The 144,179-nt window shown below is 36.1% G+C and overlaps 5 protein-coding genes and 3 long non-coding RNA genes across 18 annotated transcripts; 5 read left to right on the top strand and 3 right to left on the bottom strand.

Annotated features, from left to right (window-relative positions):
* The first annotated feature begins 38,282 nt into the window (after positions 1-38,282).
* Positions 38,283-40,659, top strand: LOC110911147 (NAC domain-containing protein 2). Its single transcript, XM_022155734.2, has 3 exons — positions 38,283-38,682; positions 39,301-39,578; positions 39,689-40,659. The coding sequence occupies exons 1-3, from the start codon at positions 38,517-38,519 to the stop codon at positions 40,085-40,087; spliced, it is 843 nt and encodes a 280-aa protein (XP_022011426.1). The 5' UTR covers positions 38,283-38,516; the 3' UTR covers positions 40,088-40,659.
* Positions 40,660-47,236: 6,577 nt separating this feature from the next.
* On the bottom strand, positions 47,237-50,699 carry LOC110911149. The gene is made up of 4 exons (XR_004880657.1): positions 50,296-50,699; positions 48,907-49,374; positions 47,551-47,807; positions 47,237-47,454 (listed from the first exon to the last, which is right to left on the bottom strand). It is a non-coding gene; the product is annotated as an uncharacterized LOC110911149 (long non-coding RNA).
* Positions 50,700-53,317: 2,618 nt separating this feature from the next.
* Positions 53,318-56,704, bottom strand: LOC110911146. The gene is made up of 3 exons (XR_004880655.1): positions 56,389-56,704; positions 55,000-55,467; positions 53,318-53,900 (listed from the first exon to the last, which is right to left on the bottom strand). It is a non-coding gene; the product is annotated as an uncharacterized LOC110911146 (long non-coding RNA).
* Positions 56,705-65,874: 9,170 nt separating this feature from the next.
* Positions 65,875-67,262, top strand: LOC110911145 (pectate lyase). Its single transcript, XM_022155733.2, has 2 exons — positions 65,875-66,560; positions 66,671-67,262. The coding sequence occupies exons 1-2, from the start codon at positions 65,895-65,897 to the stop codon at positions 67,133-67,135; spliced, it is 1,131 nt and encodes a 376-aa protein (XP_022011425.2). The 5' UTR covers positions 65,875-65,894; the 3' UTR covers positions 67,136-67,262.
* A 545-nt stretch (positions 67,263-67,807) lies between these two features.
* LOC110911144 (V-type proton ATPase subunit d2) lies at positions 67,808-72,892 on the bottom strand. Its single transcript, XM_022155732.2, has 10 exons — positions 72,522-72,892; positions 71,044-71,164; positions 70,670-70,777; positions 70,476-70,578; positions 69,757-69,837; positions 69,595-69,680; positions 69,087-69,146; positions 68,939-68,987; positions 68,679-68,813; positions 67,808-68,175 (listed from the first exon to the last, which is right to left on the bottom strand). The coding sequence occupies exons 1-10, from the start codon at positions 72,700-72,702 to the stop codon at positions 68,044-68,046; spliced, it is 1,056 nt and encodes a 351-aa protein (XP_022011424.1). The 5' UTR covers positions 72,703-72,892; the 3' UTR covers positions 67,808-68,043.
* Positions 72,893-92,969: 20,077 nt separating this feature from the next.
* Positions 92,970-96,709, top strand: LOC110911143 (ubiquitin-conjugating enzyme E2 2). 3 transcript variants are annotated; one of them, XM_022155730.2, is made up of 6 exons: positions 92,970-93,140; positions 93,468-93,601; positions 93,693-93,718; positions 94,442-94,531; positions 95,171-95,259; positions 96,330-96,709. In XM_022155730.2, the coding sequence occupies exons 2-6, from the start codon at positions 93,477-93,479 to the stop codon at positions 96,456-96,458; spliced, it is 459 nt and encodes a 152-aa protein (XP_022011422.1). In that variant the 5' UTR covers positions 92,970-93,140; positions 93,468-93,476; the 3' UTR covers positions 96,459-96,709. The 3 variants fall into 3 exon arrangements, with proteins under 3 accessions (XP_022011422.1, XP_022011421.1, XP_022011423.1); XM_022155729.2 differs by having other exon boundaries at positions 92,971-93,140; positions 93,465-93,601; XM_022155731.2 differs by having other exon boundaries at positions 93,017-93,146; positions 93,465-93,601.
* Positions 96,710-102,260: 5,551 nt separating this feature from the next.
* On the top strand, positions 102,261-104,020 carry LOC110909528. Its single transcript, XR_002575425.2, has 2 exons — positions 102,261-102,557; positions 103,767-104,020. It is a non-coding gene; the product is annotated as an uncharacterized LOC110909528 (long non-coding RNA).
* A 16,868-nt stretch (positions 104,021-120,888) lies between these two features.
* Positions 120,889-126,666, top strand: LOC110911140 (protein IQ-DOMAIN 31). 9 transcript variants are annotated; one of them, XM_022155726.2, is made up of 10 exons: positions 120,897-120,990; positions 121,123-121,161; positions 121,419-121,457; positions 121,768-121,807; positions 122,442-122,537; positions 123,168-123,440; positions 123,527-123,730; positions 123,839-123,913; positions 124,529-125,450; positions 126,302-126,666. In XM_022155726.2, exons 5-10 carry the CDS (start codon positions 122,463-122,465, stop codon positions 126,331-126,333), a joined length of 1,581 nt encoding a protein of 526 aa, XP_022011418.1. In that variant the 5' UTR covers positions 120,897-120,990; positions 121,123-121,161; positions 121,419-121,457; positions 121,768-121,807; positions 122,442-122,462; the 3' UTR covers positions 126,334-126,666. The 9 variants fall into 9 exon arrangements, with proteins under 9 accessions (XP_022011419.1, XP_022011412.1, XP_022011415.1 ...); XM_022155722.2 differs by having other exon boundaries at positions 122,413-122,537; XM_022155724.2 differs by having other exon boundaries at positions 122,392-122,537.
* Positions 126,667-144,179: the final 17,513 nt, after the last annotated feature.

The raw sequence follows: 144,179 nt of genomic DNA, 5'->3' as shown, positions 1-144,179 counted from the left end.
AGAGAGCAAGTGTTGAGAGTGTAGAGATTGTGATTGTGATGTCCTAGTTGATCTGATATACCCACTATTTATAGTAATGAATTACAAACAATAATCCCTACAAATATGGGCTGAACCGAATATTCCTTCATGAACGTTGTAAAGCGAGTATGACGGCTCCAACGTCTTCCCTTGAACGACTTGGACCGAGTCTTCCGTGGAATAAGTCTTGTTAACGTTGCTAGCTTTTAACCCACGTGCCTGCACATAATCCATTAGTAATCCCGAGGATACCATTCAGGATGTTACCAATATCCTGAACTAGCATCCCGGATGTAAACAGATACAATATAAACAAGATATATATCAAGATACTTTCCAGGATATGGGCTCAGAATTTCACCCATAACAATTGTCCCCAAAAATATTACCGTTTGATATCCTAACGGTTATATTTTTCACCATGGCCGAGGCAATTAAGAGATTAGACCATTGACGTGACAGCTTTCAACCACTCGACCTATAATTACTCATCACACCCTATATCTTTTTCATCCTTATCTTCATTTAACTATCTCCGAAGAGAAAAAGGTAAACACTTTCTCTCAACTTCATCTTCCTTTCTCACCCTCTTCGATATTCCGGCAACATGACTAGGCAGACAAGATCCAGCTCCGGCGATTCCGCCCCCACATTCATTCACCAGAATATTCTCCAAGATCCGGAGAAGGAAATATGCTCCTTCGACAGTGCCCACTTGTCGGCCCTCAAAACCTCCGGCATCTTCCCAAAAGGGACGGTGTTCCGGCCATTTGATCGGGAAATCCGATCGGATATGGTTTCCGACGAGTGGCTCTGTTTCAATGCTTTCCCCTTTACTCTAGGGCTACAATTTCCTTTTTCTGAATTTATCACCGAGTTTTTTGATGTCACAAAAATTTGCTTTAGTCAAACAATGCCAATGCTTTGGCGAGTCTTGTCCGTTCTTGATCAAATCAAGAACAACCATATCCCTGATCTTTCTGTTCATGATCTCCCATTAGCATACCGACTTAGGTGCCACGGTTCTTGTCGATTCTTGTTTTATTCTACTTCCAGTGACCCACTAATCCTCCGAGCCACCAGAATGAAGAGGAATGGAAATCCAAATTCTTTTTCGTAAAAAGAGATTCAATCCCTGGTGGAGCGGATTATCCGGTGCATTAGTTGAAGAAGGGTAGGATTTAGGGTTTAAAGATGATCCTGCTTGTTATCCTGCTTTATATCCTGAACTGACTTTGTCGTTTTCTTGTACAACTGATTTTAGGAAGCTAGCACCTCCTCTTGCAGATTCTCAGAAAAGAATAGACGCCATCGGGCTCCTTCCAGAAGCAGAGAGAAGTTTCAACCTATCTCCACCAACTCCAAGCCCTCTTTCAAGCGCAAACATGTCCGGTAAGGATCCTGCAAGATATCCTGTAGATACATGTTTTTATTTGATATCTTTAGGAAAGGTTTAGAATTTTACTCCCTGTGTGCAGATTCCAGCAAAGTCCCAGTCTACCTAGACCTTGACGAACTTGACAGCTATCCAACTCCAACCATAGTCAAGAAGGAGGCTCCTGCTGCCACCAGCTCCAAGCCACTCCCAGCTCCCAAGGCCAACCCAAGGACTCGTGCTTCCGCAGCGAAAAAGAGGAAGGGCCTTGAGGTCAGTGCTCCAAGCTCAGGAGGGTTCTCCTATGACGATCTCAGCTTTACCGATTCCTTAGAGCCAATGACATCCTTCCTTAACAAGGTAATATCCTGGCGCATACTCTGCACATATATCCTGCACATATATCCTGCACGGTTATCCTAACAGGATATCCTGATAGGATATCTTGGTCATTATATATATATATATTCTAACTCGTACCTGTTATTGGTGCACAGGGCCTCCAGCATTTGCTCCACTTGTACAATGATGCATGTGGTACCGTCGCACTTCATGAAGCCAGGATCAAGCAGCTTGAAACTACTGTTGCCGACCAAGGTGCCATTGCTGAAGCGAAGAGTCGGCACTATGAGGATAAGCTGAAAAAGGTCACTCAGGATGCCGAGCTCAAATTGGCCACCATGCAAATGGATCATGATCAGGCCATGATCAATTTCCGGGAAGGAATCAAGACTTCTGCTATTGTCTCCCTATTACAAGCACGCATCAAGATGGCTTATGAGGCCAAGGAGACAGGTCTTGTTTGTCCATCCTGGCCAATTGAATCTTGGGTGGCCAAGTTAAAGGAGCTTGGAGGCAAAGCTGTGCCACTCCCATCTGAAGCCGGTGAATCTTCCAAGTCAGCGGAGGTGGCAGATCAGGCTGGAGACAAAAAGGATGCCGGAGCGGATGCTGGTGAGGATGCTGGACAGGATGCTGGTGAGGATGCTGGTGCTGAGAAGCCGGGGAAAGCAGGAGAGGATGCCGCTGTGTGAGGGCAGCTGAGTGGGCGATGATGGATATTGATGCCTAGGCCGGAGCCCACTTTTTTAGGTTTAATGGTTGATGTCTTGAACAATTTACTTTTCTTGTCTGTTGAGCAATTTTAATTTCCTGCACGTAGACAATATGATGGCCAAAGGTGGAGGGATCCTGAGTTTCAGGACGAAGCCCTTGGTCATTAGTTAGTATGGTTTATTTTGAACAATACAACAGTTGGAGGTGGATGGGTCTCGGTTTGAGATGAAGCCTTCAACTGTTGGGTAAATATGGTAATGAACTAATAGTGCTCTTAGTGGATGGGCCTTGTTATTAGGTGAAACTAAGAGCACATCTTTTGGTATGTTAATAATATAATTCCTCTTTAGACTTTGTTATTGTTGTTATAAATTTCTCTTGTGAAAATTGTTTTGTTCAAACATTTTTGGGAACGTATCCCGACAGATATCCTGAAAGATATGCTGATTAAGATATTAAAATACAATCTATTAGTTGTCTTAAATAAAAAGGAAAGATCATACTAAAGATTCTTAGTGAATCAATTTCAATTCTTCATTATAAACTTGTCCCCAGTGCAAACTCGAATCCATCCTCAGAATAATATAACGTATGTCCCTTGTACTTAACATAGAAACACAAATGTATTCATATTTTTGGCTCGAATGAATTCCAAATACCCCAGGGCAAAACCCTTGATATCTTAAAATGAATCCTTAGTATACTGGGGATAAACCCTGAATTTCATGCGCTACAGGCGGGAGTGTATAAACTCCAAGACTTAGAAAGGTGAAAACCTTTAAACCTTAGAGAGTATGAAAATACCCTTTCGTGAGAGAGGGTGATCAATCCTCATATACCTTTAGAATTCAGGATATAGCCAACAGTAACGAAATTATCAGCCACTTTTACATGGACTGGTCCCGCCACCTTGAACTATCCCTGAATAACTTGCGCTCCAGGCGGGGTGTTTAAACCCAATTCGGGAGAAAGGTGAATACCTTTAAACCTGTGAAGGGATTAGTATCCCTTAAACGTGAGAGAGGGGGCCAATCCTCTAATCTTCTGAGTTATCCTGAGTACACATCCTGGAGCCATATCCTGGAGCATATGCTGCAAAACAATCGTAAACTAAGGTGGGTGTTAGCTTGGCTAACACCCCTCCGATGCCTAAGTCAGTATTGGGTTCAAGATAATAAACATATATATTTAAAAGAGATAGGATACATACCATTCTGAGATAGAAAATAAATTCTATTCTTACTTGAAATAGAGCTTTAAGTGTACAGCATTCCAAGATCTTGGTAGCATATCCCCTTCCATATTCTTGAGTCTGTATGCTCCTTTCCCTGCTTCCGATTCAACTTCGTATGGTCCTTCCCATTTTGGAGCTAACTTGCCATCGGCAGGATTAGTAGTATTCTGAAAAGCCTTCCTTAGCACCCAATCACCCACTTGAAGGTATTAAGATAAGTATTAATCTAGATAGTCGAAGATAGTTTGTGGGACTAAACGGGTTGAATAATTATGTATAAGTAAGGTAGCGGTAATGAAATTCGTAAAGAATGTGGACCCGAGGCAAGGATTCTTAGTCTAAAATGTAGGGAAAGGTTTTACGGACAATTGGAAACAAGTTATGTTGATATATGCATGAACGGGTCAAAATTTGGTAAAAGGGTAATAAGCCGAAGGCTTAAAAGTCATAAAGTTAGGTAGTCCATATATTGGATTTTTACTCTATGTGATAGAGAATTAAATTACGGTCGCGTAGGAAAAAGAATCGGGTAAAACGGATCAAAAACAAGCAAGTTATGCGAGTTTTAGTGTGAAAGTTGGGTGCTGATCTGGGCACCACCGTAGCTTACGGTGCCACCGTAAGCTACGGTGGGAGCTGGGCATTTATTTCTGCCGTAAGGCAGTCTAGAACTACCGTAAGCATTTGGGGCCACCGTAAGCTACGGTAGCCACCGTAGCTTACGGTGGAGACCTGATGCAATTGTATTGTTTATGTAATTTCTTCGTTTTTCCTCGAACTCGGACCCCGTGAACCCATTCCAAGCCTCGTTAAGTCTTTATAATGTTCCTTAACCCTACCAAATGGTTTGGTAAGTTACGGATGAGTATGAAACTCATTTTTAAGATCCGAAACATATCTGAAAGATATTTTAAAAGCGTTTATGACATGTGATTAAGTTCGGGATGTGTGAGCGAGTACGCGGGGTAATGAATTAAGTATGTGAGTAGGTATGTTTGTATGTATTAGTGTATGTATGTATGTATGTAAGCACCTAAGTAGGTATGTTTGTACGCTGTAATGTATGCATGTATGTAAGCATGTAAATAGGTATGTTTGTACGCTGTAATGTATGCATGTATGTAAGCATGTAAGTAGGTATGTTTGTACGCTGTAATGTATGCATGTATGTAAGCATGTAAGTAGGTATGTTTGTACGCCGTAATGTATGCATGTATGTAAGTATGTGAGTAGGTATGTTTGTATGTAGTAATGTATGTATGAATGTAAGTATGTGAGCAGGTATATTTGTATGAAGTAATGTATGTATGAATGTGTGTAGGTATGTATGTACGTAGTTATGTATGTAATGCATACGTGGTTTCAATACACTTAAGTATTGACGTTATTAACAGTGTGCCTCGAGAATGAAATGTGGTGCAGGTACTCCATCGAGGTTCGCTAAGGGTTAGACACCCGGATGGAATGACTATATCTAGAAAGATAACGGGATGGAAAGAAAATGTGGATAGAATAAATCGAGACTACACGATTAAGAATCTTGTTTGTATGTAATGTATGCTAATGTTTCGATTGTATGTGGTGGGTGCAGGTAGTACGAACCACAGATTTTCATCACAAGGAGTAGCGATCAAAGACCGAGTTACTAGATGGATTGTGCGGGAATGCTTGTGTATGTAAATTGATAGACATAAGCTATGCATACATTGTATAAGTGTTATTTTATAATGAACTATCAAGTAAGTCAAAACGTTTATAATGAAAGAAATTTTGTGGTACGTATTTCCGCTGCGTCTTTTCAGTTATAACGTGTTAGGGTGTTACACTTCGATAAATCGTTTCAAAAATGACAAAATCGAAGTCATCTGCAAAACCCACATCAAAATCCTCGAAAACAGCCTCTCAAAAGGCAACCATCACTGACATTCCATTCAAAAAATCTCACAATCTCCTGGGTCTTCTCACAAAACCAGGAACCACAGATGTTTTCGATTCCATCATCACCATCTTGGCAAAATCAAAGTACAAAACTTTGCTCACCGCCGACGCACCCATCTACTTGGCAACCCAAAGGGAGTTTTGGAAGAATGCAACCCTTGAAAAACAAGGAGACATTGCAACTGAAATCAAATCTTCCATAAAGGGTAAAGCTGTTCACATTACACCACAATCCATCTCCGAAGTTTTTCAACTCGATGACCAGGCAGGTAAAACTTCCTTCACCAAAAACGAGTTGCACATTGACTTCATTGAAAGAGGGTATGAAGCCACAATGATGACGAAACTGACCTTAGAAAAGGGTTATTTTCCTCCTGCAACAAGATTTTTATTTCATACCCTCCTAGTATGTGTTTCAAACAAAACCACTTCTTTCAATGAGATCCCTATAAAGATTCAAAATCTGGGATATGCGATTCTTCAAGAAGAAAATTATAACTATTTTCGGGAAATCTTTAAAGATTTGGTTAATAATGTTGAAAGTAAATCATTTTTACTGTTTCCAAGGTTTTTAAGCTATTATTTTCAAAAGAAATTCAGTAAGGATGATTTGCTTCTAATAAACCAAGGTGAAATAACTGCAATAAACTGTCTAACATCTGAAACATTTTCACGTATGTTAGCACCTTGCAAAACACAAGCAGGGGTACCTGAGCAGACTTTAGCAGTTACCACTGCTCCTCAGGTATCTGCTGCTGAGCCTACTGCTCTAGGTGATCAAAGCAGCAGAACAACTGTTTTGAAACCCACACCTACCACACCAAAAAGGCCATCCAAAAAGAAAAATCAAAAACCCTCCAAACCAATCAAAAAGGCACTCTGGCAGATGAGATACCAGAGTTAATGCCTGTGACAACACAAATGTCACTAGAAACCACTGCTGCTTCTTCCTCATAGCAGTTGGTACAAATATCTCAACCCATAACCATAACTCCTCCTGCTTCTTCACAAAAAGGACAGGTTGTACACAAAGGGCCACCACATCATGATGCTCTGGATACACTTGTCTCCATCATCCACAGCTCAATTCCCGGAGCAATTCCGCCTTCTAGACCCACCATCACATCCTCAATTCCACCAAAAACACAACTACTGTTGGATGCAATTGGCTTGAACCAGGCACTATCCAGTCCTTCTCAATCACCTGACAATGAGAATATACCTCAACAAATGACTGGGCCTGCTGTATCATTCATTGCTAACCCACCAACAAAACCTGAGGAGGTTACACCCATTGAGTTACAAGTAACACTTTGTGGTAATCCAAGTGAAGCAGCCACTACAACTGTTGAACCTACAGGTTTACAGTTGGGCAGTGGTTTCATTAATAAGACTTCCTTGGAGGCAATTCCTTACATAGCACCTCTGCCAACCACCAGTGGATTTATATATCCAACTGGCATCATCAAAAGGTTGTCAAGTGTTGAAGGAAGAAGACCCCAGTACCGAGAAAAAGGGGCATCTGTGGTTAATGTTTGGAATAAACTCCCTACATCTGCCACTGATAAAACCACTGTTAGTGGGAAATCAGATGATCCCATTAAATTGGGTGATGATTTAAAGTACCAGAAATTGACGGATCGTGTTGAAAAACTTGATAACTCTGTTGCAGAGCTCAAAAATATGCTCCAGCAGTTGTTACAGGTACAAAAGGTACAATCCACTGTTGTTCCACCTCAAGCACCTGCTCTACAACAAGCACCTGCTACAAATGAGCTCTGGAATCACTTTCAACCTTATCTCCATCATCAGACACAACTGGCAGATCAGCAACATGAAAAACATGTTCAACAGCTGAGAAATGCTATGGAGTCTAGGTTCAAAGACACTCAGGCTGATCTAAAGGCTCTCAAAACTCAGATCCTGCACACCACTGGCACTGCTCCTCCAGCAGTATTTTTCATTGATCACCTCCCTGAAGATAATGCCAAAAAGGGGGAGAAAATTCAAGAATGGAGAAGAAAGGGAATAACTGATGGTCTTTACCTTGCACCAGAAAATTCAAATATGACCAAGCAGATCCCTTTGCCAGATGGTAGTAAGAAGATTGATGAGACTACAAATGCACTTGCAGAAGCACTTGCTTGTGTAAAAAGGGATAGAGAGGCCAAAAGAAAGCCAAGGTGGATTATCCGGATCAGGGTACTTCAGGGTCAAGAGATGATGAAAATCTTTTTGATGAAAAGAAGAAGCATACTAGAAAAGTAAGGCTACCCAAATCCATTCCGGTCAGGCGTTCAAAGTCTGTTCAAAAACCACCTCCCAAAACAGGTGTTGTAACCTCTGTTGTATCAACTACTGTTGATACCTCAGTAGTTTCAACATCTGCTCCCACTTCAACACACACCACTTCAACACACACCACCTCAACACACACTTCATCTACTGCTTTACCACCATCACCACCAAAATTACAATCACCTCCTGTCAAAAGGCAGAAGACAGCAGATGTTAAAACATCTGTTGTAAAGACAACAGTGGTTGGAACACCAGTTGTTTCAACAGCTGTTAGTCTATCACAAACCACTGCTACTACAACCACATTTCCATCCAAAACATCATCAGTCCCTCCTCAAATAAAGAGGAGGCTAACTCCTAAAGATGATGTCACTTCACCATCCCAAACATCTTCAAAACCTTTAGCCCTTGTCAATATACCAAAACCAGTTCCACTTTCTTCTGTTCCTATGCACAAACCTTTACCTCACGCAGGTGTTCAATTTCCTCTTGAACTAGAAGCTGTCAGAGAAGAGATAAAATCCTTCTATACTGAGGATGACCCTGCCAAAAGGAGTTTGCCCTCAATCAAAGGATATCCATGGCCCAAAAACATTGATGAATATTTGAAAATAAAGGCCAAACAAGCAGAGGATATCTCACAAAGAAACTCACAAGGGAAATCTGACAAAGAAGTTTCAAGATACTACCAATATCTGCTTACCCAAGTCAATTCCCTGGAACGTTTTGCAAAGAATGTTAGTCAACAAATTTCTGAAAGAGCAGCTGAAACTCTGAAGAAAGACTACATTGAAAGCATCATGTTTTACAAGAAATACAAAGGAGAGAGACACATGTACAAAGAGTGGACTATCCCAGAGCTTGAAGCTGAATCAGCCAGAATTCAAGTTATGATAAAAAGGAAAGTCACTCACACTCCTCCTGATTGGGCAAAGTTCAAAAAGAATGTACCTGAAAAGCAGTTGGAACTGAAAAGAATGAAAGAAGAGTTGGTTGTTGCTGAATTTGGCACCAAAAGACGAGTAGCTAGATGGAAGGAAGATTTGGTCAGGTCAACCTATAGAAGGTTGGAGGAATTAAGGAAGAAAGATCCTAAAATCCCTCAAAAACCTGACTACCCTGAAGCAGCGGTTTCAAAAGGACCATCAAAGCTGCAAATCAGGTGATCCACTGCTCCAGCTGGTACTGCCTTTTACAAAAGAAGGAGTCAAAGCCAGCTAGGTGCTGAAACAGTTCAAGATATTCTTACTGGCAATGCTGTTGTAAAAGAAGGCCTGTTAAGAACGTTGAAAGAAGAACTTGAACAAGAAAATTCTGCTTCCACTGCTCAACCAGTGATGAACCGGCCAGCCTCTCCAAATACTTCTGCAAATAAGCATCTCCCAAGAAACCCACCAGGCTCAAAAATACAAAAGTGGGTAACTGACAAACAGACCCGCGTATTGACTTTGCTCAGGTCTGGTGGAGAAGTGAAGATAATATCAAGGGAACAAGCTCTTGGCCTGAGTCTTGAAGATTTGCAGGATCTCCTTGATCTTCCACTTAGCAGGGATGATGAAGATACAGATGCCCTTAGCTTTGAATTGCAATTTAAAGGCCAGATAAGGGAGCTGTTGATGAGGCAATAAAATATCCACAATAATGAAGAGTTTTGGCATTATCTGTTCCAGGGGGAGATTGTTGGGATTGAACCCTATCAGAGGAACAGATAATGTAAAGCCAAAACTAGATCAGCTCAGTGGATTCAAAATAAGCAGATGCTGATATACATATCTCTCCCCTTGAAAGTGATTACAACAACTGATGACCTCCTATCTGCTGATCTTACTAACTGCTGACCAATAACTGCTGCACAATTAAAGATCTGATGAAGACTCAAGTCCTGCTGATTCAATCTACTGCCTTGAGTCAAGCACTGCTGATCCGGACAAGTGATGCTGGGTTCACAGCAGTAGAAGGTTGCAGCAGTTGTTCTATAGTCTGTTATGTAATAGAATGTAATAGCAGTAGTTAACACAAGCAGTGTCTGTATAGATCAGAGGTTAGAGTTTGTTAGGAGGTTAGATGTCACTTTCATGGTGACGTCAGCTAAAGATGCTCAGTAGTTTGCAAGTGCTTATAAATAGTACAGTACTTTGTACTGTTCTATTAGCTCTTCACACCATTCGTCTTCTTTGCACGAACAAACTACTGAGCTCGGGCTGAGGGGGAGTTTGCATTCATACATCATCATTGTAATCGTGTTTGAAATAAATTCAATCATTCGGTTCTTTGTGTAAAGATGTTTGATTAAAAGTATTACTCTCATTTGATTGTATACAAAGTTTGTGTTCATCTTAATTTCCGTTGCACACTCATTCATTTCCATCTTATTTTACAAACAAAAGTACAATCAAAAGGAAACTCAGATCCAACACCTATTAAAAAACAATTAGGAAAATTTTATTTGTTATTCTGTGAATATATGTGCATTAACTTATTAATTGTTGAAATTACAGTATGGGTAAACAAAAGATTTCTGCTATCTACCGCAAATTAGATAATACACCTAAAGAACAGGGAACCTCTTCCTCCAAATCTCCCACCAAGTTAGAGGAAGGAATCTTTGTCCGTAAGGCAAATTATGAAAACCCACTTACCCCGGAGAAAAGGAATTTGATTATTAGGAAGGGTCAAGAGAAAAAGAAACCCCAAACCAAGAGAGTGAGGTTTAACCCGGAGATTCAGGAAATTAGCAATAATCCACCAGAGGAAAATAACCTAGATGAAAAATGGGCAAATTTGTATCTGCTCGCTACCGTAGCAGAAAATGCAAATCTTTAAACTTTAAATCTAGAAATAAGTACTTCCCAGTAAATAAATAAATAAATCTGAGTGTGTTCTGTTTGCTGTTATGTTGTACAAATTAGTGTGCAATAAAAATGTTTATTTGTTAAACTTTGTTCCAAAATTTTAACTTAACATTTTGTGCATTTTTGCATATATGCTACACAGCATGAGTGAGCTATCCGAGGCGTTTCAGAACCTCAACTTCTATCCTGTGCCAATTGAAATCTCCCACAACTTCACTGGTTACATTGCCGACATAGAGGAACCTCTGGAATTCCAAGCTCCACCGCTGGAAAAAGCAAAACCTAAAAAGAGGAGAAGATATGTAGGGTGGAGAAAAGTGCGCAGAAGGAAACCTGCAACTAGGAGACTCCCTAAAATAGAAAATCCTGTAAGTGTGAGCAAGGGAAAGGAAATAGAAACCGGAGAAAGTTCCAAACCAGTAGGGACAGAAATAGGGATAGACCTAAAGCAAAAGGGAATAGAAATCGGAGAAAGCTCTAAACAGCCTGAGGAGATCACATTCCAGGACGAAATAGACCGTCTACTGGCCAATTGTGATGTCATAGAACCGGTCAACAATAATCTCTTCTCTTACCCTGCCACATCCCAATTCCCAATAAACCTAGAACCCGTGATTCCAGACCCACTAGTCCACACATGACCATTAGGCCAAATGGAAGAATGGTGGACCAATGACTGGCAATTCCAGAATATAGTCAATAGTCCCTATAGTTTTCTCCCACAGTTTGATCCAGAACCTATCCCTAATCCGCCAATGAGCTATGAAAATTTAGTTGAACTGCATCAGTTTGGTGAAGAACTGATAGGCACTGGGAATAGGATCAGGGAAATTGGGGAGCAGATTTCCTGGAAGTATGACGAAAGGGAACGTCACTACTGAACTACTAGTTGATCCAAGAATAGTGAGGAGGGTTTGGAAAAGTTTATTTGTATTATAACTAATACAGTAAAACTAACTCTGTAAAATGGGCAATAAAACAATGTAAGATAAAAGGTGTGTATTGAAGCAGATATAATATATAAAACAAAACAGAAGTCGAGGCATCGACAATTTTGGTTATATTTGTATGTTGTAATAATCTATGTGTTTATCTGTGCTGATTTTATTACCAATAATTAGATACTAATAATTCCTATCAATATAAATTAGCAGATGGAAAACGCTAGTAATGAACCAGTTAATGAAGAGAATCAATCTGAGCAAAATCAGGAAAACCAATACATGACTATACAAGATATTGAAAATATCATCACTCAAGGGATAGCCAATGTTATTCCAGAAATCATGGTTGCTGCTAGGAAACCTGTTGAATCACAACAAATCATTCTTAGTAAACGTACTCAGGAAGATAATTTTAGCCATAGTGTAAATGGAGGCGGCAATCATGATAATCATGATAACAATCCGCAACAGGCCCCACTCCCTAAGAAAATGAAAGCTGCAACGCCTGGTTGCACTTACAAAGAATTTCTTGCCTGTAAACCAGCAGAATTTGCAGGTAATGAAGGGGCAACTGCAACACTGCGATGGTTAGAGAAAACCGAAGCGGTAATTGCAATAAGTAAATGTGCTGAAGAAGATCAAGTGATGTATGCGTCAAATCTGTCCAAAGAAGGGGCGCTAGAATGCTGGAACACAGTGCTACAAGCAAAAGGAAGAAGGGTGGCCTATGCAATGAATTGGGAAGAATTTAAGAGTCTTGTTGAAAGAAAATTTTGTCCCGAATACGAAAAGGAACAAATGGCAAACAAGTTCCTGAGTCATCGTATGATAGGCGTAGATTGTCGAGGATATACTTCGACATTCTTCGAATATGCGAGAGTGGTACCTAACCTGGCTTCGCCAGAACCGGTACTCATTTCCCGTTATATTTGGGGATTAATCGGAGAAATCCGTAACATCGATAAAGCTGCAAGACCACGCACTATTGACGATGCTGTAGAGTTAACCAACACCTTAACCGATGAACTGGTGCGCACAAGAGAAGAAGATCGAAAGAAGGAATTGGCTCAGAAGATTACCCAGGGATTTCGTACGGGTAATAACAACCGTTTTAAAAGAAGAGGAACAGGGCAATCCTCAACCCCGCCATTCTGTAGAAATTGCAAGAGAAAGCATTTTGGAAGATGCTATATAACCTGCAATTTTTGCAAATCAGTAGGACATAGTGAAGATAACTGCAAAAAGAAAGCCATAGTCTGCTATAACTGTGGAGAAACCGGACATTACAAAACAAAATGCCCTAAATTGGTTAAAGCCGCAGATAATAAAGGCAAGCAAGCTGAAGGGACAACTAAGAAGAATGTTCGCGCATTCCAACTGACCACACAAGAAGCCGAACTCATTCCAGATGTGATAGCGGGTACGTTCTTAGTACATAACGTCTATGCAAAAGTATTATTTGACTCTGGTGCAAACCAAAGTTTCATTAATACTTCATTCTGCCAAGCTCTTAACCTACCTTTAACTACCCTTAGGCAGATTTTTACAGTCGAAACGGCAGATGGAAATTCTGTCAACATAGACAAAGTATTGCAAGAAGGAAAGATAGAACTGTTAGGCCATAAGTTTTCTGCAAACCTGTTACCTATGAATTTAGCCGGATTCGATGTAGTATTAGGAATGGATTGGTTAGTCACCAACCATGCTCGAATCCTGTGTGATAAGAATTCCGTAGAAATCCGTACCCCCACAGGAGAAGTAATCTTAGTTACAGGAGATAGACCTCGGAAGCCATTAAAATTCATTTCAGTAATAAAATTGGCTAGCTATTCAAGGAAACAAGAAATGGCGTATATGATTTCTATAATCATTGACACTAAAAGTAAGGAACTCCAGGACATTCCTATAGTTTCAGAATACCCATATGTCTTTCCAGAAGAATTACCTGGGTTACCACCGGATAGGGAAGTAGAGTTTAGAATTCATTTAATTCCAGGTACTACACCAATAGCTAAGGCACCTTATCGATTAGCACCTACTGAAATGCTAGAATTGAAAAAGTAGTTAGATGAATTACTAAGCAAAGGATTTATACAACCTAGTTCATCCCCTTGGGGTGCACCAGTGTTGTTTGTGAAAAAGAAAGACGGGTCGATGAGAATGTGTATCGATTATAGGGAATTGAATAAGGTTACAATCAAGAATCGATACCCACTACCTAGGATTGATGATCTTTTTGATCAATTACAAGGAGCTAGGTATTTCTCTAAGATAGACTTAAGATCCGGATACCACCAGTTGAAAGTACAAGAGGAGGACATACCTAAAACTGCTTTCAGAACTACGTATGGTCATTATGAGTTTACAGTTATGCCCTTTGGATTAACAAATGCTCCAGCCGCATTTATGGACATGATGAATAGAATCTGTAAACCATACTTGGATAAATTTGTAATCATGTTCATTGACGATATACCCATTTATTCCAAAAGTCAGGAAGAACATCGTAAGCACCTGCATGCACTCTTAACCTTGTTAAGAAAGGAAAAGCTTTATGCCAAATTCTCGAAGTGTGAATTCTGGCTGCAGGAAGTACAATTTTTAGGTCATATGGTGAATCACGAAGGAATTCACGTAGATCCTGCTAAAATAGAAGCCATTACTAACTGGAAGGTTCCACGAACGGCTATCGAAGTTAGAAGTTTTCTAGGATTAGCTGGATACTATAGACGATTTATTAAAGACTTCTCTAAGATAGCCGTACCTTTAACTAAGCTAACCTGTAAGGCAGTTAAGTTTGAATGGGGACCTAGACAAGAGGAAGCTTTTAGGATTCTAAAGCACAAATTGACGAACGCTCCAATCTTAGCTTTACCCGAAGGAACCGAAGATTTTGAAGTATACTGTGATGCTTCAAAATTAGGATATGGATGTGTGTTGATGCAACGCAAAAAGGTAATTGCGTATGCCTCTAGACAGTTGAAAAAGCACGAGGAAAATTATACAACTCATGACCTAGAGTTAGGAGCCATAATTTTTGCCCTTAAAATTTGGAGACATTATCTGTACGGAAGTAAGTTTACTATCTATACAGATCATAAAAGTTTAAGGTATATATTTGGGCAAAAAAGAGCTAAACATGAGGCAAAGAAGGTGGATGGAAATCCTAAGTGATTACGACTGTGATATTCAATATCACGAAGGGAAAGCGAACGTAGTAGCAGATGCCTTAAGTCGTAAGTATCATGAAAAGCAAAAACGAGTCCGTGCTCTTAGGTTAAATCTACAATTAGATTTAATGGAACAATTGAAGAAAGTTCAGGGAACGGCAATCAAGGACGATGCCGAAGGAATGAAAGGTTACCTAAAGGAACTAGAACAAGGAAAGGATGGAATTTGGAGATTCCACAAGAAACGAATTTGGGTACCTAAGCAGGGAGAATTAAGAAATAAAATTCTAGAAGAAGCTCATAAATCTAGGTATACTGTACATCCAGGAAACAATAAGATGTACCAAGATTTAAGAAATAATTTCTGGTGGATAGGAATGAAAAAGGACATAGCTGAATATGTAACCAAGTGTCTTACTTGTTCGCTAGTTAAGGCCGAACACCAGAAACCTTCAGGACTACTACAACAGTTAGAAATGCCTGTATGGAAATGGGAACTCATAACAATGGACTTTGTTACTAAGTTACCCAAAACCAGAAAAGGTAATGATGCTATTTGGGTAATTGTGGATCGATTAACCAAATCAGCTCATTTTCTACCAATGAAGGAAACCTTTAGCATGGAAAGGTTAGCCAAGTTGTATGTAGATGAAGTAGTATCCTTACATGGAGTCCCACTCTCCATTGTATCGGATAGAGATAGTCGTTTCACTTCCCGTTTCTGGACAAGTTTCCAGGAGGCAATGGGAACTCGACTCAATTTAAGTACCGCATATCATCCTCAAACGGACGGACAAAGTGAAAGGACGATACAAACAATGGAAGACATGCTCCGAGCATGTGTAATTGACTTTGGTGGTAATTGGGATAACCATTTACCATTAATTGAATTCTCCTATAACAATAGTTATCATTCAAGCATCGAAGCTGCTCCATTCGAAGCACTGTATGGACGCAAGTGCAGAACTCCCGTTTGTTGGGCAGAAATAGGAGAAAGTCAATTATCAGGCCCAGAGATTGTGCAAGAAACCACTGACAAAATAATACAAATCAAGGAAAGACTGAAAACTGCTAGAGATCGTCAGAAGAGCTATGCAGACAATCGCCGCAAGCCACTAGAATTTCAGGTAGAAGACAAAGTACTCTTGAAAGTTTCTCCTTGGAAAGGAGTGGTACGATTTGGTAAGAAAGGAAAACTGAGTCCAAGATATGTTGGACCATTCCCAGTGATCCAACGAATAGGACCAGTAGCTTATCGTTTACAACTACCAGAAGAATTAGCTGGAGTACATGATGTGTTTCATGTATCCAATCTCAAGAAATGTCTATCAGACGAATCCCTGGTAGTACCTCTTCAAGATATAGAGGTAAAGGAAAAGCTGAAATTCGTAGAGAAACCCCTACAAATAGAAGACCGGAAGATTAAGTTTCTCAAACACAAACGACTAGTGCTAGTGAAAGTCAAATGGGAATCCAGGAGAGGACCAGAGTACACTTGGGAACTGGAATCAGAAATGAAGCGAAAGTACCCTCATCTATTTTAGTAAATCTCGAGGACGAGATTTTTCTCAAGGTGGGGAGGATGTAACAACTGTCACTAAAATCAATAATTAGGACGATAATTAGTCAATAAGAAAACCCTAATTGAGACACCCAAGTAATTCTGCATTGGCCCTAAAATTTTCAGAACCGTCGAAAACAGGATCAGGGCCCCTAAAACTCAAGGGGGGCAAACCCTAGTTTAATAATTATCTAAATTAAACGTTGCTAGCATTTGATTGGCCAAATTGTTGAATCACCCAAGCTATACCCGAGCCTAGGCAGCCTATGAATTAGACTGCTTAGCTTACGGACCGCAAAGGAAAGGGCTTACGGTCCGTAAGCACGTCCCAAAAATCACTATAAATAGCCGACCTTGGGACTTGAACTGAGAAATGAAAACGACGTAAAGTTGCTGTCTGTACATCGAGTTAAGGCTGTAATACTACAATAAACACACACACGATCACGAGGTGCTGCCGCAATCAGGGTAATAACTCGATCGCTATTACGATTCAACGTCCGATCGATTATAACTATCCAACGATTGTCTGAGTGCTGCTCAAATTGAGCTGATACTTTGTTATTCATTGTGATTTCGACTTGAATGTTTGAGTGTTGTTCGAATTCGGACTATGCTCTGTCATTCGTTGTGAATCCATTGAATTATTAAGTATTGCACTTATTAATTGTTGTGAGGGTTTAATCTCGTGAATTGACGTAACTGCTGAATTAGTTACTAACCCGTTTGTGTGTACATTGTTAATTAAATTAGGTTAATCACAGGCAAATCAGTAAGGCTTAAACTCTGCTCGTAAAATCTGCAATGTGAGTCATTCTCTTTTTATCAACTGTTTTACAAAACTCCAAATTATTTTCAAAGTTATAATTACAGGGATTAAGTCTTTGTAATCACCAAGTTACAGTCGGTATGTGGGGTTTTGTATACATTACTTGATAATCTTCAACATTGGGGTAGCCAATGGGTGATATGACCATAATCACAGACACCATTGGACAGGTGGGCCAATGGGTCGAGTGGTAAAATACCGTGGGTAGTTGGTTTGATATCAGAAACATTGTAATCGCTCTTAATACTGTGAATTATAACTAATGGGTCGTTTTAGTAAAATGAATGATTCACTCAGTATTTCCCCGCTGACAAAACCTTTTTCAAACATGTTTCAGGTGATATGTTGTGAGCAAAGAAAGAGAAGTGCCGTGAAGCACTCCCAGCTTAGAAAAGTGGCTTAGTATAAATAAATAAAAAGAAACACGTTTTGAAAAATAAAGATTTCCCTGGGAAATCACATTGTTGTAAATTTCGGGAATTTATCCCTAAAGTTATAAAGCGAGCAGTTTAAATTATTGAAAGATCCTATTTTAAAAAGACTTCCGCTGTCGCCTAAAATTTAAATACCGCAGGATTTCTGTCCCGCGGCTCCTGAAACGGGTAAAACCGGGTCGGGGGCCGTGACAGGCACCACCGGGTGTTTATCAATAAGAGCTTTCATGGTCGATTCTCCAAAGGGGGCAACCCCACTGGAACATAAAACTGGAACATCTTACCCCCTAAGCTTCCCACCCACCACTCCCCCACACCTTCCACTACCGGCAATCAACTCCCCACACCATAGGCATTGAATTTGAAATACCCGATCGCTTGAATCCAGATAAGAACAGAGTAGTAAAGAAGCACGATAATGGCGGATGACGTAAGCAGATGGTCCGTAACCTACAGGAAGCACAAAACGCAGAAACGCAAAGTTTATCAGGACGGATTTCTAGAGCTTTAATCATCCAGTCACAAGGTCGTTTCCAGTTTTCACATCTCACTTTGTTGATTGCTAGTTTGTTCATGTAGTGTTAGGTTTAAATGTTTAATGATCACTGTATGACTGTAGATCTGTAATTATCGCCGTACTGTCTGTTAGCTTTGAAATATGTTGGATATGAGTTTATAATTTTGCTATTTACAATGTTTTGAAGTGAAATTGGCTTTCTAGGTTTGATTTTGTCTTAGTCAAACTAGTTATCTGTAAGAGGTAGAGTGATGACATACTATATACGTATATTAAACGAGATCTAAAATCGCTAAATTGGATGTTTATTAGTATTCAAAGAAAAGCGATGGTGGTTTGGATGCTAAAAAGGTGTTTTGGACCACAAACAGATTAGGAATGTAGGTAGTTTATATATAGATTGACTTATTTTGTTGCTGAAGTGGCCCCTGGATGTAGAAATGATAAACATGTGCCAATGTTATACATAATTTATGCTTGTTGATCTCAGGATAAGGTTTATTCTTGATATTTTATTTTCTGATGATAGAAAAGTGTAGTTTGTTCACATTAGCTTAATCATCTTAGAAAGGTAGAAACTGCAGCAGGTTTCCATGTTTGCATGTTTGCTGGTGGAGACTGATGGTTGCAGCAGGTTTGCATTGCATCAGTTTGCATCATGTTTGCATTGCATCATGTTTTGGAGTTAATCTATTCAAGCCTTTAAACGAACCGAACGTTCATGAACTGTTCATGAACTTGTTTGGCGGGAAGTTCGTTTATGTTCGTTTATTTAATAAATGAACGAACACGAACAAAAAAATTTGTTCGTTTAATTAAATGAACGAACATGAACACACCTTGTGTTCGTTCATTTATGTTCATGAACATTCGTTTATGTTCGTGAACGTTCGCTTAATTTATGTTTGTTTATATTCATTTATTTTTTAGTAAATACATAAATAGTTATATTTATATAAATATTAGGTTTTCTAACTAGTTATATAAATATAACTAATTAGTATATCTATGAATCCTAATTTAGATATGTTTTCGGATGAACTGTAATATATTAGACTAATAGACTTGTTTGTTCAATCATGTTAATTTATGTCTTATGTTTATTCAAATATGTTCACTTAATTTTTTTTGTTTATATTCGATTGTGTTCGTTAACATTCGTGAACTGTTCGTTTAGGCGATAAACGAACGAACATAAACGAACACGAACATGCCCGATTTCTTAATGAACGAACACGAACAAAAAAAATGTTTTCGATTATATGTTCGTGTTCGTGTTCATGTTCGGTTAAAATTAAATGAACGAACACGAACATGCCTATGTTCGTGTTCGTTCGGTTCATTTACAGGCCTAAATCTATTGTTATTGATGATGAGTGTGTACATAATCTACCTCAACAAACAGGCAACAATTTGCAGCAGGTATGTGTTTTCATGTATGTGTTTTGCAGGAGGTTTTTAGGCGGGAAAAGCTTTTGTTTCCTGCAGGGGGTAATGTTTGGAACAATCTATAACACTGGGGGGGTAATATTGCAGAATACAGAGAACCATAGGGGGTTAAAAGAAAGGGTAATATAGTCATTTTACATAGGGGTAATATTGCAAAGTAGAGCAAATCATAGGGGGTAAGAAGAAAGGGTAATATAGTCATTTTACTTACCATTTAACAGAACTGTTAAGTTCTTTAACGACAGGGGTTAATCTTACGACATAACAACAATGTTGGGGGGTCAAATAGCAATATTTTCCAGAGAGGAGGTCAGAGTGCCAATTGGCTTAAACTCCAGGGGGTAAAATTGCAGTTTACTCTAAAAATAAAAAGAGTGGATAGGACATGAATACTCTTATAACTTTATCCTTATTCATCATGGGCCTTTAGTACGGCCTAACACATGGTCCAATATAGGAAGGTTCGGAGTTTGGCTTATACCAACTTAACCATCAAGGCCCATGGACCATGTTAACAAACTTTTATTATTATTAAAAATGTTTTATTACTATTTTTTTTTTTTTTTTTTTTTTGTAAAATTAGTAACTCGGGTCCCGTTTTATATAAGATAGTATGAATCTGTATCTAAACCGGTCAAAACTAGTTACTCAGTTTCTCACGTCAGTAAAAGACTTCACATGACAATCACATCGACAAAACACGATTATAGGACAACTACGTAGACAAATAACAATATGAAATGATTATGTTTGAAACCAGGGGCGAATGTGGGGGGGGGGACTTTTCCTTCAGTAGTGTTATGTATGTAGCTTTCGTATACAAATTTTTAGGTATATACGTTTTCGACCTCCCATCGGAAATCTCAAACTTCGTCACTTGAAACTCAAGGCATCGTTGATTTTATAAATACATATATCTTAAACATGTCAGAAAGACTTTAGTATAATAAAATTTGATAATAACTTTTTACAAGAGGCATTCACAATTCGTCCATTAAATTCTGTGAGTGAACTTTTTATATTATGAAAATTGATTGTAGGTGGTTGGAAGTGGTAGTGAGTGTAGGAGAGAGAAAATGTTACTGTTCATCTGTAAATTTAAGGGAGACACTGTTCACCCTCTATAATTTTTTAATATATTTTAAAAGTTGTTGTGAGTGGAGAAGAGATAAAATATACTGATAAAAGTATAAAATATTATTTAATTAAAAAGAAAGAGAAAATGTAGTTGTTTTTAGTGAAATTATATGGTAAAAAAGATGGAAGAGATGTGAATGCTCATTCACAATGGATTCTCTATATTATTGTGAATGTAACTTTTATATTTTTTAGAGTGGTTCAAAATGGTTGCGGGTGGAGAATAGAGAAAAAAAAAAGTTACTGTTCATTAGTAAATTTGGAGGAGACATTGTTCACCTCTATAACTTTTTAATATTTTTTGAAAATGATTGTGAGTGGAGGAAAGAGAAAAGGTAATGATAAAAGTATAAAAAATATTATTTATTTGAAAAACAGAGAAAAAATGTAATATTTTTTAGTGTAATTATAAAATTGTGAATGCCCTAACTTGATCTTTTACCGTAGGATAGATCAACGGTAGGATGAGAGTAGATTACAGCGACAATAGATCGGATATGAGACAGTCATACTGGCAGTCACTAATACGCTTTCTTATATTCTCTGTTCCCCATTCATATACAAGTTGTCAATATAAAAATATAACATACGATATCTAAATCCATACCCATATCTAGGAGGGGTTGTAGAAAAATCATAGCTCTATCTCAGTTCATGTGGAATATAAACTGCAGTAAAGAAAAAGGAACTAATTAAACAGAATTAAATATTAAAAATATAGTATTAGTAAGCTCTAAAAACAGAAAATAAGAAAAGATAAAGTAGTACTATGATAAAACATCATAGAGATATTGAGACTATATAAAGGTAACATGCAAAAACCACATAAAAGAATAAGGAAAGGTGAACCCTAAGACAAGACTAAAGTAAATATGTACCCCTCGCATATCTTTAACCTAATCTTACGTTTTCATGAAATCCTATTATCAATTATGTTTTCAGACACGTGCAAGTCTATAAAATACCATCTAATCCGTTTATCCCAAATCCGATTAGGTCTACCTCTACCCACCTTCTCTCAACAGTACGTGAGGATATCCACTCATATAAAAACATCACAATAGTCACTAGACCTAAGAACATAAACACATCGACTATAAAAGAGTAATTAAATCTTACTCTCATTCATTCTGAACATAAAAACATTATACGATACAACACATATCTATGTAATTCTATAGAAATATATACATTCAGATTATATATTATATAAAAGTACGTCCATTTTTATGAGATAATTCTGTTTAAGTGAGAAAAATTTTACAAATTTTGGATGAATTATTACAAGTCGACTACACATGTACGAAATTTTATCACACTTATAAATTGATTTTATTTCTAAAGTCTATACATGTGTAATGATAATTTGTAGTAGATGTTATATTCATATGTAGGGCTGTAAACGAGCCGAGACGAGCCGAGCTAGACCTAGCTCGAGCTCGGCTCGAACTCAATTCGAGCTGGCTCGGCTCGAGCTCGAATTTCAAATCGAGCTGAGATTTAAGGCTCGAGCTCGACTCGATTAGAACTCGAGCTAGCTCGGCTCGGCTCGATCTAGCTCGAACTAACAAAAAACCGCAAAATTTACTACTTAAAAATGAATTTCTTCATAGACTAAGGGCTATAAATCCTATAATTGCCATTTAATTTAACCATATGGCTAAATATGCAAGTATAAGTAGTTAATTCACTTTGTACATTGCCTTTACCTTTTTTATAGGGGAAATACTCCTTTTGTTTTCTAAGCGAAGTGGGACAAAAGAAATGAAGGATGTAAACCTTATCGAGCCAGCTCACGAGCCGAGCTAGACCAAGCTCGAGCTCGGCTCGTTTACAAACCGAGCCGAGCCGAGCTGGCTCGTTAACAACCGAGCCAATTTCGAGCCGAGCTTTCTTCGAGCTTTTTTCGAGCGAGCTGCGAGCCACGAGTTTTTTGAACACCCCTGTTCATATGTAGGATCTTTTGATGTATGGATGAAGATTGCCATATTTAAGTGGGCATTCTTGACTTTGAAATTAAATGCAATGAATCCATTTGGATGCTACTTGCACCTACTACGCCATCTCTTGCTTTTTTTCTTTCTTTTTAACTGCACTTTTTTATAGTGACGATTGTTAGATCGTCCGTAGTGGGCGTTTTTTTAAAAAAATTGCGAAATAATGTCTTATAACGCCCACACCCCCATTACAGGGGGCGTTTTGGGGCGTGATTTTTGAAAAAAAATCCCTCCGGCGTTTTGATTATAACGCTTAAAAAAGAGAGGGGGCCCACTTGACCGTTTGACAACGGTAACATTCTTTTTTTTTTTTAATTTAAAATATTCCCACTATAAATATATACCCCACATTCACACTTTTTTTTATAAAAAACCTACTTTCTCTCCCACTTTCTCTCCCACTTTCTTCTAATTTTTATACAATCATGCATCCATACCGCCCTCCTTTTGGTGTCCCCGCAAGACCCACGAACCCGAACACAACCCAACCGCAAACCCCGTACAACCTTCAAGACATGGACCCGAGCTTTTTAACTTACGCGGCTTACTTGAGTGGTGCCCCTCCGTTTGTTCCTCCCACTTTCGGCTATGGTCAAGCCGGCGGGTCTCAACCGTCACAACCCGAAGCCGAACCCGATGTGGAAGTCGTACCGGAGACGCAACCCGAACCGGTGCAAGAAACATCGAAACGCGGCAAAAGGTCGCATAAGAAGAAGGAAAAGGACGCACCGCGGCGTACAAAAAATATCATTAAATAGACGAAGGAAGAGGAATTCGCGTTGACTCGGGCGTTTGTCGACATTTCGGAGGACGAAGAGACCGGTAACTATTTTTTTTTATATAAATATTATTTTACTTATTTTGTTACTTTAATTTTTAACATACAACTTATTTTTTTTTTTTTTGTAGCAAACTTTCAAACGGGCCCGGTTTTTTGGGATAGGGTTCGTGCACTCTTCTTTAGCACGTGGGGTCAAGGCGAACATCGGGACAAAGATTCCATTTCTAGCAAATGGACCGACATCAACAACAAGTGTCATGCGTTCCAAGAAGTCTTCCAACGTAACTACGATAATCGGCCGAGCGGTGAAGGTGACGTGGGGGTTTTAACGAAGAGTTTGGAGGAGTTCGAGAGGACAAAATGCCCTTTCACGTACTATAAGTGTTGGGAGCTACTACGAAAAAGTCCAAAGTGGGCGGTAGTTAATCCAATGACGTCTAGTAGTAGACGTCGGGCTAAAAGGTCAAAAACATCATCCTCCGTTGACCCGTCAACTCCGACATCGGATGCCCGCAGTGTTGATTTAAATGAGGCGGTGGACGTTGATGAGGGAATTGAAGAAGAGTTGGTCCGACCCACCGGTAGAAGAAAGGGAACCGGGAAAAAAACGGTCGAGTCGTCTTCCGATCTCGAGTTAAAGGAAGATTTCGAGGAGATGAACCGTCGTCTCCAAGACATTCGCGACCTCGGCCACCAACGTTATGAGATCATGAAGGAACGAGTGGCCGAAACAAAAAAATTTAACGAGATGCAAGAGGCGAGGCAAATGGAAAAGGACATTGAGTTTTTGTCCAAACCTATCGACCACCTACAAGACGATGCGTTGATTCTTGCGCAAATGCGTCGCCAAAAAATTAGAGAAAAATATGGACTCTAGATCATGTTATTTTTTTTAGTTTATTTTTTTCTGTTTTTTTTTTATTTTTCTGTTTTTTTTTTATTTTTCTGTTTTTCAGTTTTTTTTTTCAGTTTTTTTTTTTTAATTTTTATTTCAAGTAATGTAATTTTATTTTTAAATTAATGAAGTTTTTTTATGTTTTAAATTAAAAAAAAAATGATTGTGAAATGATTGAATGGGGGTTATTGGCATAATGCCCCACTACGCCACTTTTGCTATAATGCCCCCTTGCTGACTAGGACGCCACATGTCGGATAATGTCCCATGGTGGGGGCATTATAAGGTGTTACCACTACACATGGTCTTAGTAAGTCAGTCTGCCTATTTGACCATTAATTTGTTAATTACATTATAAAATGAGAAATACAACATAGACTCAGGGGTGGAGTTAGTGTGTTAGCACGGGTAGTACGGGCTACCTTCAACCCGTCTCCGTAGTGTATAAATACTCATCAACTTCGTCTTTGTACTGTAAAAATAACTCTCAATTTCATCTCCGTTATACAAAGATACCCCTGATCTAAAAAAAAAAGAATTTGGATGCCCCTGAATTTTAGCTAGATCCGCCAATGCATTGACTGTTTGAGCATTCTTTTTTTTTTTTTTTTTGGAATAGCTAATTTCTTTATTCCTCTGTCGTCTGTGAGACTTGAACCCAAGACCTCCATCTTCTCAACCTTGGTGTTTTAAAGGCTTTTCCTTTACCAATAGACCACTACCCCATTAGTGTTTGAGCATTCTTGAAGTTATTATTTCTTATGCATTATTATAATTTGGAACCAATACTTTGTTGTGTTGTTCTATGTAAAGGGTACAGTCAAGGTTATTGTAAAATATACACACAACGTGATGCATCCAAAATTGAAAAATAAATGTTTTCTATATTATAATAGAGTAAATTACGTTTTTGGCCCCTGTGGTTATATCAGTTTTACTATATTAGCTCAAAATAAGAATTTTTAACATATGTGCCCCCATGGTCTCTATAACTAACTATTTTGGCCCCTGAGTCTAACTAAACCCCAAACCCTAGTTAATTATTAATCAAATGAGATGCACATGATGAGCATATTTGTAATTTCCCTTCCCCTCTTTACTAACACGTGTTAAATACAATTTAATACCCAATTACACCACAAATACAAAACCCCCAATCTAAGATTCCATTTCCCATCATCTTCTTCAACCTGTGGGAATTTCCCACCAGACCCTAATAACATTAGTCAGTTTCCCACCAGAACCAAACATTGGGACATGATTACCTCCGAAAACTCAAGCCCTTTGCAAAACGCCGTCACCAAATAAAGAGTCGTTAACGTCACTATAAACCTTACAAACCCTAAAAAATTTGCTCTCAAAATTACAACTAACAAGAACCCAAATGACAACATTTTCAATTGAGAAGATAGAAAAAGCCCCAAAAGAGGTAAATTTATGTCTTTAACTCGTCAATTTCTCTTCATATTCAGTTCGTTCATAACCATTTATTTTTCTGAAATTATTGTATAATTGCAGATAAATTTGTATTTTTTTTTTGTGAAATAATTCGAATACATAGTATTGGAAGCTTAATTCTTCATCATTAATCCACTGATGTCAATCTTAATCCTTAAATTTGACATTAATATGGTGTTCATGTGAGTTTGTTGACTTTGACTTTAAACTGTTAGGTTCTGGTAGACATTATGGAAGGTAGTAATGGAGGATGGAAGGAGTTTTTGAGTGTTTATGGTAAGAAGTTGGGGAAAAGTTTGAGTGATCCTGCAAGAAGGGCACCTGATGCATGATTGGTTTTTGTTTTTTTTTTTTTTTTAACTTTTAGTAATGTTGATGATTTGAAGGTAAGTGGAACTTTGTTTTGTGTTTCGGTATGTTTGCTGTGTGAGTTTTGAAAACTGTTAGTAATGTTGATGTAACTCCCACTGTTGAGTTGAAGAAGATGATGGGAAATCGAATCTCAGATTGGGGGTTGTGTATTTGTGGTGTAATTGGGTATTAAATTAAATTGTATTTAACAGGTGTTAGTAAAGAGGGGGAGGGGAAATTACAAATATGCCCATCATGTGCATCTCATGTGACTAATAATTAACCAAGGTTTGGGGTTAAGTTAGACTCAGGGGCCAAAATAGTTAGTTATAAAGACCATAAGGGCACATATGTTAAAAATTCTTATTTTGGGCTAATATAGTAAAACTGATATAACCACAGGGGCCAAAAACGTAATTTACTCTTATAAATACATCGGAAGAAGAGGTTAAGAGAATAAATCTATAGTACAAATGGCGATAAATTGATATGATCATTAAAAATTAGTGAAGAGTTTAAATGAGAAGAAAAATTTTTGTAAGGATAAAAAAAAAAAAATTCAACCAATAAAAATGTTTTATTTTACTCTATTTAATATAAGTATGTAATGTTACTATAAGAGCACATTGGTAAATCTACATAGGTCATTAATTTGTAGTCTTACTTTTTAATAGCTAACTACATTAAATTTTTTGTAACTTATCTTCTAAATATATATTTAAAAAATAATAATAATAATTTAAATTGTAGGATAAATTACGAGTTGTGTAAGATAAATTACGAGTTGTGTAAAATAAATTTCAACGTGTAGAATGAATTTCGAAATATGTAGGATAACTTTTGATGTGTGTGGCAAAAAAAGTTAGTGTGTAGGATAGTAATCTTTATGACTAATTAATTAGTCAAAAATGATAATAAATGTGATAAGCAGAAAAAACTATTTAATGTTTTACAAAATTACCTTTTGTTCTTTCTTCTCAATTAAATTTTATTCTCAAATGAACCTTCCCCTAAACATGTAACAATTGAACATTATCGAAGATAACTCGTTCGCTAACAAAATCTAAACCAGTTTGAACATTTTGGTGTTGTATTAGGTTGAAGCAAGATCAACGACACCAAGTGTTAGCGTTTTGTCAAAACAAATAGAAAATCATTTTAGATAAAAAAAAACATAAGCGGGATGTGGCACTTGTGTGGTGATGTGGCATCCGACGCCCAACTTTCAACAATTGGTCGATAACATTCCCAATTTTCACCAATTGGCCTATAACACTCCTAACTTTCACCAATTGGCCGATAACACTCTCAACTTTCAATTTGTACCACGCCACTCCCAACTTTCAACTTATTTTCATCTGACACTCCCAAACTAACTGAACACTAACCCCAATTAGTGTTTTGCTGTTGTGACGCTTGTGTGGTGATGTAGCATCTGACGTGTCGTTTTTTGATGACGTGGCAGATAATGTCAGCAAACTGGGTTAGTGGTAGGTTAGTTTGGTAGTGATGTAGGAAAATAAGTTGGAAGTTGATAGTGCTGTGATACAAATCGAAAGTTTGGATTGTTATCAGCCATTTGGTGAAAGATGAGGTTATTTAAATCTTATATCCCATAAACAACCCTAAGAGGTTAGGAATTTCGACTGATCTTAGGGGTTGTTTGTTTTGCTCTTAATGGTTCAGATATCTTACTGGTTCAACACTTAATGGTTCAGACTGTTTGTTTCGTGAGCAGATGTCTGAATGATTCAGACATTTGCCTCTGAATGGTTAAACATTATACTAAGTTTAAATAGTTAAGACCTCCTATCTAAATTGATCAAATACTTGCATTTGAATGGTTAAAAATTATATTGGCTAGTAATCGTCAATAAAAGATTCAGTTACTTGAAGTAAGTCAACTAAATTTAAGACACCCAACCTACGAAATTTGGTATAGATAGACTAATCTAGATATAGACTAAGGAAGAATGGTGGGTCAGGCGTATTTTCACTTAACCTCTTCGAACAATCACTATTTAAAGATGTACTTTTTACATCAAGCTGATAAAAAAAAAGTCAAGAGTAGGATATAACAATGATAAGAACAATGAATTTGTGAAATATTTGATGACCGGATAAAGATATCGTCATAATCTAAGTCAGATAATTGAAAAACTATTGAATAACTAGTCAAGTTTTGTAGTATTCGGTATGACTTTAGTAGTGAATACGATAAAAGAAACAGATATATATGATCAATATTTAAATTAAACTATATTAAAGATTTTTTTAAAATCAGTGAAAAAAATTATAACATATGATAATTGATAAAAACAATAAATTAACAAAATATTTCGGAAAAAGATTAACAAAATAACTATATATAAATCCCGCCTCCTAGCCCAGTTGGGTATCCCACTTGGATTAAGTTGGGCCGGCTTCCTCCTTGGAGGTCGTCGGTTCGACTCCCGGCTGTGGCATACGGGGTGGGAGTCCCAATGATGGATCGTTTCTACCGAGGCATGGTGCGGTCCTGAGGGCAACCCGGTTTTACCCAACTGTTACCCCGCGAGTCTCTCGTGTGAGGACGGTATGGTTTCCGGGCGGAAGTCAGCTTGCGCAACGGCCGAAGCCCGATCAAACATCGCGTCCGTAAGAGCGGGGCTGACGGGGGAATGTCTTTGACATGACCCCGAAGACCAATTCGGTTTTGTACAGAGAAAGTATCCTTCCAAAAAAAGAAAAACAAAACAAAATAACTATAAATGACAACCGTTGAAATAAGGAGCCTAAACAGTCAAACAATCTCGCTGAAAACGAACTACTAACTTTCTTAAATATTTTTAATTATAATTTCAATATATTAATATATTATTCACTAGGTTAGTTCCCCGTGTGTTACACGGGTTGAACAATCTAAACTATATAATAAATATTTCTTGTAAATGCAAACCAAAGATGGAGACGTTTATATACCAAATTGATATAAATGAGTTAATACATTTGAGTGTGTTCCCTTTTCGTCAAACGAAAATTAAAATTTATGGTTAGATAATTTATTAAAGAGTAAATTGCCATTTTAGCCCCTAAGTTTTTGTCCAAATTGTCATTTTAGTCCAAATAGTTTTTTTCTCCTCTGGATCCCTGACTTTTCCTTTTACTTGTCATTTTGATCACATTGTCTAACTTAGGCTAAAAACCAGGTTATAATTAGGGGTATTTTTTGCATTAAATTATTATGAGATTTATAAATTATGTTGTAAACTACCCCTGGTTATCACTACACAATAGTTATGCCAAAAATACCCCTGGTTATAACCAGATTTTTAGACTGAGTTAGTCAATGTGATCAAAATGGCAAGAAAATGAAAAAGTTAGGGATCCAGAGGAGAAAAAAAACTATTTGAACTAAAATGGCAATTTGGACCAAACCTCAGGGACTAAAATAGCAATTTACTCTTTATTAAAAAAATATGTTTCGTTAATAAAAAATTATGAATTTTTTCCTATAAGAGATTAAATTAAAATTAAACTAAATAATAATTATCTATAAGTGATTAAACTAAATAATATTTAATATGAGAGTTATCAATAATTAATTAAAAGAGATTAATTAAACTAAATAATAATTATCCATAAGATATGGCCTAATATGATGACAAGTGTCCAAAATTAGTTTCTTTTATTATATAGTATAGATTCATTCAAATAACAAATTTAATATAATAATAACAAATAGTGACAAATTAAACACAATTCGTCGTCGTTCATGTGCGTATGGAATTATGGATCGTTAAAAGTACAATATTTGGTATGCAATTACGTCATCTCCACATGTTCGCAAATCCCATTTGATTTGATTGTTATTATAAAATTTAGGGTGTAAGGAGTGGTTAATATTTGAGAGAGTGACAAACTAAAAAATTAATTAGTGAGAGTGTGTCATGTTAAAGTGGTAAACTATGTTCAAAAGTGTTGGCAATGGTTTAAACAATTGGTGAAATGGTAAACTATTTAAAAAAAAAAGAAAAAGGTGTGATTAGTTGAGATTGAAATGGACCCCACCCAACACTACCCTCTCTCTCACATGCACTCTTCCCGCATCGGCGAGCCCTCCCCGCTCCATTCATCTCACCGAGTCGTCAAAAGGTTGGCGGCGGTGTTTGCTGCGCGGCAACACCCTTTGCCGCACCCTTTGCCAACACCACACCGAACACCCTTAACATACTTATACACACATATATGAGTGAATCCGTAAAAGTCGTTAATAGTCTAAAAAGTTTGTTGGAATCAATGAGTTGACAAGTTTTATGGTTCAACGGGTTAACCACTACACACTCAAGTTATATATAACCCCTATTTTTTACACATTTGTCTCGTGTCGTATAACCCTCACATCACAACAGCCCCACTACGGAAAAACTAACTATAATGTAGCTGGCATAATCAGAAAAATATATTCGTTAGACACAAATCCACACTGTTAAAATTAGACAACTACACAATGTATCGCACAGTGCAAAATAAGTATTTTTTTTAGAATTTCGTTTACTTTAAAAAAATATAAGATATTACGACAACCTTATAAATACATGTACGGAATGTTGAAAAATGATAAAATGAAGAAAGGATAGTAATACCGCGTTTAGTAGGTGGTGATGGCGGCGACGACGACAAGTGGTGGTGGGTGGCGCCTTGTGGTGGCAGCGGCAGGTGGCGGTGCTACTGCGGAGTGGTAGGTGATGTCTTTCCATTAATAACACCATTTTTTTATTCTCTTACAATAATCTATTTCATTCCACTCTCAATTCGTGGATACCAAACACTACATTATACATGGGTAGAGTTAGTCTACAAATAATGTTTTTCTTAAGAAGTCTTATGGGTTAGATTGTAATTTGGGATGGACGAGATTGATTAGTAGCATTTGTTTAAATGATGTTTTACTTTTAATGATTGATTTAACCACATAAGGGTATAAATGTAATTTTGGTTTGTCTTAAATTCAGAAACTCATAACTCTCTATATTTTTTAAAACGTTAATAACTTTTTATATGTCATTGGTTTTTTTTTAAATTACACCACAATAACAAACGGTGTTTTTTTTATCTTAGTTATGAGTACCATATTATCATATAAAAAATACATTTCTACAAAGTGTGTTTAGTCCATGGTGTTCTTTGTTTTGTTTATCAAATAACCAGGTTATCACCCGGGATTGCTTCCCGGGCTCGAGAAATTTACTTTATACTTAAAACTATTTATGATTAATACATAATTAAAATCATACAAAAAGTATCATCCATAAATATCATCTCGATACAATAGGTTCGATTTTTATTGTTGTTCACCAGCATCCTCCATATGCTAATTATCTTCCCCTTAATTGCATACTCGGTTGTCAAGATGTCCGGTTCATTCAACACAACTATTACCAACTCGTGGGCAGCGTGTTCCACAAGTTCTATTAGATCATCCACGTTTGCTTCCTCATTCTGAAAAAGGGTAATGCACGGTACCCCTGACCGCGGAGGGGATAACCCCTCCCAGGCCGCCACCCGACAAGCCTGAGCCTGGCAGTAAATACCCTTGCCGAGCCGACCCTTTTGAGGGTACTTTGTTCGCCCCAAGGTTCGAACCCGGTACCTCCTGGTAAGAGGTGGGTGTCGGTGGCCAACTGGGATTGACACAAATTTGGAAAACATAAACATTTTGAGTATGTATACTCTTTCTGCACACATGAAGTAAAAGAAGTTAAGGTACTAACAAATCATACATCTTAAGTTGCTTAATTGATAGGTATACTCTTTGTGCAACTATAGTCATGAAGATACCACAACTAAAGTTATAACATGAGGGGTTAAGTATACGATAAATACAAAATAAAGCAAGAATGACATAGAACTTAACTAATAATAAATAAATAAATCCACATCAGAAAATAAATAGTTAAAAAATACTTGAACTCCATTGTCATAACCTCTTGTGACCCTTAAGGAATATGTAAAAAACAATCGTCAACGTCCCATACATATACTTTGCCATCTGCTTCAGCCGTTACCAACAATCCATCATAAGCGTGACATGTCATCACCATTATGGAACCCTGATGACCCTACATAACTCAAAAACATCTCAATATTAAATCAACCAAATGAGCTCATTTAAAGAACAAAAAAATCTAAACCGAGTAACCTACCTTCAAAGAACTTAAGCATTAAAGAGAGTAAAGATCCTAACATCTCATAAAACACACCATAACTTGGCTTCTTGTCATCATTAAACATGAAATAAATATATGACTTTACTAACATTTTGGGTTGACTCGGCGGGCCCGACCCACTCAAAAGTTACCGAATCAAGTTATTGTTGAAAGTGTCTGCTTTTTTCACTGTGGCATCACTTTCATTAGCCTCACCAGACCATGGCCAATTTGTTTCAGCCATAATAACCAAGATTGCTAAAGAACTATAAGCAAATATGTAATAATAGGTAGCATCTACCATAGCATCAGGCATGCTTTTATAATGCAAAAATGTTTTCAGGTCAACGATTTATCTGACCACCAGAAGTGGCTCAAAAGAGCACACTGAATTGGAAAAACCCCCGTTGCTTTGTGCATAAATATCATAAGGAAATGCGTTTAACATGTAAAAAAGAACTATTATTCCTCAAAAAATAAAAAATCCCATCAATAGTTTGAACAACATTGCTTGGTACCAGGGACCGGTACCGAATGTCCCGTACCGAATTTTTTGATACCGGTACCCACTTTTTGGCATTTTCGATACCGGTGAAATACCGATTTCTACAAATCTGAATAAAAGTAGAAAACTAATTATTAAACTGAAGTGACGTAGATAAATGTAATGCACAATGTCAAAGTGTGAGAGAGAGAGAGAGAGTACGCTACATAGAGAGGCAAATGAGGATCACCGCACCATCCTGGTTTTTCTTCATGAACCCTGTGGACCAATAAAAGCATATAGGACTTAAAAAGAAGCTATTTCAAGAAACATCATATGAATATAAATTACTAAACAATGATAACATACTTGTAAAGTTCTTTATCACCTCTCCACTTTGTCATTTGCCAAGTTAGTCCATTATTCGGTTCAAGACCGGGCTGAGAAATCTCCAACCCATGTTTCTTAACCAGCTGGATATACCTGGAATATAACGCACAAGAAATTAATTGTCCGCATTGAAGTGTTCAACCCCAACAATTTAGAATTAAATGAATAATTCATGAGCAGGGAGAAATACTTGTCCACTATTTTGGGTTAAACCACAGTGATATGAAATACTTGTCCAGTGTTTTGGGTTAAAACTGTGGTTTAACGCACTGTTGGAAACAGTGGTTTTAACCCAACAGTGGTTTAACGCACTGTTTTAATCCAACAGTGGTGTCAACCACTGCAAGTGGGAACTGAGCGAATCCACTGTTTTGGGTTAAAACAGTGCGTTAAACCACTATTTCCAAGTTCCAACAGTGGTTTAACGCACTGTTTTAACCCAACAGTGGTTTCGACCACTGTTTTTAACCCAACAGTGGTTTCAACCACTGTTTTTTTTATCTTAGTTATGAGTACCATATTATCATATAAAAAATACATTTCTACAAAGTGTGTTTAGTCCATGGTGTTCTTTGTTTTGTTTATCAAATAATGTTTTATATGTTTTATTTTATAGGCAATAAATGGTTCATTATGTAGTATTTTATTAGTAGCATGTATATATTGTTTTATTTTTAGCTAACAAATTGTACATGTGTTATATTTTGCATATAACAAATGGTATATGTGTTTTATTTTATACAAACGTTGTGTTTTTTTTTTATCATAATCATATGATAATCTAATTTACTCTTATACTTTCTGCTCTTAATTTGAATAATTGTCACAAGCTAAACTACCTTTATTACACTACTTAGGATTTTGGTTTTTTTTTTTTTTTTGATGATCTTAGACCTTTCTAAGGCCATCTACTATCGTGCAACACCCCTCTCATGTGGCAAGGGGCATGGCGTGAGAGGGCAAGGCACACTGGAGTAGGTGCTGGAGTGGGAGCAGGTGTGGAGGGGTGTGTGATGGTAGTCCCATCTTTCTCAACCAATTAGAATTTTCTATTTATTTTAATATTTTTAAGTTTATTAATATAAATATTATTTTAATGTTTTAAGTTTATTTAATATAAACATTTGTTTTTTATATTTAAAAAATAAAACAAATCTATTAAATTAAAAAATAAAACATTAGTATGGTTTGAAGTACTTTTGGAACCACGGAAATTATTAGTTCCTGTCCCTCGTCATCTGGTGAGAATAAAAGAAGGTTTTCAAGCGAAGACGATGACGATGAAGATGACGACATTAAGTCTTCCAATTTTTTAAGGGTGTTAAAATTGGAAGTGGAAAAATATATGGGTAGAGAGAAATGTGTTTAATATGTTGTGTTTTTTTTTTTTTTTGAAAAATTTAGATTAAAATGTTATTATATAGGTTTTTTTTTTTAATTTCTAGCCATTCAACGGCTATAAGAATGCATCAATCCATCGCCGTCACGTTATCAACACCATAACCTCCATGTCGGGCAAGTTCTTGCCACCCCCTCCCCCACGCCATCCTAAACGCCATCGAAGGGGTGGTGTAGAGGCGTGGTTAAGACCTCTACGTCGTCATACCTTATCGTTTATAGTATTTAAAAGTTTATAATTAAAGAAAACAAGTAGGACAAGTCTGTGGATTTAACACTGATCGAGTTGATTTGTTCACAAAAGTGGATGTCGAATCAAAGGGATTTCTCTTTCTAATTATCCACAATGGCTTCTGCAAGTCTCTAATTTAAGAAAAAAAAATTAACTAAAAGTTATTTGATGTTCTTTTTCAATTTCCTATCGACTATTCATAAATTTATTTTTCTTGGCTTTAATCTATATAACATAGTGACGAAGTTTAAACGAAAATTTGATGTAGGCCAGACTCTCAAATCTAAATCGGTGGGTATAGGACTCTTAAAAAATCCAATATTTTACACTACGAAAAAGGTTTTAAAAAATTTTCGATAAAATTAACACTACAAACGAAAAATCGGTGGAAGCAAGGACGACCCCGACCCCAATAAAGCTTCGTCTACGCATATTCACGATGCCTATCACACAAGTTGTTAACATCCCTTTTATTTTAATACGCTTTGGGATTGTTTGACAAAACTTAACTCAACAAGCTTCCTGTGATGTTTCGCAAATGTCTTTACCTTAATTCAAATACAGGGAAATTAAATATGAGGTTGTTACGCATCTAACTTAGATACGAAATCATACAAAACTGCGCCGTTTGTTTAAAAACTCATTAACATGTAATTTAAAATCTCAATCTCCATTAATTTCTCAAATGTTGTTCGTACCCCATAGTTGATTCCAATTTCCAATATTGCTTTCTCATAAGTTTATCGTGATACCCACTTTTGCTATTCATCTTGGTTCATCAACTTTTACATAGCTCTCACTTGGTTGCTATGGCCTATGGGTACATCCATTAAAAAATAATTTTAAAACTTCAAGCTCCATTAATTGTTTAAAGAGGTTGAGTTACTTGAGAGTGAATCGCTAAAATTTTGAACCGGGTCGAACTTATAGCGGAGCTTTTTTTATAAATGAGTTGGAGCTTTACATAACAAGTTTTAGTCTTACAAGCTTAAACGAGCATATTATTTTTTAATACTTATTTAATCCATTAAATATATATCTACATAATAACTAACATCAGATCTAAATTTTGCTTAAAATATATAATACATATCTATGTTTTATACGAGTTAAATAACAAAAGTAACAAATTGTTAATAGCTCTGAGGTTTTGGAAAGAAAAGGCTTGAAATTATCAAAGTGCATTGTTGGGTCGGTGGGGTCAGGGGAGGATATCGCATTTTGGATCGATATTTGGATCGGTCCGGATCCATTGTCCGAGAGGTTTCCGCACTTATTCATCATTGAAAAGGATAAGCTTTGTTCTGTGGCGTCTAGGGTCTGTGGAAATGGGGTTGTCAACTGGGTATGGAAACGTCCTCCAGCAGGTCCAAGTGAGCTTCTTGAATTACATCAGTTGACTGTACTGCTACAATCGGTGTCTTTTTCATTGGAGGCGGATAAATGGCAATGGTCGCATGATACATCAGGTGACTTTTCTGTTTGCAGTGTAAAAAAAATCATTAGAAATCATAACCGGGTCATGCCGAACTATGTGGTGCAATGGAACAATTGGGTGCCGCTTAAAATCGGTATAGTGGCCTGGAGGGCGGAAGGCGAGAGGCTGCCCACCCGGGCTGCATTAGCTAGAAGAGGGATCCCGGTTAGTTCCATGGCATGCGCGATGTGTGGCGAACATGATGAAACGTGTGAACATCTATTCGTGTCGTGTCAATTTGCTCAAACCATATGGCAAATAATCGGGCAATGGTGCAGGTACACCTCGTTGTTCACCTTTTGTTTCAGAGATGTCTTGGATTCTCATAAGTGGGCTCCGGGAGGTAGTCGGAAGAAAAAAGCGTTCCATGCTATAACTCTAATTACATTATGGTGCATATGGAAACATCGAAATGATGTAGTCTTTGGCGAGAAGGCGTTGTCCGCGTCTAATGTGATTGAAGAGATTAAGTCCAGGAGCTTTTTTTGGATTAGGAATCGGGCAAAAGAGAACACAATTACCTGGGAACTATGGCGAAAATTTGATGTGTTTTAGTCTGTTTTATTTCTGTTTGTTTGGTGTATGGTAGCATGTGTTGCTAGCCTTGTATTGGTGCATGCTGTAGACTCTCTGTTTGTATTTTTGGTGCTAGCCTCTTGCTAGATTAATAAATTTTATGTTGGCCGTTCAAAAAAAAAAAAACAAATATAGCTAAAAGGATAATTGTAAAACTAAAAAATTAACAAATGAGTCAGATCGTAGGCAAACTAAGCTCGAGGGAGCTTAAACAATCATTCACGAGTCAGTGTCGAGCTTCGTAAAAAAAACTCCTCTAAACAACAAGCCGAATTCAACTATTTTAAATTTAAACGAACCAGACTTCTAAACAAACCAAATTAAACTTTTTAAATTTAAACTAACCAGACTTCTAAACAAACCGAATTCAACTTTTTAAAATTTAAACGAACCAGACTTCTAAACAAGCCGAATTCAACTTAAGTGTTGAACCACTAAGAGACTCATTAAGAGGTAAACAAACAGCCCTTTAAGCTTAAACGAACAAACACCCTCTTTGAGGTCCTAGAAATTAGAGATGAGCGTGATAGCTGTTCGGTACTGAAAATCTCAAAAAGTGGATACCGGTACCGAATATATCTGGTACGATACGGCTCGTTACCAAAAATGTCAAAAATCAGTACCGAAAATATAACTGGTTCGATAAATTCAATACCAATATCCGGTATGATCAGCTCATCCTTAGGGCACTCGGGGCGTATTCGGTGAAGCTCATCGGGGAGGTGAGATCCCAATCGGCAAAGCTCCGCCAGCCCTTCGGGAGAGGAAATCGGGGAGGAGAGATGGTGGGGAACCGGTGGCGGCTCACCGAGAGAGAGGGAGGAGAGAGAAGGCAGCTGTCCAATCAGGTATTTTCTTTTTTTTTTTTTTTTTTTTTTTAAAAAAAAACCAATTCACCTAATAGGGGAGTGGCGCCATCAAATGGGGGTGTTAGGGGAGTTTAAGAGGGGAGTTGACGTGGCACACGGAGATTGGTTTGGCGTAAGAGAGGGCACTCACCTATTAGGTGTGCACCCCCTTCACCCTTACTAGAAATTAGTAATCAGCCTATAGATACATCAGTATCAATTACCACTTGCTTTCGAATGCACCCTCCTCAGTTGATGAGACACCGGTCAAAGTAGCACCTATTCCTCCTCACCACAACCGTCCAAACCACATGACGAACGCAGTGACACCATCATCCCCACGTGTCACCCCCTCATTCGCCCCTTCACCTTTTATCACAAGTCAATAACCGCCATAATCAGCCAGCCAGCCTTCTTCTCCAAGCAACTGCACCATTCTCTCTCCTGCTCGTTCCTCGAACCAATCCTACACGTGCGACCTTCACTCTTTCTGTTGTTGTTGTTATATATACTTCTCGATCTTCTTCTTTGTAACACTGCCGGAAACCCTAGCTTTGTTTGTGAGGAAGAACGAGATCTGGATTTGGAGATTAACCGTACGGATTTGGAGTTTGATTTGAGGTTTTATGATGACGTGTGGCGGTTTGGAGTTGCCGCCGGGGTTCCGGTTTCATCCGACGGATGATGAGCTGGTTATGCATTACTTGTGCCGGAAATGTGCGTCTCAGAGTATTGCTGTTCCGATTATTGCTGAAATTGATCTTTATAAGTTCGATCCATGGCAGCTTCCTGGTAATTTTGAATTCTTTTAACCTAATTTCATTATCTTAACTCGTATTTGCACTGTTTTCACACTCTCGATTCGTTTTGTACTGATTTCACCATCTCGATTCGTTTTTTGCACTAGTTTCACGATCTCGATTTGTTTTTGCACTAATATCACGATGTCAATTCGTTTTTGAACTAATTTTACTGTCTCAATTCATTTTTTGCGCTAATTTCAGCATCTCCGTTCGTTTTTCCCCCAATTTCACCACTTCAATTCGTTTTTGGCACTAATTTGACTATCTTAATTCGCTTTTGCACTGATTTTAGCATCTCAATTCTTTTTTGCCCTAATTTTACGATTCTCAGTTCGTTTTTGCACTCATTTCACGTATCTCAGTTCGTTTTTTGCACTGATTGCACTATCTTAATTCGTTTTTGTACTGATTTCACGTTTCTCAATTCCGTTTAACCTAATTTCAGCTGCTCGATTCATTTTTCCCTAATTTCACTATCTCAATCCTTTTTTGTTAACCTAATTTCACTATCTGAACTTGTTATTGCACCGATTATTAGAGCATCGCCATTGTTTTACCGATTAGGATCTAATGAGAATTGATTTTACGTGTGAATTGATTTTGACAGATATGGCGTTATATGGAGAAAAGGAGTGGTACTTCTTCTCACCTAGAGACAGGAAATATCCAAACGGATCACGACCGAACAGAGCTGCCGGAACTGGTTATTGGAAGGCTACCGGTGCCGATAAACCTATCGGAAAACCAAAAGCGGTTGGAATCAAGAAGGCATTGGTGTTTTACGCGGGGAAAGCTCCGCGAGGGGTGAAAACGAATTGGATAATGCACGAATACCGCCTTGCTAACGTCGATCGATCAGCTGGCAAACGGAACAACAATCTTAGGGTATGAATTTTTGATCATTACACAATTTAATTTCAAGATGTTGATGATATTGAGACAATGAATAAGTTAAGTGGTAAGTATTAACTTTGTTTTTTATTTGAATTTTGCAGTTAGATGATTGGGTGTTATGTCGAATTTATAACAAGAAAGGTACACTTGAGAAGCACCATGTGACCGATGATCATGGTTTCGACATGGAAACCGAAACGAAACCAAATATTACACAAAATACAGCTACGCAGGTGGTACATCCGCCACCATCATCGGATGTAGCCCATCATGTCATGAAAGATGTATTTCATTTTGAAACGTCGGAATCAATTCCGACGTTACATACGGATTCAAGTCCCGAACAAGAGGTCCAAAGTGACCCCAACGGGAATGAGTTCCCATTTAGTTATGTAGATCCGTTTCAGAATGACGATTTTACCCCGCAATCGCAGTATTATAACGATTATCAACTCTCACCGTTTCAAGACATGTTTATGTACAACGCGAAGCCCTTTTAGATGTAAAAAAAATTGTTAAAATTTCGTAAACTTGTTTTAAAATGACAATTTTACCCTTCAACGCCTCCACCACAATGCTACAACTATCAACTCTCGTCTCACAAGACATGTTTGTCTACACGTAGAAACCTTTTCGGATGTAAAAGCTGTTGAAACATCACGTGTACGAACGTAGTTTTGTACTACTATTTAAGCACAAAGTACGTATCATCAACACATGTTGAAGACGGTGAGCATGTTTGGGCCGATTCAAAGCATCTATTTGCATATCATCAAGTTGCATTTGGCCACAAGTTGTTGATACATGAGTATGGGACACAAGTTGAATGGCAAAATGGATACTAATTTTGTATGGGCAAAGGAGCAAGTTGTTGAAAGCACAAATGGTTGATTTGGGATAGTGGATAGAGTAGATGGTAATGATGGGCAAGATTTTCCCATTTTAGAACATAGTTGCTTGCTTTTTTAGATTTTTAATTTCTTGAATAGGAAATAAATTATCAATGTGTTGGTTTTTACCAAAAGTTGTAAATGTGTGTTTGCTTACATAATGATTGTAATATTTCCTAAAAGAATGTTGCACATTGTAATACCAAAACTAGAACAAAGTTCAAAACAAGGAATTGGTACTAACAATAAAACTTAAAAATTATCTTACCTTCGTCACAACGATGAAGGTCATTACAGATTCTCACATATTATTGACGAATATTTAAAGAGTGATAAACACTCAAAGAAATCAATAAATCATACTTGCCTTTTCCACGTAGGAAATGAGGTTTTACACCAATCCAAAGTTGGCAAGGCACCCTATAAGTGTTTTTTCTCATACCTACCATGCCCATTTTCTAGTCATTACATCTCTTATGTGCTATGAATGGTGTACAAGTACTTCAAACTCATTAAATTTAAAAGATATCTCACGTTTAAAAAGTTTCGAAGCCTTTGTTTATAAAACATCTATTTATCACAGCTTTCTTAGTGACCGAATAAAAAGATTTCTATTAATTATTTGTTTTGTATCAATTATTTTTGTTTTTCATCAATATGGTATGACAACCTAGACAAAGAGGATAATTGTTATCCTAAACAGTTTTGCTTATAAAAGTATCTGGAATTCAAATCTCCATCAGGATGTCTCCTGAGACCTATATTTTTTTTTTTTTTGAACGGCAAATTTCTTTATTTTCTACTGTCTGTGTGATTTAAACCTAAGACCTCCTTCTCCCAAGGTGTTTAAAGGCTTTATCTTTGTCAATGAACCACCACCCTCGAGTTATACCCCCATCAATAATGTCTCATGCCCAAGGGCGGACCTAAAGTCAACCCAAGGTGGGCAGGCGCACCCCCGGGGAAAAAAAATTAGTGCTAAATTCCGTCGAAAATCCCGTCCGCACCCCTTGGAATTTTTCGTCCGCACCCCTTGGAATTTTTCGACCGCAACCTTGAAATTTTTCGTCCGCACCCCTTAGGTAAAAAGTGTTATCAATTTATATTTTAAACCCAAATACCCATACCTTTACCCACTTATAATTCCTAACTAGCTAGCCTACTAAGTCTTAGCCCATTAACCAAACCCAACAATGTTTCAAACTATAATAAAACAATTAAAGCCCAAAACCTTTAGAAATTCTCTCCCGCTCTCTCTCTCTCTTGCGTCCCTGCACTGCCAACGAACAACATCACCCAGCGACAACAGTCCAGCAGCCAGCAACCACCGTAATCAGCCACTATACCACCGTCGTTTGACACCAAATCTAACCGGAATCCGAACACGGGTAAGTTTCTTTGTTATTTTGATGATTTTGGTTGATATTATAGGAGAAAAAAGGGTAATAAAGTTGTTAAATAGGTTTGAAATTTTATGTGTTTTGACGTTGTTTATGGTTGTTTAGATGATTTTTAGGGTGATTATCTTGTTTATATATTTTTATGGTGATTATTTTGTTTATATATTTTTAGGGTGATTACAACTTACGTTATGATTTCTAAGGCTTGAATAATTGAAAGCTAAAATTGAAACATTATGTTTGAAAAATAATAAAATGTCTTGTACCACTCATAATGCCTAAAATACAATCACCAAAGCCTAAGATTGACCCAAATTATAGACTTATAGTATATAATAACTTAAACAATTTAATAATATAAAACAAATACAAAATCAAATTCACATATACGTTTATGAAACCTCCAAATTAATAGAATACTTAAAACCAAAAAGAAATATATGATAAAATTATAGGCAACATTAACTATTTAAAGAAGTTGCTTTTCTCGATAAAATATAAGGTATTAAAGAAGTTACTTTTCTCAAAGATATTAATTTTAAATATTATAGTACATCTTCTTCTTCTTCCCGATACAGTCATACAGAGATCGCTACATCTCACTATCCTCTTTTATTTCAGCTCCACAATTGTTTCTTTCTTCATCCGGTTCAACATCGACATTCAGGAGTATCTTAATATTTATTTAGGGGTATCCCATACACAAAAACATGAAACCGAAAAAAAAATTACACTTCGAAGGTAAAGTTGAGGGGTAGCACGGGCAACCCCTGCCACCATGCTAAATCCGCCCCTGTTCCTAAGTGATATAGACCGAATAGAATGTTTCCGTCTTCGTGCAGCATCATATGAGGTTTTTTTTTTTGCATAACTCTCTAAAAGTTTTTCAGGACGTTATTTGCATCATTATACAAAGGTTTTTTAATTATAACTCTCTAAACGCTTTTTCAGACGCTATTTTGTTTTTGTCTTTATTACATTCTAACCCGAACACAATAACCACAAGTTTGAATCAAAGCAACAATTATAAGAATATGATCAAACTAGTTAAAATCTTTAAATCAAAGAATCCTATAACTTGATGCATAATTTATTTATTAAAAACTAGGTTATAACCCCGTGTATTACACGGGGTTGAATAAATAATTTTTTTATACTAAATAATAAAACAATATATCTTTAAAAACCTCAATTATTGTACGGGTTGAATAAATATAATTTTATATATTAAATAATAAAAGTTATATATATAAGAACCATATTGTACGGGTTGAATAAGTGTAATTTTATATACCAAATAAAAAAAGTTATATCTTTAAAACCACGGGTTGAATAAATGTAATATTGTTTACCAAATAATAAAATAATACATCTTTAAAAACCTTATTTATTACACGGGTTGAATAAATGTAATTTTATATACCAAATAATAAAAAATTACATCTTTAAAAGTATGCGCATTACACGATTTGAATAAATGTAATTTTCTATACTAAATAATAAAAAAATATATATCCTTAAAAAACCCCCGTGTATTGTACGAATTAAACAAATCTAATTTTATATATCAAATAATAAAAAAGTTATATCTTAAAAAACCTCATGTATTACACATTGATTGATATATAAAATTACATGTACTCAACCCATACAATACATGAGGTTCTTAAAAATGTAACTTTTTTCATTATTTAATATATAAAATTAAATTTACTCAACCCGTACAATACACAGGGTTCTTAAAAATATAACTTTTTTATTATTTAATATATAAAATTACATTTATTCAATCCATGTAATAAACGGGATTTTTAAAGATATATTATTTTATTATTTAGTATATAAATTTACATTTATTCAACCCGTGTATTACACGGGATTCTAACCTAATAATAATAATAATAATAATAATAATAATAATAATAATAATAATAATAATAATAATAATAATAATAATGCTGAAATTACGTATGTTATTACTCAATATATATATTTTGTAATTCAGTTGTATATTTCATATATTCATCAATTTTGGTCTATCAACTAATCAATCCGATAATGTTGTTTTACCGTTCAAAAAAAAAAAAAAACTAATCAATCCGATAAATTCATGTTAATATTAAATAAACAAACAAAAGAAAATAACAAACATATTATTTAATATAAGATATAAAACTAAATAATATTTAGTTAGAGTATTATCTATAATTAATTAGAAAAGATTAAACTAAAATAATGATTATCTATAAGAGATGACCTAATATAATGACAAGTGTCCGTAAAGTGGTTTCTTTTATTATATATTATTATATAGATAGGAGAATCAAAGAGACAAAAAAGTCAATCGAATTAAGGAACAAGAAACAAAACACGTTCGATTTTCCACTTATTACACGTCATCGTAAGATAAGATAATGTTTTCGGCATTATCTTCTTACATTAAACAATTTTTTTTTATATTATTGATAAATCTCTGAATTAAATATTTACAATGATAATAGACAAAAGCATCCTTATCAAAGAACAAAGTGACAAGAAAAAAGAGGAATTGAAACTACTACAAAGATAAGTTGCTTACATCAGCAAGTAATAGTTGCCCTTTACAATTGGGCAAAAAGGGCGGCAGGCTCAACAAAATTACGATTTTGTCCTGATTTAAATTTACGCTTTTGTCATCAGTTTAAATTTATGTTTTCGCCCTCACTTAAAAATAAATTTGCGTTTTTACTCCCAGCTAAATATTTCGATTTTGCCCCCGGTTAAAAATTACGATTTTGACCCGTTTCAATTTACAGTTTTGCCATTAGTTTTTTTCCCTTAAAATTACGATTTTGCCATCAGGTCAAAGTTATGTTTTTCCCCACGCTTAAAAATAAATTTACGATTTTGCTCCCGGTTAAAAATTCTAATTTTGCCCTCGGCTCAAATTTACGATTTTGCCCCGTATAAATTTATACTTTCGCCATTAGTTTTTTTTTTTTTTTCTCACAGCCAGGTTACGATTTTGCCCTTAACTAAAATTAACATTTTGCCCATCGTTTTTGTTTGATCTCCTGGTGACATTACAAGTTTGCCCCCAGTGCAAAATCACAGTCGTGCCGGCAACTTCCTGGCACTCGCCCGTTGGTCCATTTAGTTTACGATTTATCCCTGAATTAAAATTATGATTTGGCCCTCAGTTAAAAATTACGTTTTCCTATCGTTTTAGTTTTTTTTTTTTTACCAAAACTATAAATGTTTTTTGTTTTAATTGGTTTACTCGATTTAATTTTTTTCCGTGTCAAGGAGTTGCCTAACACTGGCTCATTTGTCCTGAAAAATTACAGTTTTGCCATGTGCCCAAAATTACGGTCTTATCATCGTTTTTGTTTTGTTTTTTTTCCCTAGCAAAATTATAGTGGTCTTTTTTAATTGGTTGAAAATTATTCGGCCATTGCCCCGCAATACGCACGGGCATCTACTAGTTGACAACAAAAAAGAACATATGTAAGAAAACCGTAAGCTCAACAATAATAGAAGAATAAAACAATGAACGAATAATTATGTTATTGAATATTAGTAGAGAGAGTCAGGTTTACTCAAGTTGACTCTATAAAAAACACAGGAACACAAATTATAATTTACTATCTTTAAAATTATGCTCTAGTAGTCTCGTTATCAAGTAAATAATTCTAGTTTCTAAAACAATGTAAACTTTTCACTAGTGGTATGCCATAAACTTGTAATTTTAAGGGTATAAATGAGCTAATTAAGTTAATCATAATCGTCTATTAAAAGTATAAACGAGTTAAGCTAAATGCAAGTTTGTTTAAACTTGAACTCGACCCGTTTAATCTAACAGAGCTCTAGTTTGGTTCGTTTCAAGTTATATTCTCATAGCTCAAGTTTGGTTCATGTGTAATTTTTCCAACTCGATGATGTTAACCAGCAAAGTTCGAGTCAAGTCAAACTCAATTTGAACTAAAAAAGATAGAAGTCAGCTTGGATCAAAATCTCTCTGTCTAGCTTAAATAGGTAACTCAGAACCAATCTTGGTCCTTCATTTATTTTTGAGTGAATTTCAAGGATTGTCCTTTATTTTTATACCCATTTTCAGGCGTTGTCCTTTATGTTCAAAATTGACGACTTTTGTCCTTTATGTTTTCATATCATACACGTTTTGTCCTTTAGGCCTAACTGTTAAAATACATGTATCATTCCAGTATAAATGTGCCCCTTATTTATAAAAGCTTTATATAAATAATTTTGTTCGTTAACCATTTCCTTTTATTTTGTTTGTGAGGTTGGGCTCCCTGTGTCTCGGTCTCGTTCCTGCTGGGCTTCCGTTCCTTGGGCCTGTAGCCAGTTCCTGCTGGGCTTCCTTCATTTGGGCTTATAGCCGTTGAGGACAGCTGGTGTCACGCTGGTGTGTTTAGGGTTTTAGCCCATATAATGGGCAGATGGTTCCAGTTTTCTATCATTGGAGCATTTCATCCTTTCCTGCTCATCATTCACTACTCTCTCAAGATACCCTATCCTCACAAGTTAATTCGTGAGTCTAGGGTTGTTTACCTTCTCTTGTATTAGATCATCCTGGTGGAGATCTTTTGTTCATTGTTTGGTTGTGAATTTGTGCCGACTGATTCATTCTGTTTCTTGTATTTGATTCATCATAATAAAAGTGTTTTATTATCAAGTTGTGACATGGTATCAGAGCCCCAAGGTTGATTTAGGGCTCTGGTTCTTCTTCCGATGCGGTACAAAGCTCCGGCTGACCTTCTCCTGTCCGTCTAGGGTTTCTTACGGCGTTCTGTACTCGGATCCCTGCTTCCGGAGTGGTTCTGCTCAGAGGAGGCGGTGTAGATCTGGGAGTGTGAAACCCTAATTTTAGGGTTTGATACTTGTGGTTTGTTGCTGTGACGGTTCTTCTTCAGAAACCCTAATTTGTGGCTCTCATCTGTTTGGTAAAGAAGAACCTCGTTGGTCTCTTTTAAGAGCAAACGAACAGGCTTTGTGCTTTTCTTTTTCGGGGCTCTCTGGTCAGTGTGTGCAACCCTAAGTGAAGGCTGCAGACCTGATCTCGTTGCCGTGCACCCACTGTGAGATCGTTCCTTCTCTTTCTCTTTACTTTCTGTTACATCATTGTGTTTTGTGTCTAGGCATTCTTGATACCGGGCTAGGCTATAACTGGTTTGATTATTGGGACACAGAGAGGGTTCACTCTGTTGCATTTGTGTCTGGTTTGGTCTGTTGTGGTGTGGCTCCCTGGCCATTGTCTGCGGAGGCACCTTTTGAGTGATGAACCTCTGATCGGACCTCTGTCCAGGTTTCTGTAACACTCTGGTTACTATTTAACGGTTTTTATATATATATATATATATATATATATATAAATACCAACAATTAGATGTGTAATTAAGTTTACACATACTATGAAAATACGAGTTTATTAAAACTTTTACAAATCATAAGTTATTCAACATAAGTGATCGAATTTGTCGTTTAAAAATTTACGACGAGGAAATGTGCGGAAGCATGTATCTTTATCGTGTTCGGTCCTTCGATGAGCTTGATCGTCTTCCGGCATCCAAAAAGAACCTACATTTCATCAACATGAAATGCTTTAGTCATACGGGAATTGTAATAAGTCTAAACAAATCCGGTAATAATAATGGAAGGAAAAAGAATCCCAACGTTAAACTTTTGATCTCAAAACATGGATTTCCAACTGGCCTCCACCGTAACTTACGGTGGCACCGTAAGTTACGGTGGCCCCTTGTGAGACATGCCCCTACCGTAAATCAGTAGGGGGCTGCCGTAAAGCCTTCAGCTCCACCGTAACTTACGGTGGCACCGTAATTTACGGTGGCCCCTGCATTCCAGCCTTCCTATTTTGCCGTTTATTTGCACGAAAACTTTCGTATCTTTCAAACCGCTTATCCCATCTTCACCTACGGTTAAAACCATGTAAATAGTTAGTTTTGACACTTTAATAATCGAGTATAAACAAGTTCCGTGCTTAACGTAACAAAACAAGAAATTATTTTTGTTTTGTTTTCAGCCCCTTCACCCGGTCGTGTCAAAAAGTCACCCGGCCGTGTCAGTTAACATATATTTTTCACAGCCCAGCCACCCGGCCGTGTCAAAAAGTCACCCGCCCGTGTCAACTCTGCACGTCTATTTTTCATTAGTTCTTACCGAAACGGACATAACTCTCTCGTTTTTAATCCGTTTTACACGATTCTTTTTCCTACGCGTTCGTAATTTAATTCTCCATCATATGGAGTTAAAATCCGACATCCGGATTAACAAAAATTTAAGACTTTTAAGTCTTCGGCTTATTACCATTTTTACCAAATTTTGACCCGTTCGCGATTTTATCACACAAACATGTTTACTTGATCCATAAACTCATGGAATCATAATTTCAATATTTCCTATCAAATAATTCATAGATCATGGGTTTCTTACTTAGTTAGAACCCGTTTACGTTCAAGTGCTTATTTTGACCCGTTAAGGGTATTTAAGCACTTTAAAGCTTAAAGTCGCTTTCATTCATTTCTAGCGTTATATACAACATTTTTATCAAGTAATCTTCCACCACAACTATAATTGTGGTGGACTTAATGAGATGATCTATATAATCCGAGTTTTTCTCGTCCGATTGCTAATCTACGGCAAAGACTCATATAGAGTTATTTGACCGAAAGTTTACATCTTTCGCTTCTTGCACTTATTTCAATTATTTATTTGATCATAAAACTCGTTTCAAAACTACCTTTAAAGGTTGTTTATTCGAATTAGCCAACTAGGGTGTTTTAGTCAATTTTAGTCATTCTTTTACGACGAAGGACTATTAGTGCTTGTTTGAACCCCAAATCCGACATTTTAACCATATTCTTGTTTAGAAACCAATATGTTTCTAAAACACCTTAATCATAACTCAACTTATTCGGTTTACCTAAAAGATAACCGGATATCTTATTTTAACCTCGTCTAACTATTATAAAACTCCAAGCTCTACATGATGAGTTGTATTATTATACATACCTGGCTCGGATCAATATATTGACCCGTTTCAATACATTTCCTTAGTGGCTGCTAAGCGATAGCGATGTAAGCATCCATGTGCTATTTATTTCCTAAAATCATGCATCTTGACAACCCATTAGTCGATATTGTCAAAGGGTGATAATTTCACCTTTTGACCCGTTTGGCCGAATTGACCGATTATATTAGCGAGATGATATTTATTACCACCTCGTAAATATATATATGACTCGCTCCGATTTACACTGTGCGGTCACTTACTTATAATTCCATTTCTTAACACTTTTTAGCCTACTATGGCTTACGTCATAAATTATCTTTTTCGTAATACGACAAAAGGATATTATGAAATATATGACTAGTGTAAGATATACTTACCTCGTGTCCGAACTATGTTTTTTCCTTTCCTTCTTGATTCGTTTGACCCGCTCCCTCATCAAGCTTCCACCTAGCTTGTTACGCGTCAAACTATCATCATTGTTTTCAAGGTGGTTAGTTTAATCACAATTTAATACGATTATTCCACCTTACGCATTTCATACCAAAGATTACCATTTATCGCATTATGGGTCAGTTTGACTTTTCGAAAGTCAAACATCCCTTAATATGCACATTCATGTTCCTTAGCTAGTTTAGGCATTTTCAATTTACCCGGTGGGCGTTCCTTTAAGCTATCGTTCTAACGAATCTTTTAACTCGAGTTCATGCTATTGTTAACACTAAGTTAGCCTAGTTCTTGATTATCGAAGACACTATATTTCTTTATCTCATAAAATCCACGGGTTTTCCCTCTATAAGTGAAACCCGTTTTGTCATGTTATCAGGCATTTATCCAAACCAAGTTCTATCTATAAACTAGTAGATACCCAATTTCACTTAGGCATTACATCGAACACCTTATGGGCATATTCTATAAATAATTCATTGACAAGCTCATGACTTGTCATATAACCCGAATTTTTTTCATCATTCAAACTATTTAACACACATATTTGCCTTTAAAGTTCTGAAATAACTTTGCATATGTCAAATTACACTAGAACAACCCAAAATTTCCTAGTGTTTATCAATTCTACTTAACCCACTAGTCACCTACAATGGTGACCATGGTTTTTACTAGAATTTAGCACATGAATTCAGTTTTCACTAGAATAGTATTCACAATTCTAGTGTTTATCTAGTCTCTACAAACTCAATAATCATCTACTATGGTGATCAAAATTGCTAGAATCATCACACTAAATTTCAACAAGAATTCATCTAGGGTTTTATCCCTAAACATCATATTACTTCTAATTTCATCCATGCATCAAGAAATCAAGCTGAATTTTCATTTTTCACATTTAACCTAGAATTCAAGATGCAACAAAATACCACAATTTTGCATACCTTTTGATCCCCACAACGAGATGATCACTAATTCATGCTTGAAACTTGGTTTGGAGCAGATTAGAGGCTTCAATTTGTGAATTTTGGGAGATTTGGGGTTTGATGGAGAAACCTGGTCGCCCCCTGTGTTTAACATCGACCGGACACACACTAAGTGTGTGTTTGGTGTGGTTTATTTTTGTTTTAATCATACAACTTTCACAATTGCCCCTTTTTAGTCCCTCATGTTTTTATTTTGATCAAATGAAACTATAATTCATTATTTATTTAGTCACATGTTACTAACTAGGTTAATTACTCCTAGTTACTTTAACAGGTTCGGGAAGTTATAACCCGTTATGTTTTAAGTCCAGTTAATTTGGCCTTTTTATATACTTTGTTTTCTCAAAGTATTTATTCCTCTTTTTAACTAATATTAGGTTTATTTATTTGAGTCCTAATATTTACCGGGTTAATATTTACCACTAACGGTATTTTACCCGTTTTTACTATTAACGTGGTTTGATTACCAAACCCGTTTTCGGGATGTTACAAGTCTACCCCCCTTAAAGAGGTTTCGTCCTCGAAACCTTTTCTTACGTAATTCATTGAGTTTAAACTCAATGTATTCTATCCGATAAATATTTTAAACATTACCTATACTTTTTAAGCAATCGTTAGTATTACCCGAAAGTATGGTAACATCTTTTTGGTTACTAATTGTCTACATATCTCATACGACATAGTATAACTTCGAATTAACGTAGTCTCGTTATTTCCACTTGTTTAGTTAACTTAGCGATATCTATCGCTTTCATATACTATCGAATTCCTTATGAATCCGTTACTTTGACCCGTTTAAAGATCTTAAGTGAAATCTTTCACTTTTAGCAACAATTTCTTTTGTTTTCAAAATTCATTTATTCAGTCCAGTTATACCGAATCCACCGCTTACAAGCAACCAAATTACTTAAATGACCTTAATCGGTCTCACTAACTAGACTTATTAGTCCAGTTACTCCTTTTTTTTTTCGCTCACTTGGTTATAATGTGATTCCACTTCACATTGCATTTATTGACCGTGATCGTCTCACGTCACGTTTAGTTTTTATCAACCTTTCATTTTCGAAAAGATCACTTTTCGAATATTTCGTCTTGCGCCTATCGGCGTCAAGACTCGTATCTTTCATGCTTACTATTTAAATTCCTATCAGAATTTATGTTTGTAAAAACATTATTTCTTACTAAAACCGAAGTTTTAGTTTTAGGATCTTCTTTTTAACTTTTGTCAATTATCTATACCAGGATATTGACAGTCCCTAATTTATTCTTATTTGATTATATCCCATTACCGGGCTCATTATTCTCTTGCATTTAACGCTACCTTTATCTGGCTAGCGCTCATTTGTGCCATTCGGCGTTATATTGTATTCAACATGTTTGACCTATTAATGTGAAATCCATCACTTAATAAACCATCAACTTTATTCTTTATTCAACCCATTCGACTTCGAATAGTTGAACATATTTACTCACAATTTCTATATACGAGATTTTATAGTCCTACTCGTAATCCAAGTTACTTTGATTTTTCAACCCGCGTTCACGTCTCTTGGTTTACGCATGTGTTTAATTCTTACCCATCAACCGGGTGTTTCACCGAAGTCGTTATTATTGCAACCCTCCCGGTATGCATCAAGACTTTGCTTCATTTTTATATTCCGACTTTGTCCTCAGTTTGACGTTTTACAAAAACGACTCGTTTAGAGACATATTCGCATTTTCCGGGTTCGAGTGTAAGTACACCCCCTCCCAATACATGTCTACTTTGTTTTACATGTTTATATTTTCCGGGTTCGAGTGTAAGTACACCCCCTCCCAATACATGTCTACCTTGTTTTACATGTTTATATTTTTCCGGGTTCGAGTGTATGTACACCCCCTCCCAATACATGTCTACATCACTTTTCATGCTTGTATTTTCTGGGTTCGAGTGTAAGTACACCCCCTCCCAATACTTGTCTAAATCACTTTTCATGCTTGTGTTTTCTGGGTTTGAGTGTAAATACACTCCCTCCCAATACTTGTCTAAATCATTTTTACATGCTTCTTTGTCCCTTCATTCGGGCTCATTATCCTGATGTAATACGCTTCCATCACTCGGTTGTGCGTTTACCTTATTATCAAACATTTTGCTTATCTGATTCATTTGGGTACTTTTAATTAGTCCCATTCACTCCGCCCTTACTACATCGGATGTAAATGTGTCCGCTATAAGAAACTCATGGTATCATATGCCACTACTTACTTGGCCAGAGTAAGCGATTTAACACATGACATACACGACCTTTTTATAGTTTTCACATCACGCCCTATGTAATTAACGCCTCAATTCGGTTTTCTTGGAAATTATATCCTGGATATGTATTTCTGTTCAGGTTTTTCCAAGTTTCTAATTTACCTATGCAACGATCATTCTCTACATGTTTGTTGCATATTGCTAATTGTGCGATTATATTTAAAAACACGCACCTGGTAATGCTTGCCCCGACGGGCGTTTCTTGCCATTAACCTTGTTCGCGGTCGTTACGCGATTTAGTCCTTAGTGAGCATGCTCCTATCGTCATACTTCGGACCGTTCCTCTATCATATCCTTAATTTGTTCAACTCTTGTCATCTTTAAATGCAAGCGTCCTTCAATCAAGATATTCACAAAAGTTAGTAATATCAACTTCAATAATCGCCTGTATTATAATACAAGGCTTTTTCTACTATACACGTCAACGCACGTATTTTTGTCAACTATATCAATCATTTATTTGGGGTAACGTGTATTACACGGTAACCCTATGTGTTGTCTACAACACTTTAATACGCTAAACCATTAGCATACATGCACTTACCGGATTTGCGATCAAGCCTCGAACCGAACACTATTCTTTGTCAAGAGCATAAGGTTTAAGTCCAAGCATGGTTCCTCCCCACCATACTCGAATCTCTTAAACCAAGGCTCTGATACCAACTTGTAACACTCTGGTTACTATTTAACGGTTTTTTTTTATATATAAATACCAACAATTAGATGTGTAATTAAGTTTACACATACTATGAAAATACGAGTTTGTTAAAACTTTTACAAATCATAAGTTATTCAACATAAGTGATCGAATTTGTCGTTTAAAAATTTACGACGAGGAAATGTGCGGAAGCATGTATCTTTATCGTGTTCGGTCATTCGATGAGCTTGATAGTCTTCCGGCATCCAAAAAGAACCTACATTTCATCAACATGAAATGCTTTAGTCATACGGGAATTGTAATAAGTCTAAACAAATCCGGTAATAATAATGGAAGGAAAAAGAATCCCAACGTTAAACTTTTGATCTCAAAACATGGATTTCCAACTGGCCTCCACCGTAACTTACGGTGGCACCGTAAGTTACGGTGGCCCCTGGTGAGACATGCCCCTACCGTAAATCAGTAGGGGGCTGCCGTAAAGCCTTCAGCTCCACCGTAACTTACGGTGGCACCGTAATTTACGGTGACCCCTGCATTCCAGCCTTCCTATTTTGCCGTTTATTTGCACGAAAACTTTCGTATCTTTCAAACCGCTTATCCCATCTTCACCTACGGTTAAAACCATGTAAATAATTAGTTTTGACACTTTAATAATCGAGTATAAACAAGTTCCGTGCTTAACGTAACAAAACAAGAAATTATTTTTGTTTTGTTTTCAGCCCCTTCACCCGGCCGTGTCAAAAAGTCACCCGGCCGTGTCAGTTAACATATATTTTTCACAGCCCAGCCACCCGGCCGTGTCAAAAAGTCACCCGCCCGTGTCAACTCTGCACGTCTATTTTTCATTAGTTCTTACCGAAACGGACATAACTCTCTCGTTTTTAATCCGTTTTACACGATTCTTTTTCCTACGCGTTCGTAATTTAATTCTCCATCATATGGAGTTAAAATCCGACATCCGGATTAACAAAAATTTAAGACTTTTAAGTCTTCGGCTTATTACCATTTTTACCAAATTTTGACCCGTTCGCGATTTTATCACACAAACATGTTTACTTGATCCATAAACTCATGGAATCATAATTTCAATATTTCCTATCAAATAATTCATAGATCATGGGTTTCTTACTTAGTTAGAACCCGTTTACGTTCAAGTGCTTATTTTGACCCGTTAAGGGTATTTAAGCACTTTAAAGCTTAAAGTCGCTTTCATTCATTTCTAGCGTTATATACAACATTTTTATCAAGTAATCTTCCACCACAACTATAATTGTGGTGGACTTAATGAGATGATCTATATAATCCGAGTTTTTCTCGTCCGATTGCTAATCTACGGCAAAGACTCATATAGAGTTATTTGACCGAAAGTTTACATCTTTCGCTTCTTGCACTTATTTCAATTATTTATTTGATCATAAAACTCGTTTCAAAACTACCTTTAAAGGTTGTTTATTCGAATTAGCCAACTAGGGTGTTTTAGTCAATTTTAGTCATTCTTTTACGACGAAGGACTATTAGTGCTTGTTTGAACCCCAAATCCGACATTTTAACCATATTCTTGTTTAGAAACCAATATGTTTCTAAAACACCTTAATCATAACTCAACTTATTCGGTTTACCTAAAAGATAACCGGATATCTTATTTTAACCTCGTCTAACTATTATAAAACTCCAAGCTCTACATGATGAGTTGTATTATTATACATACCTGGCTCGGATCAATATATTGACCCGTTTCAATACATTTCCTTAGTGGCTGCTAAGCGATAGCGATGTAAGCATCCATGTGCTATTTATTTCCTAAAATCATGCATCTTGACAACCCATTAGTCGATATTGTCAAAGGGTGATAATTTCACCTTTTGACCCGTTTGGCCGAATTGACCGATTATATTAGCGAGATGATATTTATTACCACCTCGTAAATATATATATGACTCGCTCCGATTTACACTGTGCGGTCACTTACTTATAATTCCATTTCTTAACACTTTTTAGCCTACTATGGCTTACGTCATAAATTATCTTTTTCGTAATACGACAAAAGGATATTATGAAATATATGACTAGTGTAAGATATACTTACCTCGTGTCCGAACTATGTTTTTTCCTTTCCTTCTTGATTCGTTTGACCCGCTCCCTCATCAAGCTTCCACCTAGCTTGTTACGCGTCAAACTATCATCATTGTTTTCAAGGTGGTTAGTTTAATCACAATTTAATACGATTATTCCACCTTACGCATTTCATACCAAAGATTACCATTTATCGCATTATGGGTCAGTTTGACTTTTCGAAAGTCAAACATCCCTTAATATGCACATTCATGTTCCTTAGCTAGTTTAGGCATTTTCAATTTACCCGGTGGGCGTTCCTTTAAGCTATCGTTCTAACGAATCTTTTAACTCGAGTTCATGCTATTGTTAACACTAAGTTAGCCTAGTTCTTGATTATCGAAGACACTATATTTCTTTATCTCATAAAATCCACGGGTTTTCCCTCTATAAGTGAAACCCGTTTTGTCATGTTATCAGGCATTTATCCAAACCAAGTTCTATCTATAAACTAGTAGATACCCAATTTCACTTAGGCATTACATCGAACACCTTATGGGCATATTCTATAAATAATTCATTGACAAGCTCATGACTTGTCATATAACCCGAATTTTTTTCATCATTCAAACTATTTAACACACATATTTGCCTTTAAAGTTCTGAAATAACTTTGCATATGTCAAATTACACTAGAACAACCCAAAATTTCCTAGTGTTTATCAATTCTACTTAACCCACTAGTCACCTACAATGGTGACCATGGTTTTTACTAGAATTTAGCACATGAATTCAGTTTTCACTAGAATAGTATTCACAATTCTAGTGTTTATCTAGTCTCTACAAACTCAATAATCATCTACTATGGTGATCAAAATTGCTAGAATCATCACACTAAATTTCAACAAGAATTCATCTAGGGTTTTATCCCTAAACATCATATTACTTCTAATTTCATCCATGCATCAAGAAATCAAGCTGAATTTTCATTTTTCACATTTAACCTAGAATTCAAGATGCAACAAAATACCACAATTTTGCATACCTTTTGATCCCCACAACGAGATGATCACTAATTCATGCTTGAAACTTGGTTTGGAGCAGATTAGAGGCTTCAATTTGTGAATTTTGGGAGATTTGGGGTTTGATGGAGAAACCTGGTCGCCCCCTGTGTTTAACATCGACCGGACACACACTAAGTGTGTGTTTGGTGTGGTTTATTTTTGTTTTAATCATACAACTTTCACAATTGCCCCTTTTTAGTCCCTCATGTTTTTATTTTGATCAAATGAAACTATAATTCATTATTTATTTAGTCACATGTTACTAACTAGGTTAATTACTCCTAGCTACTTTAACGGGTTCGGGAAGTTATAACCCGTTATGTTTTAAGTCCAGTTAATTTGGCCTTTTTATATACTTTGTTTTCTCAAAGTATTTATTCCTCTTTTTAACTAATATTAGGTTTATTTATTTGAGTCCTAATATTTACCGGGTTAATATTTACCACTAACGGTATTTTACCCGTTTTTACTATTAACGTGGTTTGATTACCAAACCCGTTTTCGGGATGTTACAGTTTCGCCTTGTGTCTGTTTGTCTTTCTTGCCTATCCTGGTTGCTTAATCTGTACTGGTTGGCTAATTTGTGTTCTTGTCTTGTCTGACCTGTTCTGTGCTTACTGTCTGTTCTATTATCTGCATTACTGATCTGTCATTATGCCTGATAAAACTGAATCTTCTATAACATTGGTTAGCAAGTTAGATGCTAGTGACCCCTTATATCTTCATGCTAGTGATTCAAGTGGTCTCACAATTGTTAGCATAAAACTGAAAGGGACTGAGAACTATGTTGTGTGGTCTAATGCTATGAAACTTGCTCTAATGGCTAAAAACAAACTAGGCTTTATTGATGGAACTTGTAGTAAGTCTAAAGATGATGATGTTCTTACTAGTCAGTGGGATCGATGTAACTCTATTGTGCTTACTTGGATTTTGAACTCTGTGTCTGATGAACTATATGTTGGCCAAGTCTATTCTAAACTTGCCTCGGAAGTGTGGGATGATTTAAAAGACACATATGATAAAGTTGACGGGTCAGTTGTGTTTAGCTTATATCAAAAAATCAACTCTGTTAGTCAAAATGGGTCTAATGTGTCTGAGTATTACCACAAAATTAACACTATGTGGAAACAATTTGATGCTATGCTTCAACTGCCTTCCTGCACCTGCAATGCTTCTGTTAAATTCAATGAGTTCAGTCAATTAATCAAACTTATGCAATTTTTAATGGGGTTAGATGACATTTATCAACCTGTTAGAACCAATCTGTTGACAAGGGATCCTTTACCAACTATCAAAACTGCCTTTTCTATCATCTCTAGAGAGGAATCTCATAGAGGGTCCAACAATGTTTCAAAGGTTCCCAATGTAGGATTTGCAGCTAAATCTAACAATTTCAATGATAACAAGAAAAAATTCAATAAAGGTCCCAACCCAAATCTAAAATGTTCTCATTGCAACAAGATTGGACACACAGTTGATAAATGTTTTGAACTGAACGGTTATCCTCCAAACTATAGATCAAAACCTACTCAAAGTAGCTCTCAGTGGGGTAGGTCAAACAATGCTGCTAGTAGTGGTTCTGGTCCTTCTTTGAATAATACTGTGAATGATAAAAATTCTAGCTCTTTGAACTCTCTGACTGCTGATCAATTTTCTAAGCTGCTAGGTTTGCTAAATGAGAATAAAACTGATGACCCAAATAAGTCAAATGTTGGAGGTAAATGCTTTAATTCCTTCTCTGAATATAAAAATATTTTCTGTTTTAACTCGAAACTTTTCTCTTCTCAAAAACAAAACTGGATTATTGATTCTGGTGCAAACCAGCACATGGTTATGTCCAGTGATAATATGTTTAATCTGGTTGATGTGTCTGAATATAATATTACTGTTAAACATCCCAACGGTACTGATGCAAAAGTTACTCAGATTGGGTGTTTTAAACTTTCTGACTCTGTCATTTTAAAAGATGTGTTTGTTGTTCCTGAATACTGTGTGAACCTTATTTCTGTGTATAAGCTAGCTAAAGACAATAGGCTTAAGGTTGTGTTTGATGAAAACTCTTGCTATATTCAGGATTCATGCTTAAAGAAAACCCTGGTGACTGGTAGGCAAACTGAGGGTTTATATTTCTGTGGTAACTCTCTAAGTTCTAGTTTTTCTTGTCTAAGTATGGTTGAAAAAGCAAAGCTCTGGCATTCCAGGCTGGGTCACCCAGCTGAACAAGTGTTAAAGGTCCTTCAGCTTAAAACTGAGTCCATGTCGAATCCTTGTGATATATGTCACAAGGCCAAACAGCATAGGTCACCCTTCCCTCTCAGTGACCATCAATCAACTAAGGTTGGGGACCTTATTCACTTAGATGTTTGGGGTCCCTACAAGGTCACTAGTGTGGAAGGATACAAATATTTTCTTACTATTGTGGATGATTTCAGCAGATCTGTTTGGGTCTATCTGATGAAATCTAAGTCAGAAGTTTTTGAAAATATAGAGAGTTTTTACAACCTTGTTAAAACTCAGTTTGAAGTCAATATAAAAATGTTTAGGAGTGATAATGGATCTGAGTTCACCAATTCTCAAATGACTGCTTTTGTTAAACTAAAGGGTATCATTCATCAAACCTCCTGCACCTATACTCCACAACAAAATGGTATTGTGGAGAGAAAACACAGACACCTGTTGAATATTGCTAGAGCTTTGCTATTTCAATCCAATGTTCCTCTTAGGTTCTGGTCTGAATGTGTTCTGACAGCATCTTACTTAATTAACAGGCTTCCTTCTTCTGTGTTATATGGCTGTTCTCCTTATGAAAAATTGTTTGGTTTCAAACCTTCTCTTGATCACTTGAAAACCTTTGGTTGTCTTTGCTACTTCACTGTTTTAAACAATCCTGATAAACTTGAAGAAAGAGCTGAAAAATGTGTTTTTATGGGATACTCCAATCTTAAAAAGGGATATAAGGTGTGGAGTCTAGAACAGAAAAAATTCATTTTCTCAAGAGATGTTAGTTTCCATGAAACCACATTTCCTTTCAAAAATGAATCTCATGCTATTCTAGAAGGTCCAAATAACTTAAACCAATTAAACTTTTTTGACAACTATGAATTTTCAAATGACCTAAATCCCAATGATGAAGAGAAGGTCATCACTGACTCACCTACCATGACACAGCAACACAGTGATGAGGTTGAATCACCTATGGATAGTGATACTCAGCAATCATCAGGGACTGATGGTTCATCTGAGAGTAATGAGTCCCTAAGGAATGAAACTGGTCCTGTGAGGGCTGAGTCTAGTAGTGTTAATGACGAGTCAAACCTTCCTGAGGGTACCATCCCTACTAGAAGGTCCTCTAGATCCTCAACTGCCCCAAAAAGATTTGAGGACTTTATTGTTGGAAATGCTAGATATAACTATGATAAGTATGTTGATTATACTAGTCTGCCAAAAGAAAATGTGTGCTTTGCTGCTAACATTAATAAACTTGTTGAGCCTTGTACTTATAAAGATGCTATTAAAGATAAACGATGGGTAGACGCTATGAATGATGAATTATCTGCCTTGTATAGGAATAACACATGGGATATCGTTGACTTACCTAATGGGAAAAAACCTATTGGGTGTAAATGGGTCTATAAAGTAAAATACAAATCAACAGGTGAAATTGATAGGTTTAAGGCTAGACTTGTTGCGAAGGGATTTAATCAACGAGAGGGAATAGATTTTGAGGAAACCTTTTCTCCCGTTGTTAAAATGGTCACTGTAAGGTGTGTCATTAGTATGTCTGTTTAGAATAACTGGCCATTATATCAACTTGACGTAAACAATGCATTTTTATATGGCAACCTCAGAGAAGAAGTCTATATGTCGTTACCTGATGGTCTAAGTGTTGAAACGCAAGGTAAAGTGTGTAAGTTAAACAAGTCTTTATACGGTCTGAAACAAGCTCCACGAATGTGCAATGAAAGACTGGTTCAGGTACTGATTAAAATTGGCTTTAATCAGTCCAAATGTGATCATTCCCTGTTTATTAAATCTGTTAATTCTGTGCTTATCGTTCTCCTTGTTTATGTTGACGATATCGTGTTAACCGGAAACAATGAAGATGAAATAAATAAAGTTAAACATCTTTTGAAAACTGAATTTTTAATAAAGGATCTCGGGTTATTAAAATTTTTTCTGGGAATTGAAGTGATAAAAACTGCTGATGGTGTGTGTCTTACTCAAAGAAAATATTGTATGGATCTCTTAAATGAATATGGGATGAGTGGAAGCAAACCTTCTAGCTGTCCCATAGAGCAAAATCATGTTTTGACTAACCTAACAAAGAAAGAGTCACAGATTGTTGACGTAACTCAATACCAAAAACTGATAGGTAAACTCATTTACCTATCTCACACCAGGCCTGATATTTCCTACTCTGTGCAGTATTTATCCCAATTCATGCATAAGCCTACAGAGGCTCACACTCAAATTGCTTTTAAGGTACTACGATACCTTAAAGGTGCTCCTGGCACTGGGATTGTGTTTAAAAGGAGCCATGTTTTTCAGCTAACCGCCTTTGCAGACTCATACTGGGCTAAATGTGTGGATAGCCGAAGATCTGTTACAGGTTTCTGCATATTCCTTGGTGAATCCTTGATATCATGGAAAAGTAAAAAACAAAGTGTTGTTTCAAGGTCTTCTGCCGAGGCAGAATACAGATCCATGTGGAGTGCCACATGCGAAGTGTTGTGGCTTCTAAATGTTTTGAGAGAACTCCAAGTTGACGTGAATATTCCAGTTCAGCTAAAATGTGATAACACTGCAGCCCTGTCCATTGCTGCCAATCTTGTCTTTCACGACAGAACCAAACATTTCGAAGTTGACTTGTTCTTTTTAAGGGAGAAAATTGCTTCAGGGTTGATCAAAACACATGGAATTAAAACTGAACATCAGCTGGCTGATATATTCACCAAAGGCTTGCTGCCAAAGGCCCATTCCGACATGTGTAAGTCTTTAGGCCTCTCCAATTTTTTTGCACATTTACACTGAGGGGGGATGTTAAAATACATGTATCATTCCAGTATAAATGTGCCCCTTATTTATAAAAACTTTATATAAATAATTTTGTTCGTTAACCATTTCCTTTTATTTTGTTTGTGAGGTTGGGCTCCCTGTGTCTCGGTCTCGTTCCTGCTGGGCTTCCGTTCCTTGGGCCTGTAGCCAGTTCCTGCTGGGCTTCCTTCATTTGGGCTTATAGCCGTTGAGGACAGCTGATGTCACGCTGGTGTGTTTAGGGTTTTAGCCCATATAATGGGCAGATGGTTCCAGTTTTCTATCATTGGAGCATTTCATCCTTTCCTGCTCATCATTCACTACTCTCTCAAGATACCCTATCCTCACAAGTTAATTCGTGAGTCTAGGGTTGTTTACCTTCTCTTGTATTAGATCATCCTGGTGGAGATCTTTTGTTCATTGTTTGGTTGTGAATCTGTGCCGACTGATTCATTCTGTTTCTTGTATTTGATTCATCATAATAAAAGTGTTTTATTATCAAGTTGTGACACTAACCCAGTTAGTTTTTTTCAGTTAAATTTGGTTATATGCTTTGCACATGAGGGATTTTTTGTCAATTCAAAGGTAATTTCAACGGCAGATTTACAGCTCAAAGCTTCTGCAATCTTTGAATTGACAAAAATGCCCTCATGTGCAAAGCATATGACCAAATTTAACTGAAAAAACTAACTGGGTTAGGCCTAAAGGACAAAACGTGTATGATATGAAAACATAAAGGATAGCGCCTGAAAATGAGTGTAAAGATAAAGGACAATCCTTGAAATTCACTCTTTATTTTTATATTAAATCAAACCGTTAAAATCAAAAAGTGTGAAAATGTCAAATTTTCCTCTTTTTTTCATTTCAAAACTAAATTGTGTAAAGCATTTATTATATATAATGAAACAAATTAGATCATCTACTTAGTTTTTATTTCTTTTAAGTGGACATCCTAAGTTGATATAATGTTGTCAACATTTTAGTCATTGGGTCATTAAACAACGTTATGTCACATGTGAACCAACTTTTTAAACTCAATAAAAAATTTCAACAAAGGCATATTAAGTGAGTTGATATTGAAAGATAAAAAAAATGCTCCTTTTATGGTTTAGAATATTTATATTTTGTATGGTTAATATATTTTAGATTAAAACTAATAGAAAATTGACATTTTTACACTTTTTAATCTTAGGCTCTTAGCTGTAGAAATTGAAATTAAAATTAACAGAGGGTAAAGATTGGATTCTTGAGTTATCTAATTAAACACGGTAGAAAGATTTCAATCGGAGTGCCTCGTATAATTTCGAGCTCAAGTTAAGTCAAACTCAGCTCGTTAACAACCGTTAGTTGGTGCATATGAAAGGAAAGAAATGAAGCAGTTTTAGCAGGGTAAGTGTGGCTAAAGTTGTGGAAGACATAAAATTTTAGTTTACCTTCGGATCAAAAATGGGTCCCCAGTTAACAATCTTTTGCAGAAAGATTTGTGTGTTCTTGATTTGTAGGGGCGGACCTATTAACAAACATCGGGTTCCCAGGAACTCATTCCTTTTTTAATTTTTAGTGCAAATATAAATAACAAATTGAAAAGGAACCCATAAGTAAAGTATAAAAGGAACCCATAAATAAAAAGGCTTTGGTTCTCCACTGTTAATCCGCGTTATTCTTCCCAAGACATTCAGGTTCGAATCCTGTATAAGGTAATTATTAATCTTTTGTTCCATGAGATTAAAACCACCATCAGGCTCTTAAAAGAAGAGCCTGGATCACAGAACCCTAAAGTCTCCCCGCTGCGCCATGCAGTTTGTCTAAAAGATGCAATTTTTGCCTACTTGAATGGTATCATCGTTATTTTTTTGTTCGACCCGTATTGTACGAAACTACAATTGAAGGCATTGCTTTTAAATGCCTTAAACATGATCTTTTATTAGAGTACCAATACCAATCTGCAATGCATTGAAAAGCCTCTTCAACTCTCTTCGAGTGTTCAATGGTACTGCTCTTTTATTTCTTTAAATAAAGTCCCCTTCAGTTGATTTGCTTGATTACGGTTTGATTTTTTTTCTAAAAAGAATATTACCCTTTAAAGTTTAAAATGAAATCAAAGATAAATTGTTACAAAAGAAACTGATACTTAATACATAAATGTATGAATATGAAAAATAGATCATAGTGTTTTAACAAATAAATCATAATGTATGATACCTCCTTATTTGATCCTATATCCTAGACATGGTATTCAAATATTTAACATGCATAAAGATAATATTTAACATTGAATAAGTGTCCCTAATTAACCTTTGACATTTAATAAGTTTCCGTTGAGAGTGTAATGCAATATTTTCGAAAGACGAAAACTCGTCGTCAACAACTTTAGGTATTTTTTTTTTGTAAAGACTATCGTATTTTATATTATGTGTTTTTAAATTTCTAATGATGATTTTCTTTTCATTATTGTATCATGTGATGAACCTTACCCGATCCGAACTGTCGAACCGACCCGAAATTTTTTATGTTCAGTCAGATATGAAATTGGAGTATCAAAAAAAAGTGAACCCAGTGAAAAAAATTCCTGGATCTACCACCGTTGATTTGTAATTCCGTCTGTTGTATTTGTTAGCTTTTTGCTAGTTTTTGTTTAATGAAAGTGTTCAAAAAAATATAAAATGGAGTAAACTACTTTTTGAGTCCTTATGTTTTAGTGGTTTCAACAATTTGAGTCCAAAATCAAAATTTTTAACGCCATAAGTCCCTAGACACTTTTTATAACCATTTGAGTCCTTTTAAGTCCAAATTTTAACCTTTTGAGGCCAATTTTTTTTAACAATATTGGACTCAAACCGTTATAAAATGAACAAAGCTGGACTCAAAACGTTATCAAATAAAAGGCTAGAGACTTAGAACGTTAAACTTTTAAATTTTAGACTCAAATGGTTAAAACCATTAAAACACAGCGACTCAAAAACTAATTTACTCTATAAAATAACCAAGAGTGGGGATCCTACGGAAAGTGTGTTTTTCCTAAAATAGAAGCTTTAAGTCAACGGTTTACTTAAATGAATTACCACCATTTTCTCTCTTGTCCAAATCTTTTTAACCGGATAAGATGGCTTATCGAAACCTAAATGACCAAAAAGAACATATATATGTGACAAACTATATAAGTGGATTACCTACATTTTCTCACCCAATTTTCAGCCAACAGTTTCCCTTAATATTCGGAATTTTATGTGAACAACATTGGCACATAGGATGTCGTACATAAACCTACGACATCTCTTCTTCTAACCGAGCCTCCTTCATCATCTAACTAAAAAACCTTAAATCAACAAAACAAAACGTAGGATTTGCTAGCCTGGTTTAATAAAAGTCTGATCTTGAATTCAAGATCCGACTCCAACCACTAGCTAATCCAACTATCCGTTATTTGTTATTTGTTATCTCTTTTATTTAGTGTTTGTCATCGGTGTTTAATGATGAAGGCGGTTAAATACCCCTTTGTTTTGTTCATATGTTTATTTTATGTGATGATCATTGGCATCGTCGATTCTACCCCGTTCAAGTGAGTCTTTACTATTGATCGGTTCTTTCTAATCTTCAATAATCTTCAAAAAAAATATATATGTTTATGCGTTCGACATAGGGGTGATCACGGGTCGGTTCGGCGCTAGTTTTGATGGAATTTTTCAGCTGAACCGACAAGCACGGGTCTTTTTAATAAACCAAACCAACCAGTTTTTTTATTTTAAAAATTAAACATTTTACCTTTTGAGTATTAATGTGTTTTTAAATAAAAAAAAGTGTGGAAAATAATTGCATGAAGTTAGTTAAATGAATATATACAGATTATAATTAGAAAATACCAATACGATTAAGAAAAATGATTTATTAATTTTTTAATATTTCGGCCGGTTTAGTTTTGGCGTTCGGTTCCAAACCATAAATCGAACCGCAAGAATTGGTTCACACCGAAACATGCCGAATCAGCTGATTCAGCTCGGTTCGGGTGGTTCAGACTGTATCAACAGTTTTTGAACACCCCTAATTCGACAGCTAAACAGTTTTTGAACACCCCTAATTCGACAGCTAAACTAGCCGACTCGGTTCGGCTCATTTATTCTTATCGATGAGCTCGGGCCAATTGCTTGAGAAGCCCGTTGTTTAAATTAAAATTTAATATTTAAGTAAAATTTATGTTAAGGTTATGTGGATTGAGCTCATTGAACATATTATTATTGGGTTTATTTGTTAATGGAATTGATTTATAACTTATAAATATTAAAATTTGGAATTAATTTAAACGAGTCAAACAAGCAAACTAACGAACGGACTTATCTTATCTCAAGGTTGACTCATGTAAAATTGAGGAAGCGCGGTTCGTTTATAAATGAATTTTTTTCTGTATTTTTTAGCAAGCCTCGAGCCATAAGCTTTCTAACAACCCTAATATTGGTTTATGATTTTCAGTGAAACCATGTTTAGCAACAGGAGGGGGCTGATTAGACATAAAAAACATGACGGCCCATGCAAGGCCCATAACATTATCGACAAATGTTGGCGATGCGACCCCAAATGGGCCGACAACCGTCAAAAAATTGCCGGGTGTGTCCAAGGGTTTGGACACAATACTGTCGGCGGGAAAGGTGGCAAAGTCTACATTGTCACCAACCCCGCCGATGGTGACGTGATGAACCCTAAACCGGGTACCCTACGCCATGCAGTCCTCCAACCCGAACCACTATGGATCATTTTCGCGGGCCACATGAATATTAGGCTCTGCCGCGAGCTTCTTTTTACGAGCCACAAGACCATCGATGGCCGCGGGTTTCACATCCACATCGCGGGTGGGGCCGGGTTCATGTTACAAAATATTAAAAATGTCATCATCTTCAACATCCATATGTATGATATCTCACCAGCTAAGGGTGGCATGATAAGATCATCCCCTCATCATGTTGGAATTAGAGGAGCAAGTGACGGTGACGCCATTTGCATATTCGGGTCTACTGACATATGGATCGATCATTGCTCGTTCGCGGGCTCATACGATGGCCTCATTGATATCGTTGCGCGTTCCACCGATATCACCATCTCGAATAACCATTTCGTTAGACACGATAAGGTCAACAAACTCTTAACCCTAATTCTCATTGTTTATCGAAACGCGTCACGAATTATATTATATAATAATAAACGTTAGCTAATATATTCTTTCTAATATTTGAATATCAGGCTTTGTTATTTGGTGCAAGCGACGAGACCCCGGATGAAAACATGAGAGTCACGCTCGCTTACAACCACTTTGGAAAAGGACTTACGCAACGACTGCCAGCGGTGCGATGGGGGTTTGTTCATGTCGTGAACAACGACTACACGATGTGGAAGTGCTACGCGATTGGAGGTGCAAAAGGGGCGACGATCATCAGCCAGGGGAACCGCTTCAAAGCGGAACACGGTGCAGTCAAGGAAGTGACTCACAGAAACTTTGCAGAGAAATCAGAATGGTGTAAGTGGACATGGAGATCAGAGGGAGACCTGATGCTAAATGGAGCATTCTTTGTTATGTCAGGAAACCCTAATTGGGCAGCAGCATACAAGGGTTACCCATTGTTGAAACCGGAACCGGCTCATAGGGTTCATGAGCTCACCAACTTTGCGGGTGCCACCCTCGGATGCCGAGTAGGATTACCATGTTAATTATTAAGGTTTGATTAAGAGTTGTTGATGGATTTGTTAGATTGTAGCTTTGATGCATATATATATATGTATGTATTGTATATATAGGAAGGTTAATCCTCTAAGAACAAGATTCAGAATTTGTACATTTTTTTTTGTGAATATATTCATTATAATGTGTTGTCATTGATCTATAAGTACTAACGATAGGTATCATTGATTAATATGTTTTTCTATTTTTGTTTAGGGTCAGGACTAATGACAGCTTTCATTGGCTAGTTTTATTAATGTTTAAAAATTGCTACTTTTGATAAATAATGATGTTGCACCAAAATAGTCAGAGAGGGTGTGAATCCGAACTGCCACGTTCGACTACCAATACGACGATCACAATCTGCAATGACTTGGGGTCTTCCTCCCTCGCTACACAACGCCAACTAAATGTTTGATCCAACAAATTTTGACCCTAAACAAATCTTTTAGGTATATTATTATGAATAAAATGCACTTATAAATCTGTTTTTGAATATGAATGCATTGATTGTATGTTGATGAATGTGTTATTATTCAAAGTTGGGTTGTTCACAAGATGCTTATATGTTAAAGTTAGCTTGGAGAAAGGTGAATGCCTAAAATACCCCTAAAATTTGCAAGGGTACAACCTGTATGTTTTGCCACTCATAAGAAAAGAAAAATCATACAAGAGGTTACGTAATCATTCTAACAAATTCAAATTACATACCATAGGCATATCCAGGTTCATGTTGACAAAGCAATTTATCGCGAGTTCTTCACTCTCTTAAAACAACAAAACTTAACATACACGGTAACCTTATTTTGCAAAGAATCTGCGGCAGCATTATGGAGGGACAAAGTAATTGAATTAAATAACGGAAGGCAGCAAATGAATATACATAAATAGTTTCAAGCTAAAATATGAAGACCACGCTGTCGTGAACCCTCGATTTCTGGTTTTGGGCCACGCACTCTGATATCCACATCAGGTTCCTGATCTCCTGCTCCTTGAGCCGCATGTATGCAAAGAACACACCATAGTGAAACTGCACATTCACACAACGGTTTCAAACAAATACACCATCAGTTTGGAAATTAATATTAAGAGTAAAATGCCATTTTCGTCCCTGAGGTTTGGCCAGTTTTGCGACTTTCGTCCAAAGGTTTGTTTTCCGTATCTGGATTTAAAAGGTTTGAATCTTGCCATTTTCATCCGGCTCGTTAACTCCATCCATTTTTCTCCATTAAGTCAGGGGTATTTCCATCTTTTTTGTAAGCTTAAAAGGCAATTCGGTCTTTTTCACTTTATGTAAAAAGACCGAATAGTTAACAAAAAGGACAGAAATACCCCTGACTTAACAGAGAAAAATGGATGGAGTTAACGAGCCGGATGTAAATGGCAAGATTTCAAACCTTTTGAATCCAGATGCGGAAAAACAAACCTTTGGACGAAAGTTGCAAAACTAGCCAAACATCGGGGACGGAAATTGCGTTTTACTCTAATAGTAAATAATAATAAAATAATAAAACATGATTTGCAGGTACGAACCTGTTGCTCGAACGATAAACACAGTCGCTTCACTTCCTCTTCGTAAAATGCCTTATCGAGCATCTGGCTCTCGCCGTATGACAACTTGGAGAATATTGGCTGGTAAGGAGGGTATTTCTCCATCACACCGCGAACCTAGGTGGCGGTTTTACAGGCATGAAATTCAATCAGACTATTGGTAATTTACCTTTCTACCCCTTCAGGAGAATCGGAGGGTGCATTTGGAAAAATACCAAAATTTTGATAGGAAAAAAGCATACCTGATCTATGTCCTCACAAACAGCAAGTTCCTCGTGGCCATAGGGGTAACTATTTCAGAAACAAAAAGATAACAAAAATGTTATGTAAATAAAAAAAAGATAAACAAATCTCTAATTAGCATATACATCAAGAGTTATGACAACTTACAGTAAACCAAAACTAGAGTACAGCTTCCTACGGTCATCTCGAGTAAGCTCTGTTCCAATGCTACATATGCAAAATTACAAGTCGATAAAAGATTACTAAGTTAACATTAGAAACTTTATCATTAAATAGTAGAGGTCGCAAGATGAGCAAGTGGGCGGATTGGGTTACAGCTTGAAAGAGGTCAAATTCAACAACGGTTGAAAAACATTTTTTTGTCTATTTTGGAAACAAAAAAGGTAAAATAATTTGTTAGTTAAGATAACAAAATAAATAAAATCAAATCAAATTTCTAATGATATGATTTTAGCAGGTTACACATTTAGAATAGACTTTGAGTGACTTTCAACCTGATTGACATGCTTTACTTTAAGATAATTTCTCAATTTGACCCGTTTAAATTGAAACAAAGCCCAAATCGACATATTCATAAGTATACAGTACGAAAATGCCAGTGTATCATATAGAGAACTCTCCTACAGAAACGTGTTTACAGATATAGTTGCAGCACCTGTTTATGGTGATATTAACAGCTCTCCTGTCCGCCTCGAATGCTAAAAGATCAGACATAATTTCAGCAGTCGCTCCACCTAGTTTCTATTCACAAACTAATGTTAAAACAGAAACTTTGGGAAAGCATTTGCAGATTTCAAAATAATCAGCAAATGCTTACCTGACAAAAACGGTAGAAGTCCTCAAGATATGCTTTGTAAAGAGTGTTTCTCATTATCTCTATGTTCATATCATCCAAATCCTGCACATAATACCAATCAATTTGTTTCTAAATAATAAGACGACAAAAAAACAAGCACCACTGCTTGCAGTAAAAATAATCAGAAACTTGTTTATTGGATGTTAAGAGAGAAAAAAGTCAAGGTCAAAAGTAAGTATTAACGACTAAGCTTTGAATCTTTTGTTTACTGTAGGATGAAGATTGTAATAGACAACTTAAATGCACACATAACAAAGACTAATGTCGTCTGATGACTAAAACAAGGTCGGTAGAAAAATAATACCACAGGAAAAGACAAAGAGAACTTTATTTTATGGAATGGTGAAATGCGGGTTGATTCGAAACCCCTGTTCACATTTTAAGAAACATTTATGATTTCTATATATTATTTGTTTGTTAATATGATTACAATAAATAAATTCCTACAATAATAATCAAAATCTTTGAATGAAGTGATTAAGTAGGTTGTATGCACCGACAATGCATTTTGGGCAACTTTTGACCCCTTCAACCCATCTGACATGTTTCCTTTTTACCTAACTTTTTTTCAAAATTGATCTATGTGATCCTTTAGAGATTGATAATCACTCAACGCGACTCATTCATAAGCAAATGGATCGAAACTGTTAACTCTATTGTGAACTAATGTGAAACTGTACCTCTGACGTGATGCACTCAGAGAAGTATGGAGCAAGTGGTGTATCCACCAGCACGAGTCTATAAAGCTCGCGCATATTCTGAGCAACTGCCAGGGTAGCAATACTGAAGAAACAAACAGAAAAATTATATCATAATAAGCATTTGTATCAAAAGTCAGAAGATGTATTGAGCAAAAAAAAAAAAAAAAGATTACCTGTCAAACATTCCCAAAGGGTGGCATTTCTCTAACAGTTCCTGAACATCTCTCTCATGCAAAGTTCCAGTAACAATCAGAACAACATTATCAATCATGTGACCATATCTGTACGGGCAACAGTAAATTTATATTAATCAATCTTCTATCCTCTTCATGCTATTTAGTGGCCTTAAACTACAATCAAGAAGACTAATATAAACTTGGAAGACTATTAGGCGGTTAATCCCAATATGCAAATGATTACAGTATGCAAGAATAGTTGTAAAGTACAAATTACAGAAAATGGGAATCTTTAGAAAGATAAAAGAATCTACATGCAAACAGTAGTTAAGAGAAAGTGTATCTTTAGAAGAATAAGATAATTTGCATACGTTATATACTCTAAGAAGGTTGACATAGGCTCAGTGGCTTGGCATAACATGTGCTTATACTCATCAACCAACTTAAGGGTGCATTTCTCCACAATTGTAGTTGTATGCAATGGTGAAGGCTCTGCAAAAAAATGCCACAAGCATGATCAGCAAAGACAACTTATGAACTCCCATCCTAAATACCTAAAACAAGCAAAATTTGACATCTACTCATCTACACATTTTAATAAAATAACATCAGCTAAAAATGAAAAACATATTATACAACATTCATCTTCATAAGATGAGTCATCCCATAATCACGGGGCCAAGTTTCCTTCTTATACTAAGTTAAACAAAAATTATCCATTCATGTACATGCATATGAAATCAAAATAGGTTTCAGGCAGTGTTGTAGGAATCAGGCGCTAGTCGGTCGGTGGGGTACCGACTAGCGATTAATCGGATTGGGATTTTTACATGTAATTTTTAGTTATATATATACACACACATTTTTATATGTAGTTTATTAAAGTAGACATATTTTAACCCCTCATTGACCCATTTTTTAAAGTAACTGGCGGGAATTTATAAGGTTTGGTCGAAATTTGGCTGGAATCTGGCCAAAATTTGGCCAGAATAAGACGGCCATTGACCGACTAGCGATTAATCGGTGAACTACCGATTAGTGATTAATCGGCGACTAATCGAAGACTAGTCAGGAATTTTACAACCATGGTTTCAGGTATTAATCCAATCTTTGTCAATTAAAACCAAACAAAAGTTGTCAAAGAAACATTTCCAGTAAAATCTCAGCATGATAACTCACTAAGTATAATGTATTATAATAGCACAGGTGTGAGATTTTAATGTAGTGAGTGTATATATATCATTCATACTGGCACAAAGTTGCTTAGAAGTAAGATTTAAGCTTAAAAATTTGATTCATTTGAAGGAGGGAACATATAAAAGTATTTATACATACATATATACACACACATACATATAACATCATTCAAACTGGCAAAAAGTCCCTTAAAAGTTAGAATTAAGTTTTTAAAAGCATATCAAATGACAAATGAAACATATAAAGGTGTGTACACATATTCTCCTGCTCCAAAACATCAACCACCAACACATGATCAATCGGTACCAACTTCCTTATCGCTAAGCATTTAATCGAGCAAAATAACTTCACTTTCTATCAATCTAAACTATAAACAACAGCAATCCAATCTTAATCCCTCACACAAACTAAGCTCCTTACTCAATCAAACTATCATAAACACGTATAACATTTATAACCACATCAATATTCAACACAATCAGTATCTGATCTTCATTACTCTCCAAAAAAAATGATCTATCTACTCAATCAAATCAAATCAAATCATCATCAACACATGTAAAATTCATAACCACATCAACATTCAACAAAAACGAGATCAATCAAACCAATAGGAAACGGAATTACACGACAAATCCGAATAAAACGATACCGTTTTGAAGATAAGGACCGTATTCGGTAGCAGAGAGATGCATCTTGATGTCGTCTAGGGTTTCACACTGACAGAGATTGTTGTAATCTGCAGCGGTCAGCAATCCAGATCTGTGGCCCCTGACGATCGCCTCGAGGTAACCGCCGTGAATGTTGAACGTCATAGCTTCGAATCCGTACATCTTGTCCGATTGAATGGAGAGATTGTATTAGAGTTTTGGTTGAGAAAGTGAAACCCTAACAATGGAGATCCAGAAGATTGAATTGATTGGGGAGACGGACGGGGTTGTTTGGATCAAATCAAAATTCAGGTATTTTGGATTTTATCAGGTTTTTTATTTGTGACCCGGATCTTGAACCCGGTTCGTATCATTTCCAACCAGATTTTGCACCTCTTATTAAAGTTGTAAGATATTATATTGAGTAAACTGCCATTTTGGTCCCTGTGGTTTGGTCACTTTTGTCACTTTAGTCCAAAACTCAAACTTTTTGCATCTGGGTTCCTGTGATTTCAGTTTTATTGCCATTTTGGTCCAAAAATGAAATCATGTCATATTTTTCTTATAAAAATCCTGCTATTTTGTCCTTTTTCGCAAGGGCAAAATGATCATTTCTTTTTTATAAATAAATACCATATTTTATCTATACTATATTATAATGCATGAGTGAGGGGTATTTTAAGATACCCAAAAAATAAGAACTTCTTCCCTCTTTATTTATAAAAACACCCCTAAAATGAGGGTAACATAGTCTTTTAAACACTAATTATATTTTAGTCCCTCATATTATTACACTTAAATCCCTTTATCTTAAGAAAATTATGGCTAATTAGTTACACTTATCCCCTTCCACAACAAACTTATAATTATTTTACGTATTCTTATTATATCTTATAAACTATAATGTTTTAAAAAAATCCGAAGGTACCGTGATGTCCTACTCATTTTTGTCGACGTTTCGATGGTTGTCTTGGACAGTATTGTTATGCGGATTAAAATGTACAAGTAGATGATGCATTAGTGTACAAGTGATTAAAGCAATGTGTCCTATCACATTTCAAATGCTCAAGACCCTCTACGTTGTTGTCATTATTATCAATTTAATAATATTCCAACCATTTTCACTCCGGTTTTTGTTTGATTGAGATTGTTAACCAATTTGTTCCGATGACTCGAAACCTTGCACATACGGGTTTGATATGAGCTTTGTTCGTATTCTGTATGTTTGTGTATTTACTTGGTTGGGTGTACACACTTACATGGGTTAGCACTTAGCGATTAGTAAATTGATATGAAACAAGCTCACTTGTTTTGTCTAATTTGTTATATTAAAAAACTTTATATAATACCTTATTTAACAAAATGAAATTTTAGTTTTCATAAAAAAATTATAAAAAACGTTTTTAGAAGCATTTTCGTTTTCATAAAACTTTTTTTTATAAAAACTTTTTTTAGAAGTTTGGTAAATAAGTTTTCCACCAATAAACTTTTTGGGAAAAACTCCATAATCTAAACATAATACATATTCAAAAACTGAATACCAGATTGTGTTGCATTTTTTTAGAGATTATAAGTTCAAAAATACTCTTATAGATAATATTAGTTAGTTGAAAAAAACTACATGTTATTTAATTCGTTGGTTTATGGGTTCTATATAAATATAGTATAATTCATTGGTTTTTTTTTTTTCACTTCAAGAAATTTCTTGTTCTTTAGATATAGTATAATTCATTAGTTTTTTTCACATAAAGAAATTTCTTGTTAGTTTACAGGTACTTCAATTTTCTGTTGTGTATAACTTTGATTTATTCTTCTATGCTCACACTTAACATTCATCTTATTTATTATTTAGTGGTTTTGGAGCTTCAATATTCATCCTTTAAGATCTTTACACATGTATGAATGTTTCTAAAACATGATATATTGTTTGTTTTTTTGTTTTTATATTATGTTTAAATGTGAACGTCGGTTTTTATCCTATATTATATACAACGGTAACATGATAAAAATATGTAACTAAAATACTTAACATTTTTTCCAGTTCCCAAACTGCTCCAGCCAGCTACTACTGATGATGTATCAGTTAAAGAGGAGAACAAAGAAAAAAACTCATTCATCCTCCAAAGGATGTAAAAATCAAACAAGAAGAGATACAAGAAATTCCGGAGGACGCTGATCTTGATGATGACAAATGGTGGTGTGACAAAAATAGATGACATCCTTGAGATATTTAAGCCGTATAATTACTAAATTGATCTCATCATGATGCAAAGTACTTGACACTTGAGCTTTTAGTTTTCAACTTTTATATTTTAAGACTTATATTTCTTTATTCGTGTGCTACTTAATATAACTTTTATTTGTGTTTAAGACTTATTTTTTTCTTATTCGTGTGGTACTTTATTGCATCAACGATTTCTTTAACTTGATAATTTAAATTCTAAATGTAATAATTACTAGACATGTGTAATACTTATGACGTATATCCACCACAATAACCCTACCATAAATATTATACGAATAAAAAAAAACTACCAGAAATGAGTGCCGCAATGCAAAGTGTCGCTGCCGCCGCATCGCGCGGGCACCTTACTAGTAAGACAAATATGATCTGATTTGCCCTTGAGGAAAATGAAAAAATTGCAAGATTTTATAAGACAAATATGACCTGATTTCATTTTTGGACCAAAATGGCAATAAAACTGAAACCACAGGGACCCAGATGCAAAAGGTTTGAGTTTTGGACTAAAGTGACAAAAGTGACCAAACCTCAGGGACCAAAATGGCAGTTTACTCTATTATATTTTTACGAAACATACGAACGGAAGGTTTTGCTAAAAAATACGGTGGCATTTTCGTGATTAGTATAAATTATCAAAATTACTCTACAAATTATCCTGTAGAGTAATTTTGATCTTGTAGAGCAGTTTTGTAAAATGTTCTTGTAGAGTAATTTTGATTTTGTAGAGTAATTATCAAAATTACTCTACAAGTGTATCAAAATTACTTTGCAAGTTTATCAAACAACATACAATTCAAAATTACTCTGCAAAATCATTTGTAGAGTAATTATGATACTCTACAAAATTATCTTACAAGATTAAAATTACCATACAAAAACATTTGTAAAGTAATTATGATACTTTACAAAATTACTCTATAAGATCAAAATTACCCTACAAGAACATTTTACAAAATTATTCTACAAAATCAAAATTACTTTACAGATCATTTGTAGAGTAATTTTGATAATTACTCTACGAGTAAATAATTACAAAAATGTCACCATGTTTTTTTGGTTTTTTCATGTCTTTCGTACGTTTTGTACGATAAGACACTTTGTACGTGAACTTAACTCATTATATTTTTGTATCTCTTGTAAATATTTATATTAGAGACTCTTTATTAGTGTATTCTATATAATATAGTGAAAGAAATAGAGAAAACATAAAAAAAACAACAATACATTGTAATCTTTATAATAGAGAAAGCTTTATAGATATTGAAGTAACCCTCTATATTCAGAGCATTCAAATTGGAACCCTTAACTCCATCTATATCTATATAATTTAATAAAAAAACATTTTTTTTCTCTAAATTATATTTACTTTTAAAAAAATCTTCCACATATAACTCTCTATCTACATCTCTGTCTTACAGACAAACATTTATTTTATTATTTCTTTCTCTACCCTACACACTCACAACAAAAATATAAAGGTTTGAATATGGGCCTTTAGAGCATTCACATTGGACACTCCATCTCCATCTATAAGTATATTTTTCTCTAAATTTTGTTAATGTCTAGAAACCCTCTACCTCTATTTTACTCACATTAACTTATTTTATTATTATTTTCTCTTTCCTACACCCTCATAAAAAATAGAGAGTTGAATATAACCCTCTAAATATAGAGGTATAGTTTATTCTCTTTAAAATTTTCTCTACTATAAAGATTAAATGTAGTGGTTTTTTTGTTGTTTCTTCTACCTTTTCTTCTATATTATATAGAATGTCCAAATACAAAGGTTCCAATGTGAATACTCTTAGTATCTATATTTTTTTCTCTATTATATAGAGATTCAATTATAGTGGGGTTTTTGTTTGTCCTCTATATTATATAGAAAGTGTTATTATAGAGGGTCAAATGTGAATGCTCTTAGAAGCTCATATCCAAGTTTCTATATTTTTATTGTGAGTGTGTATGAAAGAGAAAGAAATAGTAAAATAAGTGTTTGTGAGTATGATAGAGAAATAAATAGAGACTTGGATGCGGGAGGTTTTTGAAAAGTAAACTTAATTTAAAGAAAAATGTGTTTTTATTAAATTATATATATATATATATATATATAGAGAGAGAGAGAGAGATATGAAGGGGTATGGTCCTAAAAACCTCGCGCAAGCGTATAGGACCATGCCATAACTTCATTCCAGAAACATCTTGAACAAAACCCTGCGCGTCCGCGCAGCGGTTCAAAACAAGATTTGGAAAGATCAGTATTCGATAACCATGCGCCAGAGAAAGGAAAGACAAATATTCAACTAACACCCTTGCGCGGGCTCGCACAAGGGAACAGTTAAGCTTGAAGATAAAATCCTAAACATGTCCACGCGCATGAAATCAGGACTTGAACAAAAGGAATATTTTCTGTTACAACAAAATGGACACGTGACAAAGGTACAACGGTTTACAGCTGTAAATCTTCTAGAAGGTCCTAAGTAATCATCGTGCATACCTTCATTCGGTTACAACCGAATATGACTCTCCCCCAGCCGTTGATCAGATCCGCGCGCCTCATCCTGGACACTCATCTAAATCACGATAATGGCAATAACTTAAAGGAAGATCTACACAAAACCACTTTCCACGTGGCTCTCCCCCAGCCGTTGATCAGATCCACGATCCGTGTGCATGGATGGGGAGTTAACTATTAACAGAAAAAGAAGTAACCGCTAACGAAAGGCAATTTCCGTCATTACCTCCGTCACCTTTTTTGGCGCCAAAACCTTGGTTATAAATATGGGAATTCAGGTATGATCTCATAGGCTACTTTCACATACTTTCACTCCTACTACTTCATCTTTTCCTTTGAGATCACTGTACTTATTCTCACGCCGGATGGTGGTCACGGAGAGAACCCCCATTCTCCCCGTGGCGAGTCTAATAGCTTTCTGTTTTGCACTGTTCTCCGGTGAAGTAGCCCTCAACTAGCAATAGACGAGAAGATTAACCTTTTTATGCAGGAACTAAACCCCAAATCTGATTGATTTCGGTCAATTTAGATCCACTGTTTCTTCATTGGCGCCCACCGATTTTCTATTTTCATTTTCATCTTCTCGACCGATTCATTTCTTTCTCTCTTCTGTTTTCAATGGCAGAAGGTCCGTCAAATTACCCATCGGGTCCTCGACCAGATAACAAGGGCAATTTTGCTCATGCTTCCCGCGTCGAAGGAATCGTAGAAGAAGCGTCTGATGATAACGATGTTCAGAATGACGTGAATCATGTGAACGATCCTGTTACTCCAGGAGTTCAACCTGAAATTCCGGTCAGATCAATTGTACCTCCTGGTGAAACCTCGATCTCTTGGTATGTTAAGTCCCAGGGTGCGTTGAACGTTGTTTATGCACAACTTTGTGCACAAATTGCTCAAACGGCACCACAGACACGTAGACTGCAGGTCAGGTGCGAGCTCCATCTATACCTCGAGTGTTACATTATGATTCACCATCATACCTGTCGGTCGAAGATACAGAAGTTTACTCTCAGTCCAGCACCAGATATGAGTCTACTCATTCTGGATCTAGACATCGAGATCATCGTGAAGAACAAACACACTTAAAAACGTCAATCGGTTCATTCACGGTTGGGCCCGCGTTTCTCACAAAAGCAGAACACCTAAACTGATGAATAGGATAGAACATACAATGAAGACGATAACATATGTATTTTCAATCGGCTGTAAAAGGATCATGCAAGTTATAAACCAACGCAGTCTCGTGGTTGCTAGGGATCACATCACTCTGCTTCACGTGTTCGCTGAACATGTGTCGCGCATACTCTACAACGCAGTCTCGTGGTTAAGTGTGAACATAGTTTTGATAGTTACATGCTTCGCCCGTTACATGATACATGCTTGTTATGCGTAAACGCTTTTCGCTACTATATGTGATGCAAACTTCTGTACTCACCTTTACATTTTATGTATTGACTTTATTTTAACGTATGTGAAAGGTTGATATGATGTTATGCTATGCTGTGATGAATCAAGTAGGAAGTCTAGAAACCCACCGAATAAAAATCTGAGATGTCGGAATAGTATTGTTTTTGAGACACGCTATCTGTAATGACTGTTATTACTTTATATGTTAGTAGTATGGGATATTAGCGTTAAATATATCGTCATTAATAGTTGTTATGGATTCTATTGGACAATCTGTTTCGCTCAGTGCCGCGCCCTGATGATTCCGCCATCGGTTGGGATGTGACAAGTAATCCCCCGAAGTCTCATCCAGGCGGATTGGAGAATCTTTTTCAGCATCATACGCAAAGAAACCTTGTGGCTCAACATTGACTGGATTTTCTTAAACATCATCTTTGGGAAGTTCGGAGGCAGGCGTAGAGGAAGAAGGAACAGTTATCACTGGCACTTCTTCTTCATTAACAGATGTTATCTTCTCAGGCCCTTACGCCACAACCTTAGGAGACTTTGGCTTAGTAACACCAGCATCATCCGTCTCCACCTCCGCAACTTTCTCTGTTTCCACCTCAATTTCCACAGTTTTTTCCGCTTCCGCCTCCACAGTCTTCTTCACCTCCGCTTCTACAGTCTTGGTACCCTCCAACTGTTCTTTAATGGACACGCGGGGCGGTGATGGAGAAGGTCATCGTTAAAAACAGATGATGATTCTGCATGAGCGGAAGGAACAGGTTTCTCTGCAAAGAAAAATTAACAAGGTTATCTTATAATATGATAAAGGCGAAAACTTGAGAAGACACTCACCTGGAGAGAATTTTGCAACAAAAGCATCTAGATTGCCTTTCTTACCAATATTCTTTCGTGTGATCTTCTTTGCGGGCTGCGCTGCAGCTTCACCTTCCGGTTGCTTCCTCTTAACCACCTTAGTCCTCACCAAGGGTTCAGGACTAGATTCCACATCTATGGGATCATCAGGGTTTGGTAAAGGAATGTCCGCGGTGTCTCGAGGCTCCGGTTTGGGTTTTTTCACAGCTACATGCGCAAGACCCTCTAACGTGTCAAACACCACTACGTAATTACACCAAGGTTCAGAAACAAGGCGCGTACCTTTCTTCTTCTCTTCTTTCAGGATATCCGCCTTCGGCGCATCAACCTTCTTGGAGATAGTGGTGGCAATAGGTCCGCATTTTTTCTTTTTAGATTCCGGGCCTACGCCTAGATTCATCAACTCACCTATCCAAAAGAAGAAATATTGAAATATTACCCAAAGCGCAACATCAGCAAAGAGTAATATTGCAATATTACCTAAGAAATATAAAGGAGAAACATACCAACACCAGCAGATGGTTGTGCATTCAGATCTGCATCCTTTGGAAGCGCAAAGTTCTTCACTATTTGATGATACCACGGCTCCTCATCAGCACCTTTCTGGACAATGGACATTTTCCTTTTTTCTCTCTTGTACGCCACAACGTACAAGGAAACAAATGCAAAAAGAAAATCAATGATAAACAACTTCACATAATACAAGAAGAAAATTCCAGGACTTACTCTTGCCATCTTCTGCATACACAGTCTTATCATGACGATCTGTTTTCCAGTGCTGACTCATCTTTGCAGCAACCAGAGCTTTTTCAGGCAGTTCAATAGAAGGAACATCCTTAATATCTTGATACCATATCTCCGTCTCATGAGTCTTAAGGGTTTCTGTCAAAATATCCCCTGCACCTCGGAAGCTCATCTTCACCAGAATCACTCCTCTTTTGATGTAAAAGAACTTGGTTTTCCATTCATGGAACGATTTCGGAGGTACAAGCAGAATTTTCTTGGCTATTGGACGTTGCGCAAATGAGTAGAAACCTTGAGAACAATGCAGCTGATAGGATACTCGAAATCGGTCAACCAAGGGCTCAATATGCATCGATTGGCAAAGGAATTCAAAATGCCGGATCCGAACCATCCCCATGGGATTCAACTGAGAAATATGAAACTTATAGTAACTCAAAACTTCAAGAACAAATTCCGTTAATGGCAGCCGGAAGTTTCCCTCGGCAAAATAGTCCCCAAACAGAGTGTAACGCCCTGCGTTTTCATAATTTCCCTATTTAGAAACCATTGCTTAGATTTCTATTTTTGGAAACTTGTATTCTTGTAATCGTTTCTTTCTTTGTAATCATTATCAAACCGAGACTTGGATCATTAATGAAGCTTATATTTTGTTACATCTATGTTAAACACATTCTATGTATACTCGTATGTTCGATTTGGTGAATCAAACTATGTTTAATCGTGATTCTTGGAAACTATGTGCGAAACTTGTAATTTAACTAAACTTATACCTTGAACGTGTTTTGAACAAGAACGACACTTGATTTGATACTATTACGCTTTATTATTTTTGGTTTATACTCCTCATACTTAATCATAACCTAATCTATGCTTTTGTAACAAGAATGGCCCTTAAAACCCCTTAAATGCATCAATTACACAACTCCAGGGGCCAAATTGTAAAAAAATGAAACTTATTCAGAACCACAAGAGGCTCACGCCCCGCGTGAAGTTACCTGGATTTCCCAGGCGGGCCGCGTGAGGTCCATGTTCAGCAGACTCTTGAAAGGTCGCGACCAGCTTCGTTTTTGGGCGGGATTCTTGAGTTTAAACCGAGTTTTGGCTCTTGTAATCACCTCTAATCAACCCTAATCACTCCCCTATAAGTACCCAAGCTCCCCCAAGCACTTGGACACTTTCACCACTCTCAAACTTCACCAAAACACTCCCAAATTCAAGCACAAAGCTGCATTTTCGGGCAGATTGATACACCTACACTAAAAGTGGTATAACTTGCTCATTTCTTAACGAAATTGCTTGATTCTTTTTCCTACTTGCTTGGTTAATCATGTAGTTTGATTTCTTGACTTCTCCTTGGAGAAATCAGACCTGGAATTGCTCCGAAATTGACCAAAAACTTTCTGTTTTGTTTCAAACTTATGCAAACTTCATCTAACTTGTGTGAAACACATCTCAAACCAATGTCCTAATGCTTACAACCCCTCTTATGGTTGGTTAGGCTTAAAAACATGGTTGAGACATCTAAATCAGAGGTTAAAACCTCATAAACCTTCTGTTTTAATTAGGGTTTTACCACAAGTAATGTTCAAGTGTGAAACTTGTTGAATGTGTGATGGTTGGATTAGCTTGGGCTATCCTTCATAAGAATCCACTCATTACTTGATGTTTTACTATAGATTAGTTGTTGTTAATACCTTAATACCTGTATGTTCATGACCCTCCTTGTTGTTTATAACAACAAGTGTAGTGGTGAACAATAGAGGTGCCTAAATGGAAGCTTGTTCTTCCTACCTCATTTATGTATTCTATGACACAAAGAGGTACCTAAATGGAGACATTAATCTCCTACCTCATGCTTGAATCTTAAGACTTGTAAAACTATATGATATCTAAGTTATTCTATACGTATACATCTAAGTAACTAAGACTTGATGATGACTTAATAGTTATTTGTTAAGTGGACGTTACATCATCTATGACCATGCCCTTGTTACGACTCTAATGGATCTTAGAATCCATGAAATCATACCAACTCTTTTGAGTTTAATAGTGTCAAGAACAAGAGTTATGTGTACGAGATGATTATTTTCACCTATATTACTTTCTATATATTTCAAAAACTCCGAATCTATAATCTTCCGTTATACGCCAAACTCACACACCTACGTTTCCTTGTGTAGAAGGACAAGGTGCTCCGAACTAATTCATCTACAAACTTGCTCTCGGAACTTCAAGTCACCACTTGTAAACCGTGAGTATACTCGTAGTTTTCCCCTTTTATTTTTACCACTTTTGGGGTGTAACATGTTTACCTATTGAAACTTACACATGAACTTTTGTCTAAACACATGAACATTCCTATAACATGCTTGTATATGTGATGACTTGATACTTTAAATTTGGGTGATTCTTATGTGTTGAACTTATCATTAACTTCGTACGAGCCAAACCTTGACATATGTAGCGCTATAGGATTAACGACCCGCCTCTACTGAAACTTTGGTTATGTCATGAGCAAGTTGCGTTTTCTTGGTTTGATATGTTAGACACATGCCATATTTAATGTTTTCTTGAATCGCATGCTTGCTATGAGGAATTGTTCACACTTTTATCTTATGCTATGTATGTACCAAACTTGTATACTCGCCTTTGCTTTTGCATTGAATTATTTTAAACATGTTACAGGTTGATGAGGACGATGCTAAGAAAAGAAGTAGCGTTGATGCCTAGATACACATATAGACGTTAGGGTTTAATATGTTGTATCAAATTTTGTTATGATATCATGTTGTTATGTTAAACTTGTTGTATTTGAATTTCTTGTAATGTTGACTATTTGAAGTTATGAAATGAAATGAAATTTGGATTTTCTAAATATTGTCACAAATAGCGTTATGATGCCTCTAGCAATCTTCACACTTCGTCTCATCCCGATGTTTCCGCCATTGGTTGGGGTGTGACAGATTGGTATCAGAGCCATAACTATAGGGAATTAGGAAAATTGCTATGCTTTTGCCCTAGTCTATAGTTTTAGGAACTTTGTCTCTTATTTGTTGTTTAAAACTTTTGTACTCTACCATGCATGCTTCCTAGCTACATTTCTTGTTATTAAACTTATGCGCCTTTCCTAAGGCTAACACGAATACACTTATGCTATTTTATACTCTTATAACATCAACGAGACAACTTTACCAAAATAGGCGTGAAACCCACAATTTGGTAAACGACTCTCACTCTACCTTTAATCTATTTTTGCACGAAATTTCACCATTAAGCTAGGAGTGACATCCACAACTTAATGGTAATTTCCATTTCAACTCTAGTGGACCCTTGTCAAAGTGTCAAAATTTTATTTTGGCCGACAATTACCAACCACATTTAGGGTACGAAATCGTCAAGTTAGGGGTGAAACCCGCATCTTGTCGATTAAGTTCCATTCCTTGATTTTTATTCTCGCCAAAGTCCCGAATGTTCCAATCATTTAGAGATGTGTAGTAACCGGAAGGGTAAGATACCGTTAATCGCTTCTCGACGAGAGTATCTTACTTATAGGCCAAAGCACAATATCTCTAAATCGAAAGGACTTTCGACCCACTTTGGAATTGTCGACGTTTCTCTACCCGAAACATTCCTATGTTTTATTGAGCCTCTCTTTTATGTATCTCAATTTATATGTGATTTTATACTTGAACGTTCATTCGTTTCGAAATGTCGTTTTAAATCATTTCGCACGTTACCGCAATCACAAACAATAATAATCCTCGTGAACAAACTAAATTTACAATGCTTTCGTTTATTCATGTTATGCTATGTGGAATTCATGACTATGCTATATGAAACGTTTAAACTTTTATGCTATGCAAATCAACTTGAATCTTTATGCTATGTGACCCTTTATGCTATGTGATCAATTTCATCTTCTTAAACAAACATTATGACCAAGTCTCACCTATTCCCTCTTTACGAATTCGAATTATTTTTGGAAATTTCACTTTTACACATGTATCGTACAAATACTTTATCATACATTTATACATTATTCGCATACATGATTTCACATAATTTTATTTTTACCCCTTGTAACAATAAATGGAGTCACATCATCAAGATGAGGCTGATTTCCTTACCTTGACGACTAACTTCGTTTCTTTACTCGTCTTACAACGACCTCGCCAACGAATTAGGGGTGATTTCCCTTACCTAGGTGATCGTTACCAATATTTTCCCTAATAGACTATATTACGTAAACATGATCACGTTTATATCTAAATCGTTTATCATTAGCCAAATCCCTATTTATTTCAACATGCACTGTTTATATAAACGAATTTCTTATTCTACTATTTTATATAGCTCATACACACGAAATTCTTAACCTTTACCATAACCGCTTATTTCTCGATTTTCAAAATTTACAACCTAGTTGGTTTAATAAATCCAGTGCCCACGAAATTTGGTATTCAACGTAACTACTGAAAAAGGCTCATCTTATATCCTTAAATTAGAGATCTTCTATTTTCAATTAGGAATCAAATCAACTTTTCCCGCACACCTATAAAATACTACCAATGTTATTCAATCATATACTAAAATTTCTTTCAAAACCAGTAAAATGTTTTATTAAAAACGCTTTTTCAACAATCACTAAGATCGTATACCAAAATCCTTTTCTTACGAATCAACGTTGTCACAAAAATGTCTAAAATTCGAATTTCTTCTTTAATGCAAGATCATTTAAAACGATGCAAACTTATTTACTTCTAGAACCTTTTCAACCATTATTCGACACGTCAGTTTAATTTAAAATGTGTGGGCAAGGAAACTTCGTAAGAACCAACCATCTTCAACGTATGAAAGTCCTTTTAAAAACAAGAGTAGCATTCCCTTCTTTCACAAAGTATAACACACATAACCAATAGGTATTTTATACTCTCTCTACATTTATGAACTAGATTCTATATTTCATGTCAACTCAGTTTACTTTGATTTTAATTAAACTTCACGCCTTGCTCAAACAACTATACATGCATACTAACTTATGTGTTTTAGTTTACATCTCACGACAAATTCGCATATACCCCTCATTTTGTTGTTATACTCAAAACTTCCCGGCCTTTTTACATGCTTAAATTCGTATATTACGGTTAATACCACATACAAAATTATTACTTATTACACTCATATCCATATTCGTATTCATACATCTTACGCTTACACATTTGTGCTTATTTTCATAATCATATACAGATTCATACACCTGATATTATACTCATGTTCACAAATTATTCATTTACGCCATACTTAGGTCCAAATTTATATTCATAATAATACAATTATACTTACACCCACTATTACGTTTACGCTAATATTCATATTTATGTTTATACTCATATATCCTACTGGTACTTGTACCTATACAACTATGCTTAAACTTATATTCACATCCATATATTTTCCTCATACCAATACCATTATGGTTATACTTAAATTCATAGTTATGCTCGCATTTATACGATTATGTTAGACTCGTACTTATATATATACTCTCATTCATACGATTTACGTTTACGATCACATTCATTCGTTTATGCTCAAATTTGTACTCACATTTATACTCTTTTTTTTTTCATACACACTATGCTTATACTTTTACTCATACCTCTGGCATGCGTTTTGTGTTTATGCTCTCGTGCGCGCTCGTATTTAAATTTATGCTATGCTCATGCTTTTTTTTTACACAAAATTTATACTTTCGCACTATACGCGGGCGAAACCCGAGAGATTCGCTTACGTTGTCATACTATTTGGAACACAAGCATGCTTATATGCTATGCCTCTATGCACGCAATCTTATTTTTTTGAATTTATTTATACCTTAATTCATACACAACTAGTACAAGTTATGCGGATCATGTGACGATCAATGTAATCGCGGGTGCACACGGGATTATAGTGATAGTCGTATGAGAACCATAGAGTGTACTATTGTGTATGGTAAGACACCGGATACGAAACGGACGTCACATGGTCAAAAGATGGTGGATACGCCGCTGGTACTTCCTATATATAAGTGTTTTCACCATGTTACCAAACTCTCGTAAAACGTGCCATGAGAAATTCAGTGTTTTGAAGACCTTTTTGGACCTTATTACCAAAACTTTTTCAAACCTTCCGTCTTCCTAAATTTCGGGACGAAATTTCCTAAAGGAGGGGAGACTGTAACGCCCTGCGTTTTCATAATTTCCCTATTTAGAAACCATTGCTTGGATTTCTATTTTTGGAAACTTGTATTCTTGTAATCGTTTCTTTCTTTGTAATCATTATCAAACCGAGACTTGGATCATTAATGAAGCTTATATTTTGTTACATCTATGTTAAACACATTCTATGTATACTCGTATGTTCGATTTGGTGAATCAAACTATGTTTAATCGTGATTCTTGGAAACTATGTGCGAAACTTGTAATTTAACTAAACTTATACCTTGAACGTGTTTTGAACAAGAACGACACTTGATTTGATACTATTACGCTTTATTATTTTTGGTTTATACTCCTCATACTTAATCATAACCTAATCTATGCTTTTGTAACAAGAATGGCCCTTAAAACCCCTTAAATGCATCAATTACGCAACTCCAGGGGCCAAATTGTAAAAAAATGAAACTTATTCAGAACCACAAGAGGCTCACGCCCCGCGTGAACTTACCTGGATATCCCAGGCGGGCCGCGTGAGGTCCATGTTCAGCAGACTCTTGAAAGGTCGCGACCAGCTTCGTTTTTGGGCGGGATTCTTGAGTTTAAACCGAGTTTTGGCTCTTGTAATCACCTCTAATCAACCCTAATCACTCCCCTATAAGTACCCAAGCTCCCCCAAGCACTTGGACACTTTCACCACTCTCAAACTTCACCAAAACACTCCCAAATTCAAGCACAAAGCTGCATTTTCGGGCAGATTGATACACCTACACTAAAAGTGGTATAACTTGCTCATTTCTTAACGAAATTGCTTGATTCTTTTTCCTACTTGCTTGGTTAATCATGTAGTTTGATTCCTTGACTTCTCCTTGGAGAAATCAGACCTGGAATTGCTCCGTGACCAAAAACTTTCTGTTTTGTTTCAAACTTATGCAAACTTCATCTAACTTGTGTGAAACACATCTCAAACCAATGTCCTAATGCTTACAACCCCTCTTATGGTTGGTTAGGCTTAAAAACATGGTTGAGACATCTAAATCAGAGGTTAAAACCTCATAAAACTTCTGTTTTAATTAGGGTTTTACCCACAAGTAATGTTCAAGTGTGAAACTTGTTGAATGTGTGATGGTTGGATTAGCTTGGGCTATCCTTCATAAGAATCCACTCATTACTTGATGTTTTACTATAGATTAGTTGTTGTTAATACCTTAATACCTGTATGTTCATGACCCTCCTTGTTGTTTATAACAACAAGTGTAGTGGTGAACAATAGAGGTGCCTAAATGGAAGCTTGTTCTTCCTACCTCATGTATGTATTCTATGACACAAAGAGGTACCTAAATGGAGACATTAATCTCCTACCTCATGCTTGAATCTTAAGACTTGTAAAACTATATGATATCTAAGTTATTCTATACGTATACATCTAAGTAACTAAGACTTGATGATGACTTAATAGTTATTTGTTAAGTGGACGTTACATCATCTATGACCATGCCCTTGTTACGACTCTAATGGATCTTAGAATCCATGAAATCATACCAACTCTTTTGAGTTTAATAGTGTCAAGAACAAGAGTTATGTGTACGAGATGATTATTTTCACTTATATTACTTTCTATATATTTCAAAAACTCCGAATCTATAATCTTCCGTTATACGCCAAACTCACACACCTACGTTTCCTTGTGTAGAAGGACAAGGTGCTCCGAACTAATTCATCTACAAACTTGCTCTCGGAACTTCAAGTCACCACTTGTAAACCGTGAGTATACTCGTACTTTTCCCCTTTTATTTTTACCACTTTTGGGGTGTAACATGTTTACCTATTGAAACTTACACATGAACTTTTGTCTAAACACATGAACATTCCTATAACATGCTTGTATATGTGATGACTTGATACTTTAAATTTGGGTGATTCTTATGTGTTGAACTTATCATTAACTTCGTACGAGCCAAACCTTGACATATGTAGCGCTATAGGATTAACGACCCGCCTCTACTGAAACTTTGGTTATGTCATGAGCAAGTTGCGTTTTCTTGGTTTGATATGTTAGACACATGCCATATTTAATGTTTTCTTGAATCGCATGCTTGCTATGAGGAATTGTTCACACTTTTATCTTATGCTATGTATGTACCAAACTTGTATACTCGCCTTTGCTTTTGCATTGAATTATTTTAAACATGTTACAGGTTGATGAGGACGATGCTAAGAAAAGAAGTAGCGTTGATGCCTAGATACACATATAGACGTTAGGGTTTAATATGTTGTATCAAATTTTGTTATGATATCATGTTGTTATGTTAAACTTGTTGTATTTGAATTTCTTGTAATGTTGACTATTTGAAGTTATGAAATGAAATGAAATTTGGATTTTCTAAATATTGTCACAAATAGCGTTATGATGCCTCTAGCAATCTTCACACTTCGTCTCATCCCGATGTTTCCGCCATTGGTTGGGGTGTGACACAGAGTAAGGCGGAGCTTGAGCCGCCGTTTGCCCTTCTTGAGGGTACATCGCACCCCAACTCGCCGGAAATTTGAAGCTTTTAACCAGATCGTTAAAGATCTCTTCAGACCATTTTATGGAAGGTAAAGCAGATGACATCTCCTCTAGATTCTCTGGGTTTTCGCCGATGGACATGGGGATCAAAGAAGAACATGTGCAGAACTTTTAAAGAAGAAATGGATGAGGAAGATGAAAGGTTTCTCAGAAAGTGCCTAAAGAAGAAGTTGCATGAGAATATATATAGGCATCGCCATTAATGCTCTCGAGAACTGTAAAACCCCTTTTTCAGGAAAACATTGTTACCAAGGCAATAAGGGCGAGTAGGGAACAAAAAGGGGCTTCACGTGCGCGTAGAAACCACGAATGGCGACACCCAATTAATGTTTGACGACTGACACGGGTGACAGCCTGTCACCTAACCGTCATATGTCAGCATCAGTACAATACCTTTTACCAACTTGCCTGCCACAAATCAAGTGTTTTCAAAATTCAAATTATGAAAACCTTAGCTTGAAGAAAAGAAAATGTCTTTTACAAAGAAGTATCTTCACACCTTGCGCCAAGCAACTTGTTTTCCTCTCAACAACAAATGCGCACACTTCATTTTTTATATAGTCCAGTGCTCCACCTACTTGCCATCAGCGCATATGAGCAACACTGGACTTGGGGGACTTGAAGGGGTATGGTCCTAAAAACCTCGCGCAAGCGTATAGGACCATACCATAACTTCATTCCAGAAACATCTTGAACAAGACCCTACGCGGCCGCGCCGCCGTTCTAAACAAGATTTGGAAAGATCAGTCTTCGATAACCATGCGCCGGAGAAAGGAAAGACAAATATTCAACTAATACCTTTGCGCGGGCTCGCGCAAGGGAACGGTTAAGCTTGAAGATATAGTCCTAAACATGTCCGCGCGCATGAAATCAGTACTTCAACAAAAGGAATCTTTTCTGTTACAACAGAATGGACATGTGGCAAAGGTACAATGGTTTACAACTATAAATCTTCTAGAAGGTCCTAAGTAATCATCGTGCATGCCTTCATTTGGTTAAAACCGAATGTGATGTGGCATCATCCTGCACACTCATCTAAATCACGATGATGGCAACAACTTAAAGGAAGATCTACACAAAACCACTTTCCACGTGGCTCCCCCCAGCCGTTGATCACAGGGGCGGATCTAGAGCTGTTTTGGGGGTTCCTAGGAACCTGTTCGGTTTATAGTTAATGGTGTTAAGATCTATAGAAAATTCTGAAGGAACCTTTTAATATTTTGTATGGGAACCTTGTAAACAAATTGATAAACTGGCCTGTTGGTAAGTATGTGCGCTTATTAAACTGAGGTCTCGTGTTCGAGTCAGGTCGAGCCCCTTTTTCCTTGTTTTTTACGTTTTCCTTTTCTTTCAAATTTTAACTCAAAATCGAATTAGAATTAGGGTTTACTTGCTGCCCTTCCCCCTTTCCCTGTTGTTTATTCTCAAACCCAAACACAAACATGTCTGATGTCTCCACTCTCCAGCCACCAGTCCACCACACGCCATCGGCGGAGCCACTCCAGCCTCCACGACTCAGTCACGCAGCCCCTTCGCCTTCCCTTAGTCACTCTCTTGAGCCCTTAAGGTTCGTTTAAACCCTATTGTTGATTTCAATGGTAGTATAGTAAGCTTCTTTCTTTTTTACTTCATGTTAGTTAAACTATGATGGAGTTCAGATTATAAAAATTTTTAAATCTAAAACAGAAAAGAACTGCTGCAATTTGATTTGAGGTTCAAAATGGGTAAAAATTTTAACGCCCAGAGATAAACAAGAACAAGCTTTATTAACACCGGCAAACAATTTGATTGGATTGTTTCCCATTATTGGAGTGATACAATTATAATGTTAAAAGAATAATCAAAGAAATTTCTTAATATACTAATAGACTGAGTAACTACATTATGTTTCCTGGGATGTAAAAAAAACAAGAATTTTGGCCTAGATATTCTTCTCATTCTCCCATTTTGATATGCCATCCCCTTTAATTCTTTTTTAATTTTTCATAAGCTCAATGTTCTATACATTCCACAAATTAAAAGAAGCTATCAAATTGATAACTAAGACTTAAACCATAATTGGTGTTGTAGTCACATTGTTAAGGGATGTTTTTTTTTAATTAGTAAAAACCATCTTATTTATGTTACTTGTTTTTAAATTTATTATGATGATGTTTTTTCCATTATTGTATCGTATTTTTATTACGTGATAAACCTTACATGACCCGAACTGTCGAACCGACCCGTAATTTTTTATGTTCGGACATATGGTATTAGAACATTTAAAAAAGTGAACCCCTTGGAAAAAATTTCTGGATCCGCCACTGGTTGATCAGAACCACGATCTGTGTGCATGGATGGGGAGTTAACTATTAACGGAAAAAGAAGTAACCGCTAACGAAAGGCAATTTCCGTCATTACCTCCGTCACCTTTTTTGGCGCCAAAACCTTGGTTATAAATATGAGAATTCAGGTATGATCTCACAGGCTACTTTCACATACTTTCACTCCTACTACTTCATCTTTTCCTTTGAGATCACTGTACTTATTCTCACGCCGGAGGGTGGTCACGGAGAGAACCCCCATTCTCCCCATGGCGAGTCTAACGGCTTTCTGTTTTGCAGTGTTCTCCAGCGAAGTAGCCCTCAACTAGCAATCGACGAGAAGATTAACCTTTTTATGCAGGAACTAAACCCCCAGATCTGATTGATTCCGGTCAATTTAGATCCACTGTTTCTTCACCGGGAGAGGAAGTGGTGGGTTTTGGGGGAAATTTTGGTGTTGTGCTTTGATTATTAGGTGAAAGGTTAGGGCTTATAATAGAAAACTAGAATTTTGGCCCATGTCACGCGTGGCGCCGACAAAGTCGCATTTGTGACTTCATTACATGCGTAACGATGATGACATTAACGTGTGGTGCGCACACGTGACATTACACATTTTTACTTTGTTAGCCACATTATGTGTGTGACAATAACGCCATTAGACATAGATAGAAAAGAGTATGTTTTGGACGTTGCAGTATAAAGGCGTAAAAGTAATTTAGACAATGGTGTAAAGTCGTAAAAGTAATTTAGACACTAACGTGGTTAGGCATAGAAAACAAAGTGTGATGACATTAACGTGTGGTGCGCATACGTGACATTACATGTTTTTTACTTTGTTACACACATTACGTGTGTGACGATAACGCCATTAGACATAGATAGAAAAGAGTATGTTTCTGACGTTACGGTATAAAGGCGTAAAAGTAATTCAGACAATGGTGTAAAGTCGTAAAAGTAATTTAGACACTAACGTGGTTAGGTATAGAAAACAAAGTGTGATGACATTAACGTGTGGTGCGCATACGTGGCATTACATGTTTTTTATTTTGTTACACACATTACGTGTGTGACAATAATGCCATTAGACATAGATAGAAAAGAGTATGTTTCTGACGTTAAGGTATAGTAAATATGGTTTGCCGGTTTCAAAGTCATGTATATGTCCCTTTTCCCATAAACAAAGTTTGAGGGCTAATAGTGAATGTTGTCAAAAGTTTAAGGTTAATAAAGAAAGGTTCACCGACCTTTCTCTTTAAGATATAGTAAATATGGTTTGCCGGTTTGGTCAGAGTGAAAAAACAACAACGCCCCTGTGGGTAATATAAAGATATCAGTTAACATTCAAATCAACTAATGAAGGGTTATGAAGTGTAGCGCTTTTCAAATATTAAAGTTGTAGATTACAATAAGTTTCTTAGAGTCGTCCATAGTAATTTTTACCTCAAACCAGAAGATTATAAATTGAGGTATACTCTTAATTTAATTAAGGTTACATGTGGATAAATACAAGTTTCCAAGTCATATATATGTCATTCCCTTTTCCCATAAACAAAAAGCCTAAATCCAAAGTAACATACATATCCATCTACACGAATTACACCTTCTAATGCAATGACGGTATAATAAGTATCCAACCAACCTAACCTGACCTAACAAAACCTCATCATCATGATGATACCACATCGCTCATAAGTCGAAGCTTCCTCCTCCATAATTCTCCTTCGATCATCTTCAGATTCACTTCATTCAACCCTTCAACACCACCTAACTTTTCCGCCAGGCAACCATATTTCTCAATCCTCTTCAATTTTTTATTTATTTATTACAATTAATTCATATTATCAAACCCTAGAAGAATTAACAATCATGTGTAGATAGATAGATCATCCATCCTTTTGTTGCTTTAATTTCATCTTATTATATTATGTTATGTGGTTTAGCTTAGGTGGTTACAGATCTAGGGTTTGAAGATAAAAAGTTTGTTGAAAAGCACTTTTTTGTTGTTGTTGTTGTGTGTATATATTAGGTAGATATAGATAGATATGTGATTGATGGATTGAAATTTGAATCATGTTGTTGATTGTTCTGTTGTTGATGTTTATAGTAGGCCGCGGAGATGTCGACACCGGCGAGGAAGCGGTTGATGAGGGATTTCAAGAGGTTGCAGCAGGATCCTCCTGCTGGAATCAGTGGTGCTCCCTATGATAATAATATTATGCTCTGGAACGCCGTTATATTCGGGTTGGTGGATTACTTGTTGTGTTTGTTTGTTTTACAGATACAGATTGCTTTTGTTACTGATTGCTTTTGTTTTGTTTTGTTTTTCTTGCAGTCCGGATGATACTCCTTGGGATGGAGGTACTTATATCTTCTTCTGTACAATACATATATATATATATGTGTGTGTGTGTGTGTATGTGTCAGGATACTTAGATTTATAATTCAATAAAACATATCACTACAGAAAATGACTACTATGTTAAAAAGACTTGAGCTTGCATAGCCGTGCTTAATACACTATCAAATACCATGTGATTCATATATGAAAGCCATGGCGTTGAAAGGGTTTAGTGATCCTTCGTGTTTCTAAAGCACGTTTTTTTTACGGATAGTGTCATCATCATTATACTCGGTAAATCCCACCAATAGCAAAGCAAAGGTAGGGTCTGAGGAGGGTAAGATGTAGACATCCTTACCTCTACCCCGTAGGAATAGAGAGGCTGCTTCCAGTGAGACCCCTGACTCGATAGTAGTTTTGCATCAAGCCTTGGACATAAGGCACATAACACTTTTACAGATAGTGTGAAAATCACATATCGTAGGGCCATCATGGGTTTGATTATGATATTGTTAACTTCTTATTTTTGCATATGTGTTTTAAACATTATTAATATGTCATATCTATGGTATTCAACATTGGAACTTGTTTTTCCGTTGTTTGATAAAACTTTTAAGGGTTTGAGATAACAAATAGAGTTGCTAATGTTATTAATCATTTTTATTTCTGAAAGGTTTAGTACCTATATGGTCAGTATGTTGTATGGTTGTATTCCTTTGGTAACATGTTGTGGGCATTCTCAGGTACGTTTAAGTTGACACTGCAGTTTTCAGAAGACTATCCGAATAAGCCACCAACAGTACGCTTCATTTCAAGAATGTTTCATCCAAACAGTAAGTTGTCATTATTAACAAAATCATAACTTTTTAATTAATAGATGTGTATTTGGGGCATGTTTTTGTCTATTAGTCTCTGCTGAGTCTCATTAGAGATGTATACAGGCATCACCAAGATTATTACTTTTCAATTAGTCTCATTAGCTTGTTGCAGTCAACTTGGTAAAGTTGTATATGCCAATGAACTTTCTTTCTTAACTAGTTTTTTTTTTTTTTTTTTTTTTTTTTTTTTTTTTTTTTTTTTGACATTGTTATCTTATTAATATTTTGGTTTATACTCCAGTTTTTTTCATGATAAAATGTAGCATTTTTCCTTGGCCATAAACTCAAGTTTTCTTTCTACCATAAAAAGTTATCATATTTTTAATTAAAAATCGGAATTATAGTTGATAACGGTAATCTAACCTTAAATGGGGTTGGACCAAGAGTCTGAGCCTAATCTAAGCAGTTTTGCTGGTTAAAGTTAATATGCAACTTGCAACCAGGCAAGCATACTATATACTGTTTTATATTTTTTATATACTTTTTTTATATTTTTTATATATACTTTTACAAAACAACAGATTTTGCCTTTTGTACTTTCCATTCATATTCTGTGTTGGTGATGGTTACTTCATTTTTTTCCGTATTCACCAGTCTATGCAGATGGGAGCATATGCTTGGACATCCTTCAAAATCAGTGGAGTCCAATTTATGATGTTGCTGCGATACTTACTTCAATTCAGGTGAGCTAGCTTTAAGCTTTATTGATTTGTAACATGGCTTATGATCTTTGAAATTTAACATATTTGCGTACTTGTTAATCTAGAGATGTTTTTAAGATATACGCACTTGGTTGCTAGACGTAATTAGAAAGTTATATATAAGCAGTTTGGAATATCAAATTAGCAATATGAATACCTTTATAAGCATAAGCATTTCCAACTTTCTAGTTCACTTTAGTTTCTCTTAAAAACTAAATTTAAGTAAATTAAAAATACAATCTACACTCGGCCTATGCGTCTTGAGTGCGCCTATGTGCTTTGACAATGCAGATAGTAGGTAAAGCTGAAATGTCACAGCAAGAAGTTGGTTAGATGTGGCATAACCAGCAGTTAAAAGTTAAACATAATCTTAAGTAATTATTAGTGCCTCCTTTCTGCATCATGTATTGCATGGGTCGTCAAGTCGTCAACCTTGATGTATTTCAAATGTTAAGATTTGGTAGTGTTTTTTCAGTATCACAATGAAGAGGTCATTTAGGGAAACCGTTAGAAATTTGAGAAGAAATATAGAATCAATTTTACTTGATAAGTAGCTGTTACTTGCTTTAATTGGCCAACCTTTAATGATATTATCATTAATAATATGTGTGGGGGCCACCCTAGTATTTGACTTCTTTCGTTATGGCCACCCATATATCAAAAAACTCTATATACCACTCAAGTATGTATCTGTTTTTGCCAATATCAAATCTGGGACAATTCACAATTGTATACTGGAATAATACATATGGTAATTTTAAATATGAAACACCAACCGTCCCCTTCTTAAGTTCATCTTTCTTTTATTGGTATTTCACATTTAGAACCTTTTATTAATTATTAAATTGCATTAAGTTATGGGCATTTTGTCATTAGAATTCTCAGAGATACATTTGGCCAGAATTGGTATAAATGTAATCGGTTACATGCATAGGTGGCCTAAAAAGTAGTTTCGATATGTGGGTGGCCATAATGAATACTATATAAATATCCTTGTTGTGACTGAAAACCGAAGCATTTAATAGTAACATCATGTATTCTTTCCATTGTAGTCGTTGCTCTGTGACCCGAACCCAAACTCACCCGCCAACTCTGAAGCAGCACGGATGTTTAGCGAGAACAAGCGCGAGTACAATAGAAAAGTGCGTGAGATCGTTGAGCAGAGCTGGACTGCGGACTAAGAATCAACCTGTCGGGGCTGTATCATGAGTTGTAAAAGCATCATTTTCAAGGCCTTTAAATCAATGCTTGTTCAAGAATTCACCCAAAACATTAATAATGGTAACAACAAATGTTTAATTGCAGGTCATGATATTTGAGTTTTATTTGTAGGGATTTTAAGTATCTTATATTTGAACTATGTTCTGTTGCTTGCATTTTATGACTTGTACATAATGATTTCTTGTAATATATTGTTTTCATATTTCCCGCTTTTTTCTTGGTTGGATGAGGTGAGAAGTGTGTATAATTCAATGAGACGACGCATGGTCTTGTGATGACCGCAAGCTGTGTTTCTCGTTAAGGAAAGTTAGGGGTTGTTTGTTTACCTCTTAATGAGGCTCTTAATGGTTCAGACCTCTTACTGGTTCAGCACTGTTTGTTTCACGAGCATATATCTGAATGGTTCAGACATTTGCCTCTGAATGGTTATACAGAGTCTGAATGGTTAAGACCTCTAATCTGAATTGGTCAGACATTTGCCTCTGAATGGTTAAGCATTATGCAGGCTCTTAATGGTTCAGACCACTTACTCCATTTACTGGTTCAGCACTTAATGGTTCAGACCTCTTACTGGTTCAGCACTTAACCATTCAGATGTTGCTAAACAGCCCCTTAGCCTGGTCCGGGTGGTTAGGTTTTGAAGACCCATGGCATCGGCACTTCATGAACCAACCTCCTACATACATGAATAAAGCAAGTTATAGGAGGGTGTGTTAAAACCGTTGGAACCAACTTAACCGTCTGAATTGAAGGAAGTTGGCTAGTGTGGCCGGCTTAAGATCCCAAAGAGTTTCCATTTTGGTTTCCGGTTTGATACTTGGAATTGTCGTGCCGAATCGACCATTTAACCTTTATATTTTTTACAAGTATGTATCTACATAGATGTATTATAATCATGAACCATCTTCTCATTTTCTAATACAAACTACAATATAAAACAATCGGCTCAAATCGTCAAGCCATTAAAACCAAACTGACAAAACTGGATGGTTTGGCTGACCTATCACATCCAGTTGCTTTAAGTCGTCGTTCCTCGAAACAATAAGCTTGCGGGCTGGCTCGAAATTTATGTCAAAAGTGACCGAAGCGTGGCTACCCATTATTGATGGTTGTGTGTTCGAGGTTATTATTTAACATCTATCTATCAACTACTATATATCTGTGTTCATGTGTTTCTTCTACTTTATACTTGTTTACATATTGTTTTTCAACATACAAATTCCGAAAGAAATATTTCTTAACATACATAGATTTTCTAAAATGATCATTAAAATTGTAAACAATTTATTCACCCACTTTAGGTTCTTAAGAATTAGTTGAATCATATACCATATTGTCTCATAAGTCATAACCTTACTAGATCAATGTTCTTTCACCATATCCTGTAATATATCAGACATCAAACTTTCTTCACCACTTTCACGTGTTTGAGGTAGTAAATGTAGAACACATTTATACGATTACCTATTAAACTGTGTAAAGAAATAACTTAAATTAGCACAAAGATTTAAAAAATTTTAATTATCTTGTTTTACATAAAACATGTAGCAGGGAACTTTATGTTTTTAACATCATCATAACGGAGACTACCCCTCCATTTAAAAAAAAATTGTAAAGACGAAGCACTTAAAGAAAATCACATATAGGTTACGCTCCATATGACTGAAAAAATCAAAACAGTTAATAATAGTTGAGAGTTATCATCAGGGTCGGCCTAATGGCTTAAGACTTGAGGCAATTGTCTAAGGCCCACAGGGCCCAAGATAAAAGCCCCTCTGTAAGACCCATAACTTGAAACTAAGAATTTATAAAGATTTCTTCCATTTATAAGGTTTATACAAGAAACATTAATAAAATATAGGTTAACGAAAACATTAGTGTCTTAAGGATTTACAAAATAACGTTAACATCGTTATGTTTAAGTAAACGACTAATCAAAAGGCGGAAGCATCTTCATCATTTGTGTTCGGTTCTTGTATACGCTTGATCCCATCCATTTGCATCTTAGTATAGACCTAAATAACATTTAATAAACTTAAATGATAGATATAAAGAGCTTAAATGATGTTTGATAACATATCTAACTCAAGAAAACAAAGATTTGAAATACCCGCCGTAAACTACGGTCTATGCGCCGTAGCTTACGGTGCATGTAAATTGTCTAAGGCAGAAAGGTAGCCTACGGTATACAACCGTAGGTTGCGGTTGAGGTCTGCAGTTTTTGTCTTATCTGCCCTTTTTCACAAAAACCACCGTAACTTTTGACCGCTTATGCGTTTAACTTCACGTTTGTTCTTACGTGATCATAATTTGATCCTCTACAATTGGGACTCCAAATCCACCACCCGGATTAAGAAAATTCTATTCTATAAGCTTTCGGCTTATAATCCTTTACGAAATTATTCGACCCATTTGCATTTTAATAACAAAACTCACTTACACGCATCACACTTACACGGATGTGATATCTACGAACTATTTCCCCATTACTCGGGTTGCTATCCTTAAACTTTTGGCATCCATTATCCAGTATGCATTCATAATTATTCGACCCGTTCAACCATAATTATCACAATTTCAATTTGCGAAATTGTTCATTAGTCATAACTCATAATCCGATTCTTTTGACTTATAGTCCGCGTTTCCGTTTCTCGGTTTATGCATATATTCAAAATCCTACCCAATATCCGGGTATTATACCGAAGTCATTATTTATGCAATCATTCCGGTATGCATTAAGATTTCATTTTGACCTGTTTGGTTAACTTAGCGAAATCCATCACTTTTATACAACCAAACCTTTATCATTTCATCATTTTGACCCGTTTGCATGTTTTAATGAAGTCCTTCACTTTTAAACAAACAAACCTTTCATAAATTCGTTATTTTGACCCGTTTGGATGTTTTAGTGAAATCTTTCACTTTTAACAACCAAACTCTTCATAATTTCATTATTTTGACCCGTTCGGTTAACTTAGCGAAATCCATCGCTTTTATACAACCGAACTCTTCATGAATCCGTTATTTTAACTCGTTTGGATGTCGTAGTGAAATCCATCACTTTTAACATCCAAACTCTTCCGTTATTCGAATATATCCATTCGGTTCATTCTTATGAAATCCATCATTTAAGAATGAACCGAATTTCATGATTATAACGACAATGTTCAACATATATTGAAACAAAACATTAACAAAATTCTGCGAAGCGTGAGCTACGTATGTTAAAGCTTTTCTTTTAAACGTGCATTCGCTCCGGCTTGACTTCCCGAAGCTTCACCCGAGTTACTTAGTGTTAGACAAGTGAGGATGTTCGATTTTGATTCGAACACATATTTTAGACCGAATTTGACCTTCAATTTGTGCAATTTGTTGGAACAAGGGTTTGGGTGTTCTTCTTTCTCCTGATCGCAACCTCAAACACTGATCGCAACCTCAAATACATACACACACATATGTGTTGTGTTTTTAAATTCATATGTTTTAATAGAAATAAGTTTTCCCTTTTTACCGCTTTAGTCCCTCTAGTTTTGTTTCTTTTCTTTTCTTTTAAAAGTTTCCATTCATGGTTTATTCATATATTTCTCTATTACTAACTAGGTTTAATTTTCCTAGTTAAGGGTGTTAGAGAATTCAAGCAATCATATTTGTGCATATAAATATATATATATACATATACATATATATATATATACATATATATATATATATATATATATATTGATATTTTTAGGGTGTTACACCCTCATATTTATGTTTGTAAGTTATACACTACTAGTGCTTAAATATGATAGGCCTACTTCTAAGAAATATTTATTTCTCACTTTTTTAAGTTTCAGCCCTCATATTATGTTTTTTCATGTTATATCTTGTTTAGTTTATTTATGTGAATTTATTTGTGTAAAAAGTTTGATTCATGGTTTAGAATTGCATTTGTTAAACACATGATTTTGTTAATTAGTTGATTTGCGTGAATGATTAGAATGAGTTGATTATTATATTTTCCGTTCCCAAGCCCAGATAAAGAAAAGGGTTTAGTGCAATGAACTTTGGAAAAGTGCCCTCGATTTTAGTTTTGCTTTGGTCCCCCAAATTGGTTGAATCGGCCATGCCTCAGTAGATGTTGCTTTGCAGAATCATTGTTACAAAATATTAGAAGAACACTCCCCAACAAATCTCACAACAATCTTTTTAACATTCTAGTGATTTATAAGACACAATTAACACATTTATTTGATTAATATGGAAATCGGGTACCGTCCAACAAATGCATTTATATACATATTAGCTTGCGGGTGCTTCATTAGGATGCATTGTCAGTACTAGTTCTACAAGGCATCTTAACTTTATATGCCCTTGATTTCACTAGCTACACCTGTAAACCTCGTCACATCTTCAAACCTATTGCTAGTTATTCTTATGTCATTTTGTGATCAATACCTGAAACCATTATGCCTTCAGTTATGTTACACATCAAATAATAGAGGGGTCAATTGTAGTGGTCAAATACTAGTAGTTGTACTTGTAACAATTGATCCTTTAAGAAACGAACGAATGATGATAGTGAACGATCGATGAATTGAGCTGGGTTATACTCTTCTTCTTCTCTCTTGAGTGTTTTTCTTCTTCTCTTTGTTGATCTTATAGTTTAATTGCCAATTGTGTTCGTAACAATAGCAAACCCCCATAAAAGTTGTACATCTTGCGGGGTTTACGTGTGAAATATGTGAGTATTCCTTACAATAGTCAAAATTGACATTCCATGGTTCATAACTTCGGACTTTGGATCCATTTCTTCCACAAATTGACAAAAGAATCCCAAATTATGCGACCTTGCTAAGAAGCTTGGGTCCATAACCCTGGTTTTGAATAACACAAATGAGAAACGAGGTTTGTTACTAGTTACACCTTTACTGTGACAGACGGCAAAATAATTGGTAATTCCGTACAACTTAATCACGGTTAACATATACAATGACGTGCATTAGACTTAATTTTGATACAATTGAGTCTCATAAGTCTAGCAATCCTAGGATATACATTTACATTGCATATCACATCAGCGTATTCGACGCGTCGCGGTACGATATAAACTATGTCAGAAGACGTTGGTAGACAATGCGAACACACTATTCATGCCAGGAGAATTCCGGTATTCCCTGAAATGACAAAAATAAGACAAGAAATAATATCCGACATGATTTATATACAAAACCCTAAGTATTGAAAAACAAGTGTACATGATATAATTTTCCGAAAAGATGCATAAGCACTAAATTGTCCAATTCGATGTACAAATTTATCAATTCCACAAACCGGTTAATAATCCAAGAATCAATGAAGCACTATATGATCATCAAACCATGTTAATGATCACATAGAATACCAAGAATGTCACATGTATCACAAGGGTACAGAAAGGAATATTAGCATGTAACATTATACAAAGTGGCGGTAAACAATCCGATAACGACACTAGTGTCATTTTCGACATCTAAACACTAGTTAGACTAGTCTAGTAAACTAGTTAACCATATTTATCATCCTAAACATTTAATTAACACCCTAATACCCTAATCATCTAATCCCCTAAATATCTAGATCCAAGTATTCATCACATATTTAAATAAACAAACAAATCACCAAACCATAACCTACACCCCCCCCATTTTCTGTCATCATGGGCCCCACATACCCCGTGATGTGTGATGATGATGATGATGAAAAGGCATGGTCTTACAAGAAGTTGTTTTGACTAAGAAGTCTTGCAAGATAAATAAGCATTAAACACTACCATAACACCTATCATTCTCTACTTCAAAAATCACAACATCACTCCCTTCTTCCCCCCTTACAACCTACAAACTCTCTCTATAGTCTCACCATTTTCATCTTCTCATCAACCAAATCTAAGACTTTCAAAGGCGACCCAAAGCATTACAAGGTGTTTCAAAGGGTTTACAAGTTCAAGGAGTTTCACGAAAGGTGTTCTTACACTTGTGGAGCTTTTATCTTCTTCTTTGTTCATCAAGAGATAATCCTTAGCCCTTGTGCCAGTAGTAAGATCCTAATACCTTTTTTTAAGCTTCTTATTACTTGTAGAATTCAAAAGTACAAGTGGATCATCTTGAATCTAAACTTAAAATACATGGAAAACCCTAACTAAAACAAGATAATCTAACTTATGTATGTAGTTATGTATCATTCTTGTTGCTTATATAGTTGTAGATTGTGATATAAATAAAAGGTCTTGCAAGTTTGTTGATAAAAATAGATCTAAACAAGTATATGTTTAGATCTAGCAAGATCCATCAACAAGAAGTGTTACGAACTTGAATGTACTTTAAAATGATTTTTTTTTTTGTAAAGTTCAAAGTATAAAAAATATGTAAGAATCATGGTTATACATTTAGATCTTGAAAAGGTAAAAAATAAAGTTTCACATAATCTTGTTAAAAATGGATGAACATGATAAATATGACGTTTTAAAAGCCCTAAACTTTGTCTACAAGTTCATACACTTATTGTTGAAGAATTCATGTAAATATGTTCTTGTTGAGTTTTGATGATTTGATGAGTTGAAAATTTGTTATGACTTTTCCACGTTTTATAACGTCTTTAAAAAACAAGGGTTTCGAACCAATGAACAAAGACGAGTCATAACAAAGATTCAAGATGAAAGACTTATACATGGTCAAACTATAGGCCTAAGTGCCTTAACGAATTAGGACACTTGTAGGTTGGCATACAAAACAAGGAACCACCCGAGATTGCTAGCACATTAGCTCGGAACGCACATAGTGAGTTCATGTCCCCGATTTTAAATACAGTTTTATGTTTCCAAAATCAGGGGGAAATACATGTTATTAATGGTATGATAAGCTAGGGAATGAAATAAACATACATCATGTGCTCATAGGTTAGAAATACAAGTAGCCATTAATCACACATGCAGACCGAGGAACGAAAGTGATAGATGTATTGAGTTTTGGCGAGTTCCACTCTTGGTCCATGAGGCCCTGAAAAGTGTTTTTGTGTCCCAAGTTAAGGGGAATGGACAATACATCGTCTAGATTTGGTTGCTTCCTATGTCGGCACACATATTAATGTCATTGCAAAACATTAATGATCAACAAATTTCATAGACGCTTTACATACTGGGTTTTCAATACAAGATTTTCAAATATTTTAGAGATTCATCTAATACAAAACAAAACGCATGAGTTCGCCAACTTTATATTAACTTTTCAAACTTACATGTATTTCAGGAAAGTAAGTAGATCCTGCACAGTTGAAATCAAGGCACAAGGATCACAAGTCGATGCCATCTTTTGAAGGGTTTGGTTCATATATTTCGCCTTCACGCGAAATATAGGATGCAAAGCCTTGGTTTATTTCAACAATATTTTGTGTAAAAGTCACTTGTTGGAGTTAAACCTTTAGGTTATGTCTCATGAACAAATACTTGACTTGTAATTTGTTTTAAACAATCTATGGATGGGCATCGTATCTATTTTTGTCATATAGTATGTTTACTTTATCGAATGCAATGAAAACTAATCTAAGTTCACGCTTCCACCACAAGCCGGTGTGACATTTACTAGATTCTTCACTAACATGGTATAGTTTCAGTATTTCTAGAGGGATGAATCTGGGTCAATGGCTACAATTTATGTAGTTCCAAAACACGAAAAACTCAATAGCAACTTTTCTTTCATAAGACACTATTTAAAAAAAAAGAATTCCAACGCTTATGTTTTTATTTAATTTGAATTGCAACGCTTGCGTTTAACAAGTTTACTTATTCTGGTGCATGTTATGTGTAAGATGATGTATACTCAAGGTTGTAAGAATCGCTAGGCGCTAGTCGGTCGGTGAGGTACCGACTACTACTGATTAATTGGGATTAATCGGATTGAGATTTTATATGTATTTTTTGTTTTATATATATTCACACACATTTCTTTATGTATTTCTGTAAGTAGACGTGTTTTAACACCTTATTCGACCCATACTTTCAAGTAGATAAGATATTTGCCGTAATTTACAGGTTTTAGCCAAGAATCTGCCTAAATTTGGCCGGAATCGCTAGACTACCACCGGTTTTTGGCCATTTAGGACTGGATTTGACTACTGTTGACCGCCTACTAATTAATTGAGATTAGATAAAAATTACTCGGTGAACCTGGGACTAGCGATTAATCGACGACTAATCGGGATTTTAACAACCATTTGTATACTTACCAGTGTTGTAAGAATGGTTAGGCGTTGGTCGACGGTGGGGTACTGGCTAGTGATTAATTGGGATTAATCGGATTCGGATTTTATATTTAATTTTCAGTTCTATATCTATATACACACATTTTCAAGTAGATATATGATTAATTGCTTGAATTTACAAGTTTTGTTAAGAATTTAGCTGAAATTTGGCCGGAATCACTAGACTGCCACTTATGTTTGGCAAATTAGGACTGGATTTGACCATTGCTGACCACCTACTGATTAATTGGCCGATTAGATAAAAAATACTCGGTGAACCTCCGACTAGCGATTAATTAACGACTAATCGGAGACTTGTTAGGATTTTTACAACCATCAGACTTACAAGCTACGACCAATGTAATTGGTGTATATGATTATGACTTATTTAAATTGTTTGTCTCTAATTAATATTCACAAATACGAAATACGAAATTCTAAATTGTATTTGTATTAAAATAAAACTTTATATTTCACTAATAAGTAATCATACAAGCATTTTCAAATCCTTAAATTTATTTATTGTTTTTAACAAGCAAATTCATGCTTTTTGGGGGTGTCGGGGCACCTCCGTGATGTCTGACGTGGTGTTCGTGATCACACCGCCGCAAGTGATATGATCATAGTAGTGAACATGGTCACCGTGGTGGCGGCCACAACCGTGAACATTGTCTACCCCTTAATTTCATAAAAGAAAATTCTAGCTTAAAAATATGGTTATGAATGAAGAAAATGAGAAATTTGCAGGTTTCATAAAAGAAGAAAAAAACAGTTAGGTAGTGTTTGGTAATGCTAAAATGAGAGGCGAAATGAAATGGACCATTATGAGGGAATGTAGAAAACGGAATTTAGTTTGTCAATGGAATGGAATCACCCGTTACACATGACATTCTATTCCCTCAAAATCATTCCATCAATCCCCTGTTGTTTTTTTGCATTTCATTCCCTATTTCACCATTCATTAACAACACCACAACTCACCACCATCGCCACCACTCACCACTGATGTCCACCTATCGCCGCTGCCACCACCACATCTATCACCGGCACCACCCACCACTGACGTTCACCCGTCGTCGCCATCCGCCACCACCACTTTCGCCCCACCCACGCAAGCACCTACCTACCGCCACCGCTACCTGCCATCCACCACCACCTCCACCTTCCCCCCGCCCACGCCAACACCTACCTACTGCTGCCGCCACCCACCCTCCTCTACCATCCGTTGGCGCCGCCACCACCACCTTCGTCCCGCCCCCGCCAGCACCTACCTACCACCACCCACCTCTGCGACGCCACTACCACCTCTACCCACCCCGCTACCACCGCCACCATCCATCGTCGCTACCACCACCACCTATCACCTCCCACCGTCACTGCCGTCGACCACCACCATCACCACCGAGTGTATTCCTTCATCTTTTCTTGCATACCAAACAACATAAAGTAATGATTTATTCTGTTTCCATATGCTAACCAAACAAGAAGTGGAATTAGCAATTCCATTACCTATTCTATTCTATTTCTTGTCTATTCTATTACCCCATACAACATGGATATGAATGAAGAATTAGATACTTTTCTTTTTTAAATTGACACACTGAACCCTCAACCTTTAAATAATTAATTTCTTCAATTGTTTAACTTAACATAATTCTAGTTTATAACATATTTTGTTTTATTATACTTTTTTACAGTTTTTGAAAAAAATATATAATATGATAACATTTCTCTGTTTATAAATTTGAGTTGTTTCTTTTTCAGTGTTTTTTGAACACGTTAGTGCATCAGATCTTCACTTTTCTGGTTCTGACGAATACAATAGCGCCCCCTTTTGTTTGACTTCACACACACACACAAGAGAACCATTGGGTGTCAGCCCAATGGCCACCAGCCCGCATTCTAACCCGGAGGTGGCGGGTTCGAGTCTTGCTCGTTCCCAATGCCCCTACGGTAGCGGATTTACCCCCAGACTCAGGCTTGCTGGGTGGCGTCTGCGAGGTGGGATCACCTCGGCGGTTGGGAGGACCGTGGAATACCCCCCCCCCACACACACACACAAGAGCTCGCTATTGCTTTGGCTAGCTATCAATAGCGCTCCTCCAATAGCTAGCATGATATGGGGGAAGGGCACTATTGAGTGAAAAAAAAAAGCTGAGGTGGCAAGAGCAATGACGCCCGTACCATACAACCTTACTAATCAATCAAGTATTTCATATTTGTCCTTATTTACTATCCTTACCTCACGAGGTTGTACTAATAAAGATAAGTGATGTTCTACCAAAACATGATCATTGTACTACAAGGGTCACCCGCCATCTATCTCTACCATGTTTGGCTATATTGGTAGAAAAATCCCAAACTAGAATTGAAAATTTTATAAAAAATGGAATGTAATGTAACTTTAGACTTGGATTAAAGTATAATCTTATAATATCTTAATCATTAATTCATCAATTGCGTTAATGAATAACTTATGATGATTAAGACGCATCACCATTTATCAGCAGGTGGTGACCCATTAACGTTATGTAACATTATTATCATGTAAGGTTTAGTTGGTTGACTTTTGTAAAATAAAAAAGTAGTTATTTCATTTTTTTTAATTTTTTTAATGACAGCTATTTTATTAGATCATAAAATATAACAAACGGAGCCAGAAAGAACTTGGAAGTCCCAACAGAAATAAAACAACATTACAAGATAATATCGTGAATATTAAAGTCTCGCCTTCTCTCTCAATTCAAGCCGCTATACACTGATCTATTCTTGAGCCAGAGGAAAGCCTCTTCTTTAGCCGCCTCTATTACCTGTATGAGAGAGAACAGGGTCTCTTCAAAAACCACCTGAGCATTTCCAACCCTCTAAGTCGTGTCGTACACAATTGTCACCAAGACATCCTTCCATATGCTCCAAAAAAATTAGTTATTTCATGTTTGTAATATCTGTTGACATATTAGAAATTGCAATATGATACATTAAATCCGTGTTATATATGATTACAATTTTTAAGATGCACTAAAATAATAATTTTGGATTGTTGACAATTTTTAAGATACACTAAAATAATAAGAGTAAATTACTATTTTGGTCCCCGTGGTTTAACCAGTTTAACTCTTTCAATTCAAAAAAAAAAAAAAATCTTTCGACATATCAGACCCTAAGATTGGATTTTATAACAGTTTTGACCTCTAACACTAACTATGTCACTTTTTTCCAATTAAACCTAAGGATATTATGGTCCTTTATAGCTTAGGCTGTTTATGTAAGTTATAAAGTTTTTTAATATTTTTATTTGTGTAATTACTTAATATTTTTATTTCTTTATTCACGATTATTATTTAACAAAATACGTTTTAAATATACACATAAATACAAATTTCTTTCACATTTTTTTAATAAATGTCATTTTTTTAACAAAATGTTTTTAACCTTTTTAAAACCATCTATCGTTTTTTGAATCGTTTGTTATTAAAATCGTTCTTTTTTAAGTCCTTCATTTTTTTTAATTGAACAGTTTATTTTTTACCATTCTTTTGAAAATCATATGTTTCTAAACAATTCCTTTTTTTAAGTCGTTCATTTTTTTAAACCGTTTATTTTTAAAACCTTATATTTTAACATAAGTTTTCAGTACCATTTGCTTTATTTATATAAACGCCATTTTTTGTGGACGTTTAAACCTTAGTGTTTAAACCTCTTAACGGGTCAAACAAATATAAACACAAACCTGGTAACGGGAGCGTAAAACATAAGAATTATGAATCTTGGTAATGGATCGAGGATTATATATGTTGAAGTATAAATTCCAAGTGATTAAAATGGGGTTGAAATGATTTGGACGAGTTTTGAGCGAAAAATGGCGAAATTGGTCATGGCTGGGAAATCACCCAGCTCTGGCAAACATGCTGGAAATTGAGCTTCTTCGCACCATGCGTAAGAGAAAGTGTGTCCTGTCGCATGGCGCGTAGGGCCTGTTTTAAAAAATTGTCTATTTTATTTAATTTTTGTTGCGCGGTTTCAGTTCTTTCATTCATTCGTTCTATTTACTAATTGATTATTTACTAATTGATTGAAGCTAATGTTGTATGACAACTAAACTCATGTCAAGTGCCGGATGACGAAAGTCAAGTCCGAATGAACCAGTATTGTGTTTAGTCAAGACAAGCTACTAGTAACTTGTTAGTTTATTATCTGTACTTTTTTGGAAATTTTGGTAAAAACCACTGGTGTTAAACATTAAATCTACATTCAATCCCAACTCTTCTATTTAGATTTCAATCCCTAAGTTATAATAAATAACTAATTTGTTTAATCTCAACAATATACTCACGCAATAGAGTCTTACAGAAGATTAAAAAAAACATTTATAAAAAAATAAATGGTATTAAAAAATTATGTTAAGAATTGAAGGTTTTAAAAAACGAATGATTTTAGTAAACAAAGGGTTTAACAAATAAACAAAATTCAGACAAACAAACAGTCCAAAAAATGAAGATTTTTAAAAAGGATAAACGATTCAAATAACGCTTTAAAACTAATAGCGACGCTTTACAAAAACGGTTCTAAAAGGAACATTTTAAAAATAAACGGTTTTAAACATGAACGACTTTAAAATAAATTGTTAAAAAAGGTTTAAATAATGAATTGTTTAAAAAAGTATAAATACACATGGTTTTAAAAAGAATGGTAGAAAAATAAAGCGCTAAAAAAGGACTTAAAAAAGAACGACTTTAAAAACAAATAGTAAAAAACGATTTTAAAAGTGATAGACGGTTTTAAAAAGGTTAAAAAACAAATGTTTTTTTTAAAACGACATTTGTGCTTCGGCTTGTCTTCGTGATACGATTCCAAGCTTTGACTTCAGCGGTTTCACTAATAAGGACACCGCCCCCCCTAAAGCCCAACATGCATTGGCGAGTGCTCTTTTTAGTAAAATTGTCCACGAAATCGAAGTGCAGTTTGACTTGACCGTTAGACAAAAAGCCGTTTTTGAGTGTCTCCGAGCACCACATGCACAAGATTTTCTTCTTGCTATACCTATAGATGGGTTAGGCCAGCATATGTCGCCGGTGGAGTACCGTACTATCCTTAAGTATCGCCTCATGATTCCTTTATTCCCAGTTGACGAGGTATGCCCAGTTTGTCATAAGGCGTGTTTGGATTCTTTTGGTGAGCATGCAATTCATTGTAGAGAGCTCCCGGGGTTCAAATACCGACATGATTTGGTTAGGGATGTCCTTTTTGACATATTCAGGTGCGCTGGTATTTCTGCTAAGAAAGAGGCACCCGTTAATTTCTTAACAGACCCGTTGGAAGGGAGATCTACCCTTCGACCAGCCGACATTCTTGTCTTTGGATGGGTAGGAGGAAAACACGCCTGTGTGGATCTAACAGGGGTTTCCCCGCTAGTGGGCTTAGGGAGTAGTGCTTTCACAGTGGGTCAGGCTGCTTTAAAAGCTGCTTCGGGTAAAGTGATCAAGCATGAGAAAGCGTGCCTTGACAACCAGCACGTGTTTATCCCATTTGCTTTTGATACTTTTGGTTTTCTGGCGCCAGAGGCTGTGGACCTACTTAGTCAAGTTCAAAGGGTCATGCATAGTAATGTTATGACCCCGAGATCTATGGACGTAGTTTTTAAAAGGCTTAGTTTTGCTATTCAAAAAGGGGTAGCGGTGCAGCTTGTTGCCCGTTTACCAATTATCTCGATGTAAATTACCTGTTTATTAATAAATTGAAATGTATTTATAAAAAAAACAAGTTGTTAAAGAAATATGTATTTATTTATATATTTAAAACGTATTTTGTTAAATAATAATCGTGAAATAAAGTAATTACACAAATAAAAATATTAAAATAAGTTTGTAACTTACCTTAACAACCCCTAAGCTATAAAAGGACCATAATACCCTTAGGCTTAACTAGAAAAAATAACATAGTTAGTGTTAGGGGCCAAAACCGTTATAAAATGCAATCTTAGGGTCTGACATGATAAAAGATTTTTCTTTGACTGAAAGTGTTTAATTGGTTAAACACATGGACCAAAATAGTAATTTACTCAAAATAATAATTTTAGATTGTTGTAAGAAAGTGTCACTACAAATCATAATACTTTTCTCGACGGACATATCTATCGATGAAAATCGGCGGAGAATCATCCAAAGGTTATTAAAAGTTAAATTTCCTTTTGTTGTTTTTATGTGTCGGTAAATTTTCATGGGTAAAAAACTTTTTCTAGTAGTGTGTTTCTATATAAAAAGATATAAAAGAGAAAAATCTACTTTCAAAGGACGATTATAGATTTTTTATTATTATTATTATTATTATGTGCAGGGTTGTAAACGAACCGAACGCACACTTCGCTAAGGAAATAATGTGTTTGTGAACGGTTCATAAATACTTACCGGACGTGACGTCATGTTTGTGTTCATTCATTAAGGAAATGAACGTGGTCACGAACACAAACAAACACTAACTAAATCGGCAAAGGCTAGAGATCGATAGTGGGGGATGAAAAGTTGAAACTTTATGTTCGGTAAAGCCCTAATCGTTTAAGAGATGTCGATAGTATTCATTGATGTGAATAATGAGAAGAACAATGGAACGATGCATAAACATGATGGAAATGAGGTTTCATATTCTATTTGTTAAGATAATAAAATAAATAAGAGTTAAAGAATATGAAAAGTTTAGATAAAATATATAAATGTACAAAATCTTTAATGAACAACATAAATAAACGGACATTAACAAATGTTCACGAACACGTTACCGAACGTTCACGAACACAATTGAACGAACGAGGCCTCTGTTCGTCTTCGTTCATTTAACTAATCGAACGAAATTTCTTACTCATCTTCATTCGATTACTAAACGAACGAACGTAAATGAACTTTCTGCCAAACGGTTCACTGAACGTTCGGTTCGTTTACAGCTCTAATTGTGTGCTTTAGTTCCTCTCCTTTTCTCGTAAACTGATTAAAAATTTAAGTCTATTCAAATTAATAAATTTTTACTTTTTTCTTAACGAAACAAACATAAAAACAATAAATAGTGTATACCACTAATAAAATACAAGGTTTTTTTTTATTATTAATTGCATCATCGATATCTCAGGATTCAATATCTTATTTACAGGGATTATAGAAAAATCCAAACGCGACCTAAAAACACAAATCTAGAACAGATATTCTGGTATGGAACTTAGAGGGTGTTTGAGATTACGTTTTGAAGTGATTATTTGATTACTGCATTTATAAAACATAAATAATCTAAAAAAGTGTATGGATGAAAAAGTGATTATCTATCTCCAAAACACAGTTTTGGAGAAGCATGTACCTACATGTTTTTTTAAAACATAGTTTTGAAAACGCAAAATCTATTTTGAAAACGTAACACCAAACACCTCTTAATACAAAATTAGGAAAGAGATTGGTTATATATTTTTTTTCATAAATTTGAGACGAGTATGATATTAAATCATACCTATTCGATTACTCTTACCCATTTACTTGTAATCAAACATAATATGTTAATATTAAAAAAAACCTGAGCACCCAAAGGTCGCCGGATTCTTTCAATCGCCGGTTGAGCTCGACGATGGGGGGTTACTCGGTATAGCGTGCGAGGTTTTCTCGATCTTTCTGGGTACTGATTTAGAGTTTACCTTTCCCTCTATTCTGTATTGCCTTCCATTCATTCGCCAATCGGGTTTGCTGATTCCGGCTGGGAGCCTCATGGAGACGGAGGATGGAGGAGGCCCGTGGTTGGATCCGCATCACCGTCGCAAGAAGGAAGTTCACGTTGGCAAAGAAAGTAATGCAATCGTCACCAAATTTTTTGTTTCGAACCTGCCGCAGGGCTGCACCCCTTGGGAGGTTTCGGAGTTTGTCAAGGTATTCGGGGATGTCCATGGCGTTTACATAGCAAGGAAGAAAGATAAGTATGGAAATAGATTCGGTTTCATCAGTTTTAAGAACGTCCGGGATGTGAAAGATATGGTAAGGGCTTTAAACGGTACCAAAATGGGAGATTCAAAACTTAGAGTGAATGTCGCCAAGTTCGCGGTGGAAAACTCAGGGAGGTCCGATCTTCTTCCCCAGGATAAAGGTAAAGGTATTGCTAAAGAGCCTCCGGGAGTCGCTAACCAAACTTATGGGCGAAGTCATGCTTTTGTTAATCAAGGTGGTGGTCGACTTTTCAGTGATCTTTTCAAAAAGGAACCTGCTCGCAATGGTTCTTCTTCAGACGCGTTAAAGGAAGATTATGAATGCAGTAGCAAGGTAGTAGTGGTGCCGGATAGGACGTCGGCGTTCAAAAACTGTTATGGGGTCTCGGTGGTTGGAAGAACGGTTGACCTTGAGACATTGGTCGACTTCGATAAGCTTCTTCGGATTGCTAAAATTAAGGTTGCCAAGATTCAATATCTAGGTGGGCTATCTATCCTCATCACGTTCTTGGATGAGGATTCGGCTAAACACTTCCTAAAGTCTCGTGAAGTCTGGGGTCCGTGGTTCTCAAAATTAGAACCCTGGAAGGGTCAGTCTCTCCCTTTGGAAAGATTGGCGTGGTTGAACCTGGTTGGTATCCCTCTCCAGTTATTGGAGGAGGATGTTTTTGTCATGATTGGTGAAAGGTTCGGGAAAGTATTACATTACCCTAAAAGTCTGGACGATGATCAGGATCTTTCGGTGGTCAGGGTTGGTATTCTAGCGGGAGAAGTGAACAGGATCAATGAAGTCTTGTCGCTGGCTTGGAAGAACAAAAATTATAGAATTTGGGTGGAAGAGGAACAGGATGCGTGGGTTCCCGATTGCCTGGGGAATTCTTCTTATCTGTCACAAAACTCTGATTCCGAATCGCCGATGAACTCCTCGCCGGTGATAAGCATGCCGGAGCCTGTGATTAGGAGAGAAGATGAACCGGTTCAGCTTGGTAAAATGGGGGGAGATGGTGAGACGCCTGTTGATGTCGGTTATGGGAGTTCCCATGCAAATTTGGACTCTTTGCATGAGGAAAGAGAAAGTGATGGAGAGGGTTCCCGTTCCAAGAAGCTGGGTGGCGGTTCGTATCCCCATGAGCAGCATGTGCCGCAAAATAAAGAAGGTGGGGGCCAGCAGGTTTTAAATAAACCGACCCCTCTAGTTAATAATGTTTTATTTTTTAAATCCACGGGGGAGGCCCAAAGGCCCAAAAAGAACCCTGTTAATATCAGGCCCAGAAATAGGAAGCAAGCCCGACACATTATCGTAAGCCCAAGCTCGGATCAGAGACCAAGGAAAAGGACAAGAGACGATGGGGTTTTCACTTTCGATCTCAATCTTAGGGCTCCAGAGGACGCTAACAAGGAAGATTCTGGCAATGCCCCGCATTCAGTTGAGCCCTCATCTCCGGTAGAGGTCCGTTCGGACCCTGTTCTGACGTCGAGGCCACAAGATGGAAACTCCCCTTTCAACAACTCCCAGTTGGAAGAGGGTGAAATAGGTGGAAATGGGACGGTGGAGACGCCGGAAATTGTTAGAGATTCTGCGGAAGTTCTAATCAACGAGGAAATTGAGGCTACCATTCAAATTGGCAACATTGTGGGAGCTAATCTTGGAAACTACTGTCATTTGCTTAAGGATTCAATTGCGTTCCCAGGTAACAATGCGGTTCCCCGATGAATTTTATGTCTTTCAACATTAGAGGAGTCTACGGGGGTGCTAAAGCCTCGTGGATTAAAGAGATAAGGAAGTCGAACAAGATTAGTGTGATAGCTTTACAGGAAACCAAAGTTGAGGTTATTCCCAATTCTTGTGTCGCCAGTTTATGGGGGAAAGGTAAGTTCGAATATGCTTGTTCGGCCTCGGTCGGTCTCTCAGGGGGTCTTGCTTGGATTTGGGATCCTAACGTCCTGAAGATTGAGTCTGTTACTCAGAACAGGTGTTATTTGATGATTAAAGGTTTTGTTATTGGTAGTGGAGATCCTATTAACCTGGTTAATATTTATGCTCCTCAAAACTCGACCGCGAAACTACAGTTATGGAACGAAATTTCGTCTTTTATTGATTCGGATGTTGGGAAATGGGTTCTTGCAGGAGATTTCAATGTGGTTCGGTCCTCGGATGAAAGAAAACATTCTAAATTCAAGCCGGTTTGTGCTGAGAATTTCAATAAATTTATCTTCAATAACGGTTTGGTAGAATACCCAATGCAGGGCCGGAGGTTTACGTGTGTTAGGGACAACGGGAAAAAATTAAGTAAGCTGGACCGCTTTTTGGTTTGCCCGGAGTTTTTCAACAAATGGCCTTCGGCTTGTGTGAGAGTGCTCCCGAACAGGTATTCTGATCATTGTCCGATCATTTTGATATTGGATGAATTAAATTTCGGTCCCCGCCCTTTTCGGGTCTATAACTCGTGGATTGGTAAACCGGGATTTGAGGAGACAGTAAAAGGCGCCCTGGAAGGATTTGAGCTTTTTGACCCTCCTGATAAGTGTCTCACGGCAAAATTTACTCGGATTCGGTCGGCCTTAAAGAAATGGAGGGATGAGTTCCTTGTCAAGGAGAAGGAAATAGAAAGTATTGCCTTGGCGGAGTTGGAAAAGATTGAGCTTCAAATGGAAATCAGGGATCTCACGGAAGATGAGGAATGGATAATAGCGGAAAATAGGAAAATTATCGAAGAAGTGGACAATAGAAAAATTCAGGATATGAAACAGAGGGCTAGAATACGATGGGCCTTAGATGGAGACGAGAACTCGAAATTCTTCCATGCTTCGGTCAATAATAGGAAAGCGGCTAATGCTATCCACGGTTTGTCCATTAATGGGGAGTGGTGTTCCAAACCAACTACTATTAAAAAACATGTCCTTGCGTTTTTTCGGGAGAAGTTTAAAGAGCCCCATCCGGTTAGACCTCAGTTACAATGTTCTAACATTAAGAAGATTTCGGATTCGGACTGTAGTTTGTTAGAAGAAGCCTTTTCTCCTCAAGAAATCAAGGAAGCTGTCTTTGAATGTGGAGATGACCGGGCTCCTGGCCCAGATGGGTTTAACTTCAGATTCATCAAGTTCTTTTGGGATCTGTTCAGAGAAGATTTCTCTAGGATATTTGCTTCCTTTTTCGACAGTGGGGAGATCAGTAAAGGCAGCGGGGCCTCCTTTATCACCCTTGTCCCTAAAATTAATGACCCGGTGACCCTCAACAATTTTAGGCCGATTAATCTAGTCGGAGTTATTAGTAAGGTGATCTCCAAAGTTTTAGCTAACCGTATGAGGAAAGTGTTGGATAGCGTGATCTCGGTATCTCAATCGGCCTTTTTAAAAGGGAGGTATATTCTAGATGGGCCGCTTATCGTCAATGAACTTATCTCGTGGATTAGAAAGAGGAAGTCGAAGGCATTTTTTCTCAAAATTGACTTCGAGAAGGCATACGACAACGTAAGCTGGAATTTTGTGATTGATATTCTACGTCAAATGGGGTTCGGAAACAAGTGGTGTGCTTGGATTATGGGTATCCTTAGTTCGGCTAGTTCCTCTATCTTGGTTAACGGTGCTCCTACTTTCCCATTCAAGTGTGAGAAAGGAATGAGACAGGGAGATCCTCTGTCTCCGTTCCTATTTTTGGTGGTAATGGAGGCGTTTTCATGTATGGTTGATCGTGCTAGAGTAGCCGGATCGTTGAAAGGTATTCATACTCCAAACAATGGGCCGATTATGACCCATCTTTTGTATGCGGACGATGCTATAATGGTTGGGGAATGGTCTAAGGTTGAGGTGTCTAACGTCGTTAGAATCCTTCGGGTTTTCCATGTTTGTTCGGGGCTGAAAATTAACTTAGACAAATCTAATTTATTCGGAATCGGAGTGGGTTGGGACGAGATTGGTGAGATGGCCAAGGAGGTTGGGTGTAATCCGGACTCTACTCCTTTCAAGTATCTTGGTTTGAAAGTTGGTGCTAATATGAATCGTATTAGCAATTGGCTCCCGGTGTATGATTTCTTCCGTGCTCGGCTCGCCAACTGGAGATCGAATCTCTTGTCTATAGGGGGGAGGGTGGTGATAATAAAGTCGGTTTTGGAAAGTTTACCTATCTACTATTTTTCGCTCTACAAAGCTCCTAAAAAGGTCATCTCGGATTTAGAATCTATGATCAAAAAATTCCTTTGGGGAGGATCCAGTGAAGAGAAAAGGATGCATTGGGTGGCGTGGGATCGGGTTGCATGCGGGAAGAAGGAAGGCGGTCTTGGTTTAAAAAAGCTTTCGGATGTCAACATCTCTCTCCTTGTCAAGTGGGGATGGCGATACAAAACGGAAGCTAATAACCTTTGGAGAAAATTAATTGATGCGTTGCATTACTCTAGAGTGGGCTGGGAGTGTATCCCATTCAAAAAATCGCTAAATGGAGTCTGGAGTAGTATAGCCAAATTATTCATTAATTTCAAGGTCGGTGATTCGCCTCTTCGGAATTTCCTAAAAGGTGATATCGGCAACGGTCAAAGCGTTTCGTTCTGGCTCGACCCTTGGGTGTGTAATGAACCTCTAAAAATCAGGTTCCCTGAGTTGTTTAAGATGGAGGCATACAAAAAATGTGTGGTTTCGGAGCGGGTCGTGAACTCGGATGATGGAATCACGTTTCAGTGGAACTGGAAGGAGCTATTGACTAACCCGGTTCTGGTAGCTAATGTCCAACATCTTCAGGCGCTGCTGGAAAATATCCAAGTTTCGGAAGCTGAAGACCGCTGGGTATGGCTTCCTGACTCGTCAAGGGGATTCTCGGTTAAGGCTGTTAGGCTTTTGATCCGAGCGAGTGTCGACATAAGTGATCGTTATATCATGGATTGGTGTAATTGGACCCCTGCGAAGGTGAACATTCACTCATGGCGAATGGAGTTGGGGAAAATTCCAACTAAAGTTGCTCTTAAAAACAGAAATGTTCTCCTTGACGATCCAGTTTGCCCTTTGTGTGGATCGGATGAAGAGTCAGTTGATCATTTATTCATTGGGTGTCACGTGGCTTCGGTTGTATGGAACGGTATAAGTGTTTGGTGTAAGATTCCCAATATCTTTGCCTTTTCGGTTCGGGATCTCCTTGGCATTTTTAAGGAGCTATCGGTGTCGGATAGGAAGAAAGAAGCAGTCCAAGGCATCATAATGATTGCGTGTTGGAGCATTTGGCGGGCTAGGAACAATCTTGTTTTTGCTAACATGCCGGTCAAGATTGACAAAATAATGAGCGAGGTTAAAGCGTTGGGTCATTTTTGGTTCTCTAATAGGTCTAAGTATAAAGACATAGAGTGGGGAGATTGGTGCTCCTTTGTAAATATGTAATTCTTTCTTGGTGTTGTTTGGGTCGGCCCGGCTTGGGTCGGCTTTGGTGTTAATGAAATATTACCTTTCAAAAAAAAAAACATAATATGTTAATGTAGCCTATAACTTAAAAAAAACACAATAATTAGTATTTTACGGTTGTTAGGAACTTACAATTTCCAAAAAGATAAAACCAATCAAATTATACTAGAAAGTTTGATACCTTAAGTTGAATTTGCGTTTAATTTAAGAATGTCTCTCATGTAATAAGCAAACATCTTAATGAGTAATTTTAAAAAACGTAATATCATCAATTGGCGTAGCCAATACCCACAACCTGTTGAGTATTGAGTAAGAAAAATATGTGAACCCAATTGGTAATAATAACAAGAACTCAACGAAATATTTGACAAAAATATTAGACAGAATGTCGAATGTGTGATATAATCTATCTATACATATAATAAAGTAAACCAATAGTGGACACGTGTCATTCATTGGAAGTATCTATTTTTTTGTTTTCCCGCCTCTTTTCCCTCTTAATTATCTCCTACTTAATTATAAATACATATTTTTATATAATTAAATATATCCATTATCTCCTCCTTAATTATCTCCTACTTAATTATAAATACTTATTTTTATAATTAAAAATATTCATTATATAGATATTAATAAATGATAAGACTAAAATTCAAAGATATATAAAAATAATCTATTCACTTCACATAAAATTATAAAACGCAAAACCATCCATTTTGGTTCTATATTTGTTCGAATAAAATGCTTAACCAATTCCATGCGTCTAAGCAAAAAATCTTTTCTTCTTCCAACTTTTCGATCTTCCCATTCATTCCCTGTGGATTCCTCTTCCTCCAATTCTTTCCATTCTACCAATGAATAATCTATAATCATTCGTAAATCTAGATTGGCTAATTGTTGTCTGATAGAACCTCCTCCGGTAGACATCTCTCGATTTCGAAATGTATCGAAGCTCCGGGTAGTAAAAAAAATTGGGATCCTGTATTTCCAGGGTTGAATTTCATATTCCAATAAACCCCGTAATCGTAAAAAAATGGATTTTTTATCTATGGGCCTAGCAAAATAAAAATTGGGATAGGATCTCCGCCCCCCTCCCCCCCTAAAAATCGGACGTGAAAGTTTCCTTTCATCCGGCTAAAGTAGGTCAAATAAAGAAAAAAATAAAAAGAAAGGAGTTCTCGCTTTCAGATTCTAGAAAACTCCAAAAGGATCTACTCCTTACTCAAGTTTTCAGTGAAAATCAAGCAAAACTTCATTGATTCTGTCTTCCTTATTATTTTTATTTAGATTTTATGAATTCACATATAATAAAGTAAACCAATAGTGGACACGTGTCATTCATTGGAACTATCTATTTTTTTGTTTTCCCGCCTCTTTTCCCTCCTTAATTATCTCCTACTTAATTATAAATACATATTTTTATATAATTAAATATATCCATTATCTCCTCCTTAATTATCTCCTACTTAATTATAAATACTTATTTTTATAATTAAAAATATTCATTATATAGATATTAATAAATGATAAGACTAAAATTCAAAGATATATAAAAATAATCTATTCACTACACATAAAATTATCTTTAAATTATATAAAGAGTTAATTATATACTTTGTGCAAACCACAGGGACTAACTATGTAATTAACTCTTATATAAATAAAATATTAATACATGTGATTTTCAGTATTCTCCATCGACTTTTTTTAACGAGTTAATTATATAGTTAGTACCTGTGGTTTGCACAAAATAACAGACTTAGGTACTAATAGTTTAAAATCACCTTCTAGGGTATTAACTTTTCATTTTGTAACATTTGGCCTAACTATGTAATTTTTTTTAACCCTCTCAACCTCACTTATTTACATGACATATATTATTCCTACATACTTTTGTATGTTCTTTTAGCTAAGAAACATCTGAATAATCTATCTATATAATTAATACAAATGGATCGTTTTGTCAATCAATATATTGATTAATATAACGGGTTATTTATTAATAATAATTTCAATGATTATTGCTCTATAATTATTTTATTTCTTTTTTTTGCTTGTCTCTTATATATTTAATATTTTTTTTCTTAAATTTGTCTTTTATTTTTTTGCTTATTAATAACTATTTAATATTACATTGATTCAACTACGTATAACACACAAGTTTCTAATCTATTAATAAAAAAATAAATAAAGTAAATGCTATAACTTATGTAATACAAAAGCATCTAATTTAACTTAATAACAAATAAAAAACAAAGTAAAACGTTACATCAAAGTTATTTTTTTTCTAAAAACATATATTGATAATTGTGTTTGTTAGTTGATTACATTATTCGTATTTAAGTCATGTAATACACGTGGTTATTCAATCTTGCAATGTACGGGTTTTTAAAGATGTAACTTTTTTATTACTTAGTATATAAAATTATATTTATTCAACCCGTATAATACACGGGGTTCTAACCTAGTTTTACAATAAAGTATAACACTGACATTACAATCATATACACATCTCTATCCTTAGATACAACTATGATATAATATAACTAAGAATAAGAATAAAAACTATAGTTAATTGTTATTTTAACCTTTTTGAACAATCTATAAATTATATTTAAACAATTAGCGACCTAAAAAAATAAAAAAAAATAATGTGAACCTACTTTGACCCGACCAAAAATTTAAAACTACCTACAACTCATACATATAGTTTAAAGTACTTTATAAATATTGAAACAAAAAGTTGAATTTAACTATTTAAGAACAAATCGTCACGGAGACGACACCGTTTCGGCAGAGGTAATCGTGCCCTTCTTGTTTTCTCCCATTAACTGCTCCGCTGAGAAACTTTACTAAAACGACTGTCAGTGAGCCACCCAATCTCACAGACAACACTCTCACAGGTGAAGAAATGTGCATGTTCCTTCAGTTCAATGACATTCGATTCAATGCTAATCATCTTCATTTTGAGCTTTTGAATAACCTCTTACATGTATGTTACTTCATTTGATTCATTTATTGTGATTTTCATTCAGGTTTGATGACCTAGGGTTCCGAAAACCGTTCGATTTCAGGTATGTATGTAGATCTGAAGCACATTTCGTTTAAAATGTGGCTTATAGTGTGAATTTTTGACTTCGATTCAGTGTTTTTGATAGATGTTTAGATACATTGCTCCAGTTTGTACTTGATTGATACAGTTTTTGTTTATTTACATGTTACGTACCGTAATGATTTTGCTATTTGAGTTTTAGTTTTAAACAGTGTTTATCGTTTACGAATTGAGCTTTTGATTACCTCTTACATTTGTGTTATGTGATTTTCGTTCGAGGTTGACGACCTAGGGCTCTGAAAACCGTTTGATTTTCAGGTACGTATGTAGATCTGAAGCACGTTGCATTTAAAACGTACCTGACAGTGTGATTTTTTGTTTTCGATATCAATTATCAAGTTGTTGATAGATGTTTAGATGCTTTGCTCCAGTTTCTACTTACTGTATGCAGTTTTTATTGAATTTTTGTTTATTTACGTGTTATGTATCATCTAATCATTTTGCTGTTTAAGTTATACTGATTTTGATTCTAAATGACATTCGATGGAAGGCACAATCTCAACCAGTGTTTATCGTCTTCGAATTGAGCTTATGATTGCTTTATACATGTGTGTTGGTTTTGTTTCAGGATTGACGACTCAGGGTTCTGAAAAACGTTTAATTTTCAGGTACTTATGTAGATCTGAAGCACATTGTGTTTTTGATAGATCTTTAGATGCATTGCTCCAGTTGTACTTAATTTATGCAGTTAAGTATCATCTGATGATTTTGCTATTTAAAGTTAATTGATTCTAATTCACACTAGATCTACTTGCTATGCTACAGTTGCTTCATTTTGTAATTGCTAAATATGTGTGTGTGATCGAATTTCTAACCAGTAAAAGGATAGGTGTAGTGGAATCGTATATGAAAGTTCACCTAGATCTATGAATTTACATGATATGCTAAAAGTTAAAGATCTATGTAATTGTCTGGTTGGATTGATGTATATTGCATTAATTTATACAATAGGCTGGTATGGGCCCCTTTTATTGGGAACTTTTGTAAAGAGGCCAACTGTACTTTAAATGAGGAGTATCTTTCAGCAAGTCCATTGTAGGGGCTATTTTTTCACTTGTAAGTTGTAATGATGGGAACTAATAATGTATGAAAAGTAATACTTTAGAAATCTTTATTCAGATTTAGTAAGTGGACACAAATTGTTGTCTACGTTCAATAGTACAGTGTTTCTTACCCTGTAGCTTCTCTGAAGGTTCATTTCTGACTCACACAGAGATTTGAAGGTTATACTAGTTCTAACAGGCAATCAGGCATCTGTTAACGATGGGGAAATCTCCTGGAAAGTGGATCAAGACTGTGCTTTTTGGGAAAAAGTCATCAAAATCTAATCTCTCTAAGGTAAGAAATAGCTGTCTATGCAGTTGATGCGGTAAAAAATCGGATATCGCTCATGGACCGATATTTGAGATATCGGTTATCTCGGTGGGATATCGGTAATTTAAATATCATGCAGAATTTATATATATAGCAATTTAACACTAACAATTCAGTATACTCTCATACCATTAACAAATTAACCTTTTACAACTTGCAAAACACTAACAATTGTAGCAAGTAGGAACTGATTAAGACTTGAAACACTAACAATTAACAATTAAGACTTAAAACCTAATAGCAGCAATAAGAAGAAAGACGAAGTGTAGAAGTAAGAAGAAAGGTACTGATATCGGGAAAATCGGTGATATATCAGTCAATATCGCCGGTAATATCGGTACCGATATTCTGACACCAATATATTACATGTAGACTGATAACTATCACCGATATTTACTGCATAGTTGGCTGATAGACGCATCGCTAGTATATCAGTATATGTTGTGGATTGTATATGTCATGACTGAGTACGTATTACTTGTAAAATCTGTATAGTGTAAACTTATGCATGCGAGAAATAAAGCAACTAATTTCTTTCGATGGATTGACAAACAAACAATTAGATTCTTATTTCTGTATTAATAATTCTTGAAGGGTGCTACTTTAGACAAAAAGGCATCCATCAACCGTAAGACACAATCAAAGGATTCTGATGCTGATTCTATGGTGATCTCAAGCCCAGTGCCTCATGTTATGCATGCTAGTGGAGAACATACAGAGTTAGAGAAGGCAACCAGCACCAACCTAACAAGTGATACAGTTGAAGTTGTAAGAAGTAACTTGGCGTTGAATACTGCAAATGAAGATGAGTTTATCAGGCTAGAGCAAGCTGCCACAATGGCACAGGCAGCTTGCAGGGGCTACTTGGTAATGTTCTTTTGATTGATTCAAAGCTTTCAATAAAGAAAAATGCTGCTTAGAATTATATTTCTAATGAATAATTGCATGTGAAGGCTCGTAGGGCAATTTGGGCCATCAAGGGCATTACAAGGCTTCAAGCACACATTCGTGGCCATTTGGTTAGGAGACAAGCTGTTGCTACTTTGAGTTGCATGCGTTCAATTGTCGAATTTCAGGCACTAACTCGTGGCATAATTGTCAGACTTTCTGTTGATAATCGTCACGTGCTCCAAAAATTCACAGCAGGAGAACTTTTGGTAACTAACTACTGTTTTAACTAATTCATTATGTTCTCAGGTTCCCCGTATTTTAGTTATTCCATAGACAGTACATTGTTGTTTCATACATAACTTTCTTTTTTTTAGGATAAGAAAAATACGGGTTTACTTAAAAAATCTCTCCGATCAGAGAAGCTATCAATAAATGCATTTGGCACTAAGGTATCCTCAAATACATACATGAGACATCATCTTATTTCATCATATATTGGAACCATTTGTACGTTAGAAGTTTTATCATTGTTATGGAGTTAACGAACCAGATGAAAATGGCAAGATTTCAAACCTCTGAGGTTTGGCCAGTTTGGCCAGTTTTGCGACTTTCGTCCAAAGGTTTGTTTTTCCGCATCTGGATCCAAAAGGTTTGAAATCTTGCCATTTTCATCCGGCTCGTTAACTCCATCCATTTTTCTCCGTTAAGTCAGGGGTATTTCCGCCTTTTTTGTTAACTTAAAGGGCAATTCGGTCTTTTTCACTTTATGTAAAAGCATTTAGCATAATGCACAAGTATTCAAAAGACCGAATTGCCCTTTAAGTTAACAAAAAAGACGAAAATACCCCAGACTTAACGCAGAAAAATGGATGGAGTTAACGAGCCGGATGAAAATGGCAAGATTTCAAACCTTTTGGATCCAGATGCGGAAAAACAAACCTTTGGACGAAAATCACAAAACCGGCTAAACCTCAGGGGACGAAAATGGCATTTTACTCTTGTTATATTTATAGTCATTATTCTTATTCTTGAGAAATTGACATATGCTTCATTGCTTATTTTAGCTTGTTGCTTCATCACACTCTACCATGCCCTTAAGCATCCAGTATGATCCCACTGAACCGAATTCAGCGAGAAACTGGCTTGACCGTTGGTCAACTTCCTACTTTTGGGAACCGCTCCCCAAACCGAAAAGAGTTCCCGATACAAAGCCTAAAAGAAAGCAGATGAAATCGCAGCATGAAGAAACAGAACCCGCGAGGCCAAAGAGAGGTGCTCGTCGAGTTTCTGCACCGAATCTCGAGGGTAGATTGGTTAATTCATCCGAAAATGAAAAATCAAAGCCTACGTTAAGGAAGGTGTCTAGTCAGCAAAAGGACTCGGTGCAGGAGCAATCTCATATTGAACTCGAGAAGGTGAAACAAAGCCTACGAAAAATTTCTGTTTCCGTTTCATCTGTCGGGCCATCAGAAAAGCCTGAAATCATAACCGAAAATTCGGAAACTAGTTTGGGCACAGATCAGTCTTTTGAAAAAGTAAATGATTTAAATGATGAAATGACCATTTTGCCCCTGCCTGAACCACTTCCCGTTCCACCTCTAGAGGAGGATAAAGCTAAACCACCACACAATGTTTTGCAAGATAATAATCATACTGTTGAGATTGACCCTCCTGAGATAAATGGCAAAGAAAGTCAGAAAGCGAGAAGGAGAAAATCTTTTCCGGTGAAAGAAGAGCATCATCCCGAGAGTGTGTTACAGAACACGCCCACTTTGCCAAGTTATATGGCGGCAACTGAGTCGGCGAAGGCCAAACTCAGAGCACTGGCGCTGGAAGATGGAGCTGAAAGTGGTTTTGTTAGGCGGCATTCTTTGCCGTCCTCTACCGGAAAACTGAGCTTGCAGTCTCCTCGGGTGCAGAAGGCTTTACAAGCTAATGTCAAAGGATGGAGTAGAAGTAACAAATCCCAGATATCAGCTAGAGATGGTAAGAAAATCTACATTCGTGTTATTTGCTTTGTTATATTCTTATTATGCACTTCTATTTGAGTTTCAAAAGGTGGCAAAAATGGATTTTTTTTTGTAGGGGTTGAAATGCGGCATGTTGTGCAAAATTTTTAAATATTTTTTTTTTTGTAGAAATGTTTTGTGTATCAAATACAAAATAAAAATTGGAAATATTTCCATAATAAATAAGTTTTTGAATAAAATGATTTAGAAGTTTTATGCATTAAAAATGCGCTTTTAAGTTAATATCAAGCGTTCCCGCTTAAACTCTTTCCGCACAATTTTTGACTTGAACTAAAACACGGCACATAAATTATTAGGTTTTGGGTTGTCACATCTAACCCATTTAATTAACGGGTCTTGTTCGGGCTGACCTCTTTTATCCATTAAATTAAACATCCATTTAATTAACAGGTCCACCCGTCAACCCGTTTAACTCGTATGTTACAACGCGCCAACTTGTTTAACATGCTTACAACCTGATTACAACCCGTCATCCTGTCAACCCATTTTACCTTCTTTAGACAAGACGGGTTAAACATGTCGTGTTCGGGTTACACGACTTTCAGTGTATTTGGGTTAGGAGTGATATGTATGCCACAAATAAATATACGAGTCGTGTTTGGGTCCAATGATTTAACCCGCCAGCCCAAAACCCCATCAACCTGAAGGATACCCACCCCTAGTTTCCTGTATAATTAACTGTTTTTTATTTGTTTTTATTTTACGTGTTTGATCTGTTAGAGATTAAACATAATCTGAATCATCTATTTGGAAATAAACAGGTCAAGAATTAAACTTGATTACATTTACCATTTCTCGTAATTTCAGATAAGATGCTTCAGACCGGGTGGAAGAGGTGAGTGCGGATTTCCGTGAACCCTTTGAGTAAGAAGTTGAGAGACCGTCTCTTGCAGTTTGTCAAGGTGTCTACGTGCGAACTACTGTTGTGGGGCATTGCTAGATGTTAAGAAATAACTTGTAACCGGTTGTTTTATCTAATTTTCTTCTGCCTTTATTAGCGAATTTCAGAATGTATATGTTACATCAAGTAATATCAAATTGGTACTGTCAGTATAGTGATGAACCCATAGGTTATTTTGGGGGCATTTGTTTTAAACATCATTGACGTGTTTCATGTTAGACGTGTACGTTTGAGTTATTTTTAGTTTAGAGACGGTTACTTTTACGGTTTACTTGTTTATGTTATCTTAGTGATACATGTTGTCCGCTTCTTATCCTTATTGTAATTACTGTAATCAGCCTCTCAGTTTCAAGCACCCACATGCTCATTGGCAGGTCTTTTAAGGCTTCATCCTTTTTACCTACCCGGTCAGGAGGCCCATTCAGCCTACGGTAAGTGCAATGTGATGAACAAGCCAAGTGTTTGACGTTCACGAATCACGAGTGTTGTCAAATGCTTCATAAACATAGCTCATTAAAGGTAAACTTTCAGGTCGCTGGTAAGGAAAAGGCTGAAGCGTAGCCAAGGGCGTATTAATTAATAATTAGTACCAATGAGTGTGTAAACGGTCAACCCAACTCGTTTTGATCTGCACTAAAAAAACTCACCCATCTTTAAATGATTCATAGGTGGATACTTGAGTCTTATCCCCTTTCGGATCATCTTTAGCTAGTCCAAGATCAGAGGGCTTTGTACTATAATACTGAAGCAAATAACGTAAGACTAATTGATGTTATAGATGACTATAATGAAATAAACTTCAAAAGCCACAAAGGGCATCTAGTAAAATATTAAATGTCATTGTTGAGATTACGCATTGAACTTCCGGTAATATATACATAACCAAAGAAGTGTGTGATTATTGCAAAATAAATGAAACAAAAGATACGGTAAGATAGCCGCTAGGACAATTATTGCATGGGGTCTACCCAGGGCTAGATGCACAGACGGATGATATATTGATATGAACATTATGAGCTGTCTTGAAATAAAACGAGTCGTTGATACCATCTTCTAGGCTCTTCTCATTTTTCTTCCACAACATGAACTCGAAGAAGGAAAGATATAGAAGGGTCATATGGAGAATGTGATTAGAAATAGAGTCTGACGACGGGCCAATAGGTTGCCCAACATGACCCGTCTTGGGCTCCTCTCATGTAGGCCCAACTGGTAAAGCCCAAAATATGATACTTGCCCGTTAAGGAATTCTCCCATACAAAATGGGCGGGAAAGAGGCATTTAGAAGACACAGGAGCATTAAATGACTGATAAGAAAAGGATCTCCGGCTGGCACTGTACTTCCGAGCTAGTCTCATTAAATGAAGGCAACGATCTCGCCGTTGGGGTTCAGACACGTGTCTGAGTCCCCCAAAGATAGTCAGAAACCGTTAGATCATCTCAGTATCGTCCCATTGAAGAGATAAGGTCTCTCGGCTATATAAGAGAGGTAAAAAAGGATCCATTTCTCAAGTCTAAGGTATCTCACTTAATGCTCTCTCATTTATTCCGACCATAATTCTCTCACATTAAATACACACATTTACACCCGATTCACACAACAGAGATTGTTCCGGTGATTATACTCATCGGAATAAGCTGCTCTCTTACTTTCCGGCAAGTTTACTTACTCTCACGCCGGAGCTTGGTCACAGATCCCCCCTCCGGGGCCCTCCGTGACGAGGCTAACGGTTTCCTTTTTTGTAGAGAGCAAAGGCTGGAGTATTACGACGTCAGCGAAGACCCTTTGAACGTCATCCAGGAATTTCGGGATTCGACAGAGTCCGACCACAATGATCGAATTTACTATCTTCATGCATAAGCATGCTAGGTTACGTGGTAGAAAAAAAGACTTCAAAACCATCACAAACCTCCTTTTGACATTTCGGCTACCTAATGAAAACTTTTAAGACCTTTATAGCACTGAGCAAGTTTCATTTAGTGGGTGGAGATACAATAGGAAGTTTATTTGGTTAGGAAGGCTAGGAAGTGATCTTGACCATCCATTTAGTTAATCAATGGCTAAGATTAAATGAATGAACTTGAAGAAAAAAAAAAGAGGCGCGTGGGTTTGTTAAGGGCATTCTAGTCAATCCAGCACAATAGTTTCTCTCTCCTCCAATTTCCCCCCCATTTTTTAAACGTTAATAACTTTTTCATACGACATTATTTTTTTATAAAAATTGCACAAAAAAAAAACGAGCGTTTTTTATCTTTAAAACGAGTATACTATTGCTATATTTAAAAAAAAATTTAAAACCCAGTTGCGTACAACGCAATAGAAAACCCCCAGTTACGTAAAACGCAATGAAAAACAAAACCTAAAAAATGACATTTTTCTTAAACGCAATGCACAAAAAACACAAAGAAATGTCTTTTACCTAAAACGCAATGCACCCAAAACACTTAAAAATGTCTTATTTCTGAAACGCAATGGCCAGAAAACACTTAAAAATGTCTTATTTCTAAAACGCAATGCCTAGAAAACACATAAAAATGTCTTATTTCTAAAACGCAATGGGCTAAAAACACAAAGGAAACTGTTCTCTCTAAAACGCAATGAACTGAATACACATAAAAATGTGTTTACCTAAAACGCAATGAGTAAAAACACTTAAAAAATGTTTTATTTCTAAAACGCAATGACCAGAAACTGTTGTTCACAGAACCAGAAACTGTCTAAAACGCAATGACCAGAAACTGTTGTTCACAGAACCAGAAACTGTTTTTCACAGGACCAGAATCTAACTAAAACGCAATGACCAGAACCTGTTGTTTACAGAACCAGAAACACTGTCTACGAATGCAATTTTCCAGAGGCAATTTACAGAAAATTAATTTTTCTGATGCATTTTTATTACAACAATTTAATCGGAAAAAAAACTCTTATTACAGCTCAACCCCAGCCAGGGGCTCTGCCCCTTGGACCCCGCCAGGGGCTGCCGCCCCTGGGTCCCCGCTACCAGGGGCGCTGCTCCCGGACCCCCGCCAAGATCGTAAAACGTAATGACTAAATCAAAAACCCAGATCGTAAAAATGAAATTAAAGAATTTCTTACATGGATCGAAGTGATTTCTTCAACAATTAACGAAGTTTGAATGATAGAAACACTTATCAGCGCTCGAATCGAACGAATCGAGTGATTATCTTCAAAATCACCGGAAAAAACGAGATTTTTTTATGAAATTAAACTGGGTTTTCTTCAAAAAAGCTGAAGAACACGTTGATCGGGTGTTTGAATCATTGATTTGTGATGAAAATCGCACTATAATGTAGTGATTATTGAGATAGAAAGTGAAGAAATGGTTGAAGATGGTGGGTTTTGAAGTTACTGGGTTTTGAAAAGGAAGAAGAAAGGATTGGATTGACTAAAATACCCTTTTTCTTTATTTTAAATGTTGTCACATGTCCTAATCCTATTGCTTCCTACACTTCCTAGCCAAAATAAACTTTCTATTTGATCTTTTCCCTTCATTTAGTTGCCTAAGGTAGTGGAAAGGACCCTGTGTAAACTTAGAAATAAAAAAAAAAACCCATAAAAGTTGCATGGCCAATCCCATTTTGCCGAAATTTCATGTTTACATTTTAGAATAATTGACAAGTACTCAAGTAGGGTTCGTCGATATTATCGTGTGGTTCCATAAACGTTTTGATTAGATCGAACCTTCGGCCTAGGTAATTTTGGTTTTGATGATGCGGTTTTTCTGTGTGATGAGCCCCCCATTTAAATACTAGAAAAAAGAGTTTGATAATGAGTTTGATTTAAATGAGGTAAAAATTGCGATGTTATAGTTTAAAGAGTTAAATGCAATTTTAGTTCCTGTGGTTTGGGTCATTTTGCCAGTTTAGTCCAAATGTTTCATTTTTCCCTTATGGGTCTAAAAAGGTTTCAGCGTTGCCATTTTAGTCCACCGGATTAACTTCATCCATTATTTGTGTTAACGAGAAAGGCAATTCGATCATTTTAGATGGTAAAGGGATTGCAGCCATTGGACAACGGGCCTTTCTCACGAGTTTAGCAACCTGGGCGACCAACTTGTACAATTCGGGTAGGTTGCGGCCGTGTACCCACCCTACTTGATGCTACTCGGAACAACTCGGGGGGGGGGGGGGTGTTTGTCCACTAGAGGTGCACGAATCGGGTTACGATTTGAACCTGAACCAGGTTCAAACCGGTTTGAAGTGATGATTAAAAATGTCAACCCATGTGAAACCAGTTCGGGTTGGGTTCGGACCAGGTTAGGCTCTCAAACCGGGTTCAACCCTATATTTCAACCCTATTAAATAATTTGGGAAAATGTCACATAATAGTAACCAAGTTTTAAAAATGTTCTAATTTGGTCACTCGTATCGTTTTTGTCCCAATTAAATAACTTAACATTCAAATCAAGTCGTGTCCTTTTTTCCATGAGTCAAGAAAAAAATGAAGCATAAGATGTTGGGGCCGGATTATTTTAATATATGAAATTATATTTATTAAAATTAAAAATACTTTAATTAAATTAAAAATTAAAAAAAACAAGTTAAAATACGCGTCATCACTCGATGTTAGCATCAAATAAAAGGGAAAAAATAAACAAAAATCCACATAACCACGGTTACCTATGTAATGGATGAAAAACCCCTTAATTTTAATGAAAAATAAATGTTGAGTGACCTGATTGGAACACTTTTAAAACTTAAGTAACCTAATTAGAACACTTTTCAAACTTGATTACTATTCTACAAAGTTACTCCTAAAATATTCTTAAGAAAATATTAAATATAATAAACATAAATAACAAAAAGGTTCACACTTTATATATCTTTTGTGTTTTACAAGTAAAACATAATATCAAGCCGATGATCTCTAGATCAAGTGGTGGAAGGCTTGCATTTCTCTTGAGAGATGCAAGTTCAACTCCCACTTGGTGCAGAGTGAGGCATTGATGGGCAATAATAGGAGATTAGGGAAACCTGGGTTCGATCCTTGAGCCAAACGGGTTTTACCAGTAATTTCACCGTGCTGCCTACGGCGGGTGGGTTACCGGGTTTTCTCCAGAATTGGTGGTGGACTCGGGTTACTCTCGAAGTACTCTGTTTGGTCCAGTGGGTGCCCCGAGAGTGCTCGGGATTGATTCTGTTGGCCGTTCAAAAAATAAATAAATAAATAATATCATTAAAGAAAATAATTACGACACGAATAAAAAAAATTTCAAAACAATTCGTCTTCTGCGATCGTAGTTGTAGTTTAGCATTTAGGGTATGTTTGGCAAAACTAGCTGGTGGCTGGAAGCTGGAAGCTGGAAGCTGGAAGCTGTTAGCTGTTAGCTGGTGGTTAAAAGCTGGTAGCTGTAGCTTTTTAGATATATTTAATGGGCACAACTAAATATTTAAAAAGTTTGTGCATTAAAAAGTTTATTATCTTTAGAGGTTAAAATAGTCATTTTTCCCTAAAAGCTTGTAGCTCCTTCTAAACGCTACTGGTAGGAGCGTTCAACCAAAAGCTTCAAGCTCCTAACCTAAAAGCTTCAAGCTCCTTCAACCAAACAAGGCTTTTTATTGAGTAGGAGCTTTTTCATAAAAGCTTGAAGCTTGAAGCTTCTAAAAGCCCCTAAAAGCTCCATGCCAAACATACCCTGAGCTTCTAGCTTTAAGCTTTTAAGAAAAAGCTCCTACTTAATAAAAAGTCTTGTTTGGTTGAAGGAGCTTTAAGCTTTTAGATTAGGAGCTTGAAGCTTTTGGTTGAATGCTACTACTAGTAGCGTTTAGAAGGAACTACAAGCTTTTAGGGAAAAATGACTATTTTAACCTCTCAAAATAAGAAACTTTTTAATGCACCAACTTTCTAAATTTTTAGTTATGTCAATTTTGGTAATTTTATGCATTTTATTAAAAGCTCCAGCTACTCTACCAAACACCAAATATATCTAAAAAGCTACAGCTACTAGCTACCAACTTCCAACCACTAGCTACCAGCTTTCAGCTACCAGCCACCAGCTACTTTTGCCAAACATACCCTTAGACTTCTTCATCATTTGTTAGTTTAGCATTAAGATATGCTTTCCTTATCCAACAAACAATCACAATATTATACAAAAACAAAATTACAAGTAAATTATAAAATTGTAGTTGACTGGTTGGTGTCATTTATCAGGAAAAAAATGACAAGAGAATCATTTTTAAAATCAACAATTATCTCTTGAAATGTAAAATAGTTGTTTACTTGTTTCTCGAGCGGGTTCATTCAATAGGGTTCAAATCGGTTTGGTAAATCGGGTTGTGTCCTGCGAGTTACAAACTGCTGGGTTGAAACAGGTGTAGCTGAAAAAACATCCAAACAGAGTACTGCCATACGGGTTGAAAAGGGTCCTAACCGGGTTGGCTATAAATAGGGTTAAACCCGGGTTCGGGTTGGATAGGGTTGTCGGATTCGGTTTCTAACGCATTTTAGGGTTGCACCTGTAGCCCACACCACCATAAGGATAATTTATGATTATAATATATATATATATATATATATATATATATATATATATATATATAGGGTAGGGTTCATAAGTGAACAATGATTTATTTGTGAACAAAATGAACTTATCCTGACCATTGATTTTGTAGATCTAGATTTTTTCTTTAGTGGCAAGATTGTAATTATCTTTTGTAACTTACATGTACTTTTGTCACACCCCAACCGATGGCGGAATCATCGGGGTGCGGCACTGAGCGAAACAGATTGTTCAGAAGTTTCCACAACAACTATCATACAATTCAGTTATATAACACGTCCCATACCGTGTTCCAAATAATAACAAGTTATCATAGAAATCAACTAAACAATATGGGAACTGTTCCGACAACTCAGATTCTTAATTATTACAGACCGAATTAAATATTGTTTTAAGACTTCTAGACGGCTAACGGTAGATCTTACTGACTACAGGTGCCAGTACAAGATCTACAGAGAACTATGGCCCTGGAGCAGGTATGTGGACACTGTCCTAAGGTCACAGGCTCCTAGAAGCTTATTATTGCCTCGCTTCCCTAGCACGCTAGTAGCTTAAACACCTGTCACATACGTTAAAATAAAAGTCAATACATATAATGTAAAGGTGAGTACACAAGTTTGATATAGCATATAAAGTTCGAGAAGTTTACGCATAACCAAGCACGTACACAAGGGCAAACGATGCATGTAAATTATCAACATGGGACCATCGATACCAATGACTTCGAGTTGACTGTCCGAGACAGTTCGCAATACATGATTACCACCGTAATCCATGCAAGTAATTGTCCTTAGCAACCCCCGTGTGAACGGGTGCTGAGTCCAAACTATAGTACTACGTTGCTAAAGCAGGCAGATAGCACTCCACGTGTAAACATAATAAACAGCAATCATTTAGACAAGTAATACATGCAAGTAGGTTAGCGTTCTAATAGTTTGTGTTGTTTGTGAATTTGATAGATTACGTATGTAACACCCAAAAGTGCGGAAAGCAAAAAGGGATCGAGTATACTCACAGTGGTTGATCGTGGATTGAGAGGAGCACTGAGAGTAGGTTAGCCTGAATAGTTCGATAACAATACAATGAGTAATGCGGAAAAAGTGAACAGTGGAAGCTGGATCGGATAGACCATTCGATCGGACGGCTGTTCGATCGAGTGGGCTGTTCGATTGGGTTAAAGTCCGTTCGAACGTCCCGTTCGATCGGCCGGCTGGCTCGATCGGCTGGTTCCTTCAAGTGGATTGTTTCTTCCTTTGATGTGAAGGATGTGTTTGTGTATGATGGTTTGTACTTTTGAAGTTTTTGCAGCATTACCTTTCAAGTTGGCCGATCGAACAGTCCGTTCGATCGGTTGGTCCAACCGATCGGTTAGCATTGCACACTTGGTAAGTTGTCACTCGATCGGGTGGCATGCTCGATCGGGTGACATTCCAATGTTTCGAAAAGGTTCAGCGTTGAAGTGTAGTATCTCATGATTCGATGAGTAATGTTTACAATCGAGTGGCTCGATCGATCGAACAGAACTCACTCAATACTACACCTTGTGAGTTTGTGGGCCCAGATGCTAGTCGATCGATTAGCCTAGTCGATCGGCTGGCTTAGTCGTTCGGTTGGGCTGTTCGTTCGAATAGCCTAACCGTTCGGCCAGCTTCTGACCTGGTTAGTCCGTCACCTAGCACTTGGTTATTTCCCGTTATTCTATTAACGTTTTTAGAGATAGTTGGACCACAAGTTGAAACATAAAAACCTCAGCCTTTACTTTACTCACTGACTCGGCTGGAATCACCCAAGCTCGGTCAGTGAGCGTTCAAGGACCTAAGTTTAACGTTTAACTTGAAATCGGTAAATCTCTTGATAGGACCCGAATCTTGAACCATGTGCTTGTTTAGAATGATTTATAAGTCGGTTCAAGCTTCGTTTCTCCGGTTTGAATGCAAAAGGGTTGAAAGATAGATGAAAACCCGTCTTTCAATCCTTTTCCACCGTGAAATGTTAAGATCTTTGGTAGATTTTAGGTTGTTCATGTGGAAATCGGTTAGATCCAAGTTATTCATGGTGGAATGATGCCAAACTTAGTGTTCTTGAAGAACACCATGATGACATCACCCAAGAACACCTAGATCTTGGTGATTTCACGGTTGGAATTCAGATTTTGAAAGATAGAAAGATGGAGAATCGATTAATGAACAAGATTGTACAAAGATTGGAGTGAAATACTTACAGGTTTGAGAGAAATCTGAGAAATGGCGAGAATAGAAGGCTGGTCGGTCAGAGCTTTTCCAAAAGTGGAAAGCTTGACAAGGACAGCCCTATTTATAGGCTTCCAAAAGTGGAAAGGGTTGGCTGATCGAACAGCATCCCTGATCGAGCGGCTGCCCGATCGAACAGCCTGTTCGATCGGCTAGCCTGTTCGATCAGGTTGCCCTGTTCGATCGGCTTGCCTGGTTTTGAGTGTTTCGCGGCGATTTTTGATATTTCGAGTTCGATAGTTGAGGAGTAGAGTAGGATAGAGTTTCTATTCAAATTACTTTCAGTCCCAACTACTATATCTAACATACAAGCATCCTTACAACCTATTTTCAAAGTCGGTTTCGATTGAGTTTGATTATCCTTCGATTCTTGATTGATTTTGATTGATTCACCACACACTTTAACATAAAGTAAGCATGCACAAGTAACACGTAAGGCACACACACACACGTATAAAAGCATTAAAATTATCCACACTTGAGTTCGATGATTGATTTGATTAGCTTGATTATTGATTGACTAGCTTTATTGCATTGTTACTTCCTATCATTCACAGTCGGTCGTTGATTCACAGTTCGATTATCGGCCGATTAGTTTGATTATACAACACTTACTCCACATAATATGAAAATCAAAATGAAACTAAAATAAAATTAATCTTTATTGATCTTTAATTCCAATAACAGTCAACTCTTGACTTTGACTTTGACTTTTGGGAGAACACGGGGTGTTACAACTTTAATAGACACAAGGGTATAATTGTATTTTTCTATCTTCATTTAATTAATTGATTTTTTTCTCTCTCCTGATTTCTATTTCTAATGAAAAGAATATTAAATTACATTCTCTATATTTTTTTCTCTCACATATTACCTAACTTAATATTTGATAATTTAAAAAAAATACAAACATTATCAAATATTGTTCTATCTAGAACACGATAAAAAATATTTAATTACATTCACTATACATATATGTATTAGATCAATGTTTGATGAAAAGATGTATAGTGGAAACAATATGTAGTAATACACAAGTGTATAAGTCTGGTATATATCGACATGTATACAATATGTACTTGAATAATACACAGGTGTATACGTTTGGTATATACCGACCTGTATACACATATGTACTTGAATAATACACAAGTGTATAAATCTGGTTTATACCAACCCGTGGAAATAAGATGTAATAATACACAAATGTATAAGTCTTGTATATACTGACCTGTATACACATATGTTAAAAGCATAATTTAATTAGGTTTAATATTTAATTGTAAAAGGAACATAAGAGTTTATTTAAAAAAACATTATCCCTTCAATCTCTTATAATTAAAATAATGGAGAAATAATTAAAAATGAGAGAGAGAGAGAGAGAGATTTAAGAGAGGATAAAATTAAGTGATTTTAATTAAAATTATTTGGCTAATGTTAATCTTACCCTTTTAATCTAAAAAATGATCAAGGGTCAAAATTAGTTCATCATTTCACTCTCAGAGAAGTTGTTCACTCATGAACCTAATCCTATATATATATATATATATATATATATATATGAGAAGGATCCGTTAGGAACCACACTTTATTGTGAGAACCGCGAGAACCAATGTTAACACAACCAAAAATACCTAAAAATAGCTAAAAAACACACAATTTTTTTTAATATTTTTTATAAAAAATTGCTACCTTTAGTGAAAAAAAAAATGTTTAAAAAAATGGTTTTTGCTACTAAAAGTAGCGATTTTAATGTAAAAAATATTAAAAAATTTTTTGGGTGTTTTTTTTTTTATTTTATTAGGTTTTTTGGGGGTTTAGTTTTTAGCATTTTAGCTTGGGGGGGAGGGGGGTTTAGGTTTTTTGGGGGGGGGGGGGGGTGGGGAGCGAGGTTTAGGTTTTTTTTTTTTGGGGGGGGGTTAGGTTTTTTTTTTTTTTTTTTTGGGGGGGGGGGTTAGGGGTTAGGTTTTTTTTAGCTATTTTAGGTTGTGTTCACATTGGTTCTCGCGGTTCTCGCATGAACCTTACCCTATATATATATATATATATATATATATATATATATATATAGGGAGGGGCTCATGCGAGAACCACCCTTATTGTGAGAACCTTGAGAACTAATGTGAACACAACCTAAAATAGCTAAAAAAACCTAAAAAAACCTAACCCCACCCCTCTCCCCCACCCCCCTCTCCCACCCCCCAAAAACCTAAACCCTCCCCCCCCCCCCCCCCCCAAGCTAAAATGCTAAAAACTAAACCCTCAAAAAACCTAAAAAAATCTAAAAAAAAATCTAAATTTTTTTTTGAATTTTTTTTATATTTTTCATGTTAAAATAGCTACTTTTAGAAGCAAAATTTTTTTTTTAAAAAAAAAAAATTTTTTAATTTTTTTTTGCTTCGAAAAATAGCGATTTTTTTATAAAAAATATTAAAAAATTCAAAAAAAACTTTTTTGTGTGATTTTTAGCTATTTTTAGGCATTTTTGGTGTGTTCACATTGGTTCTCGCGGTTCTCACAATAAGAGGTGGTTCTCACATGATCTTCTCCCTATATATATATATATATATATATATATATATATATATATATATATATATATATATATATATATATATATATATAGAGAGAGAGAGAGAGAGAGAGAGAGAGAGAGAGAAACGAGATCAAGAGAAAGCGGCTGAAAGTGTGAAAACGGTGAGAAGAGATCCTGGCCCAACACGTGGTAGGTAGCGCTAAATGATACGCAGGGGTACGATTGTCATTGTGCACATTCCCCTCCATAAATCGTGTTATAAATCTGTTTCAAATAAAACTCCAAAGATTTCCTATTAGCAGTTACCTCCTTTCCAAACTTTCGAAATCTATAACGTCTAACGTGGATTCCGTTCGACAAAGTAATATTTGATGACGTTTTCATATTTGTTCCTGCAAATCATGCGACACATATATAACAGATATGACGTTTTGTTCGTTATGCTTGTTTCATTGTCGTTTTTTTTTTTCAAATTAATACTTCACAATGCGTTGTATGTTTCAATGGCGTTCTTCATGTATCCAATATTTTGGCGTTTTCATTGGTTGTTTAACAATTAGTAAGAACTAATAATTGGAGTTTTCATTATTAATGTTAATTGTCGTTTGGGATCTAATATATGCTTATTATTTACGATCAATGGCGTTTTACACCTGATTATACAAGATATTTAGGTATGATCGGGTGCTTGCTTTATTTGATGGGAAGTAGACCCAACATCATGTTTAATGTTTGATCTCATGAAAGAAAATAACAAGATATTTCACTACAAAGAGCGTAACGAATCTTTTGTTACATAAAAAGAATTACATATTTGGGTGTGTGGTACCCCAATCTAATGGTTGTAAATGTCATGTGTCATTTCGATTAGGACCTTAGTGGATTCACAAAAGAGAGAAAAAAATTCAAGTAGTGTATGTGCATGAATTCACACTATTATATCTTTTACATATTAGGTAGAGAAATTACATGTGTCACAAAACTTTTTTTCCTTCCGTCTAGTTTTTGTTTAGAGGGCTTGTTCTTACCATCATTTTACTCTTGAAAAGCACTTTACATCTTATAGACAGGGCTTTAAATGAACCGAACGTTAATCGAACAGTTTGTGGACTGTTCGGCGGGAAGTTTGTTTATGTTCGTTCGTTTAGTAAATGAACGAACACGAACAAGAAATTTCGTTCATTAAGTTAAACGAATGAACATGAATAGAGGTTGCGTTAGTTCGTTTATGTTCGTGAACGTTCGGTAATGTTTTCGTTTATGTTCGTGAGCGTCCGATAATTAGTTCATTTATTTTATCTCTTTAATATTTATTTGTGTTAGTTCGTTTAAATGTTTTTATATGTTGTATTTTGTTTTATTATTTCTAGTTTTTAAAATTTGAAATCCTAGTTATCTTATATGCCTCTCACAACATCCCTCATTTCACTATTTCAATTTAGTTTGTGTTAAAGCTTGACAAACTCTTAATTTTTGGTTTATCATGTTTTTGATAATCACACCAACTGTGTTCGGATAATTATGTTAAGTGTTTATTTATTTTTTGTGGTTCTTCGTAATGTTTGTGATGAAAATGCAGATTTTATTCTAAAATGAATATTGTGTTCATCAACGTTGTTTGTGTTCATATATGTTCATGAACATTTGTTAGAGTTCATTAGCATATGGTAAGTGTTCGTGAACAGTTCACGGACATGTTCGTTTCCTTAATGAACAAACACGGACAAGAAATCTCGTTCGGTAAACGTTTGTGAACAATACATGAACAAGCTTGTTTCTTGACGAACGAACATGAACAAGGCCTTGTTCGTGTTCGTTCGGTTCGTTTACAGCCCTACTTGTAGGTTTCAAAAACACCCACATCAACTCTCTCTTTATGGGTTAGATACTGTCTGTTTGACAACTTCTGAATGGTTAAGTGCTAAATCAGTAAGAAGAGTCTGAACCATTAAGGGCCATTATAATGGTTAACCATTCAGAGGAAAATGTTTGACCATTTCAGATTAGAGGTCTTAACCATTGAGACTCAATATAATGCTTAACCATTCAAAGGCGAATGTTTGAACCATTTAGACATCTGCTCGCGAAACAAACAGTTTGAACCAGTAAGATCTGAACCATTAAGAGTCTCATTAAGAGCTAAACAAACAACCCTATGCCAGCTCTTAATACACACTATGCCATTATACCCGTTGGGATTTTTGAAGCATATTTGTTTTTTGAGTAAATTACGTTTTTGGCCCCTATGGTTATATCACTTTTACTATATTAGTCCAAAATAAGAATTTTAAACATATCTGCTCCATGGTCTCTATAACTAACCATTTTGGCCCCTAAGTCTAGAGATCATGGGGGCCAAAATGGTTAGTTATAGAGACGATCGGGGCCAAAATGGTTAGACTTAGGGGGCCAAAATGGTTAGTTATAGAGACCATGGGGGCAGATATGTTAAAAATTTTTATTTTAGGCTAATATAGTAAAAGTGATATAACCACAGGAGTCAAAAACGTAATTTACTCTTGTTTTTTCTTTCATACATAAATTTTATTTATTTAAAATCTACGATAAATTAAAATATAATAAATCAAATACATATCATAGCCATCATAAAAGTATTTGAAATCTCTAAAATATGAAAGTATCACGATCATATCTAATATCTCACATCAAACAAATATTATTCGAGTATATGGTGTGGGTAAATGGGTATACAGTTTCGGGTAATCGGACCAGGTATCATCAAATCTCACACATGTCCTATACCTGGGAAATATAATTTTTTTTGGTCTCGTAAGCGAATACCCGTCCAAAATTTTTAGGGTTTCAAGTATTTCCATCAGGCTTGTTTTTTTTTGCGATCCCTAGTTACCGGATCATCCAAAACATAATAAACTCGATCGACTCAATCCAAACTGGGGTCCATACTTCATGAACAAAACCCAAATCAGTGTGAAGGGTGATTCATGACCAGGTTTTCTAAACAATGTTTGTTTTCCTATGGTCATGTTTAATTTAAAATAAAACTAGAATATTATTTATAGTTCTTATTAAAACTTTAAAGACTTTCTTCTTTCTTTTAAGTAATTCGAAAAGTTAGATTTTTTAACAGTGATTTACGGAGTAGAATCAAAATCTTAAGAATTTAAAAACTTTAACTTGAAAATGTATATAAGAATCATACAACTAAAGTCAGAGGAGGTCATTATCATCATACTCACTAAATTTCACCAATAACAAAACAAAGATAGGGTTTGAGAAAGGTAAGATATAGACAGTGTTACCTCTATCATACAGGAATGTAGACAAACAAAGTCACAGGTAGTATTGAAAATTCTAGTATCCCTTCATACAATATTTTAAGGTTCTGCATGACATGACCTTTTAGGTGTATACAAAGGCCCATCGAAAAAGTAGATGGTTTTTATGTGTTTGGCAAGTTGCTCTCTTGAAAAACATGCTTAGATTACTTTAGCTTTTTTAAATTTTCCTTTCCCTTTTAGTCATTTCCATCAAACACATACCCCATATCTTTGTTCCCCATTTAGCATATTATTGTGGGAAAACGATATATATAGGCACTTAAAAATGTGAATATAAATATTACTTCTATCAGATCTAAAACATAATGTGCAATGTCTCATATATACTACATAAATTATTCATACAATATGATATTAACAAAATTTGTAGACACATTTTTAAAAAGTAAATATATATAATTTCATATAACTTTTTCAATCTTGACGTGTGTTTTAATAGAAGATTAACAACACAATACACATTAATTTCTTATGAGTAAAATAGCAATTGATGTTTCCATAAAACTCTCTTGACTCTTTTATAAACCATTATCTAGCTTCGTCTGACAAGGAACGACATCAAACTCTTTCACTGTGTTCTCAAGTTTCGTTAAATGAAGAAACTGATGAAAAGTCACGAGAAGTTAAAAACATCGTATTCTTTATAGGGGTTTCCTTGTACAATCTTTCTTAATAACCATCGCCTCAACACTAGTGACGGTCCAGAAATTTTTATCAGAGGGTTCCTTTTGGTAGATTATCACTAATTCTTACTATTTTTTTCCAAATCATACAAGGTTTCCACTATTTTTTCCATATTTTTCCAAACCGAGCTGGATCCGCCACTGCTCTCAAAAATCATATTAACAACCAGCTTGCAACTCGTACCGCTCCATTGAAAAGAAAAATCGTAATAGTAATTTATGTGTTTTTGAAAATAAATGTGAATTTGACATCTATCATACCTAATAAAGTCCATACCTAGTGGACACATGGCATCCATCTAGGGCCTTTATTTTCTGTTTCCGCGTAAAAAACACAACAAAATTCCCTTTGGTGCAACTGGGTTTGAAGGACCCGTTTTACTAATATGGATCAAAAAGTCATCTCCGTATAAATAGAACATAACCTAACATATATATCACTCACAAACTTCATTCGCGAATCCTAGGGTTTCTGCCGCCTCCCTCTCCCTCTCATCCATCAAGCAAATTAGGGTTTCCACGTATTCTCTTTCTCTCAATTCACATCAGATCTTTAGACATCTTCAAATCAAGGTTAGATCAACAATTAACATTCAATCTTCCTTTTAGTTGTTGATTTAATTGATCTTCATTTGTTCTGACCTAGGGTTTCTTGATCTTCGATCGTTTTTCTTTTCTGGTAGTTAAATGTCGTCGACACCAAGGTACGAATCTGTTATTTATCTATTATTCAGATTTTGATGTTGATATACTAGATTTTCTTATGTATTATGTGTAAAATCAAAAGATTGGAATACAACGTATTTACAAGGGGAAAGTTCTTTTGATTGTTAATGTTGTTGGAAATTTGTGAAAATAGCACTTTTCACAAATATAGGAAAATGCATTTTTTCCTAATTTTGGACTAGAAATAAATATAAGAAACTGAGTAGGTTTTATATATTTATTTGTGGGTTTGTGTTTTACGTTGGAAGAGCTTCGCAACGAACTAAACCACGTCCAAAACGGAGCTAAAATGAATGAGATATCGATGCTCAAAGTTTGGTGTTTGAAACATTGAATGCTGAAAAATTGGGAAAGTGACATCTTGTCCCACATAGGAAGAGATGAAACTTAAAATGGGTATTTAAGTGGGAGCACCCTAAGTGTACTCGCGAAGGGTGTGAAGCACCCTAACCCGCACTCACACACACGCGCGCGCGGCGTGGGCGATGGGTGCATTTGTCACACCCCAACCGATGGCGGAAACATCGGGGCGTGGCACTGAGCGAAACAGATTGTTCAAGAGAATCCACAACAATCATTAAATGACAATATTTTTAACGTTAATATCCCCTACTACTAACAAATATTTCATAACAGTCATCACAGATATTCAGTCTCAAAAACAAATACTATTATGACAACTCAGATTTTATTTAGCGGGTTTCTAGACTTCCTAGCTTGATTCATCACAGCATAGCATCCTATCAACCTGTCACATACGTTAAAATAAAGTCAATACATAAAATGTAAAGGTGAGTACACAAGTTTGCATAGAATATAGTAGTAAAAGCGTTTTACGCATAACCAACATGCATCACGTAACGGGCGAAACAAGTAACTATCACACAATGATTACAACTTAACCACGAGACTGCGTTGTAGAGTATGCACGACACATGTTCAGCGAACACGTGAAGTAAAGAGATGTGATCCCTAGCAATCCCTGTCCACGACAGGTGCTGAGTCCAAACTATGGGTCGACACTTAGTTTGAAACCACACTATCCTTGTATACTATAGGTGCATGTGCCGTTTGCCTATTTGTATATAACTAGTAGATGCCCCGCCCGCGTTGCGGGGCGATAGCCGAATAATTATCAATCAATTAAAAAAAAGACTACTATAATTTTGCAATGAAAAAAAAAAAAAACGATGATGAGACCGTAATTTTGGGCTCAGGGCAAAAATGTAATTTTTCTTGAATAATGACCCAGTGTTAGGCAGCTAAACTTATGCGCCGCCCGCGTTGCGGGGCGCTAAATCGAGTATTTCTTAGGTTAATAACATGTACGCCTTTATGTCGGTTAGTTATACATGCTATCTATAACACGATATAAAAAAGATAAATCAAGTTAACCAATTAAAGAAAAACAATACCATAGTTATGATAAAAAAATTAACTAAAACGATGAAAAGCGTGTAATTTAGAGTTGAGGGCAAAACAATAAGTTGTGACTACCAATTAGCGTGTGCTAGGCAGCAATTTGGCATGGATAAAAACAAAATTAAGTTAACAAAGTAAAATAAAACACTACCATGGTTTTGCCAAAGGAAAAAAACGATGGCAAGATTGCAATTTTTAGCGGAGGTAAAGTCGTAATTTTAAAATGGACGCAAAATAATATTTTGAACTAAGGGCAAAACCATTTTTTTATTATTTTGAAATGGGGGCAAAATCGTAATATTTTAGCTGCGGGCAGAATCGTAATTT

The sequence above is a fragment of the Helianthus annuus genome, chromosome 15, assembly GCF_002127325.2.
Source record: "Helianthus annuus cultivar XRQ/B chromosome 15, HanXRQr2.0-SUNRISE, whole genome shotgun sequence".
NCBI classification, from domain to species: domain Eukaryota; kingdom Viridiplantae; phylum Streptophyta; class Magnoliopsida; order Asterales; family Asteraceae; genus Helianthus; species Helianthus annuus.
The sequence above is the reverse complement of the archived record's forward strand: the minus strand, read 5'-3'. Positions and strand labels throughout refer to the sequence as shown.

Excerpts from the sequence above, each read along its gene's own strand:
- LOC110911147 (XM_022155734.2), top strand. The coding sequence starts at position 38,517 with ATGATGACGTGTGGCGGTTTGGAGTTGCCGCCGGGGTTCCGGTTTCAT. Across the intron at positions 38,683-39,300 it reads CGATCCATGGCAGCTTCCTG|ATATGGCGTTATATGGAGAA; the intron begins GTAATTTTGAAT and ends TGATTTTGACAG. Across the intron at positions 39,579-39,688 it reads AACGGAACAACAATCTTAGG|TTAGATGATTGGGTGTTATG; the intron begins GTATGAATTTTT and ends TGAATTTTGCAG.
- LOC110911145 (XM_022155733.2), top strand. The coding sequence starts at position 65,895 with ATGATTTTCAGTGAAACCATGTTTAGCAACAGGAGGGGGCTGATTAGA. Across the intron at positions 66,561-66,670 it reads ATTTCGTTAGACACGATAAG|GCTTTGTTATTTGGTGCAAG; the intron begins GTCAACAAACTC and ends TTTGAATATCAG.
- LOC110911144 (XM_022155732.2), bottom strand. The coding sequence starts at position 72,702 with ATGTACGGATTCGAAGCTATGACGTTCAACATTCACGGCGGTTACCTC. Across the intron at positions 69,838-70,475 it reads CTGAGTGCATCACGTCAGAG|GATTTGGATGATATGAACAT; the intron begins GTACAGTTTCAC and ends TATTATGTGCAG. Across the intron at positions 68,814-68,938 it reads TTTGTGAGGACATAGATCAG|GTTCGCGGTGTGATGGAGAA; the intron begins GTATGCTTTTTT and ends ACCGCCACCTAG.
- LOC110911143 (XM_022155730.2), top strand. The coding sequence starts at position 93,477 with ATGTCGACACCGGCGAGGAAGCGGTTGATGAGGGATTTCAAGAGGTTG. Across the intron at positions 93,719-94,441 it reads TGATACTCCTTGGGATGGAG|GTACGTTTAAGTTGACACTG; the intron begins GTACTTATATCT and ends GGGCATTCTCAG. Across the intron at positions 94,532-95,170 it reads AAGAATGTTTCATCCAAACA|TCTATGCAGATGGGAGCATA; the intron begins GTAAGTTGTCAT and ends CGTATTCACCAG.
- LOC110911140 (XM_022155727.2), top strand. The coding sequence starts at position 122,463 with ATGGGGAAATCTCCTGGAAAGTGGATCAAGACTGTGCTTTTTGGGAAA. Across the intron at positions 122,538-123,167 it reads CAAAATCTAATCTCTCTAAG|GGTGCTACTTTAGACAAAAA; the intron begins GTAAGAAATAGC and ends TAATTCTTGAAG. Across the intron at positions 123,441-123,526 it reads CAGCTTGCAGGGGCTACTTG|GCTCGTAGGGCAATTTGGGC; the intron begins GTAATGTTCTTT and ends TTGCATGTGAAG.